Source organism: Marmota monax, unplaced genomic scaffold (genome assembly GCF_021218885.2).
Source record: "Marmota monax isolate L192 unplaced genomic scaffold, Marmota_monax_Labrador192_F-V1.1 WCK01_AAM20220418_F8-fsc00140, whole genome shotgun sequence".
Taxonomy (NCBI): domain Eukaryota; kingdom Metazoa; phylum Chordata; class Mammalia; order Rodentia; family Sciuridae; genus Marmota; species Marmota monax.
In genome coordinates, this window is record NW_026694256.1 from 2,396,153 (window position 1) to 2,540,331 (window position 144,179).

At 34.0% G+C, this 144,179-nt stretch overlaps 1 long non-coding RNA gene across 1 annotated transcript; it reads right to left on the reverse strand.

Annotated features, from left to right (window-relative positions):
• Positions 1-7,872: 7,872 nt before the first annotated feature.
• On the reverse strand, positions 7,873-78,490 carry LOC124108557 (uncharacterized). Its single transcript, XR_009228835.1, has 3 exons — positions 78,384-78,490; positions 10,735-10,908; positions 7,873-8,957 (listed from the first exon to the last, which is right to left on the reverse strand). It is a non-coding gene; the product is annotated as an uncharacterized LOC124108557 (long non-coding RNA).
• Positions 78,491-144,179: the final 65,689 nt, after the last annotated feature.

Here is a 144,179-nt window from a genome sequence, read left to right on the forward strand (position 1 = left end):
ATTGTTGAATGATATGAAGGTTATATAATTTAGGTCACATATATAAGAGGTACTAAGAATAAGACAATAGCCCTATCTCCAAGCTAAATATAAAGAATTAATTTGAATAAATTCACAAAGTAAAAAGAAACACATTCACAGGGTATTGCACTGGCAAAGTAAGAAATAAAGTTGGAGCAAGCCAGTACTGCCATGTTATTGATATATTTCCAAGTCAATCCAAAACTCTGAGATTTTATGCAATAAGTGAGAAAGAATTAATGAAAGTTCAATGTGTTCACATGTCCACAGGGTCAGTTGGGACTTTGTTAAAGGATGAAAGCACTAGTTTTAGATTAATAGGGCAATACTGCAGGTAGTGGAAAATGTGTAACAGAAAATGTGTAATAGAAGGCAGTAGTTCAATCTTAATGGGAGAGAAATCTTGGCCACAGGAAATGCTGTGAGGGAAAGAAATGAATGGTAGCAAACTGTTCAATAAAAACATAAACCAAGGTACTTAGTGACTGACAAACATGTGAATGATGGCAAAAATCTTGATTAGTGAAATATAACAACATTTTAAAGATCTTTGTGTTGGTCACACAGACACACACACACACACACACACACACACACACACACACCAAAACTTAAATTTAAACCAATTAAATAAGTTGCCCAGTCCATGGAGACAAATGAAAATTATATATAATCATATGGACAAGCAAATGTGACTCATCTCACACCTGCTTCTTCTCTACATAAAGTGATTATTGAGAGTTCTATTTTAAGAAATTTAATCTATAAATCTGAAAATGGTTCGATTCTATCCAGGTATCTTCTGCCATTCTTATTAGTTGTGCTTCTTTGGGTTTTTTAGAGTTTATTGTCAACCCTCAAGGGTTTACTTTAACACCTGTGAGGCTGTTTGAAAGTTATTTTGCTGTTTAGCATTTCTTATTTTAATACATGAACATCTGGTCAAGGTTTGCTTTAGAAATTCTCTAGTTGCAGAGTTCATCTGCTTCAAATACTTTACATTCTGACTTTACATTATCCTCCTGAGTTATAGGACAGTTGTAGAATAGTTCAGCTTAGAAACAATTGCTTCTGATGAATCTTTAATATTCAAGATGATAATCAGTCAACAGGATTTACTGAGTACCAAGTATGTGTTCAATACCTGATGGGCTCTGAGGAGGGGAAAGATATACGATTTCATCCTGTCCTGGAGGAGTTTACAACCTAGTTGGGAGAAAAACACTTAAACCCAGAGTGAACAGTATGAGGTAACCCATCATTAAAAAGTTTATTGTATACTGTTACAAAGAGATAGAAATAAGAACAGAGAAATCATTCCATATCTTATACCTTGAATAAGTCATAAGTCATAAGAAAAATGAAGCAAACTGACATATGTATCATCAAAGCAAAAAGGGAAAAGCAAAAAGGGGAAAAACAAAGGAGGTCATCTTAGGACATTATTACTTTTTTATTATTTTATTGCTATTTCCCCCTCCCCTCCAGTTATTCTTGGTTTCCTTTGTCTTAATAGAATGTTATCAAATTTCTCTTGTTAAACTATATACCTGAAATGTTTATGATCTGCCAGACTTGACTTATAAGGTCTTGATTTCTTAAGATTAAGGAACATGATCTCCTGGATCAAAAAGTTGGTGCTTTGTTGAGGAATTTTCTGCTGCTAGCAAACTGTCTTGTAACCCTTACTAACTTTTTCTAGGTTTTATTAGGAGGTATTAGGAAAGAAATACCTGCAAAACTATCTAAGCCTCAATTTTCCTTTCAGTGTACTAGCAAAATTTTAGCTATAAAATGTTTAACATTTTAATAAAAATAACAATTTCTCATTTCATTTAGTATTGTCCCACAAGGAAAATTAAATATATCAATTTTAAAAACATAGGATGCAAACTTATTTTTATATTGAAAAATCAGTTCACCCTTTTTCTTGATACCATTTGAGTTTCATACAAGCATTGCACAAATGCAGGTTAAGCAGCCAAGTATTTGCTAAAGTAAGCTAATTCCAAGGCAGACTCTTCATCAATCTAATAATTTATCAGTTATATGTATCAGAGCTCATATTTAAGTAGAGGTTTAAATTATCTCATTTAATAAGCAGAAGTTAATGATTAGTGTGCATCTGAAGAATCTGTTTTAAAACATATTTTTAAAAAAAAAAAAAAAAGCATTCTCTTAGTCTACCAAGAATTATATTGTCACTGGTTGTTAGGCATCTGGAGAGAAATTCATATTCTAAGGGCTTCTGGAATATGAAAAAGTCATATTCCATAGAAGCCCAATGATTCCAGCACTCACAATGCCAAAAAGTAAGTACACTCGTTTTCAAGACTCAAAAGTTGCAGAAGAAATTTAAGAAACTGAGAGAGTTAATACTCTCTAATAATTTTAGAAGTGCCATTTTAAAACAACCCTAAAATCTGATGCTATAATTTCAGAAGGCCATCCATTCATCTAGTGGTAGAATGATGTACTTATTGCTTACTCACTGGGACCTATTCTACAACACATTCACAGTGGCACATTGCAAATATGTTCACATTTTCTAACCTTCAGAAATGCAGGTTGAAAGTTGCAACACAGACCTCATCAAGAGCAGCCTGCTGGTTTCCCAGACAGGTTTATACAAGAGAGTGGTAATATAAACACACCACAATTCTGTGTCTGGATATATGAAAGCACAGAAACTAGATTTCACCAGTATAACAAAGCCAATCAACTTTTCAATAAATGATTCATGTCAGCTATTCTTTACAGTGTATCCCAGAATTCCAGTTCATTAATTTGCAATGGGAGTGATGTCTTTTTAGTGAATACACTTAGCATATCTTTTATCCAGGCTAATTGATTCCTGCATCAAATTAAAAATTATTTAAAAATATGTTTATTGAACATGAATATAAAATATGGGGAGGGGTGGGGGAGTGTAAATAGTCTAAGGACATTGCAACCAGAATTTCTTGGCTAATTCACCAAAGCACAAATGAAATGCTGAAACCCCTTCATAGACTATTCATTGAACTTTGATCAACATATGTGATTTGACCTAATATTAGGCACATATTTTGCTTTGGCAATCATAGATAGAGGTGATACATAACTTAACAGGCCTTCATGATAATCAAGGTACATTTTGCCTATGTAAGACTTATTTTCATGTAACCTGGCCACAAAGAAAAAAAATACTTTGCATATGCCAATGTGATAGAAATTTGCCTCATGATTACATGTCCTGAAGGAATACTAAGTGAATAATGCAACAAATGTAAATTCATTGAAATCAGTTGAAATGCACCATCCAAACTCTACAATTCAGAAGCAGTTTGCAAAAGAAAATATTTGGGGTCACTAATTTAAGTCATAAAAATACTTCATGATTATATTGTCCTCCAATTTGGCACTTGTTTTCTTGATATTCTATTCTTCCAAACTCTCAGGTTAGTGAGCTGCTTGAAAGCAAGGATCATGTCTTTATAGCCAGTGCTAAGCACATTGCTCAGCTCAAAAGAGAATCTTAATACAGCTAGATTGGTTAAATTATTGAAATCATGCTCTTGCCAATATATGCCTCCTCTTTTTATATTTCCTAGTCTTTTTAATAGGACAAATATCTACTAAGCCAATCATTTCTAAAATACATAACATGTAAGTTGTGGATAATTTTTTTTAGTATCCACACTTAGTTTCTTACTTCTATTGATTTTGCATCTTAAGTACATCAAATTTATTATCTTTGAAACTATATTCTCCTTTGGTTCTATCCTAATCATCTTTTCCATGAAATATGAAGTTAAGAAAATTATCCTGAAATTGAGAGTGCCTGCATGCTTTTCTGACAACAAAGGCACTTCAGAGGTCTATAGATAGAAGTTTACTGTCATGGGCATAGTCTCTCTCTCTCTCTCTCTCTCTCTCTCTCTCTCTCTCTCTCTCTCTCTCCACACACACACACAACACACACACACAAACACACAGATGTGTGTGTATACATAAATCCAAAAATCCAAATATGAGTGTGTGAGTATGAATATTTGCTAAACATAATTTACCAGGTTATTAATTTCTGCTATAGTGAAGGCTCATGGATACTTAACATCCTTTTCTTCCTCTATTCTGGTTCTATATTCTCTCTAGTCCATCTTGACTATTTCTCTATTCTGTGCTGGACCACTCTGACCTATGGCAACATCAGAAACAGTCTGTTAATGATAGAGACTCTCTGAAACTGTGTTATGTCTAGTTCTTATAATGTAGAGACTTTGTATCTGGAATAAAGTTTTTTATCAGCTGTATTTTACAGCTTTATCTATTCTTTTCCCTACAGCTTTTTCTATTCTTTATCTATTCTTTTCCTATTTTGCTATTACACCTGCAAGTTAATATCTGAAGATATGCAAAATCCTTCTTTTATTCAAATATGCTCTAAAAATATCCTTTCTGCTTTTTCAAATATCTTTTGTTCTTCAGGTGAAATGGAAGGAACATTAAAGATCTTCTTGAATTTATGGGACGACAAGTTATCTTCCAAATTGAGTATTCCTGGACAAATTTTGCCACTATGTCTCAAAAGGATTTTTTATCTTTTCTTCAATTTTTTGTCCTTTTCCACCATTCAACTCAGCATCTCATTTTCCTGTGCTCATAAGTCATATTTCTCAGTATGAAGTAAGTAGTAGTGAGTGTTCTAAAGAGTGTTAACACTCTAATATTCCACAATTCCAAAAGTAATAGGAAAATTTTGCATTGAAAATAAAAGCACAATTTATTGCTTAATTTTTGATTTAATAAAAATTATATTCGGTACTCATCTGAATAATCAATCTTTCCTTTTTCGTGCTGTCTTTCTTTTCTTTAATTGCAAACAAATTTAATTGTGTGTGTGTGTGTGTGTGTGTGTAATAGAAAACTTATCCATACTGCAGGTGTTTACAGATGACAGCATAAAATGTACCTGCTCTTGGAAAGCAACATGGAAATTATAGTTCCTGGTAATCCCTAGGAAATGACCTAGGTAGAATTATGATTCATACTTGCATATTCATCCTTATGAGATCATTTCTCAGCATATCTTCTCTCTCACTGATAACTGTGACCAAATTGGGGTGATTATGGATCCGCTATACTCACTTTGAAGAGATGATTTGTAGCTATGTAGACATTTTCTATGAGTGTATCTATTTACCTATTAACATTTATTTAATTGTTTTATCATCTTTTATCTATTAAATATGACCACTTATATATCTGGACATCTTAGACAACAGTAAAAAAGATGGAAAGCATCAATAAGGCCAACACAATTTTTCTGGTGATTGGTTGGAAATTTTAGTATTTTATTTGATTCCATAGATATTTGCTAAGCAACAATGTCAGTCACATAGAAGTGCTAAGTTGGACATCAAGTGCAAAGGTCCATTTTTATGGCTGTGATATTAAAAATGAAATGCAGCCACAGGAAATAGAGGCAAGAAATAATTTTCCCTAGCATTGCTTTTTTTCACATTTGTCTGAAATTGAATTTTAGTGGGGTATAAGGTGTATAAAAAGAAGGAAAAAAGATCCTAAATATATATAAATGCAAAAAGGAATCAATTTTTATGAATGAGAAAGTGCTGGTTACGTTTATCAAACTGATATTTTATTTCACAAAGGAAAAAAATTATGTGGATATGAATATGTGATATGTATATAAAATATGTGTTAAATGTCAAACTATATTTTTATTTATTTTTTTGAGACAGAGAGAGAGAGAGAATTTTAATATTTATTTATTTATTTTTAGTTTTCGGCGGACACAACATCTTTGTTTGTATGTGGTGCTGAGGATCGAATCCAGGCGCACGCATGCCATGCCAGGCGAGCACGCTACCGCTTGAGCCAGATCCCCAGCCCAAACTATATTTTTAATATGCAAAAAATAGTCCCATGACTCTTCTGCTAACTGGAAATACAGGGATGCACAAAAACTTCTAGACATCAATAAAAGAGCCCAAGATATTGAAACATGAGAGACAATAACAGGTGCAGAGTCTAAAACAGACATCAGAGGAACTGTACATAGTTCAGGTATACAAAATGTCATGTGGGACACAATATGATATGAAATAATGTGTAATGGAAAGCAAGAGCCAGATCACTAGTAACCAGAAAATTAAACTTCATCCTGAAAATAATGGAAAACATTTGAAGGCATCTAAACAGTAAGTGATGTGACCAGACTTGTGGTTTTGAATGGCCCTGTCACTTCAGGGAGACAAGAATGGACTTGAGGAAGCAAACTTTCTAATGTACAAATCCTACAGGAAGGAATTGGCACCAGCAGAGAGGGGATGATACCCTGCACTGTGACAGTAGGTGTGAAGTCTGGTGTGAAATGCCTCAGCCACAGAACGGATCAACTACACTCCCAGGGCAATCTTAGCTTACATGGCAGACAGGCCCTTACCATTTGCTGGGAACAACCACCAGCCACAGGAAGTGGGAATACCTCAGCTTTCTGGATAGTCAGGTATCCACTAGATGGACTGAATCTTTTCTGACACCTTCTAACATCTGCAGGAGCAGACTAGTGGATCCTCTGGATCACATTTTGCCTGTACCACGTATTTTTATATTTGTGTCTCTAGACACTTATTTAACTAAACTACATCTCAATCTCTTCCTTTGTTAATATTGGAATAAAAATACCATCTACCCAGTGTTGTGCTGGAAAACATTTAACAACTGGCTCTTTGTAAGGGGAAAAAAAAGGTTTACACTATAGTGTTTTTTAAATTTCCATGGTATAAATAATTCCTCTGTGGCCAAATTCAAACTCCCAATGTGATATCAACCAACTTAAAATTTCTCATAAGTCTGTCAGTACAAGCTACTCCAGTACCTTTCTATGCCATAAGACTACTGTTAGGATTAAGTGAACAAATGTTTGCAAAACACTTACTAGGCTCACTAGTACTGAGAGCTTTAATATTCCAAGTAGAATCACATTGGTTCTCATCTATTTCACCATTAACCATGATTATGTAAATAAATGTAATTTGGTTGCTCCATTTTTAAAATGTATTTTTAAGAAAAATTTTGTGCTTTATAAGTTTCTAACTAAATGATATTAATGAAATATGTCTATTATTTCTCGGGTCTCTTAAAGTTGCATACTTTTATGACAATGAACTTTGAGAAACTATAGGAGAATTGTTTAATTTTTCTCATTAGTCTTATGAATTTAAGTGGAGTCATCAGAGAAAATTCAACAATGAATTCTTACTAATATTTTTGAATATGTTAAGACACCATAGATACTGTTGGTTATCCTGCAGGTAGAATTTTATATCTGTACAAGTTCATGTTGGAAAAAATGACCATTTTACGAGCATATACCTGAAAATCAATTTCTAATGTACAAATCCTACCAACAATAAGATGCAGCATGTTATTCTTGAAACTACAATAGCATATCTCTATTTTTATTTGAATGTATTAAAATCATTTTTATATAAAGGTGTTATTACCGATAAATTCATAATATGAAAATTGGAACACATGTCAACATATAATGAAATTCAGAAATGGATAAACTGGGAAAATAGCTCAGAGGTAAAATGTCTGCCTTTGTTAGGCTCTGGGTTCAAACCTCAATACTGGGAAAAAAAACACGAGAAAAGAAAACAAAATAAATGAAAGAAATTTGTTTCATTTTTCTCTAAATATTGATTTATATGAATAATCATTTCTAGAGTAGGATTTGTAAAACTTTCCATAAGTAGAATTTTTGCAAGAGAACATTGTATGAAAATAATAGGATTGCAAGACTATCTGGTTAAAACACAATTAGAAAGCTGTGTTGTCTGCCAGTGCCCATACCCAAAGCAGTATTTATGAGTAAATTTATGGATATATCAAAGTAGAATGCTTAGCAACACACACACACATACACACACACACACAAAATGCTGAGCTGTAAAGTTTACTTAATATCTCTTGGCATTTACAAATTCGACTTCTTTCCTCCTGCATACTTTTCAATGTATTTTTGCTATCCTTACATTCGAAAGAGGTTCATGTTGTCCTTTCCAAGGTTTCAGTTTATTCTTGAGTTATGGAAGCAATTAGTCTAAATATTGAAGATGCCATCCCCCCATACCAATGACCAGTAAAACCTCTTAAGAAGTAGAACCCATTCACCAGACTACAATTAATATCACTCTTTTGACTTAATTTTTGGGCAAAGAGACAAATTGCAAGAGATTTTGCAAAAGAGAGTAAGTATTTATTTATTTATAATTTTACTGAAGAGTCTTTACTCATAGGTATATAAACATAGAACAATCTCATTTTTCCAATAACTTCTGTCACCTCTCATCTGTTATCTACCCTTTCCCACTTTTCTGCTGAATGGAAGACGACATTTTTGAGACAGTACAATATGATTCTATTTTTTTCCCCACCACCTTCTCTTATTAAAAGTGTCATTTCTGTTCTTAAGACTCAGTCCTCTTCATTTTAAAACTAAGGATCACAATAATTGTTTTACCCTGTCAACATTTTACATTGTTTCTACAAAACATAGATAACTCACAAATCTTGGCCATTCCTCCTACCCTCTTATTTGTTTGCAAGGCCTTTCTCTGTGTTCTCCTGGAGTTCATTCAGCACATTGGCTCAATGAAGTTCTTACAGGAATGGGAACTCACCAGTTCCTGAGTTAAAAGAGGAGGCAGAATAGTTAAGCGCCCCCAATTTTGTAAAGATGGTCTGTCCTCCAAAGACAGAAAAGGCCACCAAATCATTTTGATTTCTCTGGATCCAATAGCTTCCAATAGTCATAAACCAAGAATAAATCCTATTACTAAAATATTCCTAGAAAAGCGAGTAGTTTTGTTAATAATGATAGAATGTCTTCTATGGGATTTCTTCAAGATTTTTATTCATCTGCACTGAAAAAAAAATAGAAAATATATTTCTATTAAAATATGTCAATAGGTCAAGGTAGCCAAACAGCCAAGGAAAAATTTTCAGTACATGTTAAAATAATATACTATATGTTCCAATTAATTAAAGTTTCACATTATTACTTTCTTTAAGGAATTAAAAATTAGTCTAAAGCATTATCCTAAGTGCCAAAAGTGCCCAGTGCCATGCTTAGGATCCTTAGAGAATCCTTCTGAACAAATTGGATTCATTGATCCCATTCACATCTATCAATGTGAGTTTGTAAAAAAGAAGCATCTTGAAGTGCACTTTGGCCTTCACTACTTTGGACTAGGTACATGAGAGGAGAAGTAGCATGCATTGTAGATAAAGGGCTTCCATATTGTAAAATTATGGGGAAACATTTGGGGTGGAAGCTGATGTTCTGAGTGATAGGAGACATTAAAAAGTTTAAACTTTTCCAAAAATAGAGTTGAAAATGAAGTAAGTTAATTATTTATCACTATTTTAAGCAGTTTTTCATAAAAGTTTAGTGTTCCTTGTTTTTTATATTAACTACCCTATTATTTTACACGTGTTTGATTATTAAAGCTTCAAACTTATATTTGTCTTTTAAAAAATCCTGTGTTTATAGTTTTTATCTTAACATTTCTGTTCCCACACTCTCTCTTTCTCTCCCTCACTTTCCTGTCTTTGTCTATCATTACATTTTCAATCTTTCATTAAACCTATGTTTTAGTTGATTTTCTGTAGATGGCAAATATGAGAGTTTTAATTAGCTCTAACTACATAACACTTAAGACTGGTCAGGTTATAAGAAATAGCCTTACTCTATGTTGACGGACTTCACACTGTGTTTCTCTTTTCTTTTCTTTGTTTTCACTGGTTGGTGCATTTTCCTAATTTTTTAAGAGTTTCTATAATTTTCTACTTCCTTAGTGGCCATCTTCCCTTTATATTACCTCAAAATTGGAAAAAAAAAAAACCTCTCTCTTATAATTGAAAATGAAGTATCTGTTATTCTTCCAAATAAACAAATGAAAACCTCTGTGATATTTTCATTGACCCCCATGTTGTCCTCTTCTCCCTTCTCTTCATTCTCCAGTCTTTTTAGAAACTTTTCATTCACTCTATCTTCTTCCCCCAACTCCCAAATTTTCCTAGGAAGGTTTATTAGCCAAATGTGTCCCTCACAATATAATTCTTTTCTGCTTTAGGAATTTCATTTAGTACCTGCATCACACATTCTTAGAAAGAGTACCCTTATTTATGTATATTTTAGTGTATACATATTGCCCTGATCTCTCACAACTTTTCTCTTTGTTGTCTTTCCCATGTCAAGGATTTGTTCTGATTTGTTTTCTTTTTGGTTAGTGTTATTCACTAATTTTCTTAAGTGATTTAACCACTAAATGCTTATATGTCTTAAAATTTTTCTCCTACAGGAGACGGATATCTTGTAGAATTCTTAGATCGGTCATTTTCTCTCAGTGGTTAACACGTTCTCTTTCTCTGTGTCAGCATCCAGTGAAGTAGATCACAAGCTTAAAACACATTTGAGGTATTCCTTGTGTAGCTGTTATTAAATTTTCCTGCAAGTCCATGTCTACTCACCATGGCAGTTTAACAAACTACTCCAAAAGTAAAACAACAACATTCTTTTTTTCTGCTTCTGAATCTGCATTTGGTGCTAGGTTCAATAGAGAGAGCCCAGCTCCACTCTCCTTGACCTTGCCTGGGGCTTCTAGAAGACTGGAATCTTCAGAAAGCTTATTCACCCACCTGTGGATGCCAGGAAGCTGATAATTGGAAGAGTCAAGTAAGAGTCTAGCAGAGTCCTTCCTTCCTCAGGCATCTTTCTTTTCCTTTTTGTTTTTTTTTTTTTTCCCCTTCTCCAGAGGGTTTTTGGCATGGCTGCTTCAGGGTAGCTGGGCTGTACTTTCAGAGGCACAAGTTCTGAAAGAGAAAGAGAGACATAGAATAACTAAGTAGAAATTCTATAACCTTTTACATCTAGTTTCAAAAGCCACACAATGCCATTCTCAATGCATTTTAATTTTCTTAGGTTGGCCTATATGCCTATACTCACCAGAGGGAATTAGCCTCTTTTTTAATGAGAGAAAGACCAAAAATTTTCTGAAATATTTTAAATCTTCTATACCCTGCAAGATGAGGATGAGGATAAATATGATGATAATGATGACAATGATGATTGTATTTTAGAAATATCACAATCAACATCCAGGAACCTTCAAACTGTATGCTTAGAACTTTATTTAGCTTAGGGAAATTGCCTTTATTGTACGTTTAATTATTACCTCTCATTTATATGGGTTTTTCTTCCTTATTTTGAGAACTCTGTTCTTCTAGATCTTCTATGCAAATTTCTTATTTTCCCCCATTGTCATTTCTGTATATTTTTGGCTCTGTATTTCAAGATAATTTTGTGCTTTGTATTTTAGGTCATTGACAGGGTCTCAAAATTAGTTTAGTAGGGAATCATGTTTTAGGTTTAAGAAAGTCCTTGTAGTTCTGCTCTTGAATCAGAACTATCAAGGTGATTCTAAGTTTTGTTTCTTCATTGAGGCTTTCATATGGCTCTCAGACAGCCTGTATTTCACTGATTGTATGTAGATTAACATAGAGTCTAATGGAATGGAACCGTAATGCACAATGGTTGCTTTCTCTCTCTGTAGGTTTATGGTTTATAGCATCAGTAGTGACCATCTCCCAGAGTATGGAACACAAAGTGTTTTGCACCCTAGAGACTCATTATAGATACAGTAGACTGCTGCCCCCTGCTGGGGCACCTGCAGCCAGTCCCTTTGTTCCCTCTTCTTAATTCCCAATGTACTTGGGCAAGGAGGACATTCAGTCACCTAGCTCTTTCTCAGTCTTTTAAGAGCCAGACTTCCCTCTTCTTGAGGGAAGTAGGGGGCAAAGTAACTTTTCTTATAAGAGGTCCACAGATCTCTGTGGGAAGGATCTGTCTTCTTATCATCTCCACCAGGCTGACCTTCAGGTGCTTATACAAGGGAACCATTCACCTCTTTTCTCTTTCTTTAATGTTTAATTGTGGGGGGGGGGGGGGGAAGACTGCACAAAAATATTTTTTTGGGATCTAAACCTACTCCATCTCTGTAAGGAAATCATTCTTGATATTGCAACCTTTTAAATATCTCTTTTCTCAATCCCAATCCCTAATATTCAATCATGAATAATCTGCCAACAAAACTGAAGGTGCAAGTTTGTGACATGCTAGTTCCCTTTAAACTCCTCACACTACTGAATCTTCTCCCACTCTAACAAATAGCCTTATTAGTATTAAATGATTTTTTCATGTTGCTAGCCCAGCAATTTTAGTCTTTTTGCAGTTTGAGTCTTTTTGCTGGCATGCTGGGTTTCAAAAGAACCAAACTTTTTGATGATTTAAAGTCATATCTTCTTTGTGGCAAAAAAACAAATTTTCAAAAAAATCATAAAAAATAGTAATTTTCTCATAACTTTTTCCATGTAGGAAAAATACAAATTTCCTCTTGGAAAATTATTTTACAAGATTTCAAATTATGTTGGAGAAAAATTGCGAATAGTCTCTAATTAGGATTGGAAAATTTAATGTGAATTTTATTTCTGACAGAATTAGTGAAGAAATAAAACTGAGGTTAAAAAAACTAAGGGAGAATTGGAAGAAGTTCTACCAATCCCCCACCCCAAAAGTTATTTGTTTCAACAAAAATGGAAACAATGTTCTCTCTGGTATGTGGATGCTAACACACAGTCTGGGGTGAGGGGGAAAGGAGTACAGTATAAAAGAAGTTCATTGGATTATACAAAGGGGAATGAAAAGAAGGGAGAGGGGATGGAAATAGGAAGGGCAGTAGAATGAATCGAACATAACTTTCCTATGTTTCATATATGAATACACAACCAGGGACACTCCACATCATATAAAACCACAAGAATGGAATCCTAAGTAGAATAAGTTATATTCCACATAAGTATAATAAGTCAAAATACACTCTACTGTCATGTAGACCTAAAAACAACAACAAAATAAAAACAAAAATTAAAAACCATGAAAACCATGATAGAGGATCCAGCTGCTGATGTATTACATGTCTATAACCTTGCTCTTTCCTCCATTCATAAAGAAAAACAGTCTGGAGGGAAATTCAGATTCAAAGCTTTAGCTCTATTAAGAATCTGTAACAGCTGAAACAAAGAAAGCTGTTGCTATGCACAGCTAAATCACGGGGTAGGATTTTAATACCGAGCTGGCCTGAGGTAGAATCATCCTTCAATGGGATTCACTCCAAGATATGAATCATGGTCAATTAGGAATAATCACTTCTCTCATGGCTGGGAATAAATCTGTGGCTGCTATAGATTATGGAGAAAAATATATACATGTTTACTTTGTTTCTTTAAATCTTATTTTATGTGAGATTCTAAGCAAAGTGACCATTAATAGTATGTTGCTCAATTTCTTTTCCTAAAGAGTTATATGTATATTTGAAAGGGTGATTCATGTGAAACAGTACTATTTGATCTTAACAGTTAACTGTGCCTTTTGAATAAAGCCTGGTGATCCACAATATATGGACAAGTGGCAAGTAAATATTCCCATGTGCTGAATTTGCAACTTAAAAGGAAATCATACATGATTTATTGATTCATGGAACCAGTGTACTGAACTAGTCACTGCTGAGTATTACCTATGAAAAATTGTCCTTTCCTTGAATATCATCATTGTCTGCTCCAGGGTGAAGATAAGGTCATGTAGAATTCAGGTATCTATGTGTAGCCTAATCATTTTGATCAAAATTTTACTCAAGAATACTTTATAACTTTTAGAATTTTTTGAAATAGACTTTGAGTTATGGAAAAGTTGCAAAAGATGTACAGAAAGTTTGAATAGTCACTTCAGAAGTTCAGCTTCCCTTAATACTAACCTGTTACAAGACAACTGCAGCTCATTGTCAAAACTAAGAAGTTAGTATTAGCAGAATAATTTTTAACAAAATTATAGTTATTATAATTATTCCAATTTTATCAGCTTTTGTACTTTATCTATTCAGGATTTAATTCAGTATACTACATCACCATTTAGACATCATGTCAGGATCCTAAGTCTTCTCTGGTTTGTGACAATTTCTTAGTCCTTCATTGTTTTTCAAGCCCTTCACACTTTTGTTGATCATATTTTATAAAGTATCCATTATTTTTGATTTGTATGATTTTTCTCATGCTTACACACCATGAAGATGAGCTGCCTTTTTCATCCCATTATATCAGAAAATAGACAATATCAACATTACCTACACTGGTAATGTAAACCTTGAACATTTGATTAAGGTTGTGTCCGACAAACCCACACTAGAATTCGTGGAAGCAACTCCAGCTATATCTCAGAGAAATTGAGTTAACCATCTTTTAGAGGGAGAATTATCATTTTATTTTTAATGTTATATTTCTATATAATATGAGAAAGCATATGTAAGAACATTGGGAAAAAGTAAATTTCTTGTCTTTTTTAAAAAGTACCTGATCCAATTCTGTTTGTAACATAAAGATGGGACACTAATTTATATTCATAATCATAAGACTCATAATCCCTGACTAACTAAAGTCAACAGAAAAACAGCAGAGCACCCAACTCACAATTAGTTATTATTGTGGTTGCTGTTGTTGTTTATCACATATAGATGGGCAACTATATAATTTAACTTTCTCTTTTAAGAATAAATGAGAACTATAATCATATTGAGATAAGACATGTATCATGAGACATATTTTCATCCTAAACCACTATATAATTGACTGAATTGCAGACTTTCCAAAAAGTTGCAGTTAAGAGTCAGACAAGTAAGGATTGTCACTATGAAACACTGATTATGGGAGCAGGCTAAAGGTGTCTGTTTTACTCAGTTTTTCATTGCTGTGACCAAGTTACCTAACACAAATAGTTTAAAGGAGACAGTTTGGCTCATATTTTCAGAGGTTCAGTCCAAGGTTAGCCTTTGCCAATTGCTTTGGGTTTGAAGTAAGACAGAATATCATGGTGGAAGGGCATGGCTGTTCAGCTCATGAAAGCCTGAAGCACAGAGAGAGGGAGAAAAGAAGAAGGGACCTGAGAAAAGATAACACTTTCAGCACATATTCCCAACACCCCTGTAATCTACTTTCTCCAACTAGGTCCCACCTGCCAGTAGTCCATTCAACCAACTCTCAGCGAATTAGTACACTGATGAGGTCAGAGCACTCATAATAAAATTCCTTCGCAAAAATCCCAACTCTAAATGTGAGATTTTGGTTGATATTCCATATCCAAACCATAAAAGTATCTTGGCACATTAAGGAGTCTGGGGATAATTTTGAGGCACATGGACCAAAAAAGCACTCCCTGAGACATCTAGATCAAGATAATGTTCTTAAACAGAATCTCCCAGGTTATGCTGAACCCACAGATACGTTTGCTGTTCAAAACCATTGTATTCACTCCTCATATTTGAACAATTAAATATTCACACGTAAAAAATATGAGTTCCTGGGCTGGAGTCATGGCTCAGTTGTAGAGAGCTTGCGAGGCATGAGTAAGGCCCTGGGTTCAATCCTCAGCACTGCATATAAATAAATAAAAAAGATCCATTGACAACTAAAATTTTTTAAAAAATATGAGTTCCTGACTTTTTGTTTTTTAATTAAAAGTTTAGCAACACTAGGCCATCAGCTCACACAGTTATGTTCTGTGGGAATAGGGTAGTTAGTGCGCCCTTTTGAAGTTTCCAGTATGTTCCAGTTCCTAGAGCTCCTCTCATAATGTGGCTCAGGCTTAGAATCACTTTACTGACTTATAGGCAGCTTGCTATTGATTTTCTCAAATAGCATCTGTAGATATTTGAGTTTCTAATCCTTATCCAGCATTTGTGCATGAAAGTCTTTAAGATAAGAAAGCTTCAGGCGAGTTTGTGTGTCTCTCTGATTCATTTCCCTCATGGATTTGATGTCAGTACTCATTCCAACAAAGGAGGATACTGCTTAGGTATATTAAAGAGTTGGCAGGCAACAGTTTGACTTATGCTTATATGTGCACCAAAGGGAAGATATTTTTCCTATTCTAAATATGTGTTTTGTCAGTTTATTCACTCTCTCCACTTTTAGAGACTTAATTCTCAAATAGAGACTTAATTCTCAACCCAAAATCCACATTAGAATTACTTGGAAAATTTCATATGGGATCATTAGCAAACTAGTTACACCACTATAGTGAGAGTAAGAACCACAAATTAGAGCTTTTTAAAATCTCCCAAGCTTGATTTAACATATGGCCAATGTGGATACCTGCTGATTAAGATATGCTTTGCATACGAAAAACCAAAGAAATAATCTTCTAGAAAAATTTTGTCTTTTGATCAGATCCACTGCATCCAAACAAGGCAGTTTTCTCATCTGCTGGCCTGAGGGAGAGACCAAGAAGTCTTTATAAATACATGCACACTTGGACATCTCACATTCTGTCCACTGTCCTTAGTCTTTTCTGCACGAAGATTCTAATATTTTTTTTATTCCCTTAACTATTCCCCAGGTAACTTCTACATCCCATTCTACTTCTGGATATGATGGATAATTCTAAATTTGACTTGCTACTCTCATTCTTAAAGTGATTTTATTGTCCTCAGCATAAAATGAAGCAAGACACACAGCTTCTAAATCCTGTATAAAGTAGGAACTATCAGCACTAACATCTCTAATTAGAGACATGACTTTCCCATCTATCCAGAAATTCCTAAACACCATTTATATTAGTCTTATATAAAACATTTGAATGTTAGCAAATGCTCAACTATTTTGAATATCTATTAATCTAATCACATCAATAACCCTTCAGATAAATATAATACTATTTTAATAATTTTACATTTTAATCTGTTTTTATAGGCAGGATACACTCAAATTTAGAACCTAATAGACAAATATTTTATTTAATATTCCATTCAATTGCAAAATAGCTGGATTATGCTACAAGGGATTACTCTTTAACATATGAATAGATTGAACAGATTTTCTCAGTCTCTAGTTTCCTTAGGATATATGATCTATCTATGAAATACATGGAATATAATTTTTATTTCACCCCAAACAGTTGGAGAATTATAAGGTCTAGCACAGGATTAACACCTCTGGTGGAGGTCATGTATAAAAATGAAAATACTGTTTTTCATTGTGCTGTGTTATACATTGTGACTGAAGCTGCAGAGAAGTTCTCATTACCTCTCTTCAAAAACATTGTAAATTTTCTTAATGCCAGCATCCTGCTGTGAATGCCAATGCATTATTTGATATTTTTACACTCTGAATTTTTTCCCTTTCCTAGAATAAAGGGCAAATGAATCAAGGCTTGTCCTACATATTATGACCCTATCTAAATATCATTTCTTTAGAAAATGGACTGTGTATATAAGTTCTAATCTGTAAACTACTTCTTTCCTTACTTTTATAAAAGATGCTGATTCACAAATAAATCTAATGATACCAATATACTTTTTAATTAAGCTAAATCATGAATCAGCAAATGGTAATTTGTTTTGTGCCTGAGGATATTATCTCATTTGACAATTTTAAACTAAATCAAGAGCTTTTGTCTGCTAATTCTAGGAAAGTCAAAGAACCCAGGTAAATACTATATGTTTAAATTTAACCCATTTTTGTCTTAGGTTTTATTTTGTTTAACTCAAGGTCCCAAGCTAGTAGAAGTCAATCCTCCCAAATCTAACGTGGGCTGCTTATTCCACACTTGCAAAGGACATTTTAAAGAATGCTTTTGTTGTTGTTGCTTGTTTTTTGTTTTTTTGTGTTTTTTTCTTAATTATTTTCCATTAGCCACATTAAGAATCTAAAGATTGGGGGCAAGAGTTTGAGGTACACACTGACAACCCTTCATAGCCTCTTAAATGCCAGGAAAACGCAAGGAATACATTTCTGAAGGCCTACTGTTACAGAAGGTGTTGAGTGGCCAGAGCTACATGAGGTATGCAGTAAAAGAGACAGAGAGGTATAAACAAAAAATAGAAGAGGGTGAAGTTATGAAAAATAGTAAGGCAGATAGCAAATGTTTTTCAAAAAGCTAGAATGGCTTGTCATCATCTGAGGCCAAGGTGACAAAGTAGCTCTATGGAACCATGAGAAGGGTTTGTACTGTCACCCCTGGAGCTATGGGTCAGAGTATATTGATGCTAACTTATACCTGGGAATCTAAAGGATAACCAATGTAGCTGTGCAGAGAAGAACATTGGGATTAGTCTTCGTTTTGAGTCTGGACAAGATGTGCTTATAGTGTGACAAAATGATGCTCAAGTTCTTTGCTTTCCAAAAGGACAAGCTATAATAGTAGAAGGTACTCAGCAGAAAGCATCCAGACATGCACCATAGTTTGTTTGCCCAGTGCTAAAGAAGTAAGTATGAAAAACAACTAGACAGGTAGAGCTCCCTACACACTAGGGGGGCTTCACGTTAGAAATTCCTATCAAAGGAGGAACATCCAAAAGTATCCACTAAAGACTTTATTATAGCAATTCCCCAGCCCAGAAGGTCCAAGGAAAGACCACTCAATCCTGGAAAAGTCACAAATGTGTCTTCCCTTCCCTCTCTTTTCTTTCCTCCATTGTCCCCTCTTCCCCTATGTTCAAACCAAAGCAATGAAAGGCCGCCTTTAGAATACAAAGTGGGCAAATGGAGACCAAGCTGTCTCATCTATTCTTCCTCAGGAGGGTAGTCTTCAGAAGCCATGTGTAAAAAGATGTATCATGGCTCATTATTCTAGACTGAACATAGGAATCACTGATCTGAAACTGCTTTTTGGTGAACTAAAGAAATTAAAATGCTCAGGATTGCCTAAAATATCTAATGATGTCATTGGATTTACCCTAAGCTTCATCCAAGTTGCTGAAAAGTTAACCAACTCCTCCAGGTGGATTTGAAACAAACTAAAGTGTTTCTCATCATTGACCTCTCTTTCACATCCCTCCACAGAAGAGTGGCAATTACAAGGACCATTCTACACTGGGGCAAAGCCATTCATCAATATATACCAGGGTTGAGGTCTATATTCTAATGTTGCATTGTTACAATGGTGCTAAAAATAGGTTTGCCATATTTAGTACATAAAATACAGAACTGTTAGAACTGAATTTCAGAAAAGTAAGAAATACTTATCTTCAGAACAAGTATATTCCAAATATTATAAATGACATATTCTTACTACCAAAAATGTAGTGTTAATTTGAAACTCAAATTGAACTGATTTATTTGTATATGGAATCTTTAGCAGAGACACTCAGAGTGTGTGGGAAAAAGACAAAGAATACATTTCTGAAGTCCTGTTGTTATAACATATTGAATGACCAGGATCATATGAGGTTTTTAGAAGTAAACTATATAGAGATGGCACGAAGAAATAGAAAGGGGTGAAGTTATGAAAAATAGTTAAGGGAGATAGCGCATTCCCAAGATGCAGGAGGTAAATACAACATTTCCCAGAACATAAAATTTCTTTAAAATGAAGAAGCATAGCAAATTATGGTGAAGAACTGAGATTATAAGACAATATTATCCTACATTTTCTAAAAATTTTGTTCTGTCTACAGAAATTATGGAAATAAAGGTTTTCATACACGTTTGATAGATGGGCCCTGTCACTATCCTGGTTTTCATTTTCTCTCAATGTCATGATTACTCTTTCATGTTTTTCAAACTGTGAATTTTGTGTGACTGAAGTTAGCTTGTGATTCACTAAAAATTGTTCTATATCTTTCCTTTGGGGTCTTCTACACACATCCATTCCCAGAAGAGTTTTTTAGCTCAGTCAAATTTTTGTTCCTATATCCATATCTTTCATCATACCTTTATTGAACTTTTTAAAAACACAGGCACACTGCCATCTTGTAAATTACATGTTTCTATTAAATAAATAAAGCTACCAGAAAACAAACTTGCAATCAAAAATGAAACTTAATGCTTAAATCATGTGTTACTTTGATTTACATTCAGGCATATATTTCTTTATCAGTGCACCTGTAAATCAACATTATGGAGACATCTATCCAAGCATAAGAACAACTGAATATGTATAAACCAAATTGTGTTTGTAAATATGTAGATTGAGGTAGTAAACACCTTTAACACCAGTTAGAAATCTGTCACTGATTATACATAAGGGAGAAGGCAAGCATCAAGTTTCTAGTGAATAGCATAAGAATTTTGATAATATTAGTGGTCCAAGTAATGTTTGCAGTGCATACTGATAAGCTAGATACAGTTTTTGATTGCAGATATAGACATGCATGCAGAATACAAATATATGCATAGTGATATTCATAATACATAGGCAACTTGGCCCAAATATTATTGATACTTAAAAGACTCTTAACAAATCAGTACTGCATAAACAAACTTTAAAGATATCTTTCAAAAGATTGTCCTTTTTATTATTTATTGGAAATAAAAATGAACTATGTTATCAAGTTAAAGATATTTTTAGTATACCTTTTAATGACAAATAATTGCTCAGTATTACTTTTTTCAAGGAAAACATTATTGTGGCATAGAAGATGATTCCATGTTGAAAGGTTTTATTTTGTTTCTTCATTGATGATAGATAATAGGCTCAAGATATCAAAGCTCATGTGTGCTTCTGCTGCATTATGCTGAGGTCCATCTCTACCAGCCAGGTTCAATGGGTCCCATCTACCAACCCAAAGGTTTTTTCTCAAAGGACTTGCTCCAAATCATATTCATCATTTCAATGCTAAGTTGCTCTAGTTTTTTGAGGAAACATCAAGGGATATCTTTAATTTACTGTTGAAAAATTCTATTAGAACAAAAGAATCATCTACACTAAAGAATATTGAAATAAAATTAAGACTATACTCCTGACCAAATTACAGGGGATGTTATGTTAGAGAGGCTGATATTGAGGGATATAACCCAAACCTTTAGCAGTGAGGAACATAGGAGCATGAACAGAGGGGTAAGGAAAAATGACTAACTGAAATATCACTTGATTATTCTGCTTGTTACAATTAACATATTTTAAGTTTTCTTTGAATAATTAATTAATTTAATTTAATGAAAATAAATAACAGCAAAATAAGAAGCAGATAATTTCCTCTGCCCTAGGAGTCCTCCATTACTAGAAAACTTGAAAAGAGTGCACACACTATATGCATATATGGAAATATCATCCTGAAATCCATACATATGGACAATTAATACAGGTTAATCAAAAATAAAAATATGTAAGAAAATGCATTAGATGATTACCTTAAAAATATATTTGATTTGAAGTTAAATTTACTGATGTTACATATTCATAAATTGTTTTCATTTTAGACTATTTCTAGATTTCTATAAATAAACACCATTTGATTGGAAGTAAAGAAAGAAAAAGAGAAGTGTTGCAGAAACAAAGTGAAAAGGTTTTTTGAAACAAATTGGAAAAATAACTTCTAGGGAGTGTTGCTAGGTTAAGATAGGTAGATATTTAACCTTGTTAGCAAGGTTTAGATACCTGGGAATCTCTTTTTTTCCTTTTAAATATTTTCATGTATATTTTTACACATATATTTATATTTATATTCCTATATATAGAAAAAAATGTTCAATACTTATACTAACCCAATTTTTCTACATTAGTTCTATACCTACCAATACACCTCAGAGAAAACTCTATACATATAAACCATAATATTTTACATGAATGTACCTATGTATTTGTGGATATAAATTTATAAATTCACATAAAAGCCTATATATATATATATATATATATATATATATATATATGCTCATTTCCACAGGCAAAACCCAGATTTCACATGTAATATGACAATATTGCTTACTTTAAAAATATCCACATATAAAAGCATATATATATATATATATATAAATTTTGATATATATTACACAATATTCATATTTATATTCATATATATTGATATATATATTCCAAAGGTAACCCATCCCCTAAACAAAAGCCATAACTCAGAACTAAACCTAACCCTACCCATAATTGTAAGACTTTTAAACAAAAATTATGAATATTACTTTGCATATGCATACATATTTTTACATATATATTTCATATATGTTCATATACATTCATATATATATATATATATATATATATATATATATATATATCTATATATCTCCTAATGGCAACAAAAAATCCTACCCATATATTTTCATATATATTCAGTTATATAATCATATCCTATATCTTACCAGAATTGTAAATATCCATCTCAAAATAAAAATAACTATATTCAGATCCATATTCATTTAAATATTTTCATCTATATTTTTACATATATATTCATATTTTTATTCATATGAATGGATAAAAATGTTCAAACCCAGTATTATTTTGTTGTGGTCTAGTTGATTCTTCAAGTTGAGAATTGTTTGGTTGAGGTACATAGGTGCTTCATTATTTGGGCCATAAATATTTATGATTGTTTTAACTGGTTGATACATAATTCCCTTAAGCAGTATGAAGCATCCTTCTTTGTTCCTTCTGATTAACTTTGGCTTGAAGTCCACTTTATCTGATATGAGGATAGTAACCCCTGCTTGTTTACACAATTTTACACAATCCATGTGAGTGTTGTTTTTTCCCATTCTTTCACCTTTAGTCTATGATTGTCTTTGCCTCTGAGGTGAGTTTCATGGAGACAGCATATTATTGGGTCTTGTTTTTGAATTTTTGAATCCAATCTGCCTGTCTGTATCTTTAGATTGATGAGTTTAGCCCATTAATGTTCAAAGTTATTATTGAGATATGATTTGTGTTCTGGATCATTTTGGTTTATTTTTAGTTTTTAATTTAAATTAGTTTCTCCTCCTTTGATTGACTATTCATTTTGTGTAGTTCTTCCCTTTACTTGTTTTACATTTTTTTTTTATTTTCATCTTCATGGAATATTTTGTTGCCACTATGCTGAAGTACAGGCTTTCTGGTTGCAAATTCTTTTAATTTTTGTTTGTCATGAGAGGTCTTCATTTCATCTTCTAATCTGAAACTTAATTTTGCTGGATATAGGATTCTTGATTGTCATCCCTTTTCTTTCGGAGCTTGGTATATATTATTCCAGAACCTCCTAGCTTTGAGAGTCTGGATTAGGAAATCAGCTGAGATCTGTATGGGTTTCCACCTATATGTAATCTGATTTTTTTCTCTCACAACCTTTACAATTCTATCCTTATTCTGTATGATAGGCATTTTCATTATAATGTGACTTGATGTGGGTCTGTTGTAATTTTGCACATTTGGGAATCCTGTAAGCCTCTTGTATTTGATTTTCCATTTCCTTCTTTATATTTGGGAAATTTTCTGATATTATTTCATTGAAAAAATTGTGCATTCCTTTGGTTTATATCTTCATGCCTTCATCTATCCCAATAAATCTTAAATCTTGTCTTTTCATGGTATCTCATAATTCTTAGAAGTTCTACCATCGTTTCTTAACATCGTCTCTCTGTAGTCAACTCTATTTTGAAGTTATATATTTTGTCTTCATTGCCTGAGATTCTGTCTTCCAAGTGGTCTAGTCTGTTGGTGATGCTCTCTATTGAATTTTTTATTTGGTTTATTGTTTCCTGCATTTTGATAATTTCTCTTTGGCTTTTTTTCAGAATCTGTATCTCTTTATTGAAGTGATCTTTTGCTACTTGTATTTGCTCTCTTACATCATCCTTTACTTTACAGATCAGTTTAACTATGTACTTCTAAACCTCTTCTCTGACATTTCTTCCACTGTGGTGTTGATGGATTTTATTATTGGAGTATCTTGGTTTGCTTGGAGCAACTTGTTTCCTTGATTTTTCATGTTGTTTGTGTGTCTATCCATCTAACAGTATGGATCTGAGTCAGTAGAGTTTCTATCCTGTAAATTTAGTGTTCCTGAAGGTTTCTAGTTCCTTGCTCTTTAGGGGAAGACAAATAACAACAGCCAATGCAAACAATTAACAGCATTAAACCAAATAGTTTCTACCATGACTTCTACAATGCAAATTATAACAATAAAGTTATGATGTGCTCAATTGTTGACAATAATAAAAACAGGAAATTTTCCAAAGAGTTTACAGTTACAAATGGAAGACAGGGAGACAACATAAGTGATATATGATAATGATGATTAAGAGGGAGAAGGAGAGAAGACAGAGGAAAAACATTAAAGAAAGAGTGAAAGAGAGAACAATAGAGAATGACTGTTAGCAGAAGAAAAGAGAGAATAAAGGGAAACAGATAAGTAGGAGAAAAAATATCCATATATAAAGCAAAAAATTTAAAAATTAAAAATAAAAGAATACAAAACTAAAATAAACTAATCAAACATCTTAGTTCTCAAAAAACTAATCCAGGTAGAATAACTGGCTTCAAAACTTCAAGAGATTAGTCAGAAAAAAAATAAGAAATTGTGTAAATGTCCATGTACCATTAAGGTCACAATTAAACAGTGAAAAAGAAAAAGGAAAGAAAAAAATGATGAAAAGTTAAACAATTCTTTCCTTTGGAGTTTAAAATATTCTCAGCATCTATTCTCAGCAGTTTTAGGTGAGGTCTTCTGGAGTGTGATGTTCCACCCTATGGATGATGAAATGAGAGATATTCCATAAGCGGAGTTCCTGGAGGCAGGATTTACTTTTAGGTGGGATTCAGGCTCTTTGATAAATGCCAATTGATCTGGAGCTTTTCAATTAGCACACTTCCAGTGTCCAGTATTTTCTAGTCCATGATGGAAGACTTTACCCCAGGATTCTCCCCCAGATTCCATTCATGTAGTAGGTGAGCCAATTATTAGTCCCCCACATCTCCTGTAGACCACCCATTTCCTGGTCTTCGGCTCAATCTCCAAACAATTTCTTCCTCCCTGGCCCTTCTGAGTTCCCTCCCAGATGCTTCTCTCCCAGAAATCAGATTGTAAGGGGAGGAGTAGAGCTGAGTAGGTTTCTGTGACAAGTTGTCCCTTGTGTTAACCTCTCTCCACATTTGATGATATTTTTCTTGCCATTTAAGCACACTCTATGTTGTGCAGTGTGTTTACTGGACCTGTACTTCAGGCCAAACTTGGGTTTGCCAGGAATTCTCAGCTGCTAGTCTCCATGCCACAGTGCAAAATTGTTCCTTCCTTTGTCCTCCATATCCTTCCTGAAGAGAAGGTGCCTTCTTTCCCCATAAACTGATATCAGGCAATGAGTCCTTCAGGTTTGTTGGGTAATGTCCTTGGTCTCTAAACACTCTGTATCCAGACACTTCTTGGGCCTCCCAAAAATTTGGGTTTCTTTAATTCCCTCATCCCTCTACTATGCTCATGGAGGGATGTGTCTGGCTGGAGCTTCTGGCCCAGCTGTGGCAGCAGCTGTGCCACTGGGGATATTTTTCCTTATTTTATTATATCCAACTTCCTATGTCCCCAGTCTGCTTTTAATGTCCAGTTTTAGGTTCCAGTAAAGTACCGTCCCTTCTTTTTTGTTCACACACCTTGTGGAGGAGCTGCCTATCTGCTTTCTTGGTTTTATACAATGGAGCAGCCAGGAACACAACCTCTTCTTTTCCACCATCTTGGATCTCAGGAATCTTTTTCTTACATTAGCACTATTTCTAAATCCCAAAGACAATAATGCACAAAATTCAGAATTATTCCTACTAAAATAATGATTTTATGAAAGGAGAATAAAAGCCACATTATATTGATCAATGTAAGCTTGTTAATACCACCTTGCTTTTTCACTGGCAGATCTTAATCTATTAAAAGTAAACTGTATTTTACTAATTAGTATGACTACCTGGATCTAGTAAATTCCATACGTTATTCAATAAAGGCATAGAAGCATTTTGCACATAAGCATTCTCTAAATGTTATCAAAAGTATCAGAATTTTGTATGTATATATTTATATCTTTATAGTGCACTTCATAATGCAATTTAAAATTATTTTTTTTCTCTTTTTCTCTTGTTTAAGAGTGGAAAGAAAAGATTTTCATTTGTATGTTGTCCCTTTGTCTTTCCTTGGATCATGTATTATTTATTTATGTAACCCTTCCCTTTTCTATGCTTTGGCATAAACAAAGAGCTCCTCAATAATTTTCTAAACACACAAGACAAATTTTCTTTTGTCCTAATGTACCCCTGCCTAGATTACTGAACACCATTTATTTTAGTGGTTCCATCCAAAAAATCTTGAGTCTCATTCAATGTAAGAAAGTCAGTGTTTAACTCAGAAAACTAGCTTACATAGAACACATTTTAATATATGAAATAACCAATGGGAAGGAGGCAAGTTACAAAGTTAGTTTTTGATGGTACCCTTGAGGTCCAGCTTCAATCAACATCATGAAGTTGATTCATGACATTTTTATATCAAAATATTTGTCCTTAAATAGTTGACTTTTCAGCTGAGCTTTAAAGAGCAACAGCAAGTAGCCTTCAAAAGTAGGAGTTGCAAAGAGCAAATTAGTGAACAGATCATCAAACAAGTTATCGTATTGAATATGTTACATTGCTCAATATCTCCTCAAATTTCAGATTATCTGAGTGTAATTGGTGAGTTAGAATAAATATAATCTAGAAACCTAGCTAAAAAAGTAGAGAAATAGTTTCAAGAATGACTTTTTTTTTTACAACAAGGAATACTTATAAGAAAAAGTAAACATTTTGAGGGAAAAGAATTTAGGCAAATACATTTCAAGTACAGAACACTAGTGACTAAGAGAGGGCCATTCTGAGCATATTGCAGTAATTCTGTCATAGTCCCCATGAAGTTATAGCTGATAAGTAGGTTAAGTGGACTGAAATAGAAAATAAGGGAAACTAACTTATCTAAGATCTAGAGTTTGCAAGATATAAGAGGAATATTTTCAGACATTTGAGCACTAAATGTATACACAATTTTCTGTCTAAGCATTAAAAGTATTTTCATAGGTAAAGAATCAGATATGGTATCTTGAGGGAACAGTGCCAGGATACCCCAATGTTATCATTATAAAGAAGACAGACAACTTTATTGTCAGTGTGATCTGAAAGAATTCAGAAGTAACTTACTGCTGAAATTTCACCTCCAAAAATGTTATATTTGGCAGGTTAGCTATTGATTAATTTCTTTTAATTAATCTCATTTGCTTTCTAATTATAAAAAACATCTGGAAGAAACATGCACTGACAGAATAGATACATGGTGAAATGTAAAGAAACTTTCTTAAGTTCTTCAGAGATCAAAAACTACACTTGATGGTTTTGGTATAAGAAAAAAGCCATGCAAGTATCATACTAATGAAATTTGTGGCTGGGGTTGTAACACAGTGGTAGAGCATTTGCCTAGCACTGGGGTCGATCCTCAGCACCACATAAAAATAAAGGCATTGTGTTGTGTCCATCTACACCTAAAAAAAATAAATAAATATTTTTAAAAAAGGTATTGTGTCCATCTAAAACTAAAAAAAAAAGAAAGAATTTTGTTACATTAACAAGTTAAGGGGGAAAGATCACAATATCATCCTAAATTATGTCTGAAAATATAGCATACATCATGATAACACCAATACCAATAAGTATAAAATAACTTTGATGGAAGAAAGCCTTCTACAGAAAACAGAAACCAAAAAAAAAAAAAAGCCTTACAGCAAACACTTTGCTTAATATAAAATGTAATATTGATGGTAATGTTACAATTATTTTCTCTAAACTCAAAAAACACAAGCACATATGCCAAACAGTATTCATTTAACACACTATTAAGGATCTTGTTTACAGAGAAACATGGAAATAAGATATAAAAATTAGAAAAACAACCAATAAACATTATTTTTAGATATCTTCATCTAATTTTTGTTCCAAACTTCACAGTTTTCACTTCATAATATAAAACAATTCCTAAACATTAATAACAAAAAGTCAAGCAATTGAACCAAACAGAATCTGAATAGGTATTCAACAAAAATAAATTTACAAAACATGTTCAAGTCCCTTGTAACCAGAAATGCAAGTTAAATCTATAAGAAAATAACATTTAACACTTAAGAACTTGTCTAAATTTTATCAAAAATGTAAATGCCAAAAGTGACATAAAGAGAATAGACTTATGCATCTGATTACTATATAAATTAGTACAACTGCTTTGAAATTAATTTGGCATGATCAAGAAGACCTGATAAGGCATTGCCTATAATAAAGCAATTCTACTCCTAGGAAGACACCTTAACAGACCTCCTCACCAGTGTTTACAGAGAGATATTCATGGCAGTGTTCACAGTAGTAATATTTGCAACAGTAAGCATTAAAAATAATGTATCTTAATAAATGCTGTGACCAGCCTGGCCAAACTTGCAGTACCAGCAAGGGGCTAGAGGGAATTAGAAAATAAAGACTCACACACATATATATGAAGATAAAATGGGATCAGGTGGAGTGCTGCTCTCTGATGGAGAAGCAGATCTAAAGTGTTATGCCCGTTTGCCAGTAATCTTTTTTTTTTTTTTTTTTTTGGTATTGGGTGTTGAACTCAGGAGCACTCAATCACTGAGCTACATCCCCAGCTGTATTTTGTATTTTATTTAGAGTCAGGGTCTCATTGAATTGCTTAGGGCCTCACTGTTGCTGAGGATGGCTTTGAACTCATGATCCTTCAGCCTCAGCCTCCCAAGCTGTTGGGATTAAAGGCATGCACCACCATGCCTGGCAGTAATCTTCATTTATATATGTCTCATTATAAGATTAAAGTTTATGAAAGCATTTTTCTTTTTACTCAGGAAAGTTAGAGAACTAGAAACATCTATGCAGCTTTTCCACAGTTGCAATGTGCACTATTAGGAGCTTTGTGTAGCACTCAAGAAGGCCCATTGTTTAAAGTTACTGTTAATGGGCAGGCTCAGGAACAGCCAAGCTCTGGTGAAACACTGTGGTTGTCTAGCATTAGAATTCCTCTATTCTTGGGAGCTATGGGCCCAATATCAAGGTCAAAGCTGATAAGACTCTTGCACAGAGCCTCCTCAAGGCATGGCATTACCATAGCAACTAGGTGTCCTATGTTCTTTCACAGAAGCTTTCCCAGGCACCAAGTGTACCACACCCATGCGGTCATCAGAGAAAACCAATCTCAATCACTTCTCTCCCATACTCTGTCACCACTCACCAAAAATAAACATTAAAAAATCACAAATTTTATATATGTATATATATATATATATATATATATATATATATATATATAGAGAGAGAGAGAGAGAGAGAGAGAGAGAGAGAGAGTCTAATTATGAAGTATTTTATAATATTAAAATGAATTTAAAATTGAAAAATATGCATACAAAAGAAGGATTCTCTGGAGGGAAGAATAGAAGTTCATTGTATTAAACAAAGGGGAATGAAGGGGGAATGGGACTAGGAAAGACAGTATAATGAATCAGACATAACTTTCCTGTGTTCACATATGAATATACGACCAGTGCAATTCCACATTATGTACAACCACAAGAATGGGAAGTTTTACTACATGTATGTATAATATGTCAAAGTACACTCTACTGTTTTGTATATCTAAAAAGAACAAATAAAAAATTCAAATTCATAAACAAAAGAAAGATTCTTTTTATATTCCTAGAAAGGGCCAGCAAGAAAGGGATATACATCATCCTGGAAGTTCAAAGGAAACATTTCATCAATGGAAAGAAATATTTCCATTTTGCCTAAGTCAAGAGGAAAAGAATGGGATGAAGTTTAAGTGCATCCTCTCCCAAACTCTGCTTGCTTTGTTTTCCATCTCTCCCTTTCTTCATCTTTGACCACGCCTTATAGCATCTTGCTCTTATGTTGGTCTTTTGGTTTACCCAAAGCTTCACATTTATCCCTCTGGATTGTTTTCACTTTTACTTCCTTTTGCTGAAAGTTCTCTTCCCTCAATCTGATGGTTTAGTTTTGTGAATAGGTCAAATGTCACTTTTCTAAGGAAGTCTTATAAAACAACTAAAACTACAGTAAATACTCAGTAATTTTCTAGTCATTTTTTATCTTTTCTTAGTTTATATATTTTATATATTTTGTTATCTAAATTCTTGCCACTTGGTACTTAACCTCCATAATAATATATACACTGTCTCATTCAACACTGCATTTCCAGGCTCCAGAATACCACCTGCCACAAAGCAGGCACCCACAAATGATTTTCAAATATCTTTAAGTAAATTCATTCAAGGTGCAAATGAGAAATTTGCATTTCCAAAAATCCTTAAAGAGATTCTAACAATGAAGATATGAAAATAAAAATATTTCAGCTAATGTCACCAGACTCTCTTTTAGAAAAGGTTCCCTGTTGGGATTCACAGTGGTTCTAGAAATCAATGAAATCCCCCAAACTGCCCATACCTCCTCCATCTTGGTAGTTGAAAAAATGTTATGATGCCATAATAAGGTAAATCTCAATACCAAATATCATCTATATTTTTGTCTGTAAAATTAGTATTTATTGGGGATGGGTCCATAGCCAATGTAGGAAAAAAAAAAAAAGCAACATTCAGTTCACTTGAGAGATTCACTTCCCTCTTTAACAGAATTCTGACTTGTCATTGACTTATAAAAATAAGGTATTTTTATTTGTGGCATGCTTCTAAGTTCTTTTTAATTACCTAGATTTCTTGAATATATTCTTTGGGTTTTCTGATGACAAATGAAAATCTGATTATGGATAACCAAATAAAAAATACTAGTTCACCATGATTTGTAATAATAACATTTCAATATGTTTAAGCTTATCAAATTTGAAGCAGTTTACCCTATAAAACAATATTCCATCTCCAACCCACATGATACATCATTTATCATCACATTACCATTTGGTTTGTGAAAGCATTTATATGACTTACCAGGCTTCAATTCAAATGCTTATATCAATAAAATATTCCACAGTGAATGAGCAGCAAAATTAGAAAGCTACCACTCTTATATATTGAAACCTATAAAATTGAAAATATTTGGTTTTTTGACAATCAAATAATTAATAATAATAATAATAATAATAATAACCATAGCAATATGAATATTAGTGATAAAAATATATACTAACTGTTATGGAAAAAGTACTAAACTTTATATGATCTAATAATCTAAGTGTAACAACTACTCTATGAGGTTATTATTGTTTTCTGCATTTTACAAATGAGGATACTACCACAGTGTTGAGTTAAGCAATTTGCCCTAAGACACAATGTGTGTAAGTCACAAAAGTGATAGAGTCAGGATTCAAACCCAAGTGATGTGTTTCCAGTTCCATGCTTACATCAATAGGCCAGTTATTGCTAATATATAAATATGATCATCACCACAGTTCAGTTTAATATTCAAAATGGGTTGCATTCTGAGAGATGCAATGGGGAGAGAGGAAGTTTAAGAATATTTAATACAATTTAATTTCTGCTTGTGAAAATTGCCATCAGCTGTTAAGTATAACTCACATCTGAGTACTCCAAACAATATTTCTTTTCTCTTTAAAAAGGAAATGTATTTAGCAAGACTGAATTGAAGTATATAGCTACTTACAAGACAGTATTTTTTAAGTTCTACTCATTAGATCTCTGACCTTAGCCTGAGAATAATGGGTATTTGAAATAGAAGACAACATGGTGAAGATAGCAAAACATGTTTTCTGCAAAGAATCAGACTAAATTTCTAGTGGCAAACCAAATAACAGAGTGGCATGATGCTAATCAACCTCCACAAATCATGGGACCTCCACAAATCATTATATTCTCTGTACTTTGCTTCAACTTTTGTTTGGCTGCTAGAGGAAGAACTGACAGGACAGCATCTTTTTTCCCAGTAACCACCTGACTATCTCCTTCTCTCTTGGCAATGCTGTACTCAGTTACAGAATTGATAACTGAAGACAGGTTTCATTCTGGTCTCTTTGATGGAAAAATTTTCCCCATAGATATATTACCAAAATGTAAAGCCAAGGAGACCTAAAGTTAATTGGATTTAATGCATTGGGTAATTTTTTTTCCTTACTATTATATGCTTTCCTTCCTATGTTTACTCAGCATGTATACCCACATCATCCCCTACTTTGCACACTTTCTGTAGGTGGGTAAGTGAAAATATTTTATAACTGAAAATTCTTTCCTTTATCTCAATTTTAGTGGAAGAAAGATGAAAACATAAATACATGGAGTTATCTCTCTTTTGTATGATAATCCAAACTTCTGCTTCTGATCTTACAGTCATGTAAGAGAATTGATCACATCATGATTTTCTTCTTGTCTTATGCCTCCCACAGAGATATGCTGTACTTGATGACAGGAATCATATGTTACCCTTTATGTCTCACTTTCAATGTCCATCAGAATTTTTTCTATATTACAACATAAGAAAATATAGTCAGTATGGAAAAAAATATAAAAACTGCTTTAAATAGCAATCTATAAAATTGTGCTTTTAAAAATATCCTAAAACTTTCTGAGTGTTGTCTCTAGCTTTTGATTCCTGTGAAATTTGTTCTGTGATTTCTACCTCTGGCAAAATTTCTGTTCCCCATTTTAATTATCTGATCTAAATGTTTTTTATCTACCAAAAACTAATGGAAATAAAAACATACATTTTCCTAAGGAGTAAAAGACCAATAAAGGTTTAAATATAAAAGAGAAAGGAAATCAAGGCAGCTGGGCACAGTCATTAAAGAGTCATATTTACAAATTTAAATACCATATAGCAAGTTCCAAGCTAAGTGACTTTGGTACTATCAATTAAGCTTTCTCTCATTTTCCAAATCTAAAAGAAGAGTCATTTTGAGTCATTCTGAGTGTTAAATACCAAAGGTAAACTGTGGAGTGCTGGTCATACCATAGGTAATTAATCAATGCTTTAACTACCATTGGCTTTGCTTATTTTTATGTTAATGAATGTAACATAAAAACTGCTAGTAATTATTGGTAATAATATATCAATAAATTGATAGATACATTGGCATGACATTGATACCATAAGTACCAGTAAGTATTAATAATACAAATATCAAACAATAGTAAATATACAAGTAAGAAGCAAAGATAAAGAGCATACACCTTGAAATTTAGGTGTCTGAACTTCATTGAATGGGTAGGAAGGAGGAATTTGTTCTGCCTGTCGTCCAAGGTAAAACAACAGGAAATAACCCTGGTTAGAATTCCATGTAAATAATTTGGAAATCTAGTCCAGATAACATTTAGCAAAAGAAATAAAAATATACAAAATGCAATTGATAACAAAAATTATCTTGATGTTTAACATACCTTTTTTCACTAAAAAACTTTAGTATTTATTTAAGGAAGACCACACAAACTGTTCGCAGAGTTTACTGCTATTTTCATTTTTCATTATTATAGTAAGAACATGACATAAGCTCTACCCTCTTAACAAATTTTAGGCAATGCAATACATTGTTCTTTGGTTATAGGTATAATGTTGTACAGCAGATCTTTAGAAATTATAAATCTTGCTGGCTGAAATTCTATGCCTGTTGATTAGTGTGTTAGCAAGGTTTCTCCATAAAACACAACCAAAAGGATAAATACAGATATAAATAAAGAAAAGATTTATTATGGGAACTAGCTCACATATTCATGGAAGACAAGATCTCACAGTTTGCCATTTGCAAGCTGGGAACTCAAGAAGAGGGTGGTATAATTCAAGTCTTAAGGCCTCAGAACAAGGAGAGCCAAGAGTGTAACTCCCAGTCTAACACAAAGGCCTGAGAATGAATAGGCCAGAAGCTCTGGTAAAGTCCTTATAGTCCAAAGGCCCTTGAACCAGGACCATTAGTTCTAGTTTACTAAGACTAAACAGGGACTCTCCAAGATGGCCGCAAATAGAGTGCATCACACCCCAGGTACCGCGTCACTGCGCAGGTGAATGAGTTAGAGCAACAAAAAGCTATCTTGTTAGGAATTTACAGCAAAATAGGGGTGCACCGAAACCTAGAGGAAGGATTTCCAGCACGGAGGACCGGTTATTGAATCTCTAACACGAGCCAACTGTGCGACTGAAGTTCCAGGCTGACTGATCCGCCGCCCGTCACGTGGCCCGCCCCACGGCCACAGACAGCGGGGCACCGCCGAGAAGCGACCAGCAAGCAGAGAGAAACAGAGCTACGGATTCTGTGGAATCCTGCCGGCTGAGTTTGGGATTTGAGACGGGGAAGGAAGCGGTCCAGTTCTATCCCCCACAACGGAAAATCCACCAAGGAAGCCAGCGGTCACCATCTTGGAGAGCTGACGTCACCACCGCCACTCTCTGACAGATTGCAACAATAAAACAGGTGTGTGTTACTCAGCCCATCTCCCATACAGCGGGGAATTCGCATTAAATCTCTCCCAGGCTTCCCGGGGGAGGGATTATCAGAATGAGCCTGCATAGAGACACGGGGAAAGGTAGAGACACCTGACCTTCAACTCCCCCTCCCATCAGCGGCGAAAACAAAACCTGTCTAGCCAGCGCTGGGGGAGGGGCAAGTGGAAAAAATCAAAACAATAGGGTGCCGGTGTTCCCAATAGCCACCCTCCACACACAGCAAACTGCAGGCCCAGAGTACAGTTTAAACTGCCGAGAGGCATCACACAGGGGAGGGCTGGGCTAGCAGGAGAAACCAGGGCTAGCAGGAGAAGCCAGGGGACGAGAGGCCAGGCCCTCGTGACTGGGGGGCTAGAGATCGCCCGCCCACTGGCGACAGACCACCCGCCCTCTGCCCGCCGGCGACCGCGCGGCTGGACCCCGAGGTGCGGCCCAGCAGGTACGGTTCAGAGACTCTAGGAAGAGGTCTATAGCCAGACCTTCATGAAGTAGCTAACCGGGAGCTGAAACCAACCAGAGACAGACCAGTCCCACCCCTCCCTTCGGACACCCCCGGCAAGGAGCCTGGGGCCCGCCATAGCAGAGAGGTGACGTCACAGTAGTTCGGCCTTCGGAACTCCTTGCCAGCAGAATCCATTTTAGCAGGCATAGTCTACCACCACAAAGGAGAGACAACAGAGCTTTACAAAACCAAAACAAATTTATAAGAGAGAGCAGAAACACAGCAATCAAACAGAGCTGGAAAGTAATGTGAACAACATGAAAAAACAAGGGAAAAAGGGAGTACAAACAATGCAGGACAACTTAAATCTACAGGAGGACCTAGAAGCATCAGAAACATGGATAGGGAAAGAACTCAAGGCATAGCTAACTCAGATGGAACAGAATATTAGAGAAGACATGAGACAGCAAGTCCAAGCAATGAAAGTATATTTTGAAAATGAATTAAACAAACAAATTCAAATGGCAAAGAATGAGCTTTACCAGGAGATAGAGATCTTAAAAAAAAATCAAACAGTAATCCTAGAAATGCAGGAAACTATAAACCAAATTAAAAACTCAAACGAGAATATTACAAATAGACTAGATCAAGTAGAAGTCAGAACATCAGATAATGAATACAAAGTTTATCAACTTGAAAAGAATATAGTCAACACAGAAAAGATGTTTAAATCTCACGAGCAATCTATTCAAGAGATATGGGATGTCATAAAAAAACCAAATTTGAGAGTCATCGGGATAGAAGACGGCATAGAGGTTCAAACCAAAGGAATGGACAACCTATTAAATGAAATAATTCTAGAAAACTTCCCAGAGATGAAAGATGGAATGGATTGCCAAATCCTGGAAGCCTACAGGACCCCAAACATTCAAAACCGTAATAGACCAACTCGAAGACATATAATTATGAAGATAGCCAACATACTGAACAAGGAGAGAATATTAAAAGCTACGAGAGAAAGGAGGCAGATTACATTCAGGGGTAAACCAATTAGGTTAACAACTGATTTTTCATCACAGACTTTGAAAGTGAGAAGATCCTGGAACAATGTATTTCAAATGCTGAAAAATAATGAATTCCAACCAAGAATACTGTATAAGGCAAAATTAAGCTTCAGATTTGACAATGAAACTAAAATATATCATGATAAACAAAAGCTAAAAGAATTCGCAGCCAGAAAACAAGTATTGCAAAGCATTTTGAGCAAAATACTACAAGAAGAGGAATTGAAAAATAACGCCCCAAACTAACAGCGGGAGGTATCTCAGTAAAGGGGGAGGAAAATAACCAAAGAGTAAAAACTAGCCAAACTAAAATAAATAAATAAATAAACATGACTGGAAGTACAAACCATATTTCAATTGTAACCTTAAATGTTAATGGCCTAAATTCACCAATCAAGAGACATAGGCTGGTAACCTGGATCAAAAAAACAAATCCAACAATATGCTGCCTTCAGGAGACTCATATGATAGGAAAAGACATACACAGGCTGAAGGTGAAAGGTTGGGAAAAATCATACCACTCACATGGCCCTCGGAAGCAAGCAGGAGTGGCCATACTCATATCGAATAAAATCAACTTCAAACCTAAGTTAATCAAAAGGGATAAAGAAGGACATTATATACTGTTAAAAGGAACCATCCACCAACAAGACATAACAATTATCAATTTGTATGCACCAAACAATGGTGCTGCAATGTTCATAAAACAAACTCTCCTCAAGTTCAAGAGTCAAATTGACCACAACACAATAATTATGGGTGACTTCAACACACCACTCTCGCCATTAGACAGATCCTCTAGACAAAAGCTGAATAAAGAAACTATAGAACTCAACAGCACAATCAATAACCTAGACTTAACCGACATATATAGAATATATCAACCATCATCAAGTGGATACACGTTCTTCTCAGCAGCACATGGATCCTACTCAAAGATAGACCATATATTATGTCAACTCTTAGTAAATATAAAGGTGTGGAGATAATACCATGCACCATATCTGATCATAATGGAATGAAACAGGAAATCAATGATAAAAGAAGGAAGGAAAAATCCTACATCACATGGAAAATGAACAATATGTTAATGAATGATCAATGGGTTACAGAAAACATAAAGGAAGAGATAAAAAAAATTCTTAGAGATAAATGAAATACAGACACAACATACCGGAATCTATGGGACACAATGAAAGCAGTTTTAAGAGGGAAATTCATTTCCTGGAGTTCTTTCCTCAAAAAAAGAAAAAAAAACAACAAATAAATGAACTCACACTACACCTCAAAACCCTAGAAAAGGAAGAGCAAAACAACAGCAAATGTAGTAGAAGACAAGAAATAATTAAAATCAGAGCAGAAATCAACGAAATTGAAACAAAAAAAAAAAACATTGAAAAAATTGATAAAACTAAAAGTTGGTTCTTTGAAAAAATAAATAAGATCGACAGGCCCTTTGCCATGCTAATGAAGAGAAGAAGAGAGAGAACTCAAATTACTAACATACGGGATGAAAAAGGCAATATCACAACAGACACTACAGAAATACAGAAGATAATTAGAAAGTATTTTGAAACCCTGTATTCCAATAAAATAGAAGATAGTGAAGATATCGATAAATTTCTTAAGTCATACGATCTGCCCAGATTGAGTCAGGAAGACACACACAATTTAAACAGGCCAATAACAAAGGAAGAAATAGAAGAAGCCATCAAAAGACTACCAACCAAGAAAAGCCCTGGACCGGATGGGTATACAGCGGACTTTTACAAACTTTCAAAGAAAAATTAATACCAATACTTTTCAAGCTATTTCAAGAAATTGAAAAAGAAGGAGCTCTTCCAAATTCATTCTATGAGGCCAACATCACCCTGATCCTGAAACTAGACAAAGACACTTCAAAGAAAGAAAACTACAGACCAATATCTCTAATGAACTTGGATGCAAAAATTCTCAATAAAATCCTGGCGAATCGAATACAAAAGCATATCAAAAAAATTGTGCACCATGATCAAGTAGGATTCATCCCTGGGATGCAAGGCTGGTTCAATATACAGAAATCAATAAAGGCTATTCACCACATCAATAGACTTAAAGATAAGAACCATATGATCATCTCGATAGATGCAGAAAAAGCATTCGACAAAGTACAGCATCCCTTTATGTTCAAAACACTAGAAAAACTAGGGATAATAGGAACTTACCTCAACATTGTAAAAGCTATATATGCTAAACCTCAGGCTAGCATCATCCTAAATGGAGAAAAACTGAAGGCCTTCCCTCTAAAATCTGGAACAAGACAGGGATGCCCTCTCTCACCACTTCTATTCAATTTAGTTCTTGAAATACTAGCCAGAGCAATTAGACAGACAAAATAAATTAAAGGCATAAAAATAGGAAAAAAAGAACTTAAATTATCACTATTTGCGGATGACATGATAATATATTTAACAGACCCAAAAGGGTCTACAAAGAAACTGCTAGACTTAATAAACGAATTCAGCAAAGTGGCAGAATATAAAATCAACAAGCATAAATCAAAGGCATTCCTGTATATCAGCAACAAAACTTCTGAAATGGAAATGAGGAAAACCACTCCATTCACAATATCCCCAAAGAAAATAAGATACTTGGGAATCAACCTAACAAAAGCGGTGAAAGATTTATACAATGAAAACTACAGAACCCTAAAGAGAGAGATAGAAGAAGATCTTAGAAGATGGAAAAATGTACCCTGCTCATGGATAGGCAGAACTAACATCATCAAAATGGCGATATTACCCAATATTCTCTACAGGTTTAATGCGATGCCAATCAAAATCCCAACAGCATTTCTTGTAGAAATAGATAAAGCAATCATGAAATTCATATGGAAAAACAAAAGACCCAGAATAGCAAAAGCAATTCTAAGCAGGAAGTGTGAATCTGGAGGTATAGTGATACCAGATTTCAAACTGTACTACAGAGCAATAGTAACAAAAACAGCATGGTACTGGTACCAAAACAGGCAGGTGGACCAATGGTACAGAATAGAGGACACAGAGACCAATCCACAAAATTACAACTTTCTTATATTTGATAAAGGGGCTAAAAGCATGCAATGGAGGAAGGATAGCATCTTCAACAAATGGTGCTGGGAAAACTGGAAATCCATATGCAACAAAATGAAACTGAATCCCTTTCTCTCGCCATGCACCAAAGTTAACTCAAAATGGATCAAGGAGCTAGATATCAAATCAGAGACACTGCGTCTGATAGAAGAAAAAGTTGGCTACGATCTACATACTGTGGGGTCGGGCTCCAAATTCCTTAATAGGACGCCCATAGCCCAAGAGTTAATAACAAGAATAAACAAATGGGACTTACTTAAACTAAAAAGTTTTTCTCAGCAAGAGAAACAATAAGAGAGGTAAATAGGGAGCCTACATCCTGGGAACAAATTTTTACCCCTCACACTTCAGATAGAGCTCTAATATCCAGAGTATACAAAGAACACAAAAAATTAAACAATAAGATAACAAATAACCCAATCAACAAATGGGCCAAGGACCTGAACAGACACTTCTCAGAGGAGGACATACAATCAATCAACAAGTACATTAAAAAATGCTCACCATCTCTAGCAGTCAGAGAAATGCAAATCAAAACCACCCTAAGATACCATCTCACTCCAGTAAGATTGGCAGCCATTATGAAGTCAAACAACAATAAGTGCTGGCGAGGATGTGGGGAAAAGTGTACACCTGTATATTGCTGGTGGGACTGCAAATTGGTGAGGCCAATTTGGAAAGCAGTATGGAGATTCCTGGGAAAGCTGGGAATGGATCCACCATTTGACCCAGCTATCGCCCTTCTCGGACTATTCCCTGAGGATCTTAAAAGAGCGTACTATAGGGATACTGCCACATAAATGATCATAGCAGCACAATTCACAATAGCTAGACTGTGGAACCAACCTAGATGCCCTTCAATAGATGAATGGATAAAAAAATGTGGCATTTATACACAATGGAGTATTACGCAGCACTAAAATGACAAAATCATGGAATTTGCAGGGAAATGGATGGCATTAGAGCAGATTATGCTAAGTGAAGCTAGCCAATCCTTAAAAAACAAATGCCAAATGTCTTCTTTGATATTAAGAGAGCAACTAAGAACAGAACAGGGAGGAAGAGCATGAGGAAAAGATTAACATTAAACAAAGACGAGTGGGGGAGAGAAAGGGAGAGAGAAGGGAAAGCATATGGAAATGGTAGGAGACCCTCAATGTTACACAAAAGTACATATAAGAGGTTGTGAGGGGAAGGGGGGGGGACAAGGGAGAGAACTGAACAACAGCAGATGAGGTAGAGAGGGAAGATGGGAGGGGAGGGGAGGGGGGATAGCAGGGGACAGGAAAGGTAGCAGAATACAACAGTCACTAATATGCCATTATGGAAAAATGTGAATGTGTAACCGATGTGATTCTGCAATTTGTATTTGGGGTAAAAATGGGAGTTCATAACACACTTGAGTCAAATGTATGAAAGATGATATGTCATGAGCTTTGTAATGTTTTGAACAACCAATAAAAAAAAGATTAAACAGTATGCTATTGCATGTATATACCATATTTCTTTTTATTTATTTCAGTTTTTTTTCCACATATTTTATTTGTGTATAGACATAGAAGTTGTCTGTTATTGTGGCTATTGTGATATTGTGGTAAGGCTTTAATGAACAATGGAATGCTAATGTCTATTTAAGAGCTTGACTTACATTTTAAAATAAATATCCAGAAGTAGCCTTGCTATAATGTTTGATAATTCTATTTTTAAGTTTCTGAGGAACCTACATACTGTTTTCTACAACAGCTGCATCTGTTAGCATTCACATCAACTGTGCACAAGGTTTCTAATTTCTCTACATCTTTACCAACACTGGTCCTTTTTTTATGTAATAACTCTCTGGCATGTGAGGTGTATCTCAATATTTGACTTGTATTTCCCTGATTATTAGTAATGTGAAACATTTTTCCATGTACTTGGTATTTGAATATCTTCTTTGGAGAGCTATCAAGTCAAGTCTTTAGCTTATTTTTTTAATGCAGATTATTAGCTTTTGTTTTGTTTTGTTTTTACTATTGAGTTGTTGGTTGTTGGGATTCCTTATAGTCTGAAAGTTAACCTCTCATCACATATATGATTACCAAATGTTTTCTCTCATTCCATAGGTTGCCTTTCTACTGTAGTGATTATTTCCATTTCCACTGGCATGTAGAATCCATTTACTGTGACACTGTCTCATGTTTGTTTTTGTTGCCTATGCCTTTGGTATCACATCTATAAAATCATCACCCAAGACCAATATCATGAAGGTTTTCCTCTGTTTTCTTTTAGAAGTTTTAGTTCATGATCCTATGTTTAAATATTTCATCCATTTTTTGAGTTTACTCTTGTGTATGTTGTAAGGTGCTTTTATACAGCACTTAATGATTTTAGTAGCCATTTTTTAATAATTGTTTTCTTTATTTTTATGCAGTGCTAAGGATTGAACCCAGTGCCTAATATTTGCTAGGCAAGATCTATGCCACTGATTTACAGTAGCCGTCTTTGACAATATATTTAAAGCAGGTGTTATGGTTGAGATTTAGAATCTCTACCAAAGTCTCCTGGGTACAGAGGTGAGGCTTTGGGGAAGTGATTGGATCATGAAGGCTTTTACCTTGGCAGTGAATTGATAAGTAGACCACCAGGAGGTGGGATCCAGTTGGAGGAAGTTGAGGGTGTGTCCTAAAGGGTCTATCTTCTCTCAAGCCCTTTTCTCCCTTCCCACACCTCTCCTCTCCTTTTCTCTCTCTCTCTCTCTCTCTCTCTCTCTCTCTCTCTCTCTCTCTCTCTCTCTCTCTCTCTCTCTCTCTCTTTCCTGGCTGCTGTGAGTTTAGCAGCCTTCTTCCTCCATTCCCTTCCACCATGATGTTCTGTTTCACTTCAGGTCCAGAGCAATGGAGCTGACAAATCATGGACTGAAACCATGAGCCCAAAATAAACTTTCCTTCTCTAAGGTTTTTATGTTAGGTATTTTGTTCACAGTGATGGGAAGATGACTAACACAGGAATATTCCTCATAAAATCAACCTTTTCAAAGAAATACTTGAAATTTTGTGAAATGTTATTCCAAGAAATAAATCATTCAGTGATGGTTTTAGGCTTGCTCAAGGTGGTCCTGGAGGTCTAGATTTTAACATGCAGCCCTAATATGAATATTGGAACTTATGAACATGAAAGACTTTCTTCGACTAATTTTTATCCACCCCATGAAAATAAAATTATTCTTGCCACCATCTGAAAGGCAATTTTCTACTTTCAAGTATGGACCAAGCATGCCGAAATAAACAAAAAATATTATATTTTGTTGAAATAAAGCTCAAAATTATGTTTTCTCATCTAGTTATAGTTCATTGCCATGGTTCTTATTTCTAGTTAACATTTTCCAAATCTATTGCAATTGTTTACCATTGACCTGTTGTCAAAATATTGCCTTTTAAACTAAGACAAGAAATGATAAGAATCACTTTACCAGACTCCTTTCTTCCTACACATCTCCTCTATCCTATAATCATCTAAAGATTTATGTAGAATGGATTATATTGAATGAGCTCCTGAGTACTGGCTCTTTATTATGCAGTTTTATTTTCTTGGATCTAGGTAAAATACCACTCAGAGTACAAAATTATGGCAACACCTTGAGATTAGATTGATATGCAAGGACTAGAGGCAAAGTGAAAGGGCTGTATTTTCTCTAATGACAGACTGCAGATGCTTCAGAAAGATGTTTATTTCCAAGAGGCAGCCTTCTGTGCTCAAAGTTATTATCAGCCCTGAATTCAATTTACTGTAGGTTGAAATACAAGGACAGTTTGGTATTCTCATAATTATCTGACTTAAAAACTGACAAACTTTGTAGAGTTTTTTTTTCCATTGAAAGCAATAGAACAATTATTAAAAAGTACAATGATATAGCAAGTATTTTGACATATATTCTATGGGAGTGATATTACTCTAACTTTTAATTCATTATGTTAAAATGAATAGCAAGACTCAGGAGAGAACTAATTACATCTTACACACCCTAAAATGTATAAAGCATCTGTAGGTTGGGTGAACTATAGTAACTGGAGATAAATGTCAGGACTAGGGTTGGCTGTGTCCAGGCAGCTCTGTGATCTCAGTGTTGAAATATTGTAGGTACTTTATTGCCTTACTCAATGGGTCAGCATTGGATCATAGTTCTCACCCATATGCTCCCCAGTTCTCCTCTGATATGGCTATATAGTAAAAAGAATTTTCATTAATAAGAGCACTAAACAGATGCTGTGATAATGAGAAACTTGATTGGAAGAGGATATAAGAGAGCCATAAGCAATTTTGAGGTCAATGAAGAAACGACCATAAAGCAGAGGAAAAACTAAAAAATTAGAGTGTAAGAGAAAGAATAAAATTCTTTCCTGAAAGTGGAAGGAGTTTGTATATAATCTTGCTTTGTGGGAAAAGCTCCCCAGAGTTTCTGACAATTGATAAATGTAGTTCAAACCTCAGTTTTCCACAGTGAGAGGAGTCAGATTTCATCAAAAGCTGTAGAAAAGGCAGACTTCTAAGTAGAGGAGCCTCTCACCTCCTCTGCCAACTTAAGTAAGGAAATGACTCAGGAAACAGCAACATGTTGGCACATGGCAGAAAGAGGTAAAAGGAGATCACCGGCTGGAGAGATAACATGTACAAATAATTTCAATTGATCATTTGAAGGAAGTATTTTTATATCAAATTGGAAAAGGTTTTCTAAGTTTAAAAAATTATTCTCAAAGTGACAGTTCATGGAACCTAATCTGTAAGATGCTCTTTCCAAATAATGAATCTGTAACCAAATTCATTTGGAAAAGATGCATTGGATTTCTCCACTCAGATATTTATAGTGATTACAATAATGTTTAATTTTCTATAATGCATAAATATACTTAATGTATCATTCCTGCTTCTTTAATATGTAACCTACCCATCTTTATTTTTTATAAAAGTGAATCATAGAATATATTTTGGAAAATTCTGCTTTAGGATAGAATACAATATATTCAAATATATTTAATTTATGAAGAATAAAAAGGTATTATTAGAGTTTATGTTTATTTTTAAGGTTTGATTTTCAGTTGGAATATCAAATTAAGCACTGAAAAGCTATGTTGTTTATTAATGATTTTTCAAGTTGAGAAAAATATGCTTATTTAGAAAATTATCAGGCAGAACTTGCTTAACATCAAGTTAAACTTGTTTGGACAAGTTTCATTATTGTTTTATGGTTTGTTTGTATAATATTTGACTAGCTAAAAATTTCCTTTTTTAAAATACCAGCTGCATAAAATCAGTGGACAGTTCATTTTGACTTACTTGGAATAGTTTGTATTGCACACTTTAGCTTCTCTTTGTAATTTTGATTTATTTATGCAACATTGGATTTAGTTACCTTGATTATTTTATTATCTATCATAAGAAGAAAAATAGCATGGGTCTCTGAGTGCACAAATAATACAAAATAAGCAGTGTATTTTGAATATACCTTCTCTGACATGAATTATTTCTTGGAATATATGCTGAAAAGTATATGTGTGAGTTTTACTACCACCCCCCACCACAAAGACCAATTCAATAAAACAAGTAACATAAAATGCAGATGTGTATGAAAGACATGATTATCAGTTCAAGAACAGCAAAGAAAGGACAATACCTTGGAAATTTCCTGGGTCTTGATATTCAGATTGCTCTATTTACAGTGAGAAATTAGACCATTTTGCCTTCACATTTAAAACCTGCAGGAGAAGAGTAGTGAAAGAATACAAAATGATCTTCACTTAACCTATCTACAGAGCCAGCTGCTTTAATTTGAAATATTCATTGAATATGTGTGCAATAACCATGGCTAGCATGAATGTATTTCAGGAGATACAGCTACTTATTAAGTGCATGGATTTCTGCCAATCTATCCTGTTGAAAAGTAGGTTATAATTAAAGCATAATCACTTCATTTCATTGGAATCTCTACTTAAGCTGAAGAGTCAGAATTAAGCAAAATCACTCTTAAGGTGTATTTTTTCTAGAACAGCAATTGAGATTTGTCTTCCTTTGAACTAGGCTTTTAGTTACAATGCCTTTTTTTATTATTATTATTATTTTTCTTATTAACCAAGAGCACAGTAGATGAAGATGAATGCACTATATCCGTGGAGTTCCATAATTTATTTAAGACATGATTTTTATATCCATTTTCAGGTACTTTTCTACTAAGTTTTCCCCTTGTAATTGCTAATACACACCTCTTTAACCTGATTTATAGTAATTATTGAATACAGTTAGCTACTAAGGGTAGTGATCATTTGCAGTTCATAAGAATTAGTCTGAGAAGAAAAAATGAAAAAAAAATATTTTAAATTCCTAGTTCCTTGAGAAACTCAGCTCTTGAAAACATCTAAATAATGTAACATGTAATGATTTTATTACATTAGTTTTCTATAAATATGTAAGCAGACACAGGTTAACTTTTAAGCTAAGCAATAGCAATGTCATGAATCCTTAAGGTTTTGAAAATTTATAGAAATTTCTTAATTTCAGGAAATGTGTTCACTAAGAGAGTATGATGCATTCATATGAAAAGTCCTTTACATGACTAGGATATCTATTAATATCAAATCTATCAGGAATTGGATTTTTGTCACTTGCCTTTAACAACTAGAAAGCAGAAAGAACTGAAAGTGCTAAAAGCCAGTACCAGAATGTGATTCGTTAAGAGAAACCTGACAAACATGGTAAGCCACATGATCATGCGAACTCCTCGCTGGTAATGAAGCCAGTGTCCAGACTGAATCTCGGTGTTCACAAAATACAAAAAAAAGCTAAATGCTCTAGCTAAATTGGAAAACAAAACAAAACAGAAGCTAAAGAACACATGGAATCAAGCCAATTAGTTATTTCAGATAAGCAGCTACTTTGGAAGCATTTACTAAGATGGCTATTAGAGCTAGTTATAAAAGAACAGTTTGCCAGCCACTATGTATAGTTTATACGTAGTTATGTTCACATTAACACAGGACTTGGAATTAATAATTATTTCCACACAAAGTAGAACTACACAGGAAGAACAAATATTCAACCCATGAAACTGGATTAAAGAATGCGTCAGAAATGTTGTCAGAGCAAGTGGCCTCACATGCCTGGTAGTTCCTGAACTAAGTGGACTACCTGAAGATCTGTAGCTACACAACAGCCAAGTAAAAAGAGATCCTGAGTTATAAAGTGTCCCTCCTAGCTCCCTGCTCTTTCAGAATACCAGACAGATAAGCCACCCAGTTAAAACTCCACATTCTACTATTTAATAATTATGGGTAATACAGTCTCAAGAAGTCTGTCAGGATCAGCATGAGATTATAAAATCTGGGAAGCAAGAATGTTGCATGCACATCTTTATTTTATATTTATTTGTTTGTTTGTTTTCTTTTTATTTTTTACTTAGAGTTTTATAGTTATACAAAGTGGTTGGGTTCATCCCAACTAACTCATATATGCATGGAAATCAATGAGTGGCCAAAGGATGACTCTTTTGATTTGGGTAAATTAACATATTTGCAAAAACTCCTGGTTTTCCAAGCAAATAAACTACTAGTATTCATGAGGTGGCTATCATTCTTAAAAAGACACAAATAAAAATTATTTAAATGGTAAGAAGGAAAAAAATGAGAAAAAGGGAATAGGACATGTTAGAATCAAGGCATTTTCTTTTCCAAGTACTCTCCACATTTCTCAACTATCTGTTCCCTCTCTTCCCTTCTTATCTCAAACTAACTTTGAGAAAGAGGTAAGCAATGGTCTTTCGGACAAGGATTTTCCTTAATTAGTATATTTTCCTGTAAAGCGGGACAAAGGCACATTTTCTTTAGTGGGTAATCAATCACCTGCTCTATTGGAAGACACAGGTATTCGCCTTGTGGCCCAGCCTAATTCCACTTCATATCTTGCCCCATATTCTACCTTCAAAATTTCCATTTTCATCCACACAGCCTATAGCTAAGAAAACAGACATTAAAAAAAAACATAATCAGAAAATAATCAAGGACTAAACAAATGGTTATGTCTCCATATGAAGGCAACAGGATGAAGAGTAGCTGCACTAAGCACTTGAGAAAAGGCAAGCAAACAAGGTGTTAATCAGATGAATGTCAGAAAGAGAAGGGAGACCAAACTGCCACATTATTTACATTTTTCTTAGTTCAATGGGAGGAGAATCAGCCCTTCTTATTTAAACAGCCAACAAATCTTAATGCCCTTTAGGAGCTACTGAGGACTCTAGATCAGCCACAGCCAGATCACCATATCAAGGAATAATAGTGGCCAATGCTGGCAATACACCAACTTCTACACTATAGGAGAACCAATCTTCACTAATTTTTTAATAGAAAAGTAAAAGTGATTAATATGCATCCAAGTACCTGCACCATAATTTTGATACAAAAATGTGTGATTAACCAGTTTGACTGGAATGTTGATACAAAAAATAAAAATATCTAATTTATAGACATAATAAATCTGTTCTTTATAGGAATAGTTTGGAAAAAAAGTCTAATATTACTTGTTTCACTGATATGAAAGTTGTCTCTAGCACCAGTATGAACTGATAAACCTAAAAGTGTATGATTAATGCTCAGTATTTAGTCAAAGTTGATTGATATAATAGTATAATATTGACTAATGCCTAATCAAAAAGGAGGAGGAAGAGGAGGAGGAGGAGGAGGAGGAGGAGGAGGAGAAGGAGGAAGGAAAAGAAAGAATAGGAGGAGGAAGAGGAAAAGGAGGAAAGACCCATTGGGTAAGTTTGTAATCAAGACTTAAGACAATTAGCCATGTAATTTAAACAATAGGTAGTTTCAATCTGTACCTTTCAGTGATCACTTCATAATAAGACTAATACTAGATGATGGACATAAATATCTTTGTGTTTCATATCTGGGAAAATGTATTTGAGAAGATAGAAACACTACTAATGGGTCTAAATTATCATATCAAATTATCAAATCAATATGATGGTTGACTGAAACTGGGAAGAAACATTTTAGACCCTTCAAAGGAAAACTCTTAATCAGACTTCAGAGGAAAGCTGTTCTTTAGACTTTATTGGGTAATATTTCACAAGGAAATAACAAATAATATTTATAAGTTAATTATTTGAAAATGCAAGCAATATTGACATCAAAAATTTGTAAACTAAATGTATGAGTGGTACAAAGTTTTGTGAATTGTTAATCAAAAATCTGATCTGACCACTCATCATTGATATACTATATTCAAATGTGAATTTCTTCGAGGACACTAATGTACTAACTTTTAAAAAATTTAGTAATTATGCAATTCTACAGTAATTCTGATGATTGCATACCTATAGAGATTTCTTGATTATGGACAATTTCTTTGCTATTCTTTTTGGATATTTAGACAGTTCCAACTTTTTCCCAGAGAAAGGGAGAAACAACAATGGATGTAATTATAAAATTGGAATGTTACCATCTTATAGCAATGTAAAAAAGATCAGAAGGCAAATACAAATTGAAAATAAGAGGTTTAATCCTCCCTGTTAAAAAGAATGAGATTTTCCCCCACCCCTCCCTTTCTAAGAACTTTAACTTAGAAAACCCATAAATTCTTTTTATGTCTGTTTTAAATATATGCAAATCTTTTTTAAATGCTAAATAAGCCTTTCTATAGTTTTAGGGCCCAGGACTACATTTTCTTTTGTTTTTTGGCTTTTATTGATACATTATAATTATATATAATAGCGGGATTCTTTGTGACATATTTGTACATGCCCATAACATGATCTGATCAATATCATTCCCCAGAAGCTCCTCTTTTCCTCTTCTCTCCCACAATACCCTTCCTCTTTTCCACTGGTCTCCCTTCTATTATTTTTTTAATTAGTGCATTATAACTATACATCAAAGTGGGATTCATTGTGTTATATTTGAACATGGATATAGCATAATTTGGATCATATTGTTTCCCAGTAGCTCCCTTTACCCTCTTCTCCTTCCTCACTCTTGATCCTCTTCCTCTACTTTCTGAATCTCCCTTCCATTTTCATGAGATTTATTTTTTCTTCCTTTTTTTTTTTCTCTCTAGCTTCCACATTTGAGAGAAAGCTTCCTGGGATTGCCTTTTCTAAAGACCTAATAATGATCTCTTCAAAATATAATCACCAAGAAATATGGTTTCCTTATTTCTGAGTTCTGTGTGTGGCTAGAAGTCTAACTTAGGTGGGAGCCTAGCTCTAAATTTTGAAATTACCTCCCATCAAGAAGATATGAGAAGTTTATTTTTCCTTTGGATAAAACTAACACAGATGGTCACACCAACTAAGTGAATTCAGGATGGTGCTGTCAAGTCCTCTTACCTGAAGACCAGTTATTGTTTATACCGGGAACATTTAGGTACTGGATTATATCTGCTTGGCTTTATAAAAGGTGAGAATGCAGATCTCTTTCCATTCTGGCTATATCTTGGCAGACTGCCTATGATCTGTATCACATTCTGGTTTAATGATTACTCAATAATGAAATTGCTTTCTTTCTCTTCTATCTTTACAGGGAGGTTTTCTGAGTGGGAAGGAGTTTTGTTTTTAATTTCCCTAACACTTCTAAATAGTGCATGTAAAAACCAAGTCATTTTTAAATAATACATAGGCAAAATATGAAATCACTGTGGAATTTAAAAAAGAATTCACTGTTATGTAATGAAGTTTGTGAGCTAAAGCCAAAGCAACAAAAGGCAAAATTTACAGTCTTAAATGCTTATGTCATAACAGACAAAAATTTTAAAAGTTAATGCAATGTTGCCTATCTTAAGAATCTTGGAAAACTGAAAAAGTTAACTGCTACGTAAATAGAAGAAAAGAAGTATTAAAATGAAATACAATAGATAAAAAATAAAATCAATTAAAAATATAAGAACACTAGAAAAATTAATAAAGTCAAAGTTGGCTCTTCATAAATTTGTAAACACTTACTTAAGGAGTATGAGAAAGATCAAATTACTAACCTAAAGAATGCCGAGTTTCTGTTCGCAACTAAATGGCTCAGGGGTCACTCCAGGTAAACTGGGTTAACTGGGCTGCACAAAATAACCACACAAGAGACACAAATACCTTTTTCTTTGGGGTCACTGTGATGGCTCCTCTGACCTTAAGGGTCCGCAGGAAGAGAGAGAGGGCGGGGGGGAGCGCACATGCAGACCCCTTTTATTTGGTAGAAGCTATTCAAATGAGGCAAGGGGTCAGGTTTCAGGGGACTGAGTCCAGCTTCATGATGTCCACGGTCAGCAGGTTGACTAACACCGGGGTAGGCCACACCCAAGGGCACATTAAGATAAGGGGACACACATAAGGCACTTCCATGGAACATTCTATCCTAAACATGGCAAGGGGTAATATAGCTCCACCCATGGGGTTGTAGGAAGATATGCCCTGCATGAAGACAAAGTCACTCAAACCCTAGAAGAGCAGGGCAGTCTAGTAGCATGAGTGCCTGATGCCACATCTCCCAGCGGGGGAATTAACTCAATCACCTGCTAGGTTGGTCTCCCACAAAGGAATAAAAAAGGAGACCTCATAAAAGATTCTGCATAATTAAAGGTAGATAAAAGAATATTATAAAGAGTTTTTGCCAATGAATTTGACAAATTATAAAAATGAACACATTTCTTAAAAAGTCACATCTCTCCAAACTGACATAAAAGAAAATAGAAAAACCAGAATTGTTCTCTATTTATTTGAAAATTTGTATTTGTTATAAAAAAATCATCTTAGGAAGAAAATGCTAGGTCCAGATAGATTAACAAGTGAATCTTAAAATGTTTTAAAAAGGAATAACACTAATATTGAACAAACTTTTCAGAAAACAGAAAAGGTTAGTATAACCATGATACCAAACTCTGCCATTTATTAAGGGAAAGAAAATTGCATATATTCCTCAAGAACATAAATTTTAAATTACTTTACATAATTTAGCAAAATATGTAAAAGGATATTACAACATGACTAAATAGAGGTTATTTAAAGAATAAAACATTAATATCTCAAAATGAATCAATGTAATACATTTTTATTAATAACTAAAAAAAATTTTAATTAATTCAGAGAAAGTATTTTAACAAAATTCTCTCCATTTTCTCCATAGTAGGAATTGAAATAAAATCAGATAAAGGTCACATATGATAGACCTTAAGTAACTTTGAAACCAAAGATATTCAATACTTTGATCTTTTATTTTTTGGCAGGGGCATTACTGGGGATTGAACTCAGTGGTACTCAATCACCAAGCCACACCCCAGCCCTATTTTGTATTTTATTTAGAGAAAGGGTCTCACTGAGTTGCTTAGAAGGCAGGCTGTCTTTGAACTCGCAATCCTCCTGCCTCAGCCTACCAAGCCCTTGGTATTACTAGGCATGCACCACCATGGCTGGCTCAACACTTTCATCTTAATATCTGGAATAAGGCAAAGATGTACATTCTCACTAATAATACATAACATTTTACTGGAAGTTCTAGACAATGAAATAAGCAAGAGAAGAAATAAAAACCATAAAGATTAAAAAATAAAACTATTTATAGAATATGAAATACCTATGTACAAATGAGTAAGTCATTTATAAAGCAACTACTAGAACTGATAAGAAATTTTGTAGTGTCACAGGATATAAGTTCACAATGTCAATCTACAAAATAGTTCCTATATAACCACATCAAACAAATGGAAAATAAAAATTTTAACATATATTTACAGTTACATCAAAACTCACAAATATAATTACAATAAATTTAATAAAAGTTGTACAATATTTTTAAACTAAAATATAACATATAGTCCTGAAATATATTTATCAAGACAGGATGGCATAGCACAAAGTTAGATAAATAGAACAATAAAATATTTGAAAGTCAGTCATGGTGGCACATGCCTGGAATCCCAGGGAGGCTGAGCAGGAGGATTGCAAGTTCAAAGCCTGCCTCAGCATTTAGTGAGGCCCTAGGTAACTTAGACTCTGTCTCAAAATAAAAAATAAAAAGGACTAGGGACTGGCTCAGTGGTTAAGTGCCTCTGGGTTTGATCCCAAGTACCAAAAAAAAAAAAAAATTAAAGAATTCTAAAACATACATTCAATTAATTTTTAGAAAAGAGTCAGTGTAATTTGTTCCAGAAAGGGAAGTCATTTCATTAGATGGTGTTAGAACAAACAACTAAGTGTATGGAAAGACAATGAAACTTAACATTTAGAGTATGCTTGAAAATAAACTTGTCTTGGATCAGAAAAGCTAAAATCATAAAATTTCTTTAAAAAGACAAGGAATTATACCTTCATGACCTGAAGATAGATATGGATTGTTTTGCCATGTTATGAATAGAAATAATCATAATACAAAAGAATAGGAATTAAACAGATATCATCAAAATAAAAAACTGCTCATCCCACAATATAACTAAAAAATGAATAGGCAACACAAAGACTGAAGAAAAATATGCAGGAAAAATATATTTGATAAAGAACTTATTTATTTCTAGCACAGATAAAGAAATTCCACAAATAATAATGCACAATTATTTAAAAATGGGAAAAGACTAGAAGATGTACTTTACTAAAGAAGATAAACCAAAGTTGATAATCGCATAAAGGTACTTAATATCATTAAATCAAAGCACAATGACATGCAATTATACAAACATGAGAATGTTTAAAATCAAAAAGACTAACAACTCCAAAAATAGGAGAGGATATGGAGCAACTGAGATTCTCGTGCATTGCTAGTGAGAATGTGAAGTGTACCACTACTTTGGAAAAATATTTGGCAATTTCTTATATTATATTAAGCATATGCCCAACATATGACCCAGCAATTCCATTCCTGAATATTTATTTTTAAAAAATGAAAATATATGTCCATAGGAAAGACCTGTTCTTTTTTTAAAAAAGATAAAAAAAAAACTTTTTTAATCACCGTAAATAATCCCAACTTTCTAACAAAGATTTATTTGTATAAATGAGGTGGGCTGGGACATTTAAACACGCTGACGCTAAATAATGTTACAAACCAGCTTGCACAGAACCAACTACTGCCTGCCCTGATCTATCCCAAACAGTTTTGAAGGTTCTATAGGCTCTAAACTCAATTTAAACATTCATATTACAGAGATTTTCCAAATGCATAAAAGTTAAGTCCGTTTCAGCCTAGATCAGATGCATTAATTCTAATTTTCCTAATCTATCTCAATATCCAAGAATGTAAAAGTGAAGAATGTATATTATTTGAGTAATAAAATGTTCGTAAAAAATAATAAAACTAAAAGGAAAAGGAACTGGTTCATAATAGTCTATTCTAAGTGTTCATCATTTCTCTCACAAATTTACAAACCCTTATCCTTTTATTCAATTGCTCCGTTTGGTGAAAAGAAATGGTTACAATCCAAGGAGAGGTAATTATGTTTTCCAAAACAGTCTCTGGAGAATAAGTAGCTTGCTCTTGGTCACAGAAGTGTGGAGCTGTGGTTAATTTTCCAGGAGTGATGATGACACATTACTGCTGTAGATTATGCTGGCCTGGCAGTCTCAGTTTAAGTTATTCACTCAGCGTCATTTTCATTCAGAAGAATGACAGTGTTTCTTCTCTCTCAGCCAAAAGCCTCCTCAGGAGGGAGCTACTTCTGACCTGTGGAAGCATTCACAGCTCCACAACCTCCCCAGGAATTGTCTAATGAACTCATTGTGACAACTGATATTTAATGGTGACATCACCATTGATACACAGTTGTAGTACAAGTCATCAACTTGTCAGATGGAGGTAAAGCAAATATACTTCCCACATTCAATATAACCTCAAATTTGGGTAACCAACTCTTCATCCCTGCATAAGTGACAATTTTTTATCACAATTTCCAGGAAGGAAATGGAAAGGCAATTTGGAGTCAGAATCAGTTAATCACTTCACAGAGCTACTAGTTGTCTCTTTCCCAACAAGAGCAGGATTAACATTTATTGAAGACCAAGCTTATTGCTAAGTGATCAACATAAATGGCCTCATCAATTTCCCCTTTTACAGATAAAGAAACTAATACTGAAGAACTTAAAAGTTGTTTAAGATCACACAACTAATACCTATTGGAGGCTAGAAATAAAACCCAGACCTATTTGATATCCAAGCTTTCTAATACCAGCTATGGCCCTTTCCTTTCTTTAGATTACATGGGGGAAAGAATCATGAATATAGCCACTAAGAGAGCAAAGACACTTTTACACACACACACACACACACACACACGAGAAAAAGTTTGTCACTGAGTCAGTTAAGAATTTTTACTTTCGTTTTTATGCAAGACTAAAAGAACTTAATCTTCATTAACTGTAAAACTGATGACAGAGAGCACACATATTCAGACACCAAGATACAGTTCTGCAAAATAGAAACGCTGCATTAAAAGCATATGTGGGTGAACAGTTCCAATTTAATAGCAGAAAACATTGCACTATACAAATTAAAAGAGAAGGACCACCTCTGAAAATCGGTTAACAATACTGTGCAAAGCATTAATTGTACCTGAAAATCCATTAAATTCATACACTAGTGTGATATCAACCATCAAGAAAAAGCAAATCGCAAGAAAAGAGTATTTTCAAGACAATCTAACAATATTCACTATTGACTTTCTGACAAACTAGCACACACAAGAAGTGCAGCTGTTTCTTCAAGCACTGGGCAAAAAGTGAAAAATTTGGTGAATCAATGAATTTTCAGACTACATGATTCCCAATACCAAGTTCACTAAACTGATATATCAGTTAAAACTAAAGTGAAGAAAAAGAGAAAAGGAGAGAATGCTTCCCCTTTGTGAGTGTATACAGGCATGCTGGAAAGAACTGGACAATAAAAAGATAAATTTGAAGAAAATCAATTATAATAAATAAGTATGAGGACACTGAGCCTCAGGAAATGATTGTTTAAAAATTTCGGTTATTTTCCAAACGCTAAATGATCAAAGACTCAGGGTTTATTTTCACCAATTCTTTCTGCCAAAGCTCTGCCTAAAGTTTTAACCCCACAGTCTTTATTCAGAATGGTTGGCAGTTGGGTTCCATCAGCATAAAAAAATAAATAAATAAATTAAAAAAAAAAAAAGAATCCTTGGCAGTGTTGAACCTCCAGAAACTTGAGTAACCACAAGGATACCAGATACCAGAGAATATTAGATATTAGAGGAGAGCATAAAAGATCTATTGGAGCCAAAATTACACCAGATGAAGTTAAGGAAGCAAGAGAAATTTACGCAAGGCTATCACCATAGGGGAGAAAGAACAAAACAAAATTCTGAAACTCAGTGAAGCCAGAAGTAGACAGCAAGTCACTATAGATTGGTAAATCAGGTCAGGTTGATCATTAGACCAATTTGGGTCTGGGAAGTTAGAGACTTCCAACTTTCAAACCCCTGAGGAATTGAAACGCTAATGCCTTCAGAGCCCTTCTTACTCCCTTATCAAGATAACCTGCCCTGCTCCAACCTGTTGCTAAGGTAACCTGTCCCTGGAATTGTCTCTCCCTACAGGGAGTTATAAAATGTTAATTAAGGTGTCCTGGGCTGCTCCATTTGGCCTTCCCCCTGTCCATCAGCTTCTCACCTTTTTGGCCATCCCCCCTGAGCATCTCCTGGGCCTAATCATGCACACAGGAAGAAGAGAGATAAGGGGAAAAGAGCAGGAGAACAAAGGAAGCCTGGGACATATAAAAAGGCAGAACACTTCGCCTCTTGGGATACCAGGATACCAGCTATGGCCCCCTTCTCCCTCCCAGGAGAAGTCTATATTACCCCTTTTAAAAATAAACCCTGGTTTATATGCCTGTTTCAGCATGCTTCTCTACTGTTATACTTCAACATGTGAGGAGGCAGAACTGATAACTGGCGGTATCTTCCAACACTTCTGAAACAATCATCAGGAGCATTTGTAGCTGCTGGGGGAACACAAGCTGCCTGTTTGCTAAGGAAGAGTAAACTTAACTGTATTTTTATGAAAGGAGGAACTTTTACCACTCAGAGCAAGGAACCTACTGAAGTTATGCTCCTGACCTCCATCAGAAACTTTCCAAAAGATAAAACTGGCAAGAGGCTCTGGAAAAGATTCACATATATCTCAAAGGTCAGAGTTAGAATTTGCAATTACAAGTTTTTTAAAGTAAATGCTCTAATAAAAGGGAGGTCAGGACCTAGAGTCAGAAAGAAATCTAAGGTTTAGTCAGGCTGAGGCAACGTGAGCCTCTCTTCTCTCTCGCTAAATCCTGGAGCTGGGGCTGGGGTTGTAGCTCAGTGGTTGAAAGAGGCACTAGGTTCGATCCTCAGCACTACATAAAATAAATAAATAAATAAATAAAGATTCTGTGTTCATCTACAACTCAAAAAATATTTTTTTTAAAAATCCTGGAGCTGGAGACTCTGGCATAAAATGTGGAACTTGAAGAGACAAATTGTCATCATTGGTCTTTGACCAGGGAGATACCTTAACAAACACAAGTATTCTCCAAGAAAAGACTTTTGAAGTCTCTAAGAATGTGATGAAGATACATTGTAGGCAACTATGACCCAGAGTTTCTTGGTTATGTTTTGAATTTAGAATAAGGCCAACAACTTAAAAGTGCGTTTTGCAAGAAGTAGCCACTTAGCAATGGCATTATATTCTACATGCAGCTCTATTTTTTGCATCTTACCCCCACTTCTACAAACCTGTTCCCACTATCATTGTTATTACAACTCTGGCTTTGACATCTGTATTTTTGCATTTGAATCCCTTAATCTTAAATATGACTAATTATAGAGGGCTTCCTATATTCCTTCCTTTTCCCCTCCCCTACAATAAATCATATGACTTTGTGAATGGTTTCCGGGATTTGGCCATTACATCAAGATTATAATCTGTTCAAATGATCATTATAGAAATGTGAAATTCAAAATGGTTTTCTGGGCTGATGGACAAGTAAAGTTGGTATATGCACAGAAGGATAAGCTAATGAAAATAAAACGCAATTTGGGCTGACACCTGGCAACTGCATCGTATTTATATTTGAATGGCTGTGTCCATTTGTCTCAGAAATTAAAACACCAATATAGAATTGATAGCATAACACCAACTGAGAAATAAAAAAGCTGTCAGTAACACATGGGAATTATAGTTGATCCTCAAAACGTACAGCTATTACATGGAATGATGATATAATTGAAATAACACTAAGCAATCAGCATATTCTCAAAATCAAATAGTTTGGTTTTAATTAGGATCTGTAAGGTGGCAAACTCTTAGCTTAAACATTCTTTTTCACCATTTTTGAGGCAAATGCCAATATGTTTTCTGTCCTGATTCCATGGTTTTACTCCTTAGTCACCTCTTCTAGTCTTCCTCCTTCCTTGCACATATTCAGAATTTTCTTATTTTTTATTCCTTTCCTTGTTTGTTACCTACACACAAACTACTATCATGTTTATATACTTATTACCATAAAACTCTTATGTAATATGTACATCACCTCCTGCTCCACCACCTCATCTCTACCCAGCATACTCTTTAATCCACTGCTTCAGAAGCTTGTCCCAATTCTTTTACCAAACTGCCCTTTTAGATATCACCAGGGACTTTCTGATCTTGAAACGCAATAAACTTTTCTCAGATCCTATCTCTTTGAGCCCTCTGTAGCATTTGGCACAGCCCATCGGCCATCTCTTTCTTATAAAACCTTCTGTTAGAACAAAACTATTTTTTATTTGAAGTACTATTACTTTGTAGTATTAAATTTCTTCCTATTTTTATAAGCAAATTGATAAAATCACATGTCTAAAACATCTGTCTGTTGATACATGGTCCAGAATTACTGTCATAAGACCATGCTGTTGAGGTAGCATGGCTCAATAGATAGAGCATAAACTTTGAAATCAGTCAATTTCTCATCTTAATATCCACTTTTAACTTAAATTCTCTGCATTTCCGTTTCCTTACATGCAAAATGAGGATAGCTGTGCCCACAATGTTAGATTATGCTTGAGGTTACAATAAAGCACCTAGCCAAATTTATGTCATATAAGGCACATAATAGGCATATTTATTTGCGTTCCCAAACCATTATATTCATACTGAACAACTTAGGAAATCATAATCGAGTGTCTTAGTCCTTGAATATGAAATAGAAGTAGAGGTTGTAGGATCCTACAGTCTTGACAGTCCTCACTGTTAACTCCACTTTTTTTGCCACTGTACCACCCATCTTCATCTCTCCTACTGTTTAATATTCTATTTCATTGGTGCTTTTTTTTTCTTTTTAATGAGCCCATTTTCTCCTTCTTATATTAGGTCACATCTCAGAGTCAATACTCAGATATCTGTTATTTGCTATGCAACCTTAATAATAGAAGTGTAAAACTTCTCCCAGTCCAAGTGTAGCTATAGCTTTATACTATTTCCTAAACTTCAATTTTTATACCACCAACTGCTTGCTATGAATTTTTGTTAAACAAAACCAGTCGAATTCATCACTTACCAGATTCATCCTACAAACTTGCCTATTTTTGTATTGCTACCAGGCCTATAGAAATTTCACACTTAATATTTATAAATCTGACTATTATTCATTCTTCCCAAAAGTTTGCATATCTTTTCATGTTCCTTAATTTATTGGTAAAAACACCATCTGCCCAGCTTATAAAGCCAAAACCATGCTGTTCTCTACTTCCCTACCTCTGCTTGACTCATATATAGTACATGCTTAATATCAGTTTCATCCATCCCTAAATTTTAATTCAAGTGTGTTTGACCTAAAATACTAAATGAACAAAAACAAAACCCAGGAAAACTTCCTAAAAACTCATCTATGTGATACCCATTCTCCCAAAATCTATTTCTCCTGTCCCTGGTACCCATTCATAATGAATTCAATTTGTGCCAGCAAATTGATGTTTGCATGTTTCATTTCACATCATTGTCCAACAAAAAACTCATAACTATCTCTTGCCTCACAGATGGAGCAAGACATGGAACATGTGTTCAAGAACATTCTTCATGAGTCTTTCTTCTTCCAAATACACTTCAGCCAACCAGACTTTCTGTCCATATTCTCCAAATTCACTGCTTGCAAGCAGTGTTACAAACCCTGCATAGTTTTCATAGCTCTGTGCTTCAACATACCATTCATCTCCTGGGAATGTGCTTCTTTGCTGTTGTACCTAGAAAAACCTCATTAATCCTTCAAAATCTTATTAGTAAATTACACTCCCATAATTTGAAGCACTTACTATGGAGTGGGTAGTATATGCACTCACTAACCCATGAGAACTCCCATATCATGTTTGTAGATAGAAGTATCAGTTCCATTTTGAAGACATGGAAACCTTGGCACAGAGAAACTAAGTAACCTATTACTCATATTGATAGCATTGTAATTCAATGATCTAATTCATCCCAATCATGGGATGAATTTAGCTATGTTTACCCTATAGTATTTGCTTATTACCTTCTCAGTGAAGCCTGTTCTTATCCTCTATCCACTTATGCCCTAGCTCAAACCATTTGGGATTTCTGTACCTTGTCTATACACTCATTTTCTGTATAATAATAACAACAAAAATAATGGCTACAACACAAATACTTTTGGCCCTGCCCAAAGTGTTTTCATAGTGTAATTTATTTAATCTTTGCAGAAAGGCTCTCTCATTTCCTCATTTTACTGATGAGGAAACTGAGGCACAGAAAAGTAACTTGCCCTAAGAAACACATAATTATAGTTTCATGGTCATTTTGAAAATAAAGCTGTCTTTTGCATCATTTGATTTCCATGATCTAGAAAACACATGACTTCTAGAGGGGAATCTGTATATTTATTAAATTGACTATCTTTATACATGCCTGTCCACACCCCCTTTCTTGACATCAGACAGTTCACAGTCTGAATTTGCCTATGGTATTTGTTCTTCATTTTCTCTCCTGCCAACCTTGTCCATGTTCTAATCTCAATAGAGTCTTGACCACTCTAACCATGACAGAGTGGTAAACATTTCTTCTGTATGCCTAATCTTAACATGTCTACTCTTTGATTTAAAAAAAATAATAATAATGATACTTTTCTATTTCCTAAAGAATAAAATCGAAACAATAGAGTTTATACCTCTTTAACAGAATCCCAAACTACCTCTATAAACTTTTTAACATTTATGAAAGAATCCATGTATTGCACATATACTCTGTAGACAACACACTTTAAGAATTCCATGTGCACTATGGTATATAACATGTAAAGAGACTCTTCATTATATTATAAGTCAAATTTTCCTTGATGTGATAAAAATACCCAATAAGAGCAACTTAGAGAAGGAAAAATTTATTTGGGCTTGTGGTTTCAGAGATTTCAATCCATGATTGGCTAGATCCAACCAAACACATCTTGGTGGAAGAGTGTGACAAAGGAAGGCTGCTCAGTTCCTCAACTCCTGGGAGAGGGAACGAGAGAAAGAGGATAAGAGTTGAGGAGAAGAAGCCAAGGACAAAATATAGTCCCAAGGGCAAGAACCCAGTGACCTTCCTTTCTCCAATCATTCCCCATTGAGCAATAGCTTCCACCTCCTCATAGTAGTCCATTCAAATTATTAATCCATCAAGTGGATTAATACCCTGATGAGATTATGGTCTTCATGATTCATTTGCTTCCCAAAAGACCTCCCCTTGCACAAAGCTGCAATGGGGTACTGATCCAAGTCTTCAACAATGAGCTTTTGGAAAACATTCCAGATCCAAACCTTAACAGAAGCACAGTCAAAGAAGCCTTTTGTATCATCCAAAATGCTCCTCACTTCCCCAGATTTTCATAAGTATTTCTGGGCCAGAATGTCCTCCAATGGTTTAGGATATTTCAAATCCAGGTATCTTTCAAGAATAATTTTCTAATTTCTTTCTTTTTTCAGTTTTCCACAATCAAAAGATGAGTGCTTTATTATAGTTCTTTTAATATTAATTAGTCATCCCTTACTGTTACCATGAGAGATATCTTTCATTGTTATTTTGCTCGTTTTATTCATCTCTTACTTCTGTGACTCAAGCTTAAGCCTCCTTGATGCAGGAATCATGTATTCACATCATTTTATCCATATAACATTTCATAATTCCTTGTAAATATTTTCTATTTATAATGACATCACATATAGAATATTATTTAGTGTTTTTATTCTCCCATAATGACAATGTACATTGGAGGTGTGATTTAAATATTCACATCAGGAGAAAAGTAGTAAATAGATGTAATTAATTCAGAAGTCTCTTAAAAGATGAAAAAATAAATAAATATGTTTGACAGAGAACAAGGATTAATGGAGATGGGTTGTCAAAATGGATAACTTTCTTTTTTCTATTTTGATCTTTCCCTTTGGTAATCTCACCACCATTTTTTATGAGTTTTTCTCTGCAATATTTAGACATTGTTTGAGACATCACTTAGTATTTAAGTTTTCAATGAATGTAGCTTGATAAATAAACATGTTCATTATGTCAAGCTTTGAATTTTCAGTGTAAATAATTTATTCTGTATGTCTTTTCTTAGTTCATCATTTATACATTGGGGGGAGTTGATCTTCTAATTTAACTTTAACAATTCACATTATTCAAATTATTTAAATTAATTCACATTATTTAAATTAATCTTAACAAGATTTAAATGGATCAGAAGATATGTCATTGAAACTATCAAAATTTTATATTGCCAAGTGGTGTCCAGTACAATGACTTTATAGCAAGGACGAGGACAGGACAAGAATACCCTTTTCTTAATATTAAAATCAAGAAAAATGAGCTGGGCACAGTGGTGCCTGTCTGTAATCCCAGCGGCTAGGGAGGCTGAGACAGGTGGATCTTGAGGTCAAAGCCAGCCTCAGCAAAAGCAAAGCACTAAGCAACTCAGTGAGACCCTGTCTCTAAATAAAATACAAAATAATGTTGAGGATGTGGCTCAGTGGCTGAGTACCTCTGAGTTCAGTCCCTGGCACCCCAGAAATAAAAGAAAAGTGAGTTCATTATCAAGAGAAACAAGGTTTCTAACGTGAATAATTAGAAAAATCCTCCTCTAAAAAACTAAAGATCTCTTAAAGAATTCAATTAGAAAGAAAAGTTGTTTTATAAATCACCAGAAATTTTGTTTTCAATTTAAAACTTTTATTCATAAGAAATATTAAATGAAGTTATAAATTTCAATACTATAAATGATACTGAAATAGAATCCATCCTCTATTAAGCAAGATTTTTCTTATGTTATTAAGAAAATTTATGCTAAGTGTCTCTGAATTAGTGTAATGATAATGTAGCCTTTGAATTTTTAAAATTGGAATCAGTAGGTAATAATCATTGACCAGCTTACCTGTATTTGGTATGTGGCCATCCAAAAAATGAGGCACTATATAATAAATAAATGTTATCATGAAAGAACAATAGTTTATGTTTTCAACAAGAAATAAGGATATTAGAACTTTAACTTAAGAAGAATACAGGAAGTAGGATAAGATAAAATCCACATGTTCTACCTGTAGTCAAAAATCTGCTGGTCTTTGGGGCATTTTGCACATACATACACAAGATATCACTGGTACTTTTGTTATTTCATCTAATGTGTATTCACTTTTGTTATTTCAACTAATGTGCATTCAGTTTCTATAACACTGATATGCAAAAATGAATAACTTAGAGAGTTTTTTCTTACTATTTTTGGAGGAGAATTTGGGTTGTCTTTAACCTAAAGTACATGAAATATGTGACACTGATTAGACTGGGGGTAAAAGGGAAAGCATTTTTATTTGATGATATATGGCATATGAAAATGTGCTCTTCATTTGGAAAATTTATTGAACCTTGTCAGTAGCTTACTTCTGTTGTTTATAGCCAGCCTAACCTATTGGGAAAAGGGTTTAATGGCCAGTCTGAGCAGATAAAGAATACACAAAAGTTCAGCATGACTGAAGCTTAGAGTTATAATTCAATTCCAGCAACCACAGTGTCTTTATGACATTGGGACTAAAAAATTTATACCCCATAATAAATAGGAAAAAATTATCTTCATCAATTTCTAAAACATTTTGAAATGTCACTAGCATGCTATTCAGTAAAAATTTTTTGTATCTTCTTCTTCAGATATTGTTCCTGCAAGAGCAGACTGCTGGGTGTCTTCACAAATGATCTTATCAACTTTATTTATATAAAATGTTCACTCCATAGTTCAGATGGCAAATTAGCCAACTAGTTTTCCTGTGTGTTCATTTAAATAAATTAATAAAATCAGTAGGAATTTTTAGGTTGAATCTTAGCCCATGTAATATTTTCTAAGCTCACATGTAGGGATAGAATAAATAAATAAGAAAGGGACCATTAACATTAAGCTTAAAATTAGCATTTAAATTTGAATTTATGATTGTTGAGTAAGTGAGTGAGTGATTATGGTACAAGTGATTGAATCCAGAGATACTTTACCACTGGGATACATAGTCTTGAACCCAAATCCTCCTGCCTCATCCTCCTCACTAACTGGAATTATAGGCATGCACTACCATGCCCAGCAAAATTTGAATTTAAAAAGTTGAAGTGCAGAAAATATTTAGTGGGGCCTTTTAATAATGTGTGAAGTATTTCAAAATTGTTCTTTATTAAGATTGTGTTTCTGTAAACCTTCTGTGCAATGTAGAGCACTGTTCATCGATAGTACATTTTGTCAAATCACAGAACTTCTCAGTCCCCATAATTTACCAAAACTTACAACTAAAATTGTCACCTTTTGAGCTATGATTTTAATGGAATATAAGATAAATGAATTCAAAGAATAGCATATAAAGATGATGTTTCCTTTAGTGTAACCTCATTTTTCAGTCCTGTTTTGCTATAAATTGCTATTTAAAGCCAAGAAAGATCAGTCTGCACCATGGCACACTGCACATCCTTTGTCCTTCAAATGTCCAGTTGAAATTTCAAGTAAATAACCAACTAAACATTTAACTACATGTGACTAAATTGAGTAATAATAGATATATTTTGAGATAGTGATTCTCAAAGAAATTCTAAAAATAAATTTTGGATATATTGTTCTTGAATATTCACTGGCATTGAATGTTTAAATATTTAAAGCATAATTCATTATATTCAGCCTGATGGCAGTTCTCCATTATATCAAAACAACACTACTGAATTGCCTGTGTACTTAATGATGACTACAATTGAATCTACATTTATATTCACCATAGGAAATTATAAATACAATGACATTTATATATATATGCTAGACACATCGGTTCCTCAATCTGAAAATGTATCGATGGTTGAGTAGTACTTTCACAGACAGAGGGAAGAAGAGTATACCCTGTGCTCATTTTACACATCAATGATTTCATTTGAACAATGTCCTCAGGGACTCTTATTACAAAATATTTCTGCTGAAATTTCACCATTGCAGATATTAATTTATCATTAACAAACTCTTTTGCTAACTATAAATATATCTAGAAGATTTAGGTTCCACTTAAGAGGATTCAAAATTTAATGTGACTTTTACAAATCATCTCTTTTTAAAAAAGAGTTGGGGCAATTTTAGAGCCTAGCCATTATCTAATACCAGGCAGCAAATATTAGATAAAAAAGTTAAAATGCTGTAATGTTGAGTCATGAGCACAACTCCACTTAATGTTTTAAATTTTGCACAAGAGGCAAGCAGACAGAACAGATGCAAAGCAGGAGTTTGGAGGACAGCACATTGAACTTCACATACAGGTCCAGGGTGTATGGCTTAGTCCATTTCATGTTATTATAACAAAATACCTGACACTGGGTAATGTCTAAGGAAGGAAAGTTTATCTGACTCACAATTTTGGAAAGTCAAAATAGCATACACCAGCATTTGATAGGAGCCCCCTGGCTGTATCACAAGGTAGCAGAGAAGTGGAAAGGGAATTAGCTGCATGCAGAAGCGTGCAAGCATATGGAGTAGCCCAGTTAACAATAACTTGCTCTCATGAGAACTAAACAGGTTCTGCAAGAAGTGCATTGCTCCCTTCTGGAGTGGTAGCCACATAACCTAATGCCTTTTTCTAAGGCCCACCACCTCTGGAAACCATTAGGAAGAGGTCAAGTTTCCAATATATGCACTTTGCAGGAAAAAACATATTCAAAATCCAGAAGTGTAACATTTTCCATGTTGTCTTTTTTTCAAGAATTTTGTTTAAAAATAATTAACCTATTAATTGTATTAAAATAATACATATTTGCTATTAACTTTGGAAGAGCAAAGTAAATTAAAAAGAAAAGTAAACATTAAAGAACACTATTAACAATAGCTGACGTTGTAGCTCAGTAGTAGAGCTCTTGCCTAGCCTGAGTGAGGCTCTGGGTTCCATTTTCACACCACAAAAAGAAAATCATCAACATCATCATCATCATCATCATCCACTATTCCATACCCTATTATGCATAAAGATAGAAAATAAATAGCTAAGCCACAAAAAATTTAACCATACACATTAAATCATCTCTAACAATTTATGGATTATACCTAATACAATGTAAAAAATATGCAAAGGGCAGCTACACTTTATTGTTAACACAATAACATCAACAAACACATATGTACATGTTCAGGACGCATGTAATTTTTACAAATAGTTTCAAGATGTGACTGGTTGAATCCCATGGATGCAAAACCTGCATATATGGAGGGCTGACTGAAATTATTTCTTCATGAAAACAGGAGTACTTCCTAAAAGACATTTTTTTAAAAGTCTTAAAAATATACAAACAAATGGAATCTTTGTGTTAACACTTTTAACCAGTTTTAGGTAGTATTGGTTGATCCTCTACTTAGGAACAAAAAATAAAGTAATACATCCTCCAAAAGGATTGATACTCCCAAGCACTGCATTTGACTTAACTGAATTTCACTGTATTTTAAATACCAATTAATTTATCTAGGGCAACATGCCCCCAAACGAATTCATTCAATTATGAAGTAGATGCAAAGTCAAATAACTGATCACAGGGGTAATCCTGTTTTCCCCACCTAATAAAGGTATACTTTGTAAGAGATCTAATTTACCTTCTCCATTAAATTCATGCACTTTGAATTTCTGAAATACAGAAATTATTCTTATAATTAAAATCCATAATACAATGGAGTACCAAATTCATGAAGCAAAATTGTTGTTTTCTAATGTTTTTTTTTATTTGTAATGTATATTTATTTGTCAATGGGCCTTTATTTTTTTTATTTTTATGTGGTGCTGAGGATTGAACCCAGTACCTCACACATACTAGGCAACCACTGAGCAACCTCTAATGTTTATTTAATAGTTGAAAGAGCAGAACCAAGCACATATGATGACAATGGTTAGAGTGACTTATTCTGAAATTGCATAAATAACACCCTTCTATTGAGATGTTATGAAAAATATATAAATGCAAAGCTTCTATTATGTTTTTCTGAAACAGGTTATAAATATGTCTTTGTAAAAGTTATTCATCTTAACCTAATGTCAAAGCTACCTCAATGTTTTATCTTGTATCAATCTGTAGGTAGGAAATAAATATTATTTGATGTGTGTGTGTGTGTGTGTGTGTGTGTGTGTGTGGTTGTAGATGAACAGCATGCCTTTATTTATTATTTACTTTTTATGTAGTGCTGAGGATTGAATTCAGTGCCTCACATATGCTAAGCAAGAGCTCTGCCACTTTTGCAGCAGGAAAAAAGGAGGAAAGAAATAAAAAGAAATGCATCCACTACTCAAACATGCAACATTGTTCTTTTTACTTAGTCTCCAAATGCTCTTTCCATATTTTTTCTTAACTTTGCTTCAATCACATTTTCACTCCCACCACTTCACTGAAAGTACTTTGTCAATAACCTCCATGTTGTTCAAACTCACGATCAATTATTTGTCTTTATTTTACATGAAACACCAACAGCATTTACCACAATTAATCCTCCTCTCCTCATGAAAAGATTTTCTCTTTTTTATTTCATTTTTAAAATTTTACTTTTGATTAACATGTATTAATTATAAACATTAAAGGGTCTTAGTATATTTCAGTACCTGCATATAGTATGCACTGCTCAAATCCCGCATCTCTTTATCCACCTGCCCTTTTCCCCCTTTTTGAGAAATCTCCATAGAGCTCTCCACATAGTTTTATATTTACATTTCTATCAACAATGTACGAAGAAGGTTCCTTATTCTTCATATCCTTGCTAGCATTATTTAGGTTTTTTTTTTTTTTTTGGAAAATAGTATTCTAACAGAGGTGATATGATATCTCATTGTAGTTTTGATTTCTATTTCCCTGATGGGAAATAATACTGAGTGCTTTTTTCATGTATTTGTTGACCATTTGTATTTCTTCTTTTGAGAAGTATCAATTCAGATCATTTGTCCATTAAACAAGTAGGATTATATCAAAATAAAAATATTCTGTATTGCAAGAGCCACAATCAACAGAGTAAAGAGACAGCCTACAGAATGGGAGTAAATATTTACCTATTTTAACTATCTGGTAAAAGATTCCTATTAGCCCAATGTAGTGCCACACACCCCTAATCCCAGCGACTTGGGAGGATGAGCCAGAAGGACTGCAAATTTGAGGCCAGCCTTGGCAATTTAGCCAGACACTCTCACAATAAAATATAAAGGGCAGAGGATGAGGCTCAGTGGTAGAGCACTTGCCTACATGCTTGAGGCCCTGGTTTCAATTCTGGTACCTCAAATAAAAAGAATAATATCTATGATATATAAGGAACATAGAGAATTTAACAAGAGAAACACAAGTAATTGAATAGAAATATATTCTTTTCTTGACTTCCAGGGCTTCAGACTTCTTCACAAGTTACTCCTTTTCATTCTCTTTTGTGTGTTCCTTTACTTTGTCCCTTTGCTAGAGCAGAACTCCAAGGTTAAAGTCTTTGGGCATCTTCTCTCTTTATATACACATTCACATATTTAGTTTTGAAACTAAGTATATGTTGAGGAATCACTGTCTAATAACTCTTGTAGTCTCACCTGAACTTCAAACTCACACATCCAATTGCTTACTTGAAATTACATGTAGATGTCTACTGGACACTTCCAAAACAACATGCCCCAAACTAAACTTTGGGTAGACTTCTAACCACTTATTTATACACTCAATAAGCAAGTATATAAATAAATGATAATAAATAAATAATACAAGACCTGTTATATTTACCACATTTCACATTTCAGTTAATGATAATATCATCTTTTCAGCAACTCAGACAAAATAAAACTAAAAATCCTAGTATCTTTTTAACCTTCCTCTCTCATAGCCAATATTCATTCCACGAGAAAAGTCACACTCTCTCTACATTTATATATTTTCAGCGTTTACCTTCTTCCATGGCCGAACTTTATAGCAACGTTTCTTAAAAATACATTAATACTTGATTTGTGGTCAGATTACGGTCATTTTTGTCAATGTTCTGTGTGTGTGATTGATAAGATTGGTTGTTCGGTAATCACTAGATAACAGATTCTAGTTCAGTACAGTTTCCATATGACTAGCTGGCTTAATTTATCCATAGTCTCAGTTTATCCATATCATCCCAATGTAATATGGCCCCCTCTCACTCATAAATGTTACAGCTTCCCTTCCCCCCACAAACACACACCTCAATCGATACTACCATCATTTCTTGCCTGGATTACTGCAAACTTGTTTTGTTTTGTTTACCAGGAAAAGATCACAGATGCTATATTTTTCAGTCTTTCATTATTTGAATACTCTGGTAACTTTAGAATTGAATAAGAAATGAACTGTTTCTCTCAATAGAGAAATTGCCGAGCTGCCTTCTGGCAAGTGGTGAAAAAGTGTGATGTTCTGGAGTAGGTCGCTCCTGCTTCGTCTCTTTATTGAGTGACTCACTTTATTCTATTACAATGCCTGAAGAAGTCTCTACCACTATGGATCAAAAACGTAAAAAGCTATATTGATCACATAACTTAATATTGATGACTCAATACCAATGGTTCCTTTGATTTTTGAAACTCAATTCTCTTTTCAGGCAAAATTTTTATTATATTTTGTTCATAGATTTTTCTTAATTTTTTTTTGGACACTCTACCTCAGGGTCTTATGATAGCCATACTTGGCTCCTTGATTTACTTTAAATATTTAACTTCTTTTCTTCTTTCTTCTTCATTTACTCCCATATCGGAGTTTTAATCTGAATTGGGAATTCAATTTGGAGCAATATATAGTATAGTCTCTATATATCTGATGTGTTTGCCAGTTTTATAATCAGATCAATCTATGATATTACATCAGTGAGTTATTATATAAAAACAAGTTTTGAAATGTCTATAGCAAAAACTCATGTATACACCTCTTTTTTCCTTTCCTTGCATCATGTTAATTTGATCTTTTTTCTCTTCCTCTTTTTTTTTCTTTTTACTTTTACCATTGAAAGTTTTTTCAATTGCAAGAATACATATGTATTTTATTCTTTAATGTTTAACACTAGACGTTTTGTTCAGAATCTATATTTTCTTCTACATAATATTCATGAATTCTCTTAGACACAACTCACTTTACAAGATGACTGGTTGGCATCCTCTTTACTTTGAGAACAGGACTTTTGCCATCATATGCACCTTTTGGTATTTTGGAAATGTGAGTAGTTTAGAGAAAAGAGCTCTATTTGAGTGCAATCTGTTTTGGATACTTGGTCTCTGAGACCAATTGCCCCCTTGAGATTGTGTTGTCTTCTAACAGACTTCATTTCACTGAGTTCAGGTGTGTATGTTTCCTGTGGAAGGACTTGCTCGGGTTTTCATCATTCTCCTGGAACACAGTGACCCCTGGTGGTTCTTCCTGCTTCTGCTGAGAGTCTGAAAACTTGCTAATGGCAAAAAGTACCCTTTGCTTTAGGAGTCTTTTCTGAAATTTTCTCCAGGCTGTCTAATCACATTGTCAATATGCTTTTTCCCAAGCTGAAAGATATTAGTAAGCAGTCCCAAGATATCCTCAATTATCCTTTCTCTTCTATGGCATTTCAGAAACAGAAAATGGAATCATGGTCTAATTTTATAGCAATGTTTCTTAAAAATACATTAATACTTGATTTGTGGTTAGATTATGGTCATTTTTGTCAATGTTCTATGTGTATGCTTGTTAAGAGTGTTGTTCTGTAATCACTGCATAACAGATTCTAGTTCAGTACATTTTCCATATGACGAGCTGGCTTAGTTTATCCATAATCCTAGTTTATCCATATCATCCCAATGTAACACAGCCCCCTCTCACTCACAAATGTTATGGTGCCCCCACTCATAAAAGTATGCCATAAATTATTAGATTTTAATTACTATATTAAAAAAATATTAATTCAAGTTTGTTAATGGTTAACTCAAATCTTTGATGTCTTCACTAAATTTTTAGACATTTGCTCTGATAAATAGGAAATGTTGTTGAGATCTCTCACTGTGGAATTACAGTTATTTTCTAAAGGTCTGTTATTTCTGCCTGATACATGATGATAATATTTTATTTGGTATACCTATGCTTATAATTGTTACAGCTTCCAGGTGAATTGAATCTTTTTTTCAGTAACTGATATTTATAACTAATTGTTCATTGTTTTTAGTAATTATTTTGGCTAACAATAACTTGCTCCACAGCTTTCTTGTGGTTTTTATTTTCCTGATCTGCATTTCTGTCTTCCTTTTTCACTTTCAAACTTTTTGCTTTAGAGTGTACACTAGAAAGCCAAGGTAAGTCTGCAAGAGGACAGACACTTAACTCTCTGGCTGCTCAACTAGGAAGAGAGAGCGCCAGAACTCAAAACCAGGCCACCTGGCTCAAAATCCCCTGTGCTTCTGACTAATAATCACAAATTTCAAACCAACACCTAGCTTGTGCCAGGTATTGTGCATTATCCTTGTTCTTTCCATTAAAGTTTAATCTCTCTTCAGGCCCTGTAAGGCATAAGTATTGGGAGGTAAGGAGATTCTGATGGATATTAAACAAGAAACAGAGACACAGGGAAATATTTTAAAGATGTTTTCTTGTTCTTTTTCTAACCAGATAAATGGGGCACTGTGAAGGCAGAACAGCTTTGAAATTGAAGGAAAAATTAGTGGTTTTAAATCTAGGTTAGAAATGCACATGATTCCTTCCATTTCCAGCTGTTGTTAGTGAGCACTACAGGTCAGCCCATCTGCACTTTGGCCCCTCTTAGATAAGAGGAACATGTGTGCGTTGCTATTTTTGAAACTGCTCAGGGTGGTAGGGACAGTCTCCTGGTGTGAAACTCATCAGAAATTCAACTCCTTTATTTAACCTACAATCTCAGCCATTTATAAAACTGCTGGTTTGATATCAGAGCCTTAGATGATACCTCTCAGGATGCTGCTCCAAGGGCCAGATCCCGTGGAACTTAGAAGGGCTCTTTTTTCTTTTTTCTTTATTTCTTTCTTTAACTCTGTGTTGATTAGACCTGACTGTAATCGCAATGCACCCAATTCTCCTAGATTGACTCTGTTCAGCAGCCAAGCAAAATATCAAAGCGCAGGTCCATGTGAATAACCTGAACACCTATTTACCTTTATTTGACTTTCTGTTTGCAGCCTCTCAAGCCTAATTTTTATTGGATCTACTGCCGAAAAAGAAAGGGAAAAATATCCAAACTGCAAGAGAAAAGTATGCCCTTACTTACCTTGTTTATCAGTGGAAAGCAGTCATCACATTTACTTATTAACGGAACATATTCTATTATCTCACATGGCTCCGGAGTGACAATCTCTCACTGCAGACCTATTGTCTCCCAGACCCTAGGACCTCTCTGTCCAAAGCTACATGAATTTTTCTCTAATGTATCACTGAGGATATTTTATTGGGATTCTACCTTGACCTTGCTAACACCTTCAATTATTCAACAGACTTTATTCACGGAGCACCTTCTATGGGCCAAGTAGTGTTCACAGTCTAGTGGAAGACATAAAAGGAGCCACAGTAAGCAAAAAAAAAAAAAAAAAAAAATAGAGATGTTTAATATCAGAGGCAAAAGAGAGAAACATAAAATATACAGTGAATCTTCTCAGGAAATTTCTCCCTTATATACCAATACTCTTGTTACTGAGTTCTCTGCCCATTATCATTCCTTCCTATTATTAATGCTCATCTCAGGGACACTCATCAGAGGACCTTATTACCACCAACTAGATATCCCATTTACCTTGCTGGACCTGAATATACATTCTCCTTCACTCTTGTACTTAGAAGCTCACAGTAATCTCTACTAGGAGAGCAACCATATCTATCTTGCTGAATGCCATATCCTCAACTGCTAACAGAATGCCTGATACAAGTTATGTATTTAATAAATATATACCAAGGATATAAATAAAATAATAACCTTGGTATGGCTATGAACCATTGCTAAACATTCAAATCCCATCTTTCTCAGCCTTCAGGTGAATACTCTCATGTTACAGATCTCCCTTCTGGCTCACTGGCCTCTGTGGCCACATCTATCTAGAACACGACTCCATGGTGCACCCCCTTTCTGCTCTCTCAGTGACTCTTCTGGGATTCCCTTGTCTTCCTTCTCTGGTCTGCTCCATTCTGCACTTCTTTCCAGTTCTCACAGTTTTACCTGACTCTGACAGCTTCCTTAATGATTCAAAGATATGGAAACATAAAGCTTACTATGGAAGACTTCCAGATCTTCTTGGAAGAAAACGGCATACTTGTGGGTATTTGACAGTACTGCCTTTGTAAATAATAAGTTATTTGACATCCAAGACTATTTAAGGAGGTGTGTGTGTGTGTGTGTGTGTGTGTGTGTGTGTGTAAGAAGAGATGACTGCCAGGGAGGTTTAATTAGCACAGAGGTTAAGGCTGTGCTGCACATAATTTTGTAAGATACTACATCTAATTGTAAGGCAGTCAAATTGTGCTTATTTCAGACTGGTGGGTTTTTATTTTATTTTATTATTATTATTTTTTTTTGGTTTAATGAGACAGTGCAGTGAATCTTCACAGATCGCTGACCATTGTTTGAAGCATTGTGATGATAATTGCATTTAAAGTTATTGAGATGGTGTTTAAATAAATTTTACAGAGGTCAAAGGACACAAATTTGGTGTTCCATAAACAGCCAGAACTAGTGAATCATAGCTTCTGTGAGAAAAGAAAATGTTTTAAAAATAATTACACCCTCAATCTCACTGTTGGAGTTTCTTTAGGCATTTCATCTTCTGTAAAAAAATAAAAATAAGTGATTTGTATAAATAACCCCCTGAAATTTCTCTATAGGCTAGATAACAAATTTGCAGTTATCTTTTACTTAATTAGATTAAGACTAAGAAGCATTAAAACTCAGCTGTTCATATATTTAGAACTATAAAATTGAATAATAGAAGCATTGAGTTTGTTTTCAAATAGATGGAGAAGGAAACCTTTCATTGACACCTGCTCAAAGACATGTCGTTGGTTTTTATAGAATTTTTTTAAAAGCTATAGTTTTGTGAAAACCATGAGTATCATTTTGTAAAGCTTATTTGAGTACCTTCCCAATCTGGATAGTAAACACATTTAACATGGATGCAGACTTATATAAATATAATCTAAAATATAGATTAGATAATGGCATACAAAATAAACTGTATCTTAGTAAAAGGAAAGTATTAGGTAGATAACAGAACTCCATCTATTTGCCAGAATTTATTCTAGGATATTTCATATACTTTATCTTATTTACTCTGTGTGACAAATTTATCATATTGGAGCCATTATCCCTATCTTAAATATGAGAAAACTAAAGCACAGAGAGGTTAAGTAACATGCCTCAAATTCTAGTCAATAAAAGAGAATTCCATGTTTGGAATTACAAAGGCTGTGCAGCTTATATACTTTCTCTTTGTTTGTAGTTCCAAATTTTACTTCATTCTATATTTAGGATATACTTAGATAAATCTAACTAAATGAAATATGCTATGATTATTGTTTAAATAATATAAATACTATAATAATTAATGGCATAGTATAGTGCATTGTTTTAAAAGATATTTATTATGAATAGGTAGGCATGGTGGCACACACCTGTAGTCTCAGCAATTTAGGAGGCTGAGTCAGGAGCATTGTAAGTTGGAGGCCAGCCTCAGTGATTTAGCAAGACCCTAAACAACTCAAAGAGACACTGTCTCAAAATAAAAAAAAAAATAAAATAAAATAAAAAGGGATAGAGATGCAGCACAGTGGTGGAGCACCCCTTGGTTCAATCCCCAGTACCAAAAGAGGGAAAAGAAAGAATGTATATAACAAATTTACCAAAACGTTACATACAAATTTGTGGCCAATACTATAAACTATTTCCATTGAACATATTTTATAACACACTTTTCCTGTATCTTCTACAATATAACTAGTATATATATATATATATATATATATATATATATATATATATATATATAATATATATAAAATACTTAATCATGCCACTTACTGGTAGAAATAGTCATGTAACTTAGTTCTTGCCAATGAGTGATACCTAAGTGTGATAATCTTACATTTTATTCTTCTGTTTCTTGCCTAGAACAGAGACATGAGGTGCAGTTGCAGTCATAATGAACAAAGATGGTAACCCTGAAAGTTAGAAGGAACAGAGATCTAGTTCCAGAATGCCATTGGTGAACCATTATACCAAGCCATAGATGGCTATCCCATACCTCCCAGATCCATGATATAAATAAATGACTCTATGGATATATACCACCAAGGTCTCATTTCAGTCAGATGCAACTGAATGAATCCTTAACCAATATAAGCTTATTTGGGGCCTGTAATAATTGTTATCAAAACTAAGCATAGGAACTTAGTGTCCTGACATAAAATTCAAATTTAATGAACACTCATTTTATTTTACTTGTATTAACTGATTCCAAATTCTTTTTCTTGAAATGGATCATGATATCCTCAATAATATAACCAAATGAGATTAACAGATTTATTTTCCATGCAGTCTCCTAAGATATCTATCTGGATGACCCTACTGAAATTGAGAAAAAAAAATGCTCTGACTCATAGTTCAGGTAGTATGTGGTTATGAAGCCTGGTTCTGCTGGGCATGCAGTGTTTAATTTCAGAATGGCTGTCTTAGAAACAGAGCCAAAAATCAGGGTGGAGATACACCAGAGAGCATCACCATCAAGCCTGAAAATAAGTATTGCTGCAATCTGACTGCCCCTGTTCTGGACTCTAAAATCGCCACAAGTATCTCTAGGAAGATTGTTCTTTGAAAATATGTTTTGGCAAAAATAGCCTGGAAAATAGATATTTCAGGTATTAATAGTCACTATGAACAGTCCAAGAGAAGCAAAATACTGAAAGATGCAGATCTTCTTTGATAAAATAATTATCTTTTAAATTTCCATCTAATTATAATTTTCTCTATGGTATTTATAGAAACAGCTGTACAGCTTAGAAAAGAAAGAGGTGATATCTATTTAGAATATAAGAGAGGCTCAGAATCAAAACTATCTCCAAACATAAGAAAATATCTCATTAAGACATCCCAATTCTGCATGCAATTTACTATATCATTCTAGGATTATTAAAGGGGAAAATATTCCCTCTAATTTCGTGACAAAAACTTATTTCATCCCCCAGTTATTATTTAATAGTACAAACACTCATGTACTTCATTTTTATTCCCATTAATTTTAAATATTTTTGTTCCTGACTCATAAGAACCTCCTGTTAATTATGGTTCTAAGATTGTGTGGAGATGAGGGATGGAAGACAAGACAAAGAAAAGGGAAAATGGGAGAGGTGCCAACAAGATGACTGAAGACTGGGAGCTGGCTGGGTCTTTTAATGAAAGGATTTTTAAAAAATAATATTTCATGAAATTTTGGGTTACTGGTTAGATAGCAAATAAAGTGATCCTTTTCTACACTTGATCTTAGTCAAAAGGCCGAGAAGCGATAAAGTGATCCTTTTCTAACACCACTATATTTTCTAGTGTCTGTTGGAGCCCAAGGTGCTCTGGGTAAGACTCTTTCATAGAAGGAAAGGTAAGAGCTCAGTTTCATGGTTAGGTCAGTGTCATATCAGAGAGAGCCCCTCAGGAATTCAGAGATTTCACTGCACTAATGGATAAAACTTGCAGCAACCTCAACTAAGTAGTGATGCACCAGGCAAACCCTAGTGACCCTGGCAATACACATGTGGGATAAAAGCATAAGAAACTGTTTGTCTTGCTTTGTGGTTACAAAATATGCTTTAAAATGCACATGTATGTGTTTTTGAGGAAACAAAAACACAGACATAGCTGTTGCTGCACATTCTAGATTTGCAAAAACACATCAATTCACCCTGAAATAGTTTGAGTACAGTGCTTTATAATTTTTGAAATAAAAGTGTGTAAACTTAAATATTTCAAATATTTCAAATATTAAATATTTGAAACTCAGGACTAATGTGGAGGAAATAAATGATAAATTAAAACCTTCAAGTCTCTTATATGAACTAGTGGCTAAATGAGTCAGACATTTTTAAAGGAATCAGTTGAATTGATGAGGGAAGTGTCATCTTTTTTTATATATATTTCATATAAGTGTTTTAAGGGCAAGTGTTTAAAAAGACTTTTTTTCTTTAATTGATAGAGATATAAGAATTTCAAAAAAATACTGTAACTAAGTTTTTCAGTATTCACCAGAGTTCAAGTATCTGGACAGTCTAAAGTTTCCAAAGAATATTAAGTGGCTGGAAAGATGGCTAAAAGATCATATATTTTTCCCTAGGATTAGAAAAAAATAATATTTTTCTCTTTTTTTAAATAAATACCCCTCATAATAATAACATAGCTATATTAATGACAGATTGCCATTGATTAGTAATTATATTCAAAAAGAATATTAATGCTGGTTACTAAAAATATTAGAAGATAACACTGCTGTAACCACATTAATTAACATGTAGTTATTATTTAAAAATTAATCTATAACTTTAGAAACCCATATTTTATTCATTAAGAGAATTATTAGGTACGGTGCTATCTACTTCAAATACATATTTAAAAATTAATGTGATTTAAGAATATTCTTTATGCTTTTGATGGTTAATGAGAACCATATCACTGACCCTGACCTTATAACTCTATATTAAAAACAAAGAAATATAGTGAGGAAGGCAATTTTGAGGTATGAAAAAAAAAACCTTAAACATATTTTCTAAGTTAAGCAAAACATTTTAAATGGGAAAACTTTTAAAACAATAATTTAATCTAAGAATTATGCATAAACTTTCTTAGGCTTGAGACTACTTTTCTTTGCATAGAAGAAAGAAATATTGCAATATTTCTTTTGCTTTTTTCTTGATATGCTTTTTAAAACCACTAAAACTTGGGCTAAGGATATAACTCAGTGGTGAAGCATTTGCCTATCACAGGAAAAATCCTGATGCTTGATCCCTTCCATTACACACACACACACACACACACCAAAAAAATCCTACTAAAAATTGTATAATTCAATAATTAATATTTCTGAGATTAACCTATTCAGTATATTTTATTAACCTGATTTCACTGTCCCATTTCTAAGTCTGATCCATCACTGAAGCAAAACTCAGATTGAGTGGACTACATTATCATAAAATATTTTCCCTCAATATAAATATGCTATAGAACAATTAACCTAGGAGAAAATCCCTTCATTTATGAAAATGAATTTGCCTTCCTTTAGACAATTTTCTTACACACCAAACAAAATCTCAACTGAGTTTAAGGAGCTTATTTTCCCTTTCTGATGTATCAATACATGTTTTATTCCCCAAAGCAGGAGATACTTTTCTTTCCCTCTTCCAGTGTTTATCAAATGCTGTAGCCTCAGATGTCTTTAAACGACTTGAGTAAACATAAGCTTTGCCCTGTTCTATAAAACACAAATGTTCTCTCAGCACTACTTCTGTTTCCTATGAACAAGGCTTTCCTGTAAAAAGGAAAATTAAAAAAAAAAAAAAGATGGTCTAAACAAATACAGGACAGCAGTAAGGTTGAGCTCTTTTAATTGCACATACTCAGCTGCTACTCAAGAAATAAACAATAGAGAAATGAATGAAAATTAGGAAAATGATTCCACTCCTATGCTATGAATGGAGGTAAAATTGTTGGTAGAATCCAATCTCAGAACATATTTTATTACAGAAACTTTGTATTAGATTATGGCTAGGTACTATTCAGATTGAAGAACTTGTTAGTAAACTTTTATAGAATGCCCTCTGTTCTCATCCACTAAATGTATCCTCAATGCAACAAATGGAACTGAGTTTCAAATAATGAACAAACACAGTTTGTATACCAGTTGTTTTGGTCAGGTTTCCCCACAGAAACAAAACCAACAGGACTATATATATGTTGGAATACATGTGCATGTACAAAGAGACTTACCATAAAATAATCGCTTCACACAATTTTTGAAGGATGGCAATTCCAGATGCCACAGAGTCAATGTTCCAGTTCTAGTCTGGGCCTGGCAGACTGCTATGGAACCAGGAAGAGTTAACTCCACAGTTTGGTCTTTGCTCCATTTCAAAGGTCATTGGAAAAGAAAATTCTTACTACTGTTTGGATATGATTTCAGTTCAGTGTGGTAAAGATAAGGCGGCAGAACTTTTAAGAGATGAGGCCCAGGGCAAAGCTAATTAGGTCATGATGCTTCTTTCAGAAGGATTCATGTAGTTCTTACAGAACCCGGTTAGTTCTCTTGAGAGTGGATGATTATGAAGGGAGCAAGCCTGGATCCTGAATCTCTCTGGCTTCCTGGCTTTCTATGTGATCACTCTCATATACACTCTCACATGCCCTCATAGCACTGTGATGCCATCTGCTATGTCATGAGGCTCTTACCAGAGCCAAATGGATGCTGGTACCAGGCTCTCTAAAACTGTGAGCTAACCAAACTTCTTTTTTCTTATAAATTACCTCAGGTGCTTTATTAGGGCAATGGACAGTGGACTAATGACTTTCCTGAGAAGGTCAGCATTTTGTTCAATTCAGGCCTTCAACTGATTGTCCTTTAAAATTAAGCTATGTTTTCCTTTAGGATTCAAAGTTCCAAGAAATCCCATGTCCTTTAATTCCCATACTCAACATCTATCTTTTATACTAATTGATTTCATTGCCATGACTAAGAAAAAATTATTAGTGATAAAAACAGAACCAAATCCTGGTATATTGATCTCAAAATCACCAGCTATAACTAACCCAGAATACTGGGTACATCAGTAGAAAAATAATTCACTTAATAAATGAGGTCTGAGTGGAAGAGTGGAAATAGATGTGTCCTCTCTCTGAATACATGTTGGTTTTTTTCTGAACAATTCATACTTAACATATGAGTGAAGGAACAAGAAATTTATTCATTATATGGCAATGTTTCGGAGCAAAGTTCTCATTTTTCTCAACATGTCCTTTTAATCTACCTAAATATTAACTAAGTAAAAGTAGTTTTAGTCTGGTAAAATGGAGCCATTGCTCTTTGGATTCCTTGAACACAACATTGGGTATGCTACAATGCTAGCATCATCAAATCATGGGTGTAACCTCTGCTTAACCTCCAATTGTGACCTCATTTTTGGAAGAGTTCATTTGGCATATTAAAAGGCAAAGTAAGAACCAAAAACCCAAGTATTTAGGTCACTATTTCTATAGACTTGTTACCAAAGCTTAAATTCTCTCTTTCACCTCCGGTCATAATTGTAGCGCTCTTTTGAATTTGTCATCGATTTCCTGGTGAAAAATAGGGTTTTTTTAATTGGAAAAAAAATTATAAAAACTAAACTAAAATAACTATTTAAAAGACAAATGCTTACTATTTCTTTTGAAGCGATTATTCTATTATAAAAGAGTACTTGTGTATTTACTCTGAACCAGATACTGTTCAAGAAATGGGAACAAAATATCCTTCCCAGACTACCTGCTGAAACTAAAGGAATCTATAATTCTGGGACAAAGAAAAAGTCAAAATGCCATAGAATTCTGTAAACTAGATGACACAATTTGGAAAATCTCCCACAAGAAATAACATTGAAGTTATAGCTCAAATGATGGGGAAGAGTTTAGTTTGAGGATTGGGGAAGACATAACATGCATGACGCTTAACACGAATATGAAACAAAACTTGCTTTAAGAAGGAAATTAAGAAGATCACAGAGAGACATAAGACTTATGATTACTCACTAATTATCTAAATATACTACTGCATCTTGTGTTTTCACTAAAAGGATGCTAAAAGTAAAAAGAAAAAAAAATACAACACATGACTGATGGTTTCACAGGTCAACATAAGGCTCAAGATGGTACCAGGAAGGAATGGAGCAGACAGGGATGGTGCAGCACTCTATAAAGTGGCCTGAGAAAAGGTACAGACTCACTCAATGCAGGCCTCAGAACTTACTGACCTGCCACATGGTACTGGACATGTCTTAATATTTAGTTGTGACAGGATGATGCACTCTCATCAATGAAGAATAACAACTATAATAAAGTAAGAGAAACAGAAGGTGTCAGAACCTGAAGTGAAGGAACAAAGGGGATGGCTGATGCTGAGGCTGGACGTGTGCAAGACAGTAATGTCCCATGGTCCCAGGGGGATGGAGGCCCCAAAAGGGAGCTACAGCAATCCAAATCTTTTGATAGACTTTAGTCCCAGCAAGTAATCACTGAAAGAAAGGTATGTGAAGTACTTGGTTTGAAGTTTAATACAGAAAAGTTCAAGGTTAGACTTGGATTTTAGTCGATAATGCATTAAGGCGTACATAAAAATATCCCCTTTCCAACAGATGGCATTTTTTTAGGAAAAAGATCAGGAGGATGTTAAAAGCGGCTATTTCTCTTTTTTATGTAATATTTCTGATTTAGTGATACAAAATGAAATAAATCGCTACATTCTTAAATAAAGAAGAAAAGGTACAAATTATACAGCAGATCCAGAAAAATCATAAATGGAAAAGTAAGACAAATGACAAAGGTTTGGTAAAGTGCAGGGTTGGCCAAACCATCTTCCTCTAGTTGATTTACAGTCAGTAAAAGGATATCAGCAATTCTAAAACAGCAGACTTCTGTTTTCTAATCTGTATAAGAAGTCAAGTAAGTCATAGGTTTTGGAAGAAAATCACTGTTTTAGATTAAGTTTTAGATTAAGTTTTCCCATTTATATTCACAGAGCTACAGCAGTGAAAGCATACCAGCTAGAAGACTGCAATGGGAAGAATAAGAGTGATAGTTCATTAAGCAATTACTCTATGCCAAACCTTGTTATAAATCTTATAGGTTTTAGTTTATCCTTCAAAGAAGACTATGCATGAGGATTATTATTATCTCAAATTTACAGATGAGATGCACCAGGCTGGATGCCTCTTATCCACTGTCACACAGTTAGGGTAGAATGGCACAAAAAACAGGAAGCAAACTACACCTGTCCTCTTCCTGCCTGTTAGAGATTTTCCATGCTGTTTATTCTTCAATCTGCTTCATGTTGATATCACAGGAAAACTTAACAATGGTTTTAATTAAGGTTGGGGTATGTTAGTTGGGATATTTGTGTGGAATTAGGAGTTCAGAAATCTCTACTGTGACTTTGTTCTGACTTTTACATGCCATGCCATCTTTGACGATGTTCTTTACATCTGTCTTTCATTACTTTTCTTATCTGCACTAAAAAAATAATATGATATTCTTTAGAGTGCTAATGGTCTAAGATTTTAAAATTTCCACTAAACTACTCACAAGACTCAACTTTCAGAGATCAAAGTTGACTATAGGTCTATTTTTCATGTTTTTGCTGACATACCTCAGGTAATCACAGGGCAACATACCCTACTGGCACTGAATTGCAAGCACGTGTTCATCTTTCTACTCATTTACAACTGGATCTGGTTTGGCTCACTGTGATTACGTCTAATGTTATCATCTTTGTCAGTGTCCTCTGCAGTAAGATGTATCACTGACACCCTAGCCCTTCAATAAAACATGCTGAATTGGGCTAACTTTGGACAAGCTTAGAATAATCCTGAAATTAGAGAAAAATCACTAAACTAGGATTTCCTTTACAATTTTTAGAGTATTCCAGAGCTATATTTGCAGGGACAGGGGGTAGCTATAAATTCCATTCCAATGGGGAAATGTTGAAAAATGATAGATATTTCTTAAAGGAAACCTGAAGAACTCATGTACTGGATAAGAAAGAAAGAAAGAAAGAAAGAAAGAGAGAGAGAGAGAGAGAGAGAGAGAGAGAGAGAGAGAGAGAGAGAGAGAAAGGAAGGAAGGAAGGAAGGAAGGAAAGAAAGAAGGAAGGCAGGCAACCTCTGGAATTGGTTAATCCTAGCCCAGCAAATATATATGAGAAAATACCAATACCAACATATATGAGAAAAAGTATCAGTGCACATATTGCATATATAATATAAATTTTACATACACACACACTTAACAAATTCATGTAACTATTTATGGATTATTCCATTTAAAAATTTCTATCCAACCACCAGAGTGTATGTCCCTATTTTTTACACTGAGACAACTGTTTGTAAGATGTAGAATTTGGTTATGGAAGCTACAATTCTTATTCATGTGTGTTTTCTCTTGGGTTCAGGGCATCTGTCCTCTTTATGATACAGGATGTTCTTGTGCTGATTTATCTGATGCCTGAGGAGAGGGATGTCTTTATGCTTTTCTCTCTGGGCATTCATAACAAGTTTTCCCTGAGAGTTTTGACCATGTTGCTTTGAGCCTTCCTTCAGAACTAGTGACTCCTAGATATAATTTCCAAATTCTTGTTCCAAATATGCTGCTTGTATCAGTAGCTGCCCATGGTTACGTTTCTCTACACGTTGTTGTTTGTAGGCTTTTGTTGTTGTTGTTTGCTTTGGGGCATTCATCAGAACAGAAGTGTTACAGCTGCTCCTGAGATGCCACAGAAGCCATGGCTTGGGGCTAAATCGTGACAGATGTGTGTTGACTGCCTGTCACCTAAGCTCTCATTTATAGCTGATGGCAGACTTCAATGACTGACTTCCCTCCTAGATTCATAGGAATTAATGAAATGTCAGCTCCCCCCAAATGTAAATACTGAAGTTTTGAAACCCAGATTTTTACCAGAGAGACTACACTTTTATTATCCTCATAAAAATTCATTGGCAAATGACAGAATTCCTGTGGCAACAGAAGAAAAATTCTGTAAACCTGCAGTGCATCAGCCATACAAGCTCATTCACTCCCACCCTTGGACACATTTGACCTCTCATACATCTACCCTACACCCTGCTTACTTCTCATGATAATTACTAAAACCTCTGAACAAATTCAGCCACATGATCACTTTGCCTACTGTATTATGAAGGCACTCAATATTTAAGTCTTACAGATTTACCTTCACTTATAACATGTTATACCTACAATGTCTTGTACTTTCATATACTCAATGCTGAGTATATGAAATCTTTCCCTTCTAAGAACATGAATGTGAAACTAAAAACTATAATACTGAAGAGGGAGAAATATGCGTTAGTTTTCATGGCTCTGATGATATAGAAAATATATACTAGTTGATATAAATATTATTTGATTTAAAGATTTTTCTCATACTTAGAATTAGTGAGCGTATGGGGAAAATGAAATGCTCATAAATTTGTTGTGAATATGAATTGTTGCAATCTTTCACAGAGGTGTTTCATTGTTACCTGTCAAAATTTTTATAATGTGAATATATTTAAATCAGAAATTTCAGTTCAAAGAATCTAGTCCATAAATATTTTTGTTCACTCAAGCAAATAAAGATACATTACAACATTTTGTAATAGTGTTACCTTAATCAAAATAAAGGTGGAGTTGATCTGAGTGTTCATCAATATGAAAGTTGTTAAATATTATTAAATCTGCACCACAAACTATGAAGCAAGACTTCAGAAAATAAAGTAAAACAAAATGTACTATCAAAAAGAAGGTTCATGCTGTACTATTATGGTTTAGATATGAGGTATCCCCTCAGAAACTCATGTGTGAGAAAATGCAAGAATTTTCAGAGTTGGAGTGATTAGATTATAAGAGATGTGACCTAATCATTTGGATTGACTGGGTGATAATTCTAGGCAAGTAGAGTAGGGCTGGAGGAAGCAGGTAACTAGGGATGTACTTTTAGGGTTTATATTTCATCCTTCATAAGTGGAGCAATCTCTCTGCTTCCTGATTGCCCCATCCTGAACTGCTTTCCTCTGCCACATCCTTGTGCCATGATGTTCTGCTTCAACTTAGGTTCAGAGATACGGAGTCTGCTGACCAGGGACTGAACCTCTGAAACCATGAGCAAAAATAAATAGTTACTCTTCTACATTATTCTTGTCAGGTCTTTTGGTCACAATCATGAAAAAGCTAACTAAAACAACTATTAAGGTAACCACAACCAAAAACCACAAATAAACAACAAACAAGCAAAACACACAAAACTAAGTTGTAGAACAGAGTGTATAGAAAAATCCATTGCAATAGCACAAACACCACATGTGCTTAGAAAAGCTTGCTATCTAAGGAAGAGAGCAATTTTCACTGATAATTTGGATGGATTTTTTTTTAACTAACAAACTATTTAACTATTTTTTAAAATAATAAGCTATTTAAATGGCAATTGTGTTCTAGAAAGTGTACTATGTAAGAGTTCATTTTAAGGTTTGTACACTAAAGAGAACATAAAAGTACAAAAGTGTGTGTTTTGTTTTTTTTAAATGCACATTTTATAGCCATTAATGCTAGCATGGTTTAATCACAGAGGTTATGCCTTTAAGAGCACTGCAATTTGTTTATATAGGTCACTCAAAGGAAAAAGGCAAGATTATATTCTTAACAAGTCAGGGCTGTTGGCTTGTAGAATTCATTAAGCTCATCAAGACCGCAGTGTGTAAAAATCCCTGAAACAAACTTCTGTATCAAGGTGTATGACTCATGCATATGAAGGCATATGAATTTTTTAGAAGTGAAAAGAAGTGTTGATTTTCTAGCTGGACCATAATGGAAAAGGAACACGTCTACATGGGACCATAACACTTTCAGTTTGATATGAGTTTAGAAATTACTTTTTTTTCTATTCTCTTAGGACTTCAAGACAGATCCATTTCTTTGTCTTTCCCAGTTTCTAGAAGGCAGTTACATTGCTGGGCTCCTGACCCTTCTCTCAGCTTTCAGAGTTAGTAATGACAGGGTCAGTATTTCTCACACTACACCACAATGGCATTGCACTTCTACAATGAAATCCCCTATTTCTTTTTCTAATAGAGGCCTCTGTTTACATTGGGCCCATCTGGATAGTCCAAGATATTCTCCCCATCTCAAGATACTTCTATAATCATATAATGATTAATGTAATCATATAATATAATCACATAATCATACTTCTTATGTATGATAATGGTTATGGTTTAGATATAAAGTATCCCCCAAAAGCTCATGTGTGAGACAATGCAAGAAAGTTTAGACATGGAATGATTGGGTTATGAGAGTCTTAACTAATCGGTGCATTAATCCCCTAGTAGTAATTAACTGGATGGCAACTATTGGCAGGTAAGGTATGGCTGAAGGAGGTGGGGCATTGAGGGATGTGCCTTCAGGTTATATATTTTGTCAGTGGTGAGGGGAGCCCCTCTCTACTACCTGGTTCCATGTCCTGAGCTGCTTTTCTGCACTATACTCTTCTACCATAATGTTCTGCCTTCTTGTGGTCCTAGAGGTATGATGTCAGCCATCTATCGACTGAAACCTTTCAAACTGTGAGTCCCAAAAATAAACTTTTCTTCCTCTAATTGCTCTTGCCAGGTTTTTTGGTCACAGTTGTGAAAAAGCTGACTAGTCTCTGGTGAGCAGAGCAGTCTCTCTGCTTCCTGATTGTTATGTCTTGGGCTACTTTCCTCCATCACACCCTTTCACCATGATGTTTTTTCTCACCTCAGGGTCAGAACAATGGAGTTGTCCATGTGTAGACTGAGCACTAAATAAAATTTTCCTCTTCTAAAATTGTTCTTATAAAGCCTTTTGGTCACAGTGACAAAAAATAAAGCAGTAATATATACACTAGTGGGAATGTGGACATTGACATATTTGTGGAAACATTATTCAGCCTATTACAACAAGTAAATAAATTCAGGCCAGTTTGAATAAATGATTAAAATTTCTGTTTCTATAGCAATGAATTTGAAACAGGCTACATCACTAAAATGTGTAGCATCATTCATCCATTATTAAATGGGGAGCATACTAGCTATAAAGGACACAGGGCAACAGAACATTTTCATTGCACTTAAAGAACTCCAGGAGACAGATAGATAAACAAATATTATCTGTAGCATGTATAGTGGTATAAAGCAGAATTAATTTGAACAGGGAAAGCCACAGAAAATAGATGACTCTTAAAGGAAGAAGGACTAAGGTAATATACAGTCCCCCAGCAGATAGAGCAGGTGGGAAGAAGATTTCAGACCTGGGAAGTGAAAAAGTATGCACAACGGTAGATAAAATTTATATGCTAAGATGTTTCAGAAACATCAATTTGAATTTGGTTGGAATAAAGGCTTAAAGGGTGACAAGAGATGTGGCTTGAAAGAAATAAGTCAAGAGCCAAAGAAGTTTAAATTTTGTCTTGAGTCCTGCCATAATTATTCCATGAAATAGTCAGACTATATCCATCTTTAAGTCAGCAATTAGTGGGTACTCATTGAAGTAACAGAATCAGGGGACGCTTTGGAGAGTTCATAATTTCCTGCTTAGCCTCATAATATCCTTTGTCATTCAGTCTCTGGGACTCTGAAGAAATTCTGAATCTTATAGATTAGGAACTAAAGATAACCTTAAGATAATCTATTTGAGGATAACCTCAAGTGTGTCCTATAACATGGCTATATCTGTCAGACATAAACAGAGGGCCCTCAGAAACATAAATTGATGGGCAAAAGAATTTGAAAACCATGGTACCCCATCTTGAGATTAAAATGTCATGCATTCATTAGCATATTAATTCACCTGATAAATTATGCAAACTAAATCATTTTATTCAGAAGTTAATTGATTTTATAACCACATAAAATTTACCTTTCCCTTTGATTGCTTTGTTTTTGTCTGTTTCCCCAAAGGACATTAGGAAAAATGCTATGGGAAAAATATAATCTGGTGCTTCTCAAAGGTTGTTTGGGGCCCAGTAGCATCAGAACCATCAACGAACTTATTAGAAATGCAAATTCTCAGGCTTCACCGCAGACCTACTGAATCAGAAACCCTGGAGTGGGAGAGCAGGGCTAACAAATTATTTTAAACAAGCCCTTCTGGTGATTCTGATTAAAAACCAGTGTATAAGACCATCTGGTTGTGTAAGTGGAAATGCTCAGCCCCAGTTTCCCACTACAGGTCCGAGTTTTACTGTGAACACTGTCAGATTTTAAGCACCCCAGGTTTCATATTATTCTGCTAACTCCTCATCAACACTTCCTGGGGCTCCACAGTGACATTCATTTCCAGCATCTGCCTCATACTACATGTGTACAGTTGCTCTCCTTGCAGAGGATTTATTCTTGGATGCTTATGCTTTGATTCTCTATCTCTAGGTAATGTTTTTAGCTAGAGTGGACATAGTATGTCTTAATACTGCCTCTGTCCCTACTCCAAGATAAACAGCAGATCAAAGTATTGCTTCTTTGTGTGCAAAGTCTTTTGATATCTTTTATCTAACAAATTGTTCAGAAAAAGCACCCATTATTCTTCACTGGTGGCCACCTTATCTTTCTGAACAGCTTTGCAAGTAATCTAGTATCATAAAGTGTTACAAATATACGATTACAGGAGAAAGGCTACTTAGCCAAGCACAGAGGTTATTAGGGTCAATTTTTATAAAAGGAGAAAGCACTCTAAATTTAAGTCTGGGTAGGGAAAGATAACTGATAAGGATTGAAAAAAACATAAGAAAGTAAAATGAAAATGGAAAATTTGATTTGGGTTAATCTGGTTGTGATGATGGTAATAATTCTGATTTTAGACTAAGACAGGAGAGTTGATGAGAAAGGAGACAAAATTTTATTTGGAAAGCAAAAAATTGAAAAGGAAAGCTTACTTGGAATTTCAAACTTCTTGTTTTGCCATAATAGCTAGTGTTCTGCCTTTCCAATTATACACAATTTGAACAGAAGAAGAAAAACAAGACTTCATGGGCTGTTTATGAGAATGTATTTCCACCAGCGCCATTTCCCCTCCAGCTGTCATGAGCTGAGAGGATATATTCCCTCTGTGTGAATTTAAGGAGCCTGGTGGCAACATGAGTGCACGGCAGTAAATAACACTGCCACCTATACTTAAATGCAATTTCTGATGTCTTGTTTTTCATTGCTGTCAGTGGTGTATCTCTCCCTAAAACAATATTTCATCAAACTTATAATGAAAATGATAATATGGTCACGGTTTATTTATAGCATGCTTTTCTATTGGTTGGGTTGAATTTTGTTGTTGTCACATTAATCAAACAAAAATTGATTTTAGTTAGCTCTTGAAACTCTTCAAAATTACTTTTAAAAACATATTAAAAGTTACATTATGAGACAATAAAGAAATTTTTCAGTATGAGCCTATGGAATAATGCATTTTTTTTAATTGACAACTTTAGTTGAGAAACATTTCCAGGAAAACCAAGATGGTATGGCCACATCAGGTAGGTGAAATTAGAATTTTCCCCAAAAGAATTTTCTGAAAAATAGTAAAATGATCAAGAGAACTAAATCTCCAGCCATTACCTATCTTCATATAGAGAGAAGAGTATGTAAACCAGCAGATCCCATTTAATTGAAAATAACTTTGGTTTTAATATTCCTAGGATTTTTTTCAAACATGATGTATTAGTAAACATGCTGTCATTTGTGACATTTAATTAAAAGAATAATATACTACATGTTCAATACTGAATTCATATTTCAAGTTCATAATCATATTTCATTTTACAAATCCACATTTTATAGATATATAACAGAATCAATAAGGCTTATTGGTCATAAAAATGACTTATAGGGTGAAATGGAAAGTACACTATTAGTACAGGGGAAAGCATGTTAATGGAAGTTTCAGTGTTTATTAGTGTATAAACCCTGGGAGAGTTATCTAAACTTCTCACCCAGTGTCCTTATCTGTAAAATGGGTGTAATAGGAGTGTCTGTCCCAGGAATTTGTTATGAATATTAAAGTTTACATTTACAAAGTGTTGAGATAAGGTCCAGTACATAGTAAGAGCTAGATGAGTACTGTTAAATGAAATCAGTCAAAGGAATCAAACAACTTGGGGAAATGGCCATTTCTCCCCATTAAAAATTCCTCTGGTGGTATTTCTAAATAATTAGCCACTGTTATCTATGACTAAAAATAATATGGATTAGAAAATTAGTATATCCAATAAGAACAACTTTAATATTAATAATTTAATTGAGAAGTACCTTAGTACCAAATTAATAATCTCATGAATTTAAGAAATTATGAAACTGTGTAAGAAGGAAGTGTTAAATTTTTAGCAAAAGTATTTTTGCATTCCCTATAACGAAGCATTCCTCAAGCTGAAAATTGTTCAAGCAGAATAAACAATGAAGCAAATACAAATACCCAAAGGGCAGTAAAATTGGGGGCATGGGAGTTATGCAAATTGAGAAACTGAAATGAATGTTTATACATTTCTCCATTTTACATTAATCTAAAGAAGTTACCTTCCACAAATGTACCCAGTTACCAGAATGACTAGAGAATCTAGAATTAATGTGACTATGTGATTGGAGTTGAAGGAAAACAATCTAAGTAGAATTTGCCTTCTGATCAATATTTAAATTATATACTATGTCATATTGTGACAAATGTAATGAATAAATACAAAACTATGCCTTGCTAAAAGACTGTTCTATAAGCAATTTATTGGTTTCATTTGTGGACCAGAATTATGACTACAACAGTCCAGATAGCAACGTATATGTAACAATGTCTGGAGGGGTCTTTGACATAGGCTTTAAAAAGCAATTTAAGTAAGAATGACAGTTTCATCAAGACTGGCAGTTCCTTTCAGGAAATGATGATTTGATAGATCTGAAAGGACAATGGTGTTTAAGATACTGGCAAATGTAGGTGAAATGATAAACAACAGGCTGCAAAGAATAAAGAACTTCTGCAGCTGAGAAACTAGTTCTCTTCAATCCATACTTGGAAAATAGTTTTAGTTAGTGGAGAAGAGGAAGATTCCCCTAACATTTTGGCATTTATTGAGATATTTTCTAGGCAGTGATTCTTCAACCATTCGGTCACATTGTTCTATGTTACTGTGAACACTGCAAAGGCATGCTGGCATATTTTAACCAGCATGCAATATTTTAAAAACTATACCCAAAGACACAAGTTATAGTGATGGTTTCCTTCACACAAAAACAGTAAGTTTAAGGATAGAACCAAAGCATGAGTTCAGGCCAATCCTGATAAGAACATGCCTACAGTCTTAGACAAGAAATTTGACAACTAATCTCATAAGATAATAAGTTAAGACAGTAGCATTTCTACCCAAATAGGAGAAAAGTGTTGAAGGGCAGCCTAGTTTAAAAATAAAAATGTGATAATAATTAATCCTTTCAGTCAATCATAAATGCACATCATTGACATCAGCTGCTAAGCAGGTGTTGTCAAAAACTCTAGGGTGAAAACACATAGTGCAAGTTGTTTGTTTTTAATAACAGTAATTTTCTGAAATCATTCCTGTCTCATTTATAATTGCTTTAAATCTCATATGATATTCCTTTCCTGTATAATAATGAAAAGTTTCATAAACTCAAATATTCAAAAATTTAACACAAAAAAATGAAACGTACAGTTTAAAAACCCCTATGATTTCTTTAAACTACTATCCTGAAGAGAAACAATATTATTTTATTCTAGTATAATCATCATTTTCTTCTCTATAACAACACATAAAATTGGATTTAAGATTAAAATCATTTCTCTCACATTTAAAATTTACTTAAGTGGTGGCTGTTATGGTTTAGATATTAGGTGTCCCCCCAAAGATTGTGTGTGAGACAATGCAAAAAGATTTAAAGGTGACATGATTGGACTGTGACAGCCTTAACCCAGTGAGTGACTTAATCCCCTGTAAGGATTAACTGAGTGGTAACTGAAGGCAGGTGTGGTGAGGCTAGAGCAGGCGGATCCTTGGGGGCATGCCTGTTGAATAGAACTCTTTCTCTCTCTCTCTCTCTCTCTCTCTCTCTCTCTCTCTCTCTCTCTCTCTCTCTCTCTCTCTCTCTCTCCTTCCTGATATGATATCTTGAACTGTTTCCCTCCACCACACCCTTACACCATGATATTCTGCTTAGCCTTGGGCCCTGATGAATGGAATCAGCCATCTATGGACTGAGACCTTTGAAACAGTGAGCTCCCAAATGAATGTGCCTCCTTAAAAGCATTCTTGTCAGGTCTTCTGGTCACAATGACAAAAAAAAAAAAAAAAAAATGACTAAATCAGTGGCCTTACTAGAAGCATAAGTCTTTTAAATCCTTGTTCTCTGAAAATTCAGTTAGAGGTAATATAAATCATGCTTCCTTCTAATTAATGAGCAGATGGAAAAGAGGAAAGGCAGGCTCTTCATCCATTAGCAACGATGCAAGCAACTGCAAATGAACAGACTGAGAGCAGCATCAAGCCTAAGGCCAACAATCCCAGTAAATACCTTCCAAACTGAAATTTCAACATCTCACAACACAAGCCGACTTGCAAACCAGGTCATTTTATATCTTTTAATATGCAATTGAAGCATAATAGCAATTACAGCAGTAATTGATTTAATTTGTAGTGTTTTAGCTTTGTAGGAGATAAGACTAGTAATATCTAATTCTGTAATGTAATACAGGTTTTGCTGAATCAATATTTTAATGGGGCTATGGGAAACTATAAAAACCCTCAACTCCTATGGCTATAATCAAAATGTATCAATATACATGATCTTGACTGACATTTAACAATGTTAAAAATGTTTCTGAACATCATAGGAGATATAACTAAAAGCAATACAATGGCACTCTGGTGAGAAAACAAACACAAGAGGAAAGTGAAGAAAGTGCACAGGCAAGATGCTACTTTTGTGTTCTTAAAGTTTTGTGAACAATCAAGACAATAATTCTATTCACGTATTTTAAAAATAAATATTTTTAAAAGAACTTTGTAAGACCATGCCAAAAATGAGAATTACCTAGACGACATCAACTTACAAACCAGTAGCTGGTGATGAGTTAATTATCAGAATTCTGAACAGAAACATGACAATAATAATATGAATGTGAAAATTTTAGCCCCTTTTCTATTTTATTTTTATTTCTGTATGTGCAATTTTTTTTTCAGTTTCATCTTCCCTTCCCATTTACCCAGAATGGCTCAGAGAGGGAGAACCAAAACATGTAAGAAATGCATAACATTTCTTTTTATATTCATCTACTTCTTTTCTTTGTTGTAGCACTTTTTGAATATGTCCCAAATTCTTTGAAACTCTTCCTTCTGGAAATACTTAATCAATACCATTTAGCAGAAGTGATACTATGCCCATCTTCAAGACTAGAACCAGGCCTTAAGAAATTGAAAGCTTCTATTTGCTGTCCCTTGGGACACTCACTTCTAAATCCCCGTCACTGTTTTATAAGGAAGCCCAAGCACCCTATGGAGGGTTCTACCTGGAAAATACTGCATGCATTCTTCAGCCCCTCAGCGTGAGCTGAGCTCCCAGTAGACATTCACCATCAACAGGTGGATCATGCAGGTGAGCCATTAAAATGGGCATTCACCAAACCCCACTAAGCCATCCCAGATGACATCTCCTGAAGCAAATATAGCCTTCCCTGATGTGCTTTGCCCAAATTCAGGTTTATGAGCTAAATATGTGATTGTAGTTGTTTAAAGCTAATAATGTTTGGGTTGTTGTTGTTGTTATCTGTTGTTTATTTTCTTCTTTTACTACAATAGATAATGAAAAGACATTTAATATCTTTAACAAAAATTTAAAATATGTATGAAAGGATTTGGGACTTGGTGGTGGATGCATATTATAAATGCCTTGACAAGAATTGCTAAAAGAATTCTAAAGACTATACATAGAATGTAAACAGAACAATGAAAAACATTAAGAGGTTGTCATTAAGGACTGAAAGAAAAGAAAGTAAATGCTATGGAACTAAAGAAAAATAGATCTTCATTATGTATTAATAGAAACTTAACAAAACTGTCACCTGCAATAATGTACAATGAAGGAAATATGCCTAATTATGAGACTTCCAGGCAGAATATCTCAGTTGCCTCCTGAATTCTTTCTGTTGTCTATGTTAAAATTTGAAAGATAAGAAATTAATTAAAAATGACCTGTTAAATAACTAGGAATCAATAGATCCAAATATAACTCTTTGCATTCAAAAACTCTTCAGATGACAAAATATTCTTCAAGTAAAAAAAGTCTCAAGATAAATGTAAAAATGATAATACAATAAGATTCTTTGCTAAAAACTCAGAAGATCTAAAATGATGCCTCATATTTGAACTTTCAATCTGATACAATAGCTCTTAAGTGTACCCCTCCATTAAATATAGAGAATAGCATTTCTTTGAATTTCTAAGTATCCTAAAGACATATCTCACCTTTAAATAATACATTTTTATGGAAAAGGAGTGAAAATTTAAAAGATGAAACAAGATCCCAGAAGACATAGCCAACAGTTTTAGGGAATCATTCTCAGGAAGTAGCACCACACATAATCAAGTATTTGAATTGCAATTTCTACAAAAGATTGAGTTATTATTTTAAGTAAATAATTTCTCTATTTGTCTTTAAATTCACAGTCCAGGTCAAATCTGTAATAATTAAATAAAGACTCCCTACAAACTAGTTCTTCCCTTTTAAAGGAATAAATACTAGAATTTTTTAAATTTCCTATATCCTGCTCCTTGAAGAGATTGAGACTGAGATAATTTTTAATAGAATAAGTAGCGTTGGAAAACAATTGGATTCATATTGGTGATTTTCAGCCAAATAATCATGCTTGGTTCAATGTCTACAGGCACTGTCAGTGTTCACTGACACATGCAGTTCTATTTTTGTTTATGACTCTGTCAGGGAAGAGTCCAGAAAGTAAACAAAAGACAATTTTTCTTTCTCATAAAATGGTTCTAAGAAAACAGATGAGGTTAATCTTTTAGTGCGTCTCAGCCCCCTTCTTCTCCTTTTCCAACTCTTCAGAAAATTGGAAGTTACTATATATATTCAAAATCTTATTGTAGAATAACTCATTTGCTTTTCAGTGTATTGCCTGTTATAAGTAAATTTCAAGTAGAAATGATGCTTAGAGCATGTAAATATATTACTCAACCAAAAGCTAGTCTATAAATGTTATATAATGTTACTCTTACCATTTTTTATTTACTATGGGGTGTTTGTATTGGTCTTTGTTGGAAGTATATTTCAAGTTGGGCAGGAAATACACTTCAGATCTCACTGAGCATGGATACCTGAGTTTTTCCTGGAAGGTATGCAGTTCAACTCTGCTGATCAGAACTTTAGCAGTTGTGACAAATATCACTTTAAATTCTTTTGAATTCAGCAGTTAAAGTACAGATTACACTGGATGAAAGGACATGATTTTTACCTAGCATATTTCTCAAAGACAAACACTCTGCATTCTCTAAGTAGGCTAAGCATATGCCAGAGGAAAAAAGTATTAAAACTGCTGTAGCAAATAGGCATCAAAATTATTCAAAAATTCAGGCAAGCAACATCGGAGCTTCAATTATTCTAAGCATCCTCTGAAACAAAAACAATTTTCCTTCAAAAGTTCATATAATAGTGATTATTGGAAAATTTATCTAACACTCAAAATACCATATTATTGGCATAATTAGTACACTAAAAATTTGTTGAGTTCTTTTGAAGTGAAATTCACTCAAGTTTAGAGGAACATAATTCTAGATTGAAATTAAAATATTAGCAGTTAACTATTAAAGCTTGGAAGAGTCAAATTTGGAATTTCAGTTTTCACATCTATAAGATGGAAAAAATATGAATGTTCTTGATTTTAAAAATTAGTGAAGAGATAATGAATAGAACACATGGTATGGTACAAATAGTAGCTATAGCAGCTATTCTATGATTATATTTAGTCTATAAGAAAAATCCTACATTATGATCTCATCATTTCAGAGTAGAATTTTTTTCCTGCTATCACATATCTGTTCTGATATAAATCTTGATGAAAATTATAAAAGCAAATGGAAAAATATGTAAAATCCTACTTTTATAAAACAATACCTGAAGGATTAATATCAGCTGGATAAGAAATGAATATCTATAGTTATGATGAAAAAGGTTCTAGAAGTGTTACTTGGTCTGAAATTCAGCATGAGATTGACATGTGGTTCCTAACATGGTCTTAGCATCCCCAATGGGAAAGAGTTCAAAGTATTTGGAATACAGTGTAATTGTCATGAACAAAGATTAAACAAAGATGAACAAAGATCAATGGCTGCATTTGTTCTGAGTAACAAATTTTTAAAGGAATTTGTCTACACAGAAGGTAAATGCATTAGAAATCATTTATAAATAAGGATAGACTCAGATTCTCATAGCAAGGAAAAATAAAAGGAATGATGATAATAAAATCTGTGTTAAATATGAGACTGGGGACTAGTTTTGTTTTTGTTTTTCCAGAAAGGCAGATCAAAAACCAATTGGTTAAAAGAAAAGGCATTGGATATGGTTCAGTGGTCTTGGGGTGATATGATAATATCCTGGGCATTCATGAAGATGAACAGAAAACTTGATTATGTATTACCTGTGTGTAGAAAGTCTCAAGAAGCAGGATATAGAAGGGAGAATAATGAAATGTATGCTAGAGAACCTTATGTGATATCTATACCCATTTCCATTCTATAAATATAAATATTGAGAGCTAAAACTTTTATACTTATTCATTTATTTTAGAAAGAAAAATGAAAATGTAACACAAATCAATAAATCCAAGAGGCATTGAAAGGTAATAATCTTAGGTTTGTTTCTTGCTTATGAAAGAATGTGCCTTTGAAATTGTTTAGATCTCTGCTTCTTAGGCAAATGCCTTAGTTTTAAAAATTGTAAAAGAGGAAAAAAAAATTCAGGCAAGCAACATCAGAGCTTCAATTATTACGTTCATTTTATTTACTAAATTATTATACTTTAAATAGAGGTAGTGTGCCTACGGGTTTATTGTAGAAATAAGAACTCATGAGAAAAGTTTTGTTATAAAATTTAATGTATGCATATATACATGTAAGTATTTTTTAAAGGACCATTTAAGAGAAAAATCCATTTAATCTTTCTATAGAAAATTAGTTCTATATGTTTAAAATTATTGTTTTTTAATTATTTAAAATATATTTATTAAACAAAGAACAACCACCACTTCTATTAAATAAATAACTCATCATAACCTATTTAAAGACATTTTCTTTACTATCATACACAACACCATGAGGTAAACTTTGGACTTTGACTGATAATGATGTGTCAGTGCAGGTTCATTAATTCTAACAATGCACCATGCTGGTGAGAGATGTGAATAATGGGGAAGGCTAAGCATGTTTGAAGATAGACAATAAATGGCATATCTCTGAATATTTTTATCAATTTTGGTATAACATAAAAGATTGTAAAATAATGAAGTCTTTCTTTAAAAAAATTGGATTTAGATCTGGAGAGGTACTGTAAAAAAGATGGCAGAATGAGAGTTTTAGCATTCATCCCCTCATATATCTATCAATTTGAACAATGATTCATGTAGAAAAATGTTGTCACAAACCTAAGAATAGCAGGTGATAACACAGAAATAAAAAAAATAAACAATGAACAGTATAAGATGAATATAATCACAATTCTAGCATCTATTAATCCATTTCTGTTGTTATAACAAATTTTATGAGGCTGGGAAATTATACAGAAAAATGGTTTATTTAGATCCCAAATTTGGAAACTGAAAGTCCACAATTTAGCCTCTGGTAAGTAACGGCAGATAACATCATGGCAAGGGTCTGTGCATAAAGGAGAGATCACATACTTTGACAGGAAGCCAGAAAGCTGGGCAATGCCTGGCTTGTTCCTTCATAACAATTCACTCTGACAAGAATTAACTCAGAGTCGGGAAGAACTACCTTAATCACTTCAGAGGGCAGTATTCCTAATGATTCAATAACCTCCCAAAATGCCCCACCTTTTAAAGTAATCCCATCTCTTAATACTACCACATTGGGGACCAAGATCATATTCATATTAACACATGAAACCTTGGAGGACACATTCAAACTATATCCAACCTTAGCATTTCATCATTCCTCCTCCAAGCCTAGAAAACACAGCACAAAGTGAGAGGGCTGCTGCACAGGGAAAGGCAAGTAAAATGAGCAATTGGCCTTGCCTTCAACCAAGCTTCAAGATTGCTTCAGTGAAACCTCATGTCAGACAACCCCCCATGGCCCCAGATTCCAGAATAGCAAGTATAGATTGAATCTTCAAACCACTCCCAAAGGCAGGCCAGACCCTGTTGCCCCAAGTCTAGATTGGTCCCAACAGACTCATATTCTTGGGTTCCCCTAACACTAGGCCATAGACCCTAGAGCCTCAGAATTCAGGTTTGTCCCAGTGCCAGGCCAGACCCCATGGCTCTAGGCTCCATAATGACTCCAGTGGCTCCATCCTCCAGAACTTCTCGAGAGCCCCACAGACAGCCTCCAGTCCCATCCCAAGCTCCAAGTCAGCACATGCGGTCCTACATTCCACTAGACTCAGGTCCAGGCCTACCTAAGAAACCACAGCAGTGAACTAGTACCTGTAGATCCAGGCTCCTGAACTACAACAGTGCAAGCCAAGTATTTATGGCCCCAAATTTCAGGCCAGAAATGTAGATATAGCCTTTAGGTTATCTGCTATGAACTCAGGTTTCATTTGTTTGAGCACCAGATTGGTCCCAGACTCTAGACAGTCCCAATACCCTCAGGCTCCACAGGACTTTGGGTTCATGTCCCATTCCAGCTTCCCCAGGGGTCAAGACTGCTCTAACAGACCTCAAGACAAGCTGGTCCCTGTATACTCAGGTTCCAGGATAGCTCCTGAGGATTCAGGCTTTGAGTTTGTCCCTGTAAACTCAGACTCAAGACCTGCCTCAGCACTAACAAAGTTATCCCATATGGGTTCTAGCTACAGGTTCATTCCCATGTACCAGGTGTCAGACCCTCACCAGAATTAGGACAGCCTGTGCAGACTCAGGTTCAAGACCTAACCAGGTCAGCCCTCATGGACCCAAAATTCAGACGTGTACCCATGGACACAGACTCTAGGCCCATCTGTACAGGTTGATTAATGAAGGACTTCCCTAAAAAATCTAGTCCATAAAGTGTAAATTTATGCAGACACAAATGGAAGCCCACAAAGGGAAGACCATAAGGACTGTGACACCACCAAAAATCAAAACCGGTAATTAGAAACTGACATCCAAAAAACAGGGCTCTAGGAACTACTTGACAGAATCAAAAATAATTGTCTTAATTTTAATAGACACTAAGAAAAAATGGAAGAATAATTAAACTCTATCAGGAAAACAAAACACAAAATTCAACAGTCAAAAACTTCAACAGAATTCTTGATCAAGCAGAAGGAAGAATCAGTGAGCACAGAGCTCATTTGGAATTACTGAGAAGAAGAAAAAGAAAATATCACGATGAAAAGTAAAGATAGCCTATGAATTATAGGACACCATCAAGTGAAAAAAATATATATATATATATATGAAGTAACAAAAGGACAGAGAAGGAAAAGTGGAAGGAAAATTTATTTAAAGAAATGGCATGTAACTTCCCAAGTCTGGAAGGGAATATGAGGATCCAGATTTTTGAAGCACAATAACTCCAATGGATTAAAAATTCCCAGTCTATACCCAAAGGACTTGAAAACAGCATACTACAGGGACACAGTCACATCAATGTTTATAGCAGCAGAATTCACAATAGCTAAACTGTGGGAACAACCTAGGTGCCCTTCAGTAGATGAATGGATAAAGAAAATGTGATATATATATATATATATTAGAATATTATTTAGCATTAAAAGACAATAAAATCATGGCATTTGCAGGTAAATGGATGAAGCTATAGAACACAATGCTAAGTGAAATTAGCCAATCCCCAAAAAACAAATGCCAAATGATTTCTCTGATTAAAGGATGCTGATCCATAATATGCTGTGGGGAATGGGAATGGGAGGATTAAATAAATTCTAGATAGGGCAAAGGGGAAAGGGGAGGGATGGGAAGAGAGGAGATTAGGGGAAAAAAAGATGATGCAATGTGATGGTCATTATTACCCTAAGTACATGTAAGAATACATGAAGGATGTGACTCTACCTTGTATACAACCAGAGATATGAAAAATTGTGTTCTATGTGTGTAATATGAATTGTAATGCATTCTGTTGTCATATATAACAAACAACAAATCAGAATTAAAAAAAAATAAATTACTAAGGAAGCTGTAGGAAAAAAGTAGAGATCTTTACCAACACACAATATATTCAATATAATCAATCAAAGGTGAAAAACAGATAGTTTTCAAAACAGAAAAACAACTCACTACATATAAAGAAAACCTTCTATAAGTACATTTCTATGCAGAAATTTTTAATGCCAAGAGAATGGGTGATGTACTAAAGAAAAAAAGAAAACTACCAAGCAAAGCTGACCTTCAGAGATGAAGGTGAGGTAAAGATTTTTCCAGACAACAAAAGCAGCAGCAATTCACCAACACCAGATTTATCATACAAGAAATACTAAAGAAGTTCTTTGATGCTGGGAATTAAGCCCAGGGTTTGGTGCATGTTAACCACATGCTCTACCACTTTGCTATACCACCATCCCTAAAGAGAGTAATTGAAATAAAATTAATATACAATGAGCAACATGAAAACATATAAAATTATAAAATTCACTATAAAGGTAGGAATACAGTCAAATTAAATACACCAATACAGTAATCATGATGCATAAATCATGATAATATTTTTTAAAATTCATACCTATAATTACATGTATTTACCATGGACAGAATATTGTTTTGAAGTTAATATATATTGTGCAATGACTAAATATAGCAAATTAACATATACACTACTTCATATAGCTATGACCTTTGTGTTGACAACACTTTACCTTCACTCTTAGCATTTTACAACAAATCTATTGTTAATTTTGCTTATCATGTGAACCATACAACTATTGAAATTATTGCTCCTGACACTTAAAACACTTTGAACATTGGAGCAACCTTCATCTCCAAATACCCAGTTCCTGATAACCAATATTCTACTCTCTGCTACTATGAGATATACTTTTTAGTGACACATATAAGATCAGACATTTGTCTTTCCATATCTGGCTTATTTCACTAAACATAATGTCCTCCAGCTTTATCCATGGTATAACAAGATTTCCTTCTTTTTATGGAAGAATAGTATTTTATTGTGTATATAATATGTGTTTTAAAGTTTATTCATCTAGTAGTAGACACTTAGCTTTATTCCATGTTTTGGTTATTGTTAATAAGGTTGCAATAAACATAGGAATTCAGATATTTCTTTGGCATACTGATTTTATTTCTTTAGACATAGTATTAGAACTGCTGGACCACATAGTGATAAAATTTTTAATTTTTTGAGAAAGTGCCATTCTGCATTTCATAATAGCTACACTAATGAGCATTGCTGTGTGAGGCTTTCCTCCTCACATACTGTCTCCAATATTTAATGTCTTATGTCTTTTTGATAATTGCCTAATAGTTGTCAGGTGATATCTCATGTGTCTTTAATTTGTTCCCAGATAATCAGTAAGGTTGAGCATTTTTCATATTCCTGTTGATCATTTGTATGTCTTCTTTTAAAAAATTCTATTCAAGTGGGAGATTTTTAACATCCCATTTTCAAAAAAACTTTAGCAGACCAATACCAGGAAGGATACTGAAAAAACAATCAAAAACCTACTAACAAAAGAAATGCTAGTTCTAAATGGCTTCAAGGCTGATTATACCTAGCATTCAGAGAAGAACAATGCCAATGCTTCTCAAACTCTCACAAAATAAACAGAAGGGAATATTTCCAAACTTATTTTATGAAGCCAGCATTACCAAGACATTGAAGCCAGAAAATGACCCTGTAAGAAAAAAAAAATTACTGTACACTGTCATTGATGAACACAGATGCAAAATTCCTCACAAAACCTAGAAAACCAACTTCACCAACATGTTAAAAGGATTATACACCATGACCAAGGAGGATTTATCCCTGAAATCACAAGAATAAAAACACATATGCAAATTAATATGTATAAAACACTACCAGAATGAGAAAAATGATCATATGTTCATTTTAATAGACACCAAAAATTTTGGCACAGTTCAACATTTTTATAATAAAAAACTCCCAATGAATTAGGTATAGAAGGAATGTACCTCAACATCATAAAGGCCACATATGATAAGTCCACAGCCAACATTATATCTCAATAGTGAAAATCTGAAGCTTTTCTGCTAAAGTCAGGATTCCCACTCCTATTACTGCTATTCAGTGTAGTACTGGAAATCATAGAACAGTTACGTAAGGGGAAAATTAATAAAAGGTATCCATATTAGAAAGGAAGTAATTAAGTAGTCTGTTTGCCAATTACATGATCTCATTTAGAGAAAACTCTAAATAAACTCTAACATTCCATGAGAAAAAAAGTTAGAACTAACACATAAAGTTATTAAATTACAGGGTACAAAATCAACCAAGAAAAATCAATAGCATTTCTATATATTAATGACATCCAAAAAATCAGAAAAACAATCTTATTCATAGTTATATAAAAAATGAAATATTTATAAAATAAATTATCCAAGAAATAAAAAATATACATTGAAAGTTATAAATCATTGTTGAAAAATTAAAATGATACACAAATAAATGGAAATATTTCCTATATTTATGGATTGGAAAAAAACACTAATTATTCACACTAGCCAAATCCACCTACAGATTCAATACCACCCCTATCAAAATTCCAATGGTATTTTTCACAGAAAGAGAATAATCCTAGTCTTCATTTACAACCCCAAAATACCCCAAATAGCCAAAGCAATCTTGAGCAAAATAAAAGAAGTTGGATACATCACATTACTTGCTTTCAAAGTATATTCTCAAACTTTATAAATCAAACAGCATATCCCTGTCATGAAAACAAACATGTAGACCAATATGGGACACAAAGAAATCCTGGAAGTGAACCCACCCATTTTCAGTCAATTGATCTTCAACAAGGGTACCAAGAACAAAACAATGGGTAAAAACCAGTTTCTTCAATAAATGGTACTGGTAAAACATGATATCCCTACACAGAAGAATAAAATTAGACCCTTATCTACCACCCTATACAAATGTCTATGCAAAATAGGTAGGCAAATCTTAAACATAAGTTCTGAAATGGCAAAACTATAGGAGAAAAATATAGGAAAGAAATTTCTTGATATTGATGTGGGCTGTTTAAAAAAAATCTGACTCCATAAGTTCAAGCAACAAAAATAAAAACAGGCAAATGAGATTGCATCAAACTAAAAATCATTTGCCTAGCAAAGGAAACAATCAATGGAGTGAAGAGGCAACATACAGAATCTGATAAGAATATTTGTAAACTATACATCAGATAATGAGTTAATATCCAAAATCTGTAAGAAAATGAAACAATGGCAAGAAAATGGCAAAACTAAATATAGACAAATAGATAGTTCTGAAAATATAAAATGCAAATGGCCAACAGGTATGTGAAAAAATGCTCAACATCATTAATTTTCAGGTAAATGTAAATTAAAACCCCAATGAGGTACGGCCTCATCACTGTTAAAATTTCCATTATAAAAAACACAAAAGATACCAAGTGAAAAAGATTCCTCAGTAAAGGTAATCCTGGTACATTACTGGTAGGAATATAAATTAGTGAAGGCATTGAAAATAGTATTGAGGTTCCTCCAATAATTTAAAAATAGAACTTCCATAATATCTAGCAATCCCTTTACTAGAGGCATAGCTAGTAGAAATGAAATCAGTAAAGATATCTGCAGTCTTCTATTCATCACAGATTATTTACAAGATCAGAGAGAAAAACCAACCTCAATGTCCATCAGTAGATGAAGGGAGGAAAAATAGGTGATCTATACAGTGAAATATTACTCAGTCTTAAAAAAGAGAGAAATCCTCTAACATGCTTGCAGAACAATATTCTAAATAAATAAATGAGGTATGTAAAGACAAATATCTATTGATGTCACTCACATATAGTATCTAAAAAAGTTAATTTCATAAAAACAGAGAGTTGGATGGTAGTTTCAGGGCTTGGGGAAGAGCAGCAGATGACAAGATGTTGGTCAAATGGTACAAATTTCAGCTAGATAAAATTCATAAGTTCTGTAGATCTATTACACAGCATGGTAATTTATATTAAAGTACTAAATTTTTGAAAATTGTTAAGAAATTTCTTAAAATTTCTCATATACACCCCCCCAACGGAAGTATTTAGAGGTTTTGGAAATGATTTCATTATTTCACAGTGCCTGAATATATCAAAAGTCACATTATACACTATATATAAGTATAATTTTTGCATAGTCATACCTTAATAATGCTGGAAAACAAATATAGACATACAAATTTTAAAAAATAGACTCTAAAAGTTGAGAAACAGTAAGAATTTTTCTTTTTCTTCATTTTTTACTTGTTCTTTTTATTTATACATAACAGTATATTTTGACATATTTGTACAAACATGGAGTATACCTTATTCTAATTAGAAGTTCAGTCTTATGGCTATACATGATATAGAGATTTACTGTGTTATATTCCTATTTTTCTACTTCTAAAATTATTGATTTTTATTTGTGGCTCAACATGTTCAATTTTAGTCTTGATTAAATCTAAATCCACATCTCTCCTTATTTATTTTATTTTTAACCAATAGCCAGAATCATTTACTAATCTATTACCTATTCTGAGCATAGCCATCTTTGCATTTAGCTTATCATCTGAATTTGCTGCGTGGTAAGGTGTTCATTGAACATTTGTGGTCATGCAAATGAAAAGCAAATGTTCCATTGGGCAGCTTTATGTAAACCGAAAAAAAAACAATGTTTATAGAGACACATGGTTTGGTCTGAGTACTAAGATAACATGTCCATCTGCTACAGTAACACAGACACAATTGAGTTGTTTTTCCAGCTTTGGCAACATACCTGAGTTCAGAGTTATAGTCATGAGTCTAGCTGTTTTCAATCCATAGAAAGTTCCACTTGCAAAATAATACCTCTAATTCCTATAAACTCCACCCCCCATCCATTTTAAAATTTGAAACAAGGATGGGTTTTAAAGTTTAAAATTTTGGGGCTATAATTCCCCTAACCCTAATATGCTAAACACATGTGTGGACTTAGGTAAAGCATATACTCTTTAAATTCAGCTAACTCATCAGCAAAATAAACAAAGATAATGATAAATGATATATACTAAGTGCTTCAAACAGTGTCTGGAATACATAAATAATTCATTATAGTTAGCTAAAATTATCATTATTATCATAGGTTTTTTTCAACATACTATAGAAGTTTTCCAGAGATATATACTGGCTCATTGCCTCTTCTAGAGGTGAGGGTGAAAATTACATTTAAAAAGTACTTTTTAAAAATTATTACAGTTGAAAAGTAAATTTCATTTTTGTTATATTTCATTAATTTCTGTGTGTCAAGAACTATATTACATATTGTTATATTCTTTTTAGATAGGGGAATGTTGGGAACTAAAGAGTAGGTATCCTGAAAATAGTTTTGCATATCAAGTATTCCTTGTACATCAGCATATTACTATCCTTTTGTTAAAAAGAACTAAATAATATAAGGCACATATTTTCATTTATAAAATAAATGTTTGTCAATAGCTTTTATAGACACTATCAGTTGAAACAGGTATGGGTAAGGCTTCATGCAAGAGGTTGCAAAGAATGTTCCTGGGAATACCAAGTAGGTATAGGAGAAGTGCGACACCAACCAGGGCCAAAAGCATGACCAAAAGTAGGGGAGAACAAAGAGGAAGAGAAAAAGGTGTTTTATGCATAAGATAGAGAAGACACTATGAGTAAAAAACACACATTCATGAGTTTTGAGGAAAAAAATAGCTATGTTCAAACTGATCAGTTACTAAATGTGTTATCTTTCTGTCACTGTGACCAAAATACCTGATAAATACAACTCAGATAAGAAAAGTTTATTTTGGGCTCACAGTTTCAGAGTTTCAGTCCATGGGCAGCTGACTCCATTATTGGCCCAAGATGAGGCAGAAGGGCTCTGCTGGAGGGAATATGCTCAGCTCATGGCATCAAAGAAGCAGAGAGAAGGAGGAGCCAGAGGGCCAGGATATAATCATAATCCCCAAGGACACACCCCTAGTGACCCACCTCTTCAAGTTACACCCTGTGCTTACAGTTATCACCCAGTTAGTTCTTTCAAACTAGGATGGACTGATTCGGTCACAGCTCTCAAAATCTCATGTCACATTTGAATATTTATAGGTGTTTTGTGGGGACATGTCATATCCAAGCCATAACACTTAAAGAACCACAAATATCTCAGCATTGAGATGACTACTGTACTCTTTTAATAGTACATATGAAATCTTTATTTTGGAGATGAGAGTAGCATGGTGAAAGAATGTGGAGTTAAAACCCTTGTGTTTTCAAGATAAGACCTTCAATGTGTTTTAAATTATATAGAATCTACAATGTTTTATGTCAAGAGTCCACACAGATAAAACATAAATGTGACTATAAGTAAATAAAATGCTTATAATGAATTCTCCCTTCATCTCTCCTTTCTTCTTTCATCATTAAAGCATTTTCTGACATTTCATTTATAGCATAAAGTAAATCTTCTTTGGTCACATCTTAGGAAAGTCTGGACAGGTTTTCCTTTTTTCATTTTTTTAAAAGATTAATTCTCAAAGAATACAAGCCATTTAGTTGTGAGGAAAAAATTTAGCTGCTTTAATTAAACCATGTTAGTGTAGAAAATGTCAACAAAGAGTCATAGTTCCATGTCCTCCAGGATCATGTTTGGTCCAAATTCTTTCTCTTAGCATAAATTTCTGCTACAATCCTCCAAAGGTTTTTTTTTTTTTTTTTTTTTTTTTTAATAAGAACAATAAGAAGGTTATTGTGGCTCAGTGAATTTCCTTCTGAAAAACAATTGAGAACAAATTTGCTAATGACAGGAAATAACCTGCCATTTATTATCCAACTTATTCAAATTGTTAACAAAAACATCTTTGAAATTCAAATTATCTGAAGTAATTAACTAGTGAGTTTCATCATTTGTGATATATGTGAAATTGATAGTGCTTTCACATGACCTTGAATTTTAAAATAACCCAAGAAATAGATAGGAAAAATTGCATTAAGACGACCATTTAGATGTAATTCTCTCTAGAGCTGGAACCATGAGTATTCATAGGATATCATCTTACAGTCACTTATACCATCTAGGAGTCTTGTTCAACTTCTGGATCACTGGTGAGACTACCAAGCCTGAAACATGAATTCTAAAATACATGCACTAAAAACATGATTTGATTCAAGAAATTTCGTCTCCCACAAATGCAGTACTTCAAAGGATGACATTCATAAGAATTTTTCTTCTAAAAAGCTGAAAACATAAGTCAATTTGTATTTTAACACCATAAGTTTCTTATGAATACAGATGTTGTAAAACTAATAATTTGTTAATTCCAGAATGGAATTTTTGAAGAACATTATGAGGCCAAACACAATGATGCAGCTACTCAGAAAACTAAGGCAGAAGAATCACAATTTTAAGGCCAGCCCTATTCAGAGACAGCAAAACCTGGTCTCAAAACCAAAAAAAAAAAAAAAAAAAGACTGGGAATGTAGCTCAGTGTTAGAATGCTTTTTGCCTAGTATGGATGAGGTTCTGGGTTCAATCCTTAGTATTGAGGAAAGAAGAAAAAAAACATTGTAGATTCTATTAATAATGGAGAAATACATGGGATCATTACAACTAGAGAAGTGAGTCTGTGTGCTTCTGTACTGGAGGCAAATCAGGTAGGCAATATTTAGAAGTAATAAAGCTGCAATGATTTTAAAAAAAGGATGGGGCATTTGTTATGTTATTTTTGTAACTGGAGAACAGGGAAATGCATACTAGGTTACTGGACAACAGATAGGCTGTTCCATTAGCACAGATGTGGGTTGTTTTTGTTGTTGTCATTTTGGTTGTAAAACTAGTTTTAAAGCCATTTCTAGAAGAAATGCAGAGTTTATTCCACCCAGGTAATTGAGCTGAATCTTATTAAAAAAAAAAAAAAAAAGAATCTTACACATTATCATCTTTATTTTTATATGTCTTCATTTCATTTACGTGATAGTGAAGGATTGAGGACATTTTTGAAATGACTATAACAAATACTGAGATGATCAACTTATAGAGAGAGAAGTTTTATTTTGCCTCACAGTTCCAGTCTATGTTTGGCTGGTACTACTGCTTTGTGCCTGAGGGGAGAGAGTACATCTTGGCAGGATGTGGTAGAGCACAACTGTTTAACTAATATCCAGGTAGCAAAAGAGTAAGGTATAGCCAAGTGGAGGACACAATCCCCTTTAAGGGCACATTTCCAGAGGCCTAAAGACCTCCTACTAGGCCCCACCTCTAAAGGTTCTACCACTGTCCAGTGAAGCCGCCCCCTTGGTCTGGGCCTTTAACACATGAGCCTTTGGTGGTCCTTAAGTACCAAACTTAATAACTGGGGTTGTAGCTCAATGGCAGAGCGCTTGCCTAGAATATGTTAGGCACTGGGTTTAACACTCAGTACCACATAAAAATAATTAAAATAAAATAAAGGTATTGTGTCCATCTGCAACTGAAAGTATTAAAAAAATTTTTAAAAAGATATAAACTATAGAAAGTAAAGAGTAAGGAATTCACAATAAAGAAAAATGGACAAAGCCAGTCAACATTATCTGTCTCTTTGTCTAGGTATCTATATCTACATCTGCATGTATATTTACATATCTAGACACACATATTCTAATTTTAATTGCTTGTAAGGCCCACTATGTTTCTAACTTCAAATGTACAAAATATTTCATTAAATAAAGAACTATTTTTCTTCTCCTTCAGTTGGATCCACTGCCTTTGGTATTTCACTTAAGTAAACACTGAGCTAAGGACTTGAAAACAATTAGTTACTTAGGAGGTGATTAAGGGAGCCTAAGTGAGGGATTAGAAGAATTGAGAGAGTAAAGGGAGAAAATCAATCAAGGATGTGTTTGAGTTATTTCCTCTTCTGAGCAGCTGGGCTCCATCCACCAGGAACCAAGGAGAGGAAGCTTCAGTATTGTCCCACTGCAGAGTAGGAGCTGTTAGTTTACTGAATTTGCACTCCTATTAGTAAATGTTTACCCCTGAGAGAGTTAAGCCCTCCACACTTAGTAGATTGTGCCTGTGCCACTGAGTGATGTGTATGGCATTTGGCAAAGAAAAGCCTCCAGGCTTGATAAGTGTGGGGAACTGTTCAGCAGAGCCAGGCTGAAGTCTGAGAATGTGGTTCACAGCAGCACAAGTGCCTGCCGCATTTTGTTTTTTGTTTTTGTTTTTGTTGTTGTCCACTTTTTCTTAAACAATGGTTCATTTCATATGTTATTCCATTCTGAGTATCATAATTTTAAAGTTGCTCAACCCGTATTCAATCCCATTTTAGCATTTACAACCTATAAGACTTTGAACAAGGTACTTAGTCCTTCTAAATCTCTATTTTATAATCCATAAAATGATTCTAACAATAGTATCAAGCTCTTTAGAACTGTTGTGAAGAGGAAATGATATATTTCCAGGACAATTATTAATTCAATGGTTAGAGAATATAAGTGCACATCATTATTCCAGGATATTGTGTGTGAAATAGAGATTATGAACTTGGAATTAGTCAGACTTGGGGCTGAATACTGGCTCACTGGTTGTGTGACTATCAAAGAGAATGTTAATACTTTTAATCATTAACACCTCCAAATTTTATCTATACAAAGATATACTACTATACAAATATCAGAGGCTCATTGTGAGAAACATGAAGAAATTACAAGTAAGATGTTACATATAAATCACACAGCTTGCTCCGTGGTAACAATCACATGGCTTTCCTTTCTTTCCTCTGATATAGTACTTATTAATTTGTACACTTGTGCCTTTATGCAATCATTCTCTAATGCTAGTGTCTGGAATTACAAAGGATCTGGGATTTACATATTTAGTTGAAATAGCTTTTGGCTAGTGGGATGCACAGAAATATAAGAAATACACTAAAATATAATATCCATTGAAAAACTGAAAGTGAAGTGTTAACTTTACAGGGAATATCAAGGAAAACATCACAGAGGGGTTATCACTTGAAGTCTCTTTGGGAGAGCATATAATTTTAATCATTTCTTATTATGTTCTGTGCAATAATAAATACTTTTTGTATATTTACAGTTTAGGAGGGGAAAATTGTTTCATACGATAAAAAGCAGCCTGGCTGGGGATCCAGGCTTTCTGGTCCTATTCCAGAAATATGTACTTCAATCGTGTTCCATGGAAGTCTCTTCCTATTCACCACACCAACACTGCAGTCATGGTACAGATAATTATAAAAATAAATAAATGTAAAATAAGGCTGGACAGATACATTATTTTCATATGCCTTAGTTATCCTGGGTGTCTTAACAAATTAATTTCTGAAAACACAAAGGTAAAGGTCAAGGGCACTACAAAAATGCATTCCTAAGTACCTTGCTAGAAGCACTGAGATTAAGGTCATGTTATTAAACACCAAAGGGCATTCCAATTGAATTGGTTTGGGAAGATGTTAGTTTATCTGTCTCTCTATAAGGAAGAAAGTAATTTTATTTTTGTTTTTTTTATATCACTTGCCTGCACTGTGAAATTAGAACTATTTGATTTATTGTTGGCATTTATCATGTCTTTCCACTAATCCTCTTTATAAATAAAATAACCATCTTTTGATAAATCTGCTTAGAGTTAGACTTAGAAGTCATCACTGGGTTTCTTAATTGTCTTTCAAACTTTAGTGAGGAAATATTAATGCTCCACTTTCTGTAAATGAGAGGTGAACACTAGTCAAATAAAAAACTAAAACCAGAGTGTCCTTGCTTGTACTTCCATTATGTTTTTTATTTCTTTAAGGTAAATCCTGTTTTTGAATTCTAAAGGTTTGCTTTTTGGTTTTGAAATTTAAGTGAAGGAAATGTTTACGTAAGGTATACAGCATGATGTCTGTCTAGATATTAACAAGAATTCAAAAAGACATACTTGAATGATGAAGTGACTGCTTTCCTTATGCTATGGAATCTGGGTAAACTATGAAAAAAATAATATGACAAAAAAGTTCTATCTAGACAATTTCCTTAAAATAAAATTGTCTCTTCATCCCAGTGGTTCCTCCTGGAAGTTACCAAGACTCCCTCCAGAGGCGCTGGGTGATACCTGTGCTGCCAGCTCTTTCCTATTAAAAATTTGAATAATTCTCTCTTCAGAATGGTATGGAGTTTTTTACCTCTTATGCTTCCACAGTAAAATAAAGCATGGCCTTCTTTACAGGTATGTTTTAGAAGGAAGAATTGTTTACCCAGAAATTTAAAAAAAAAAAATATTTCTCAAGAAATAAGTACTTGTGTTAGTTTCTTTCACTTGTAGATAGTGAAAGGAAAGCTATGGCATGATCATTATTAAGAGTAAAAGCACTTGTGAAGAATAAAGAATAATGAATAAAAGAAAAGGAACAAATAGGAGCCGGGGAAGTATCAGCGACTATTCATGAAAAATTCTTTTTGAAAAATTCATTAGAGGATAAAAGATGCCAAGAGAGTATCCTGACATATTAAAATAGAAGAAAGAACTGTGTAGGGGAAATCCAGCCCTGAATAAAGACAGAAAGTAAACTCAAGGATCTATATTTATAAGAACGGAAATTTCAGGATGAAAGTGCAAGGAAAAGTATTATTAATTCTCAGACACGTGTGCTCACCTCTGTGGCTGCCATCCCTGTCAGAGCTCTCTTTCTGTCTGCTGCTTAGGAAATCTGTCTCAGAGACGGGCCTGCTGATTACATTGTCTGAGGCCTGTTATATCCTGCTGCTTTCTAATCTCCCAGTGGGTTTCTGTGGTAGTACCTGACCTTGGAAGTCAGCAGGGATTTTGTAGGTACAGGTAGTTGAGATTCAGCCTCTTCTAACATGATGCTGTTGTATTTTAAGTAGAAGAATTCACATAGCTAATTTTGGAAAGACAGTGCTCCTGGGTTTAAAAAAAAAAAAGTGAGTGTGATGTGGAGTTAATGAATGATGAATTTGTTCTATGATAATGTATCATTAGATTCATGCCAAGAAGGGAAGCTTCAGAGCATCATTATGAAATTCAACTTGCCAGGCTAGGTTGTTTCACTTTAATTGAGAAAACTCATTTGAAGCTTAGCTCCATACTGGGACAGAATGCACAAGTACACAAAGCACAAATAAAAGCAATTAGACCTACCACCTTGGCCTTGATGGGATCTGTCTCCTCAGAATGCCTGATTAAATCCTAGTCTCAAAAGCAGGCTATTAGCAATCACTTAACTCTTTCTCTTTAGAGTAGGAAAGGTTGTAAGATTTGTTTCCCCAGGACTGGAGGATGAGAAAGATAAGTGACCTCTGATGAAGGAGCAATGTTTTTTACCTGGGTGGACTCCAAACTTTAATAACATCTTACATACACTGGTGATTCATATTATCCCTTTAAAGAATCCTGAATACATATAGGAACCTTTAGAAAATGAGTTCCCAGGATTGCAAATCTTCCTGTTTACAAAGGGACAATTTTACTGTGTAAAATTCTGAATCATCTACATGAGACTTTCTGAATTTATGCCACAGAATTTTTCTTACAGAAGTGAAGTTCAGCTATTCAAGTCTTCAGGGATTTTTTTTAACATTATCATTTGACACATTAATAGTATACAGTTTATCTGATTTGCTATTTCTCTGATTCTTATTTCTCAAATGAGAAATAAGCAAAGAATAGACTTTAAGTAACCCTTCCAGTGTTTTCCTAAATAATTCAAGGTTAAAAGTAGATGTTCTTTTTATGAAAAGTTCTCTTCAAAAACAGAATTTAGGGGTTGGGGATTTAGCTCGGTGGCAGAACACTTGCACAGCACACACAAGGCCCTTGGTTTGGTCCTCAGTCCTAAAAAAAGAAAAAAAAAATGAAGAAAAAATACCCCAAATAAACAAGGTAACAAAAACAGAATTCAATCATGATGTCACTAATTCTATTTTTAAAAACTCTTTCATCCATTCCAGTCTGGTTTCTGTTCTTCTTCCAAATACATGCACACACACTCATATCCACACTCTAATTCTTTTTACTGAGATTGTCTCTATTTAACTCAACTATGACTTCCTTTCTGGTAAATCAAATACACACTGCTCTCTCTTGGCCTTTAATGGCCTCTCAACAGCATTCTTTTAGTACCTCATGTCCTTGTGTCAAAGCTTACTTTTCTTGCTCTTCATGACTTCAGTCTCCTGGTTATTTACTCCATCTCTAAAGAACTACTCTTTGATAATCCATTACCAAATTGTTCTAATGTGGCTGATGTCCAAATATCAATGTTTCTAAACAGTTTCTTTGGGGAAGTGATTTTTATATATTCCTACAATTTAAAATACACAAGAGGACTTCTGTTTTGAACTGTGGGGTGGAAAGAGTTTGGAAGTCATCCATTACTCTCTTACAACTAGAAAAGGCTGAAATATTTCGTAGGATTATACGATGCCTCTTCTCATCAAAACTTTACCACAACAATAAAACAATAGTGAATTAGCAGTCTAAGAGCTACAAAGCCCAGACTTCTGAGGATGGATATTTAGGGAAATCCAATATCAGAAGAAGAAACACAGGATATAGGGAAAATAAGAAAGATTTAGATAAGGAAAAATTGATCTACATCAAGTAAAGAAGAGCATTGGAAAAGGCATAGATAAAAGTCAACAAAAACTTTTATTTTTCTGATTGTGAATCTAAAATACATCTGCATTTAAAACAATAATAGTAGAAATGTATTGGGTTATTACAGTACACAGTTATGTGAACTGTCTAACAGTAATGCCATTAGAGATGAGTGGAAGGAATTGGGAATATTCAGTTATAACATACTTTTACTATTCATGAAGTGGTATAATGTAATTTGAAAATGGATTTAGATGAGTTAAAAGTATATATTATTGAGAATCTTGGAAAATGCCATTGTAGAAAGAAGTGTGATTATTAGGATAAGAGATAAAACATAAAAGGCTCAAAACAGAGAAGACAGAAAAATAAGGAGTTTTGTTTTTTTTTTTAAAAGAAAATTACAACAAATAGAAAACATTCACAGCCAAGGTAGATTATAATTCAACTCTATCAATAATCACTTCAAGTATAAATGTTTGCAGTGCACCAGATACAACTATGAGAGTGGTAAAAAAAATAATAATAAAACCAGACTATATGTTCTTTCAAAAAAATCACTTCAAATATAAAAACACAAAGAGGTTTAAAATAAAAGGATAAAGAAACGTATATTCTATTAAGATGCAACAAAAGAAAACAGGAGTAGATAATGAGAATATAAGAAAAATCGGACTTCAAATAAGAGAATATTATTGGAAATAAATGTTGTTGCATAATGAATGATAAAGGAGTCAATTCTGTAAGAGACATAACAATAAGAAATATGTCTGTACCTAACATAGGATGCAAAAATATACCATGGAAAGGAGAAATGAACAGATTAATTATTATAGTTTGGCTCTTCAACTTCTCATTCTCTATAATTGATAAATAAAGCAGGCAGAAAATCAGTAAAGATATAGTCAACCAGAACAGTTCTATCACCCAATTAAATCTAGTCAACATTGTCAAATTCTTCATCCAACAACAGGATACACATTCTTCTCAAACTACGTGGAACATTGATCAATATAGACCACATTCTAGACCATAAAACACTCCTTAACAAATATAAAAGAATAGAATACATACAAAGAAACAAAATATTGCATAGGACCACAGTAGAATCAAATTAGAAATCATTAACCTAAAAATCCCTGGAAGAATTCCTAAATATTTGAAGATTAAACAACAAACTTCTCATTTACAGGGTCAAAAAATTTTCAAGAGATTTTAAATATTTGAAACTAAATTAAAATGAGAATGGAACATATCAAAATTTGTTGGAGATAGCAAAAACAGTTCTTACAGAAAAATGTATAGCATTGAATGTATATGTAAGAAGAGAAGAATTATCTAAGCTTCTACCTTAAGATCTTGTATAAGAAGAGCAAAATAAAACTAAAGCAACAGAAAAAGATAAATAATTAAAATTATAATAGAAATTAACAAAATTAAAAACATAAAGCAATAGAGACATTCAACGAAACTAAAATTTGTTTTATTCCAAAGATTAAAAACAGTCAATCACAAAAAAAAAAAAAGAGAGAGAAGACAGAAATTACTAATATCGGGAATAAAAGACAGTCATGGCCACTGATTCTATGGACACTAAAAAGACAATAAAGGAATATTTTGAAAAACTTTATGCCCACAAATTCAATAACTAGAACCAGTGGACTAATCCCTTGAAAGATACAACTCAAAAAAGAGACAAAGAACACCTGAAATGTCCTCAATGTATGTAGTTAGTTGTAACAATCATTAAAAAACCTTTGAAAGAAGAAAGCACTGGGTCTCTGAAGCTTTAATGGTGAATTCTGCCAAATATTTTTAAACCTGATACCAATTTTCTACAATCTGTTCCAAAACCAAACAGGGTAGAAAAAAAAAGTTAAAAACAAAACTAAAAAAAAAAAAAAAAAAACATGATTTAGTGTGACCACGAAACTCAAATTTGCATCTCTACCCAAAACATTTCCTCTAAACTCAAGATATCTTATAGAAGATATAAATCTTCTATATCTCACAAACACCTTAAACTTAATGTAAAAAAATAACTTTAAGGAGAGGACAGTATGAGCCATAGCCAACTCTGATCTTCCAAATTCTCTTCCAGGAACATAGTGTGTCTACCTTGAAATCTTCTGAAAGTGGAGAATGGGATTAATTGACAGGTCCAACTTTGTTACCTTTCAATAAGAACAGTAGCCTTGTTTGTCACCTCACATTAGAATGAATAGGTTATGTTCACTCATTGTCTCTGGCTTTTAGGAGTACAATACATGCTGAATTGATGGCGACAGACAAGTTTCACTACTTGTTCCACGTATTCCACAGTCCTTTTGATATTAAGGTGGCTTTTCTGACAGAGGGGTACCAATATTTGTGATTGTTTTTTTTTCTGTTTTCCAAAGATTCAATCTCTTCTTCATGCAAATAATGCATAATATTTTATTTTCCTTATACATCTCAATATAATAAGTAGTTTATTTCAAAAACAAAAACAAAAAATTTTAAAAATAATTTAAAAATATAGTTCACCCTCTAGTGCATCCTCTTCCCCTCTGCTCAATTTTCCCAATATGTGATGGCTGTTCTAGAAACCTGGGAATCATGCTTGGTCCTCAAGCATATTACTTTTATATCAAGTCTGAAGACAAGTCCTGTAAATTCTACCTCCGTTCTCCATCTTGGGTCCATGCACTGCCTCATCTCTGCCTCTGAGCACTCACTCCTGTCATCCCTCTCTTTGACTCACTCCCCAGCACAATAACCCCTGTCTCTCTACCCTCTGTGTCTTTAATACATTCTTTACCTGCAATAAGACATTATATTTTCTTTTCACCAAGATATTCAACTCAAACTTTATTTACTCCATTCTCAATACAAGCAACTTCTGTGTTTGAGTTTTAGCTTAGGTGAAATCTCCCCTCCCCATAAAGATCTTTTTGGTCACCATTATATATATATTTTAGTTGTAAATGGAACTTCATTTTTTTATTAGGTGAAATCTCCCCTCCCCATAGTGATCTTTTGGGTCATAGATAGATAGATAGATAGATAGATAAAATAAAGTTCCATTTACAACTAAAATCTATCTATCTATCTATCTATCTATCTATCTATCTATCTATCTATCTAAATTTGGCACTGAGAATCAAACCCAGTGCCTCACACATGCCAGCAAGCCTCTTCACTGAGCCACAACTTCAACACTAGCCATCATTTCTAATAAAAATTTTCCTCAGTAATTTATTATTGAATTCATTTAAAAAAAGAGGATAACAAACCAACATTTATTTTGTTTGCATCCCCATGTTTTCTGTCTCCTCCAGCAGAATTAAAACTCCAGGAGAGCAGGAACAATATTGAATTTGTTCACAATGGTGTTCTCAGTTTCTAGCACAACATATGACACAACATTCTGAGCATGTATTTGTTAAATCAATAAATGTGACTAGGAAAGGTATATTGACCTGATTTTAGATTATAGCACCAAAAAAGAAATGAAATGAAAATTTGTCCAGTTCAAAATTTAATAAATTACTTGTCTTTGAATTCTTAAATTCTCTAAATATTTATTGGGGTATATTTTTGCACAGCCTTCATGGGAAAATAAACCAATGGAATAACAATCAAAAGTTTAGAAAAAGAGCTTAGATTTAAATTTGGCCAGTATGCTAGCCAGAACTTCTACTGCCTGAAAAGCATTATTTATGTTACAGCTGAGAGATTATGTTGAAAGATATTGAATGTTCATAAAGGAAATTCCAAGAGGGAGCTCAGCAGTTGGCAGCTACCTGAATCTTCTTTTAATGTGAAGAGCATCTGTTCATTCCTCCTATTTATTTCATATTTTGCATCCACACTTAATAGAGCCTGAGTTCTGGTGTCAGATCACTGGCCACTTACTTGCTATGTAATTTTATAGATACTACTTAGTCCTTCAATCCTTAATTTCTATCCATAAAATAGGGTTAATAATAACATTCCCAGTGTTATTTTCTTTCCTTTATTTGCATTATCTTTATACTCAACTTACATAGTTTTAGGTTATTTTATATAAACTAATATGTGCTCATTACTAAAAATATCCAACAATATAAAAATAGAGCTAAAAATTACTTAACAGTTTACAGCCCTGAAAATACCTGGGTAAACTGTCTCATTCACTACAAGACCCTCCTCATTCTAGATGAATGCAGAGATCTGGAATAACCTGCATCCCAGATGAATTCCAGAGAATTATGCAGATTAATGTGGTTTAGATAATAAATTGTCAAAACTCTTTAAGCCTTGGGAAACATAAAAGTATGTATCCCTGCCCCCAAATCCTGCTTATATTAAAGATGGTATTATATAAATATTAAGAATCTGGAGTCATTATATTTTAGCCCCAAAGTTTTGTAGACAATCTTGAATCTTCTCTGCCTTGACGGATTATTTCTCTTTTCCTTCTACCTTTACTTAAAATACTTTTCAATTAGCCATATAATTTCCCTTTCTCAAATTTTAAAATATATATTTTATGTATTTAAATCCAAACTTCCCAAGAAGTTTTATCATCATTCTGTACTTAAAACCTTACTGAATTAGTTTTATTGCTATAACAAATTAACACAAATTTAGCAGCTTGAAACAAATTTAGGACACATTTATTATTTCACATGGGTCAGGAGCTCAGTGTCTCACAAGACTGGAATTTCAGTGTTATTGGCCACACTCCTTCATGAGCTTGTAGTGGACACTCTTCCAAGCCCACAATACTACTAGAAGAATTGAGTGACTTATGATTATAGGATGATAGTTCCTATTTTCATGCTGGTCAGAGACAAAGCACTACTCTCAAGACAGATCATAATCTGTTTCCTTTTGGGGCCAGTCTTCGAATACCTTTTGACTGATTCAAAGTTAACTGATTAGCAATCCCTGTGCTTTGGATAATGTCCATGTGTTAAAGGCTTGGTCCTAGCCTATGGTACTATTGGGAGATAGTGACATCTTTTGGAGGTGGGGGATACTGGAAGGTTTAGGTCATTGGGGGCATGCTTTTGAAGGGGATTATGAAACCCTGGTCTCCTCTCTCTCTCTCTCTCTCTCTCTCTCTCTCTCTTTCTCTTCTCTTCTCTTCTCTTCTCTTCTCTTCGGCTTCATGGCTACCATGAGGTGAGCATTTTATTCCACCACACTCTCCCCACCATGATGTTACACCTTACTCCCTGCCTAAAAGCAACAGGGCCAACTAGCCATGAGATAAAACCTTTAAAACTGTGAGTTAAAATGAACCTTTTATCTTTACAAATTGATTATCTCTTATTTGCTACAGTAACAGAAAGCTGACAAATGCAGCAACTTAAGAAAAAATTGATCATATTTAATAGTCTCATCTACACTCAAGAGAATGAAATTACAAAAAGAATGTAATCTGATGTGAAGAATATCAAGGGTCATATTAGAATTTTGTCTACTATACTCACTGACAATGTTCCTATTCCTGACTCCTTCCTTATTTGATTCACTGATTGATTATTCAGACTTCATCAATAAATAACATGCTAAGCAAAGTATTAGCGAAGGTCATTGGAGCTATCGTCTCTTGAGTTCTTTTGTCTAAAAATGTTTACCAAGTGTTACTCTTATATAAATGATAATTTTGCTACATAAATATTCTTAGATCATTTTTGTTTTCCCTCAGATTTTAAATACTTTCCAGATGGTATTGAAAGCTGTTGTGGAGAAATCTGTGATATTTATGATTCCCTGCTTCCCACCCATTTCAGGAGACAGGATATTTTGTTTTCCTGACTAGATGTCTAAAGAAGTCTATTTTTTTCCTTAATGCCTATAATTCACTTAGGATATATTTGTCTAAATTTGAAAGATATTTACCCCTTTTATACCTCTCAATAATTTTTCTCTTCTATTAAATAGATTCTCTCGTCTAAGGATAGCAATTGTCTTTACATCAGCTCATCTTTGGCTCCAAATTGCTCATCTTTTGTAATTGTTAAATCTCACTGTTTATTTTCCTTCATTGAATTTATTATCCTACATCTTTCACCCAGGGCAGAAATTCAATGCTTTACTCTCTCTTTCCTGTCTCTTCTTGTTTCTAATTTATTTATTAGAGCTATAAATGTTGATGTTTTGAACTTGATTTGTTTTACTAGTTCTAAAATTTCCCTTTTCATTTTATTCTCATTTAGTGTCTCGTCTTTGGTCTGTTGTTTTATTGATTTTGTATTTTTATTAAGTTCTTTATAGCTCAAGACATACTTGGAAAGCTTTCTTCCCTTCCTCGGACAATATATTTTCCTGACCAGGTACTTCATCTGCCTTAAATTCCTTCTCCCCAGGGTTTTGTTATAATATGTTTGTGTAGTTAGTTACTGATTATTTTTGAAAATTTTTGCTCTTGCTCAGAATGGTATTTCTAATATAGATGTTAATTTTCTCTGACACTGTAAGGTTGCATTTTCCTTGACACTGTCACATTTTATGCAAACTACAGGTTCAGGGCAGGGTCTTCTTTTCTGTAGAATTATCAATCTGACAGTTTGTTGTGTTGAAAAGGGAAAAGGATACCTCAAAATAAATTCCCTCTTCTAAGAAACCTATCCTCTATTCTGTTATTGAAATTCTTTTGGATGTCTTTAATAAGCAAGATCCATACAACCACGGGTATTTCCTGCTCTGAAAGAATTTGCCTCATTGGAGAAAGGAAACTTCCTGGAGACCATTTGAGTTCTACAGAGATCCTACTAATGGTTTTACTTTGACTTCTCACAACACTGCCTACTCGCCAGTGTGAATCTCTCAGGGAGAAATCCCAGGATTTGGTCAGCTCCCTTTCTACTATTATTCACTCATTTTGTTTGGGGATTGGGGTGGCCACACAATGAGGAGCCATTTTGATATAGAATTCTTTGTTTCTTTCCTTGGCCTTCACTTTTCAAAGTTTATAGCAAACTTTTATTCATTGAATATTAGGAAAACTAAAATTGGTGATGAAATTTCACTTTACCATATTTACCTTTTGAATTTTTAAACATATGACTACTTTAACTAGTCAAAATAAACTTTAAGAATTTAAAAATAATGGTTATAATTGTATTATGCTCTAGAGTCTGAAAAACTATTTTTGTTTTTCTTCCTCTTAAACCTTAAGCAAAATGTTTACTCACCCGCTTAAGCATAACTTCATTTTCATTAATTACCTCTTCAAGGAACTTATATATAAATAAATTCACATTCTGAGTAACAGGTATTGGGGCTTCGTGAAGCACAATTTAACCCATAGCCTCATATTTCAAAATACTAGAAATATGGTGATTCCTCTAACATGTGAGAGAACCTACTAAACAGAACACTGCAACATACAAAACCTCTCAATCATGTATTACAGCTCACATAAGAACCCTCTTAACAAGTCTTTATTAAATGTTGAAAGGATGTAAAATAAAATATATAAAATATTTATAAAGAACAAAGAAACAATACATTCAAGACCTACACATATGCCAATTAAGAAAAATTGCTATTACTTTGAAACCTCTTATGTATGCCTTAGCCATTTTCTTTCTTTATTTTTCAGTCTTGTTTTTTAATTATTATTGTTATTTATAACCACCCTACTGTGCAATAGCACACCAAAACTTCTCGTTCCTATCTAACTGTAACTTACTACTCATTGATTAACCTTTCCCCATGCCCCTCCATTGCCTCTGGCAACCACCATTCTACTATGTATGAGATCAACTCATTTTTGGACCCCAACTTCGAATTAAATTATGTGGACCTTGTCCTTCTGTGCCTGGCTTATTTTACTTAGCATATGATCTCCTGTTCTCTCCATATTGCTTCAAATGACAGGGTCTCTCCTTTTTAGTGCCTGAATAGTGTTTTGTTACGTATATGTACATTTCCTTTATCCATTCATCAGTTGCTAAATATTTGCTTCCACTTCTTGCCTATTGTGAATAATTCTGCAATAAACTTAAGGCTGCATCTGATTCTCTCACATACTAACTTCAATTCCTTATAATTAGTAGTGGGATTGCTAGATCGTATGATAATTCTATTATTTTTATATATGACAGTGGAATGCATTACAATTCTTATTACACATATAGAGCACAATTTTGTATGTCTCTGGTTGTATACAAAGTATATTCACACCAATTTGTGTTTTCATACATGTACTTTAGATAGCTAAACTGTGGAACTAACCTATATGCCCTTCAATAGACGAACGGATAAAAAACATTGTGGCAAATATACACAATGGAATATTACTCAGCAATAAAAGAGAATAAAATCACGGCATTTTCAGGTAAATGGATGGAGTTCGAGAAGGTACTTCTATTCTTAATTTTTTGGGGAACCTCCTTAGTGCTATCCTAATGGCTACACTAATTCTCAATCCCAGCAACAGTGTGCAAAGGGTCTCTTGTCTCCAGATCCTCCCCATCATTTTTTCTCATTAGGCTTTTTGATAATATCCATTCTTAGGAGGATGAGGTGATGTACTTATTGCCATTGTTTATAAGGTTATTTTTGTTTGGCTGATTTATTCTTGTTTTTTTTTTATTGAGTTTTTAAATTCCTTAAATATTCTGCATATCAATTCCTGTACAGTTGGATAGTTTGTAAATATTTTCTCCCACTCTGTAGGTAGTGTCTGTATTCTGTTAAATGTTCCCTTTGGTGTGAAGAGACTCTTAAAGTTTGATTTTGCCGCAGTCTGGCTGGGCACAAATGCCACAGTCTGGCTGGGCACAAAATCACAAGCCACCACACAGCTTGTAGATTCAAACAGCAACTCTTTATTCCCGAACTCACACCAGCCGTCTACAATCACGTTCTGGGGAAATCCACGTTCTCTGCCCAAATCCACGTTCTCTGCCCAAATCCACATTCTCTGCCCAAAATCACTTCCACTGGGCTTCTATCTCCAAAATATACTGTCTGAATCCCGTGAGAACTCAAGGGGAAATCAGGCAGCAGGATACGCCCTATTCCCAGCAGGAATAATCTTAAACCTTAAACCTGGAACCTAAACTGGGAACGCCCTAAACACGATTATCTTAAAACCGGGAACACCCTAATCTGCCTTGGTCCTTGAGCAAGGTCACTTACATTCAATGTCACTGCAACATGTCAGCAACATGGGGTACGCTGGCAAGGAAATTGTCATACCTACTTGGCTAATGGCTCCCAGCATCTCCCCCCTTCTGATTAATTAAACAACAAGCAATGTGGCTTAAGGACCGTGCCTGGTAGGTTGTCCAATTCAACATATGGTTCTTACCCGTCATGGGAAAAACTGACCTTTAGGCGTCAGCCTCCTGTCTTAGGTTGATACCACTGCAATTGAATCATACCCGTCACTGACTACCGGTCCAGCATACAGCCATACTTGTGGATAGGTCTATGCACCAGTGGGGGGGTGAGGTTCTTTGCCTCACCTCTGTTGGCCCCCAAATTTGGCCTTGGTGCCAGTGGGGGAGTGAGGTTAATGTGGCTTATGGACCGTGCCTGGTAGGTTGTCCAATTCAACATATGGTTCTTACCCGTCATCGGAAAACTGACCTTTAGGCGTCAGCCTCCTGTCTTAGGTTGATACCACTGCAATTGGATCATACCCGTCACTGACTACCGGTCCAGCATAAGCCATTGGCCCCTAAATTTTAGACCATCACTAGCAGAAGGGAGGAGGATACAGAAATGCCACGACACCAAGCCAATTGACGGCTCCTTGGGAAAAACTGCATCACTGGTGACACCATCAGCAAAGATATGTCAGCACTACCACAATTAACATGGGGTGCGCTGGCAAGGAAATAAAAATTGCATCACTAGTGACACCATCAGCAAAGATATGCCAGCATTACCACAATTCGCTGCACCAAACGATAGTTACATAGTCCAGGCAAGTTCTGCAAGCAGTTCAAAGCAGAGGAATCTATCAATATGTCCATTTCCTCCCAAAATCCGTTTCCTCCCAAAGTAAGTTGACTCTTTGATTGAGCATTACTTGTTGAGTTCTTCACCGGCACTGGGATGGAGATAGGAATTCTGGCAATGATGCTAAAGAGACATTATCCTGAAAAGAATTATTAAATATAATGAAAAGGAAAGGTGAAAGTAAACAAACAGATCTGTTAACCTACTTTAAAAACAATCCTTAACAGCCTTTTACCTAATTTAAACTAGTAAACAAACAGATCTGTTAACCACCTTTAAAAACAATCCTTAACAGCTGTTTACCTAATTTAAATTAAACCATTTAAATCACATGAATAAAAAAAATAATAATAATTTGGATCCATTTTTTCATGAGCGCTCCTCATATAAGAAATATGGACATACGCACATACAGACATACAACACAAAACACAAGAGTGTACACAAACGTACAACACATAAGAAAATAGTAAAGGCCTTGTAGCTTTACCTAGGTGAAATCTCCATTGCAATGTTTAAAAACTCCACAGTCAAAAAATAAAACTGATCAGAAAAACATTAACCTAGGTTTGTATGAGCTCAAAAAATTAAAATAGAACCTTATGATGTGGAAAAATGCAATAATAAAATAGCTATTGAAAAAAGCATCCTGGTTAATCACTGTCGCAGATGTAAGAATGGCCAAGCTGGAGTTCTGGATATCAGCTGTTATGGATTTGAGTCAAATCATCTTCTTTTCAATCTGTAGAAACTGTTTTAGTTAATCTCTCTGGAATCCAAATGGGCTGCTGTTCTCCCTGTGGAAAAACACAAACAGACCCCCGACTCCAGACAATCACTGGGTCAGGACCTTTCCATTGTCCTGTTAGAATATCTTTCCAAAGTACTTTAGGCTTATGTACATTTTTTGGATACATATGCCTTTCCGCAGCACTAAGTCCTGATGAATCCAAATTTAAAAAGTTTAGAGTAAAAAGCGTTATTTTAAGTTTATCTTTGGGGGATATATACCCCCTTCCAATTCCCTCTTTTTGCTTTAATAAGTATGTTTTAATAGTTTGATGAGCTCTTTCAACTATGCCTTGTCCCTGTGGATTGTATGGGATTCCTGTTATATGAGTAATACCAAATGATGAGCAAAATTGTTTAAAAGAGGTAGAGGTATAGCCAGGACCATTATCGGTTTTTAACTGTTTAGGAACGCCCACAGTGGCAAAATTTTGTAAGCAATGAGCTATAACATCTTTAGTTTTTTCTCCGGCATGAAGGGAGCCCATCAAAAATCCAGAAGAAGTATCGACTGTAACATGTAAATATTTTAATTTTCCAAATTCTGGCAAGTGTGTGACGTCCATCTGCCAAATATGGTTAGGTATCAGTCCTCTAGGATTGACTCCAAGATTAACTTGTGGTAAAAATGTCACACAATTTTGACATTGTTTTATTATATGTCTGGCTTGTTCCTTAGTTATTTTAAAACGCTTTTGTAAAGTATTAGCATTAACATGAAACCTTTTATGAAAATTTGTAGCTTCTTCAAATGTAGAGAAAATATGTATGTCATGTGTAGTTTTATCTGCTAAATCATTGCCTAAACTAAGGGCTCCAGGCAATCCTGTATGTGCCCTAATATGTCCTATAAAGAATGGATCTTTTCTGTCCCAGATTAGACTTTGTATAGTGGAAAACAAAGAGAAAACAGTAGAAGAAGGGGAAATCCTACCAGCATCTTCAAGAGATACTATAGCATTAACTACATACTGACTATCAGAAAATAAATTAAATACAGAATCTTTAAACATCACAAAAGCTTGTAAAACTGCATTAAGCTCTACCTTTTGAGCTGATTGTTTGGGTACTAAAAATGTAAAAGTTTGATCAGGGGTAACTACTGCTGCTGTACCATTATTTGACCCATCAGTGAATATATTTGGAGCATTCATGATAGGTGTTTTTCTTGTCATTTTAGGAAAAACTACAGGATGCTTAGACCAAAAAGACAACAAAGGATTAGATGGTAAATGATTATCAAATGAAACATTAGATTTACACATGATTATTGCCCAAGTATTTAACTCATTAGCTAACTCATCAATTTGATCCATAGTATATGGAGTAATAATTTTATTGGGAGAAATTCCAAACACTCCCTTCGCTGCTTTTATTCCTTTGAGTATTAATTGTCCTACAGCCTCAGGATACCTAGTAAGAATAGTGTTAGGAGAATAAGATAAATGTATCCACAATAATGGACCTTCTTGCCAAAATACTCCTGTAGGAATATTTTTTGTTGGTAGTACAATAAATAATAAAGGCAAACTTATATCAATTCTATCCAAATGTATGTTTTCCATATATGTTTCAATAATTTTTAATGCCTTTCTTGCTTTAGGAGTTAACATGCGGGGTGAATTTGGATCTGATGGACCTTTTAGAATATCAAATAAAGGTCCCAATTCTCCTGTTGGTATACCTAGATAAGGCCTTATCCAATTTATGTCTCCCAATAACTTTTGAAAGTCGTTAAGTGATTTGAGTTGATCTACTCGTATTTGAATTTTTGGTGGACGGACCATGGTTGAGGATAATAGAACTCCTAAATAATTAATTGGAAAATTTAATTGTACTTTATCTATTGCTATCTCTAGATTATAATTTTTTAATAAGTTTGTAAGTGTGGCATAACATTCCAGCAATATGTTTTTATCTTTATGTGCCAATAATACATCATCCATATAGTGAAATATTTGTAGTTCAGGATTTTGATTTCTAAGTGGCTGGATTGCTTTGTTAACATATATTTGACACATAGTTGGACTGTTAGCCATCCCTTGAGGGAGTACTTTCCATTCATATATCTGATCAGGACCTTCATGATTTAATGCAAGGATAGTAAATGCAAAACGTGGACTATCCTCGGGATGAATTGGAATTGAAAAAAAAACAATCTTTAATATCTATAGCTAAAACATGCCAGGTTTTTGGCAAAGCAGACAATTGAGGGATCCCTGATTGAGCAGGTCCCATAACAACCATCTCATTATTAATGGCTCTTAAATCTTGCAATAATCTCCATTTACCAGATTTCTTTTTGATGACAAAAATGGGAGTATTATGGGGAGATATGGAAGGTTGTATATGTCCTTCCGCTAATTGTTGTTTGACCAGATCATGGGCTACTTGTGTCTTTTCTTTAGTCAGGGGCCACTGAGGAACCCACACTGGTCTTTCTGATTTCCAAGTAATTTTGATTGTCTCAGTGGCCCTTTCTGAAAATCCAACCCATGTCTGTCTGTTCCTTGATCTATTTGTACTGGTGCTGCTATACCTTGCCCTTGTTTTCCTAATCTTTTTTCTTTCCTAAAGCCTTGTCTAGCCCTAGTAGTGGGCGCATTAGGATTGATGTTATTTGTTAACGTCAAACCTAATTGATCTAGGACATCTCGTCCCCATAAATTTATAGGAAGATGATCCAATACATATGGCTGTATAGTTCCTTCACATCCTTCAGGATCCTTCCAATCTAATACCATTGCACTTCTATGGGGATTAGTCGCCATTCCTAGGCCTCGAAGCATTTGAGTGGCTTGTTGTAATGGCCAATGTTTTGGCCATTCTTGACGAGATATGATGCTAAGGTCAGCTCCTGTGTCCAGTAGCCCATTAAACTCATGACCTTGAATATTTAGTTTTAGCATTGGGCGAGAATCTAAATTTAAAGACAACATAGCCCAATCTACACCTGTGGAGCCTAATGCCCTGGAACCTCTTTCTACACTATGACTAGGAAATTTATTATGTAGGCTGGGTATTATTAACAACTGTGCTATTCTATCTCCAGGTGAAATTACTGATATACCTCTTGGAGAACTAGCTATAATTTTTATTTCACCTACATAATCGGGATCAATTACCCCAGGACTTATCATAAGTCCTTTTAATGTAGATGAACTACGTCCCAATAATAAGCCTACTGTTCCTTGGGGAAGAGGTCCTTTTACTCCTGTGGGAATGATTTGAACTCCCATCTTGGAGTTAATACTGCTCTGGCAGAGGCACAGATGTCCAACCCTGCGCTCCCTCGGGTTTGTCTGATGAGGGATTTAATGGACAATGTGTCCTGGGCACTACCCTGATGGTGTTGCTGGGATCCTCCACTGCCCCGTATATTTGTGGTTGTGGGCCCGGGAGCATTGGGCCCCCCTGTCCGTTTTTTGGCAATGGAGCCTGATGCCTTTCTCCACGATATCGTGGATAAATACCTGGTCTTTGTCCGTTTTTTGATAAGGGAGTACCTTCTATGGTGGTTTGAGAACGGCATTCATTAGCCCAATGTCTCCCTCTACGGCATCGTGGGCAAATACCCGGTATTCTATTCCTTTGATACCTACTTTTGTTAAACCCTCCTCCTATGGGGCAATTCCTTTTAAAATGTCCTGTTTGTTCACAATCATAGCATGTTTTTGGCCTGGCATCTAAAGCCTGTTGTACTGCAGCTGCCAAGACTTGCCCTTGTTCATTAATATCTCTGCATAATTTAATATATGTGTTTAAATCTTCATGTCTCCATGGTCTAATAACCTCTCTGCAGCAACGATTTGCTTGGTCATAAGCCAGTTGTTTTATTAATGGCATTGCTTGTTCTGTATCCCCCAAAATTTTGGCAGCCGTTTGAATTAGCCTATCTACAAAGTCAGCGTAAGGTTCATTAGCTCTCTGTATTACCTTAGATAGCTGACCTTGTAAATCTCCATGTCCTTGTAAAGTCTTCCATGCCCTAACTGCGTCTGCAGCAATTTGTGCATATATAGCAGGACCATATTCAATTTGTTGCCGTTGTCCCTCATAAGGTCCTTTTCCTAACAACATATCTAGATTTCTTTGAGGGTAACCGGCTGCTGCATTTCGCCTAGCTGTCTCCGTGCAAAATTCTTCATTGGCAACCTTCCATAACAAATATTGTCCTCCATTTAGTACAGATTTACACATGCTAGCCCAATCTGCTGGCGTCATGTCCAAGTTAGTAATGGACTCAACCATGCTTACCGTGAAGGGAGCTTGGGGACCATAGGTTGTTACAGCCTCCTTTAACTGCTTCACTGTTTTAAAATCTAAAGCACGGTGAATTCGCTGCCCTCCTGCCTGTTCAAGTACAGGGCATGCTAATCTTTGAGGTCCTGTCTCAGGATCCCATTTATCAACTACGGGGTTTGAGGGCCACTCAGCTGTCTCCATCGGTGGGGCTGTTGGTTGAATTACGCCCTCTTGTGATAAACCGGAGTTAGTAACAGCCTCCTGTTGTGGCCTTTTTCCTAACAACCCCTTTTCCTTTAAATTTTCTTCCTCTGTCTGACTAGCTCGAGAGACCTTCTCTTTTGTTTGATCTAAAATGTCTTTCTCCATGGTCTGAACCTCTAACAATTTACTTAACATCTTTTCGGTTTGTTTTTTACTAATTTCTAATCTACTATAAAGATAACGCAACCCAATAAGATAGCACAAAACAAAGCCGAAACTGAATGAAACAAAAACGGAATAAAAAATCGTTGTATCAATTTTCTCTTCCTCAGGGCCGACAAACTTCAAACCTTTAGTCAACCATTTTTTCCAGTTTGCCTGAGAAATTTCTAGGGATAGGCAGCTTGAAACAAAAACAAGATAAATCAAAACAATAACACATTGTTTTTTGAGTTGGTCACCCATTCTTTCGCTCTTCCTCAGGGGCGAGCAATTTCACTTACCTCCAAGCTTCAGAAGTTCCCCGTACAAGCCGCCAAATGCCGCAGTCTGGCTGGGCACAAATGCCGCAGTCTGGCTGGGCACACAATCACGAGCCACCACACAGCTTGTAGATTCAAACAGCAACTCTTTATTCCCGAACTCACACCAGCCGTCTACAATCACGTTCTGGGGAAATCCACGTTCTCTGCCCAAATCCACGTTCTCTGCCCAAATCCACATTCTCTGCCCAAAATCACTTCCACTGGGCTTCTATCTCCAAAATATACTGTCTGAATCCCGTGAGAACTCAAGGGGAAATCAGGCAGCAGGATACGCCCTATTCCCAGCAGGAATAATCTTAAACCTTAAACCTGGAACCTAAACTGGGAACGCCCTAAACACGATTATCTTAAAACCGGGAACACCCTAATCTGCCTTGGTCCTTGAGCAAGGTCACTTACATTCAATGTCACTGCAACATGTCAGCAACATGGGGTACGCTGGCAAGGAAATTGTCATACCTACTTGGCTAATGGCTCCCAGCATGATTTAATAACATTTTTCTATTTTTGCATTTGTTTTCTGTGCTTTTGAGGGCTTGACCAAAAAATCTTTTCATGTTCTAATGTCCTGAAATATTTTTCCTTTGTTTTCTTATAGTAGTTTCAGTTCTTATATTTAAGTTTTTAGTCCTTTTTGAGTTTGTTTTTTAACCAGTGCAAGATGGGATCTCACTTTTATTTCATCTTCCTAGATGGAATTACAGTTATGAATTTAATTATTTCATAACATTCTACTATTTATTTTGAATGTTTATATTCACACCAGTTGAATTGTGCTCTTTATTTTTTCCATGTTTGTTTTGCTTATGAGTTGTTTTTTCTGGGTTACTTTTTAAAATTCAGCCTTAGTGATTAGTGTAGTTCCAGATTACTCATTTTTTTTTCTCTAATCTATACCATTCCATTTTATGGAAAAAAAATACAATCCATTTTTTAAACTATTGAAAGGTAAATGAATTGGTTTCTAGAGTTGGGGTTTTTTCTTTCTTTCTTTTTAAAAACACTACTAACTTAAACATCTTGTCATGCTTTCTGGTTCATAGATAGGAGTAGAGTCAGTGTTATTGGAATAATCGTGATCAATCATATTATATTATTCCAACTATTTTTCTATGGTAATTCAACCAGGGTATAAAGGTTCCTATTACTACACACCCCTACCATCACTTTGTGATTTCTTGCCTTTTAATATTTGCCCCTCTATTGAATGTTAAGTAATACTTCATTGGGGGGTTTTATTTGTATTTAGTGACAATTTGGGTTTTTTCTTCTACCACATAGATTTAGTCAGATTTTTTACAGCTGTGACCAAAAGACCTGACAAGAACAATTTTAGAGGAAGAAAGTTTTACTTGCAGCTTGTGGTTTCAGAGGTCTTAGTCCACAGATGGCCAACTCCATTGCTTTGGGCTGGAGGTGAAGCAGACCACCTAAGTTAGGGTGTGGAAGAGGAAAGCAGCTCAGGAAGCAGAGACTCAACAGGCTCAGAACAAAATATAAACCCAAAAGGGACACCCCCAGGAGTCTACCTCTTCCAGTCACGCCCTACCTGCCTGAAGTTACCACCCAGTTATTTCCTATCAGTGTATTAATGCACTGATGAGGTTAAGGCTCTCATAAGCTGATCATTTCACCTCTAAACTTTCTTGAATTGTCTCACACATGAGCTTTTGGGCCACATCTTATATCTAAATCATAACAGATATACATGTTCAAATATTTTTTCCCACTTTCACAAGGCTATTAGTCTCTTGCTGATTTCTTGAGTTCTTTATATGTTCTTGATACCAGTCCTTTTTCAGATGCTTTCAGATATTTGTTGGAAATATCACCTTCTCTTTTGTGGATTATCTTTTCACACTATTTATGATTCTTTTAATAAACATAACTTCTTTTAATGTCATTAAATTTATCAACTTTTTCTCTACATGGTCTCTGCTTACTGCATTTGTGTGTGCATGTGTATGTGTTTAAGAAATCCTTTTTTACCTTGTTGACTTAAATTGTTTTTCTTATGTTGTTTTAAAAAGTTTGCAGTTTGCTTTTCACATCTAGGTATTTAAAACAGGTGAAATTGTTTTTTGTTTTTTGGGTTTTTTTTTGTAAGCAATATGAGACAGAATTCCAACTTCATTTTTATCCCATATGGATAGTTTTCTAATTTCATCTATTCAATGGTATTTTCCCACTAGTTTGAATAAATGACATTTCTATTTCTGTAGACTTGTTTCAATGTTCTCTCATTTCACTACTTAATTTGCCTATGTTTCATAATTTTAAACCATTTCATTAATTATTGCTGTAATAAAATAATTCTTGATATATGAAAAGGCAAGTGTCCTACTTTGTTCTACTTTGTGATTAATTGGTTGTTCTTTACCCTTTGTTTATCCATAAAAATAAGTTGATGAAACTACACACACACCAGCCTATAGTAAATTTTATTAGAATTGCTTGAATGTATTATTATAATACTAGATCTTTAATCACAAAACATGATAAATATCTTCATTATTTGGTTGTTTTTCAATATTTCAAAGTGTTTTAATATTTATCTATAAAAACATACTTTACTTCTATTATTTTATTCTAGATATAGGTTTTTAGTTTTGTTATAATTGCTTCATTATATATATAAATGGGATTGATTTGTTGGTATTTATTTACTTTCTCAAAAAGAGTTGCTAAATTCTCTGGTAATTTTATAATTTATGTATTCTATATTTTTTCATAGTGTTTTTCATTTTTTATTACCTATTTTATTTCTTTTTCTTATTATTCTAATAGTGTCTTCAAAATATAATTTTGAAAGAAGTATTTAGTTATTTGTTTTACTCATGATATTAAGGGGAAATTTTTCCAAATTTTTACAAGTAACTCTGATGTTTGTTATAAGATTTTGAAGTCCTTACTAGAGTAAGATAATTCTAATACAGTCTTAATGTAGACCAATGTTTTATCATAAATAGATTTTGAATTTTATCAAAATACTTCGAATCTAATGAATAATTAGATAGGCTTCTTCTTTAATGTGTTGGTGTATTTAATTACAATAGTTGATTTTTCAAATGCTGAAGTTACATTCCTGAAATGATCCCTACATGTTCATGATATGCTATCTTTTTACACAATCCGGTATTTGGCTTGCTAATATGTTGCTTAGAATTTTTGTAACAGAAATGTGTTTTAGCATTTTTACTTCTTTTACTTTCATTTCTTGGTATCAAGGTCATGGCAGACTAATAAAATAGGATTGTTCTTCTTCTTCTTCTATATTATATAAAACATTGTCAAAAATTTGCATTTAATATCACCATATCTTACTGCATAATTGTTGCAGATTTTATGCCAGATTGTTTTTTGGCAAAAAAAAAAAATGTGGGATACAATCACTTAAAAAAGTCATTGCTTGAGTTTGGGTGGTGGCTCAGTGGTACAGCACTTGCCTAGCATGTGTGAGGCACTGGGTTCGATTCTCAGCACCATAAATAAATAAATAAATAAATAAATAAATAAATAAATAAATAAAGGTCCATCAACAACTAAAACAATATTTTTGAAAAAATCATTTCTTAAAAATTACTAATTACTAAATTGTATTTGGTGCAAGCTTAGGATGCAGATACTACTTGTGATTATATGTTAATTGGTGGTGACAATATGCAGTGAAATGCCTGATCAGGTATACATTGATAAAACAATCTAAAAACTGGAGTTTATTTTGCTTCCTTGCTTGATTCTGTGGGGCTATTTTTTCTTATGTGTTTATTTTTAATCATCATAGCACTATTCAAAAATTTATTTCTTGAGTCCCTTTTCTTAAGTTGTGTTTTCAAAGAAAGTAGCCATTCCCTCTAAACTTCACTTTCTTGGCAGAAAATTGCCTATAACTCTCATATATTTAATATGTGTATTATCTATAATTATAAGAAACATTTTCTTTCCTATACTAGTTTCTCTCCCTGTCTCTTTCTCTCCTTCATACCTGAGATTTAACAAATATATAATGCTTCCAAATAACACAGTTTTGTCTGTTGATAGTCTTTAATGTCCATTTTTTTAAAAAAATTATTATCTCCTTTATTTTATTACTTCTTCTTTTCCTTTCTAACTTTTTGGCCATATTTTTACATCTTCACTTAATTTCTACAGATAATTGATTAACTTTCTTTTCTATTATGAGTATGTAAAAGGCAAGATTTTTCCATGTAGCTACTTTATAGCTATTAGACATGAGTACTGATATATAGTATATTTATTATTTGACTTTAAATATTTCCTAATTTCTATGACAATTCCTTTTCCTCCATGTTATTTATGTGTTTATTTCCAAATACACATAAGCTTTCTTTTATATTACATCAGTTTTAGTTACATCATAGTCCAAGGATAAAGTCTATATGATTTATATTCTTAAAAGTGATAGTTTACAGCTTGGTAAATGAATAATTTTTATAGTGTTCATTGGACAATGTAATAGAAGATATATTCTGCTCCTTTTAGGTATAATGTTCTGTTATAATGTTCTGCACATTTTTATCAAACTGGTTAATTGTATTTCTCTCATCTCTTGATTTATCTCTAACTAAAAGGTGAATTAAAATCTCCCAACAATAATGTAACTGTCTGAATTTGCTGCTGAATTTTCCTGCTCTCATATTCTATTATAAGGAGGTGGAAGATTCTTCTCATCATTGTCTATGAAATGCTTGTACAAAGTTGAGCCTTATAAGTTCCAACACTCAAAGACCCATGCACACACCTAAATATTCAGTTTCAGCCCATTGACTACAAATTATGCACATACTGATCTAAGCATTTTCTTGAATAAAATATTCTGATGTAAAGGAGAACTGGAGGATGAGTGAAGCATCATCATTACACTCAGCTCTTTGCCTGCCACTTAGAAACAAATGTATATTGAAGAGTTTTCCTGTCCATGTATTGTCCTCCTTCCTGGAACTTGTCAAGATATGATTGAATATAGTGATACAGTATTAAGGCTCAGAGAAAATCCTGACACGTGATGGATTAAAGCACAGAATTAGTCAGACCTCATGACTCTCAGACAGCTTCTGCAACTGCTTATCTTTGATACACCAGTGAGCTGAATTGAGCATGAATTTTTATCCTTTTCAACGAAGCTCACATACATCTATGACATATCAGCTTTCTAGAAACCCCAAGTCCTTTTTTAAGCCTCACTGAGGTCTCCAATATTACTGAGAAATTATAATTTCTTGAGTTAAGTACTAAGCTACACAGTAGTTCATGCTGTCCCCCTTTTTTAATGTGCCCCATTGGGTATAGAGTTCAGATTTATTTTCCATAATTTAGAGCTTGCTTTATAAAATATTAAAATGCTTATTAATGCTTGGAAAAGTGGCAGAGGCACTAATATATATTGCAAGCAGCACACTGCTGTTCTTCAGCAACATACTAATTAGCCACACATAAAAATACCTCTACTTAATTTTGTCTTTTTTGTTCAGAAGGCAAACAGAAAAGGGGAAATAGAAACACATTTAATGCTCTTACAACAAACTGAAACATTAACCATTAGCTTGAGCAGGTCAAATAATACTATGAAGATATATGCACAATAATTTTGAAGACATTTTTAACTTCTCATTTGAAAATAGAAAACAGCTCCTATTCATTGCAAAAAAAATTAAGACCATACATTTTCAAATTTTGAATTATTTCTGTTTCTCAGTTACCATTACCAGGCATGACAATTTTCTCCTCCAAAATAGTAGTGAATTCAAGTTGTATTATTCATGCTCTTTGACTAATATCATAATCTGCATTTGTAAGGAAACTAAAGAAAATTATAAATGTACCACGGATATGTGTAGGAGCAGTCTTTCACATATATAGGACTCTGTTCAGTGGCTCTGGCTAATTAAAACTAAATTTTTGTTGCAAAATCAAACATTCAAGGAGTGATATTCATATTCATATTCATATTCATATTCAGAAACTATTAGTATCATCATCCTTTGCCTTTTCACACGAGTCACCAGTACAGTAGTCAACATCAAGTAAAATTAAGGGTAAATTAAACTAATACTTAAGAATTGTTTTGCTGTTAGTATTAGCAGTACTTTTTTTGTAGAAATATGATTTACTGGACTTTTACAAATAAAAGTTCTTTTGATCTATTTGACACTTAATGATACTTGCTGGAATAAAAGATAAACAGAAGTGAGAAATTTAGCAGAATGCAAAATAAATTCCCCATTCCTGAAATTTTTGACATAGTGCTACTATTCCAATTTCACCAAAACCCTCAACTCAATGATTAATCATAGACAAGCACACATCTTTTGTATGTTAGTATGGCTAGAGGCAATTTTTTTCTCCCTTAGGTGATCTATTATTTCTACTATTAGAGTGTAAATCTTCTTTTCTTACTAGTAAGCAGCAATGGAAAACTCTCTCAGGTTTATGAATCTCAACTTTCTAATCTGTAAAATAGAAATGGCAGTACTTGCCTCAAAGGAGAAAATTAAATGAGACAATTTGTATAACTTATTCATCACAATGTAATCTGTTGGAAGTATTAGGTCTCATTGCCATGTTAAATATATTGCTAAATGTGTACAGAATATTGCCTCCCATCCATCAAATTGAAATGTTGACACTCTCATCCCTGATGTGATGATATCTGGAGATAGGGCTTTTGGGAGGAAATTAGGACTCAATGGTGGAATTTCATGATGGGATTTGCATGCTCATAAGAAAGGTACTTGAAACTTGCTTTATTTTTCTGTTTTCAGTCAGATGATGATACAACCAGAACTCAGCCATCTGTAAACCAGAAACGGTCCTCACCAGACACTGGATCTTTTTTATACTTTGATCAAGAATTGTTCAGTCTCCAGAACTGTGAGGAAAAAATTTTTGTGGTTTAAGTCATGTATTTTGTGACAATTTTTTTATAGAAGTCTAAGCCAAGACACATATAAAATGTAATAATCTAAAATGACTGTGTTCAATATTTTCATTGAAGTAAAAATTAAATTTAATGGGAAATATGTAAATTATGGGGGGCAGAATAGTAATTAAGGCATTACAAATGTCAATTAGATGAAATTTTCCCATGTGACGTAAAGCACAATGCCATAATTCTAAAGAATTTTTGTGGTTTTATTTCTTTTTATTCATAAATTCATTTCTATTTCTGGTAGATGTTGTTGGCTTTTAACTGGAGTACATAGATTGATTTCAATGTGTTAAAGAGGTATTTTGTATTGAAATTATAATGGGTTATTACTCAAAAAACTTTAACAATCTATTACTGCTTATTTTTAGACATGTATACATAGAGGCACACATACACACACATATGCACATATATCTTGTGATATTGACTGAAGAAGAGTAGAGTTTCAAGTGAATACATCCAAGCACACAAGGTATTGCAAAGAGTTGGCTAATGTCCACTGGCAGCAATACTAACACAAAGTGATCTATCATGAAATACTAACAGGAAGTGACCTGACATAGAGGAGGTACCTTGATTGGTATCTAGACATTAGCTGACATTATTGTCAATGGAATATCAGAATATGAACAAGGAATAAGATAAGAGACTGTAAGACATTCTTGTTTACTTCTTGGGACTGAAGTTTTCATTTTTATTGTGTGCAATCTGTGGTGAATAACAAATATATTATGAAAGAGAAGATTTATATGCACAATTTTTTTGTTGTTTATCTGCTGATTTCTCTTAAACTTTGAGGGTTTTTAAAAAATATTTTTATTTGTTTTAATTAGTTATATATGACAGTAGAATGCATTTATGCACTTTGATATATCATACATAAATGGTATATAATTTCACATTTTTCTAATTGTACATGTTGTAGAATCACATTGGTCATGCAGTCATATACATACACAGGGTAATAATGTGTGTTTCATTTTACTATCCTTTCTACCCCATATCTCCTCCCTCCCTTCATTCCATTCTTCCTAATCTAAAGTGACTCTATTCTTTCTTAGCACCCCCCATCCCCTTATTGTGAATTAGCATTCATATATCAGAGAAAACATTCTGCCTTTGGTTTGGGGGGATTGACTTATTTTGCTTTGCATGATATTCTCAAACTACACCTGCAAACGGCATAATTTCATTCCTCTTAAAAACTGGTAATATTCCACCAAATATATATATATATCACATTTTCTTTATTCATTCATCTATTGAAGGTAACCTAGGTTGGTTTCATAGTTTAGCTATTGTGACTAGAGCTGCAATAAACATTGACATGGCTACATCACTGCTGTTTGCTGCTTTTAAGTCCTTTGGGTATAAGCCAAGAAGTGGAATAGCTGGGTCAAATGATCGTTCCATTTTGAGTTTTCTGAGGAATGCTTTCCATAGTCGTTGCACCAATTTGCAGTCTCACCAGAAATGTATGAGTGTACCTTTTTCCCCACATCCTTGCCAGCATTTATTGTTGCCTATATTCATGATGATTGCCATTCTGACTGAAATGAGATGAAATATTAGAGTAGATTTGATTTATTGAACATTTTTTATGTATTTGTTGATTGATTGTATATCTTCTATGAAGTGTACCGTTCCTTAGCCCATTTATTGATTGGGTTATTTGTTTTTTTGGTATTAAGTTTTTTGAGTTCTTTATATACCCTAGAGATTATTTCTTCAAGTTCTCTATATATCCTAGAGATTAATGCTTTATCTGAGGTGCATGTGGTAAAGATTTTCTACCAATATTTGGGCTCTCTCTTCATATTATTGTTTGTTTGTTTGGTTTTTTGCTGAGAAGAAGCTTTTTAGTTTGAAGCCATCCCATTTATTGATTCTTGATTTTGCTTCTTGCACTTTAGGGGTTTTATTAACGAGGTTTGGTTCTAGGTCAACATGGTGAAGACTGGGCCCATTTTTTCTTCTAATAGGCACAGGTTCTCTGTTCTAGTGACTAAGTTTGATTCACTTTGAGTTGAGTTCCATGTGGGATGAGAGATAGAGGTTTAATTTCATTTTGCTACATGTGGCTTTCCATTTTTTTTCCCAGCATCATTTGTTGAATAAGTTATCTTTTCTTCAGTGATTGTTTTTGGCATCTTTGTCTAGTATGAGATACTGTAATTTGTGTGGGCTTATCTCTGTGTCTTCTGTTTTGTACCACTGGTCTACATATCTGTTTTGGTGCCAATACCATGTTTTTGTTAATATAGCTCTGTAGTATAGTTTAAGCCTTGGTATTATGATCCCTCCTGCTTCACTTTTCTTGCTAAGGATTGCTTTGGCTATTGTAGATCAACTTTGAGGTGTTCACTGAAACCAAACTTCAATGAGATCAAAAAATAAGAAACATCTCCCTCTCTCTCCCTCTATACCTCATATTCTTCCATCTCTTTTCCTCTGTCCATCCCCTCTCCCCACCCAAAAGGTTGAAGTAGAGATGAGTACATTAATAGAAAGATTTTGGAATTTTAAAATTAATAAAGAAGATACATAAATATACTTTTTACTTTGTATGTATTAAGAGGATATTTTTCAGGTATATTACTGGATACTAAGCTTATCATTGGGAATCTCTGCTAATCTATGCAGTGTTTATATAATGTTTCTTTGTTTACATATAGCATTTAAATTCAGAATACTGTAACAAATTTAAATAAAACAAATCTGCTCTTTGTTTTATTTAAATTTTCTTCATGTTGTAATAAATTATTATAATATTTACTATCTATTGTGGGATTTTTCATTGACAAATGAAAATATTTATCAACCTTTAGAAGGCTATTGAGTACATTTCTTAGATTTTTAATTTGTTCATTATAATTATACAAAATAGTGGGGTTCATTGTAATGTATTCATACATGTACATAACATAATTTGCTCCAATTCATTCTCTAGTACATTGCCTTTCTCTCCTCTCCTCCCTCCCCAGATCTTGTTCTTCTACTCTACTCTTCTTTCTTCTATTTTTTTAAATTGATGCATTATAATTATACACATACTCATACTTGCACATAGCACAATTATACACATATTCATACTTGCACATAGAACAATTTGGTATATTTCATCCCACAGTTCCTCTTTTTCCTTTCCTTCCTCCCTTTTCCTTGGTCTCTCTCCTCTACTCTTCTCTTTAGTCCCTTAGTCAAGGGACTCTTTAATATGCTAAAGCTCAATGAGTCCATTAGAACCACAAGTTAAAAAATCCTGAACAAATGTTATTTCAATCTGCATGTTGCTCATTACCTTTCAAAGTCGACATGGTTTGGAATCAAAAGAAATGGATTCTATTCAAATTATTTCCCAAAATTAAACATAGTCTCCTCATTTATAAAATAAAAACAAGAAGTCTCTAAGTTTTCTCTTCCCAAGTATGGATCCTTTTGTCCAGGCACAGAATAAGATCTTTTAAGGAAAAGAAAATTATGTTTGAGAATTACAAAGAGAAAATCAGTTAAAGAATGTAAATAAAAATTGTGTGTTCTTTTATTAGTTGATTAACATAAGGAATCTCAAAAAGAAGATGCATATTCTGCCTGAATTCAGTTAACAAACTGACTTTATAGTGTTTTAAGGTCTCATGTACTGGGGAAAAGAAAACAAAGATTGGTTCATAAGAGATGCATTTACATATGAAGACATGAATTGTGCTTGGCATATCTTCTGTTTTTTTTTTTTTATTTAAGAGTGGTTTGAGGACATTAAATAGTAAATTAATTGAGTAGAAGTATATGACTGAATAAAACATTAAGACGATTGATTCTCTTGAATTGTATTTGGAAGTAGTTGACAGTCATTGACAATTAATGCTGACCCAACTTTCCATATTAAGAGAGAAAGAAAATATAAGATCATAACAAACTGAAAAGCCTTTGATAGATTTTGAACTTGAAAGTTCATGTAGGGATATCTTAAGACATACATCCTTCATCATTGATTTCAAATACATTTTTTAAAACGATAGACTAGATATTTAAGTAATGAGTTCTAGTTTTCCCCCTTTAGTACTTGGGGGAGATCTTTAGCAGCAAGGAAACTAGAAAGGATGCATTCCACTTGCAAAACTGTCTAGGAATTCCTGTGAGATACATGCAGGATGTAGGAGAGCAGAATAAAGGAAGAAAGGATTCAAAACTCCTATCGTGAAAGGGAGAATCCTACCTAGAAATATGTGAAGCAATGTAATGACAGCTTTGGCATTAAATGCCACCTTTCAAACTTTGGCAAGTATGACAAAAATCAACAAGTAATACATTAAGTCCCTGAATCAACTTCCACTAACTTAAATTCTGAACCAGGTGACCTCTCTGTTTCACCAAGTAGCTAAGTTGATAAAGACATTATGATGAATATAACATAACTCTAAATTTTATACTCTCTCTGCCTCTGGGCCTCTTAGATTTAGACTGACTACCTTATCAACCTGAAGGAAAGCTTCCAATTCAAACTTTCCTTCTAGCCAAATTTGAAAATGTATAATTCTTCAGATATTTATCTATAAGGAAACAAGTTGCTGTATCCACATAAGATAAATACTGTGGTTCCAAATAATAGCAAGTTTTGAGAGTAGTTTATCTCTCTGAAATGACAAAAAAACAAGACAAAGAAAAAAATATATTAATAAAATTTCTATTTAATGTTTTCAGCAAGAATCAAACTAACATTGCTTTTGTGATTAGGATAGAAGTTGGGACAAGAAAATAAACAGATCAATGAAGATACTATGAATATGAAGAAATAACAACTAATTTTAAACTTATATCAGAGGCAATAATTATTGCAGAATATTAAATAGTGAAGAAAAGAAAATTGTCAAGTAGAACAAATATATTCTCAAAATTCAAAACAAAATAAAAAATTTAAACATGGAGTGCAAACTCAATTCACCTTTAATGGGAATCACAAAGAAAGGAAGCATATCATTTTAAGTTAAGCCTGGGTATTTAAACCCATGAGGCCATACCAAGAATAAGAGTTGTGGAGTAGAACAAGAGTGACAGACCCTTGAGTCCATTGCAGATGAGGACCGTTTCAGTAGAACTGAAATCTGCATCTTGCATTAAGGTGGTTATAAGTTATAAGGAGGTGAGATAGGGCCCAGACTTCTAAGACAAAAGGAGCATGTGTGCACACACACACACACAAACACAAACACAAACACACACACATTATGTGTTTGCATAAAATAAAACAGCATTGCAGAACTGAGAACAAGCATATGGGCAATTACAATATATGTAACTAGGCATTTACACACCTCTATAAAATAATGAGAAAATATTTTTCCTATAGAGAAACAAAACAAAATCCAATTCAATATCATATGTTACAGCTAGCTAAATATATTGACAGAGATATGGTGAGTGCAAATAAAAAAAAAAAGCAGGAGTGAAAACCTTGCTGTCCAGGCTGGGGATACAGCTCAGTTGGTAGAGTGCTTCCTCACATGCACAAGGCCCTGTGTTCAATCTCCAGCACCCACCCACCCAAGAAAACAAACAAACCTTGGTGTCCAACAAAATCAAATTTAGTTTAAAACAGTTCAATATCAATTACAAGGACACTTCTGAAAGCTAAAACAATAATTCACCATTAAAATGTGATAATTATTAGTATTTATGACCACAGAGGAAGAGAAGCAATTTCATAGAGCAGAAACCACTATAGGCCTGGAAGAAGCAACAACTACAAATTCCAGAAATAGACACAGCACTCTTCTTTCAATCAAAGAGCAAGTAATCAAAATATTGGTAAATGCAGAGAAGACCTAAGCAAGGTCATCAATGAAGTAAGTCCCATGGATTTTTATCAAATTACCCCACAAGTTTATGAACTACATATTTTCTAGAAACTCTAATTTACTAGAATTGACTTTGGCAAAGAATAAAAAAGTTGTAAAAAATCTTGCCCACCCTTCAAGAGAGAAAAGAAGTGGAAGGCAAAATTGGTTTTACCAAAACCGATAATTCCATTACTACTTAAACTATTCCAGGGAATAGAAAATAAAGAAAATGGACGGATTATATTTCTGAGACAAATATAAAATGGTTTTGGCACAAAAAAATATGACAATGTCACACAAAGAGGATATTAATGATCAATCTTCTCATGGTTCTTAAGACAGAAATATAAAATATTAGCCAACTGGATCCAACATCATATTAATAATTAATATATAAAGATTATGAGGGGATTATTCCAGGAATGCAAGAGTAGATCAATATTAAGAAAACCATTAATTTAATCAATCATCATAATAAATCTAAGGACAAAGAGCATCATGAGTATCCCTTCAGATCTTATAAGACACTTATCAACACTGAAAATTGTTTCATGTCAGAGTTCTTAATTTTCTTCATATAGAACTCTCTCTGTCACACACACACACACACACACACACATCCTGCTTTTGCACATTATTGAAACAACAGAGTAATTACTGTTAAAGTAAGCAACAAGAAAAGGATTTTTATTATCTCCCTTGAGGATTAAATTGGAAAAGTTATAAGAGAAATTAAATTACAAAAGTTTTTAAAGGACCAGGTAAATGCATGTCTATTTATAAGAAATCATTGAAATTTATAAGTCTTCTACCAAAAATGTTACAGAAAAGCTGTTTTAAAAATAAAGGTATTAAATAAGTATAAAAACATAAGTCTAGCAGATAAATAGGTACCATTCCTATATGAAAACAATGATATATTAGAAGACAATGGAAAGAGACACTTCATGTGTCATAGAAAACCAAAATAAAGGTATAGAAACTATGGATATTAAAATAAATATAATTAAGACACTTTGACAAGCAGAAACATTTGCCATGTCTTAAAAAACTAAGCAACATAACAAATATGTCAATCACTATAAATTCAATTATAAATTTAATGCAACTTCAATAAAATTATTATATACATTCATTTTTTCTTAGATCTACATCAGCAGATTGTAAACTTTATATGGAATAATACAGCATAGAGCTCCAAAAACCCTGAAGGCCTGTGTTAGTGCCATCTTACATGTATGCACACATTAGTTAAAAGAAATGCTACAAAATGCACTTAGATTAAATTCAAGAACAGCTAAAGACTGGTTACTGTTAACTGGGAGTAGGCAAACAGGAACCTACTGGGGTGGGAGAAATGGTTTAAATCTGATTTGGCACGATGATTATATGGGTATGTGCAATATGGAAAATGTTTAAGATTTATGCAATTTATAGCATAAAGCCATACTTTTAAAATAATAAGGCATGTACAACATTTAGATTTACTAAAAAAAAATATTGCCACAAAGAATTGTCACGTACCTACCAACCTACATACTGTTCTCCTATCACTATCTTGCATTTATATGGTGAACTTGTTACAATTAATGAACCAGTATTGATACACTATTTTTAGCCAGTCTATAATTTACATTATTTGAACTTGATGTAATACACACTCTGTTTTACAGTCTTATGAATTTAAACAAATATGTAATGTCATCTACTCATCATTACAATTATAGGAATAGAATATAATAGGATTATAGGAATAGAATATAAAAGCTATATTTGGTATGCTATACATATCATATAGCATCATCAAAAATAATTTCACAGTCCTAAAAATCTCCTGTGCTTGACATTTTCATTCACTATATATTCCCTTAGAGTCCCTAACAATCAATGATCTTTTTACTGTCTCTATAGTATTGCTTTATCCAGAATTTCATGTGGTTGGAATCAAAGAGCCTTTTAGACCTGCTTCTCCTGCTTGGCAGCATGCATTTAGGGTGCCTCCATCTTTTTTCACAGCTGGAAGTTTGACTTATTTTTATTACTGAATAACTTTCTATTGAATAAATATACCACAACTTGTTTTTATACTCACCTATTAAAGAAAATCCTGCTTACTTTTAGTTTTAAGTGGTTGTAAATAAGATTGATAAAACCATATCTGTTGACACAGCTCTCAATTCAGTTGAGTAACTACCTGGAATTTATGTTAAAACTATGTTTAGCTTTACAAGCAATTCCCACACTCTTTTCCAAATTGGCTGTACTATTTTGCATTCCTACAATGAAAAGAATTCCTGTTTTTCATTTGTTATCCTCATCAGCCTTTGATATTGTCAGTTTGGGGATTTTACTCATTCTAGTAGTTTCACAGAGACAACACCTTTTGTCTTAATTTGTAGTTTTCTAATGACATACGATGTTGAACACCTGTTTATATGCTTATCTGCCCTCTGTGTATCTTCCTTGGTATTATGTTCATTCAGAGAGTTAACCTATGTCTTCTGTAGTTTTC